This window comes from Microcebus murinus, chromosome 19 (genome assembly GCF_040939455.1).
Source record: "Microcebus murinus isolate Inina chromosome 19, M.murinus_Inina_mat1.0, whole genome shotgun sequence".
Lineage (NCBI taxonomy): Eukaryota > Metazoa > Chordata > Mammalia > Primates > Cheirogaleidae > Microcebus > Microcebus murinus.
In genome coordinates, this window is record NC_134122.1 from 27,334,972 (window position 1) to 27,474,094 (window position 139,123).

Sequence of the window (139,123 nt, forward strand, 5' to 3'; positions counted from 1 at the left end):
GCCTCAATTACAAAGGTCTAATCTGTACACTCCAAAGTCAGGAAGATAAGGGTTCCTCTTTCCCAGCAATTAGATAGTTGCCAACTTTGTTCTAGCAATCTGTGGGACTTCCATCACTTTTCCTCCTGCTGGAGATTTGTTGTGAAAGGGCCAACTTTGAGTTACAGTTGAATCAAAGGCTGGAAGGGAACTTGTTGGCTATTGTAAGAGACTACTCTTTCCACTTCGTCCTGAGCCCTGGCTTAGGCTAATAAAAAATGTGTTCTGGGGCTTTGCAGCAATTATTTCCACAAAACTTTTCTCTACAGATACTGGAGAACTCTATTATGAGAACTAGGTTTGGTGATTTAAAAGGCTACTGTGGGAGTAGGCACAGGATGCTTCAACATAGGCGCCCAGCTCAGCCTTGGAAGGTAAAGGAAGGTGTCTGGAGGAAGTCATGTCTCTGCTATAGCCTAAGGACCAGTAGGAGTTAGGCACTGAGGGGAGAGGGAGCATGTGGGAATGGAAAGTGGCAGGAGGTAGGGCATATCAGCTAAGAATGTGCTTGGCTCCAGGTAGCAGCACACGGAGCCAACAGTGGCCTTAAGCAGCAGAGGCATTTAATGATCTTGCATACACACCCTGCCCTGCCACAGCAGACGGTTTCAGAATGAGTGCAGTGTGAAAGAGCCAGGTCTCCACCACTCCACGCTGCTTCATGCTTGGGCCTGTCAAGGCAGCTGCTGCCATAGCATTAAGCATCACATCTTCCCCAACCATGTTCAAGACAGTAGAAAGAAACAGGCTTCCTCACTATTCTTTTCATCAAGGAGCATATTTTTTTTCTTCCAGAAGCTCCCCAGGAGACTAACTCTTGAATGCTGATTGGCAGCAATGGGTCAGATGCCCATCCTGAAACTACTTAGCAGTAAGTGGGAATGGGGTTACCACATTAGATGTGGACCAATCATGGTTTGTTCCCCAGGCTAGGAGAGGGCCCAGCTTCCCTGAGAGCCACCTGAACAAAAGTGAGGAAGCCATGGGGGGAAAGGTGTTGTGTGGATAGCCAGAGTGTCTGCCACACAGAGGATGTGCTGAGAGATAAAGGTGACAGATCATGAGAGACCTTGATGACTTTATGGAGTGTGGACTTTAGTCTGAGGGTGAGAGAGATTTGTCTCATGGTTTCCTCATAATCTGATTCATTGTACAAGTATTCCTGTGCTTTTGGCAGGAATGTAGCATAAACGCAGTTGTGTCTCACTGCATCACAACAGAAGACACATGGTGGCAATCTGTGCTTTGTTTGTGATGTTAACTTTGATCATTTGATTCAGGTGTCCATCTCAATTAAGGAACCATTCTATAAAATAATTAGTATGGGCTCTTTAAGACTGCCAATGTCACAAAATCAGAAAAAAAAAAAAAAAGGCTGAGGTGGGAGGGTAGCTTGAGGTCAGGAGTTCAAGGCTGTAGTGTGTTATGATTGTACCTGTGAATAGCCACTGCACTCCAGCCTGAGAAACAGTGAGGCCCTATCCCCCGCCTCCAAAAAACAAAAAAAAACAGGCTGAGTTGAGGAACTATTCCAGATTAGAAATAAAGAAACATAGCAACTGGCCGGGCACAGTGGCTCACGCCTGTAATCCTAGCACTCTGGGAGGCTGAGACAGGTGGATTGCTCGAAGTCATGAGTTCGAGACCAGCCTGAGCAAGAGCAAGACCTCATCTCTACTAAAAATAGAAAGAAATTAACCGGACAACTAAAAGTATATATACATAAAAAATTAGCCAGGCATGGTGGTGCATGCCTGTAGTCCCAGCAACCCAGGAGGCTGAGGCAAGAGGATCCCTTAAGCCCAGGAGTTTGAGGTTGTTGTGAGCTAGGCTGATGCCAAGGCACTCTAGCCCAGGCAACAGAGCGAGACTCTGTCTCAAAAAAAAAAGAAACATAACAACTAAATATAACAAGTGATATTAGATTGGCTCTAAGATTGAGGGGAAAAAAATTGCTACAAGGGTCATTATTGGAAAAAGTGAAATTTGAATATAAACATAACTACCTTATAATTATTTGTTATATTATTAAGTGTTATAATTAACATAGTAATTATTATGGTAAATATTTAATAATATTGAATTAATTTTAAATGTTCTGAATTTAATGACTCTATTATGGTTATATAAGAGAAGTTCCTTGTTTTTCAGAGATATATACTGATGTAATGAGGAATAAAGAGGCATAATGTCTGCGATTTACAAATGACTCAGTAATAACTTGTTATTACTATGATATAAACATATAATATATATGAGAGAGATAAAGCAAATGTGACAAATTGTTCACACAATTGGTGAGTCTAAGTAAAAATGTATAATGATATTCATTAACCTCACATATTTTTGCAACTTTTCTGTAGGTCTAAAAGTTTTTATGGGAAAAAAAAAGAAATATGTAGGAGGCAGATGTGATGTGACTTGGTAACTAACTTCCTAGAAGCCAGTAATTAATCTGTGGTGGATGATGAAACCTTAAACTGAGAAGTAGAGAGGAAAGTAGAATCTGAATCTGAAGTGAGGAGGAGCAGGGAAATAACAGGTCTTATACATATTGAATTAAGTGGGAGCTAATGAGATGCCAGGTGGAGGATCTCAGTAACAGTCTAAATTATCAGGAGTCAGGAACAAAGTGAAACATGCAGCTTAGGGTTGGCAACCTATGGTTGAAGCCAAGAGCTTGTGAAATCATTTAGAGGATGTGTGTGGAGGGAGGCAGAATCTTAGGCTCACCAGCATTTAAGGTTCAGGTCTAGAAGCAAGAACCAAACAAGAACCGTCACACTCATAAGCAAACCAGCTATTTCATTCAGTGTTCTTATGAAAATCATCATCAGATTTGCAATTTTCTACCACTTTAAATTTGTTCCTAGAGACACTCTTCTTGTTAACTTCTCTCTAGATGTGGGATTATTAAACTTTTGCCAACATTTTCATTTGGAAGCATGATATAGTAAGAAGCCTACAAATGCATTTTGACATAAGTACACAAAACAAAGGTATGCTGTATGCTACAATTAGTACAGTCATCACAGCTTAATTCATTCCTGAAAACAATTCTCAGATCAAATGAGCTTGTATTATATTATTTTAAATGAGAAAATAAGAATGTATTCCAAGCCTGTCCAAAAACTCTAACCAATTTCTCCAAATATCACTAAAACCCTCTTAAACACCTATAAAACAATCCTCCAAACACCTCGGCATAATATGAACATTTAAACATGAATCACCTATTTAACACTAAATGAACTTCATAGTGATTATGTTTGCAAGCAAAACACAATGATATGAACTCTACTGAATGAGAACTAAATATTCTCTCTAACCTGAAACAAACATATATATAAAGCAAACAATACAATAATGTGTTAAAAATATATAATTAATGCAATAGGATTTAGCAAACTAAAATACACAAACAGGGTCATTTTTTAAATGATTACTTATGGAATGATTCTGGTAATGGAAGACTAGGGCAACAGACAACCCTCCCACTAAACAATAATTAGAAAAGTGGACAAAATATCTAATCAAAGATAAGAGAGAGCTAATGAGTAAACACCTACCAGGCCAATATCCAAAAGAAAAGAGAACATAAAAGAGTGAGCCCAGCACTTAGGACTGCTTACTGATTCCAGAACAGGTGGTTGAGAGTCTAAGCACGTACTTTTGACATCCTCTCAGGAGTCCATGGCCCTCCAAGGATGAGGAGTCTTGGTAAATGCCCGTTATATTAGTCAGGGTGCTCCAGAGAAACAGAACCAATAGGAGATATATATATAGATGTAGATATTTAGATATATATAGAGAGAGATAGAGACAGACAGAGAGAGACAGAGATATTAATAGATATCTCTCTTTCAGCCCCACACCCCAACCTCCAGGGAAGGGAGAGGGGCTGGTTATTAAACATTTACCAGCACACTAATGATTACTATTTTCTCTTCCTGGATAATGCAAAGGCTTTAGAATACCATAATTCTATTATCCCTAATTTGTATCTTTTGCTGCTTTCTATGGTGCACATTCTCCCATCATGGCCACTTTCAAGCTACCAACATGAGGCTACTGAACATGGAGTTGGGAATAGATGGGTACCATCGATTCTCCTGAGTCAGTATGAGCCAACTTCAGCATACCTCTGAATTAGTCTTTGAAAATGGAATAATAAAAAATAATCAATCCAAAAGAAGGCAAGAAAGGAGAGAAAAATAAATAGAATAGGCAGAACAAAAAGAAAGCATATAATAAAATGGTTAAATTAAACTCTAATATATTACTAATTGCTTTAAATGTAAATGGACTTGATATTCCAGTTAAAAGACAAATATGCTATAAAAATAAAATGCAACTATATGTTTTTATGGGAAACAATCTGACACTTACCCGGCAGGGGAGATACCATGATCATGAAGGTGGTTTTCCCAGGGTGAGACTTATCCACTGTATTCCAGATGAGCTGACCTGAGATTTCCTCAAATGTGGGAAACTTGGGAGAAAAAAAGAAACAATCTAAAAACATAAGGTCACAGAAAAGTTGAAAGGAGATAAAAAGATATATTAGGCAAATACCAACAAAAAAGAAGCTAGTATAGCTATACAATTGATTCTTGAACAACATGGGAGTTGGGGTACCAACTCCCCAGCACAGTCAAAATCCACATACAATTTTTGACTACCCAAAAACTTAACTACTAATAGCCAACTCTTCTATTGGAAACCTTACCAATAACGTTGATTAACCCATATTTTGCATGTTACATATATTATACATTGTATTCTTACAATAAAGTAAGCTAGAGAAAAGAAAACGTTATTAAGAAAATTAGAAGGAAGAAAAAATATATTTACCATTCATTATATGGAAATGGACCATCAAAGTCTTCATTTTTAATGTCTTCATACTGAGTAGGCTGAGGAGGAAGAGGGAGAGGAGTTGGTCTTGCTGTCTCAGGGGTGGCAGAGGCAGAAGAAATCTGCATATAAGTGGACCCATGCAATTCAAGCCCATGTTGTTCAAGGTCAACTATATTAATATTAGAGAAAATAAATATTAAAGTATTATTATTAATATTATTATTATTTCATAATGATACAACATTCAATTCATCAGATATTCTATTATAGACAGGTACCTATAATATAGTCTCAAAATATATAAAGAAAAAAATTATAGCATTAGAGTAAAAATAGACAAATCCACAATCATATGGGATATATTAACACAACTTTCTTAGTAACTGAAAGAATAAACAAGCAAAAACAAATCAATAATTAAGATAGAAATTGCACAAGTAAGGTAGAAATCAATAACAAAAATAGAACTTAAAACTGCCATGTTTGGAAATTTAAAAAATATAAATTCTACACAAACTCTTCCAGAAAATTAAAGAGCAAAGAATACTTCTGAATCCATTTTATAAGGTCAGAATTATCATGATACCAAAACTAGAGATTACATAAAAAGTAAACTACAATTCTTCATAAGCATAAATGAGAAAATTCTTAAACAAAATTTTAGCAAATTGAATACAATAATAAGATATAAAAAGGATAATACATCAAGTGGGACTTTTCTCAGGAATGCAAGTATAGTTTAATACTCTAAAATAAATCAATATAAAAACAATAAAACTTCTAAAAATAGGAGAAAAGCTATGTGACATTGGGTTAGGTAAAGATTTCTTAGATATGACACCTAATAAATGGACTTGCTCAAAATTAAGAACTTCAGCTCAGTGCCAGGTGCAGTGGCTCTGTAATCCTAGAACTCTGGGAGGCTGAAGCAGGAGGATCACTCGAGGTCAGGAGTTCGAGACTAGCCTGAGCAAGAGCGTAATCCCATTTGTACTAAAAATAGAAAAAATTGGCTGGGCAATTTAAAATAGGAAAAAAAATTAGCCAGACATGGTGGTGCACACCTGTAGTCTCAGCTACTTGGGAGGCTGACGCAGGAGTATTGCTTGAGCCCAGGAGTTTGAGGTTGCCGTGAACTAGGCTGATGCCATGGCACTGTAGCCTGGGCAACAGAGCAAGATTCTGTCTCAAAAAAAAAAATATATATATATATATATATATAAACTTCTGCTCTTTGAAAGATATTAAGAGAGTGAACAAAAAGAGAAGCCACAGATTGGTAAAAAAAAAAAATATTTGGATATAATAACTTATGACAATCAATTTGATAAAATATTTCTAAATAATTTCCACAATTTATCAAGTTCTTTTAGCATGTCAAAAACTATGAAGCACTTTACATAGTCTATTTTATTTTTATTTATTTTTTATTTTCTTACAGTACTTTTGTTGTTTAATACATTGTCCATTTTAATCCTTAGAACTCTAGGAAATGGGAACTATTATCCTCATTTTCCAGATAAATTTAGAGAAGTTGACCAACTTGACAGTGGATATAGATGATAAGCTGCATAGCCAAAATTTAAATCCCATTATATCTAGTTCCATAGTCAATTAACTCTCTTAACCACTCCATCATACTATCTTTTAATTAAACTAATCTAACCTTGCATAACAACATGTGAACATGTGCTAGAAACAAAATGTGTAAGAAGTGGCCCTGGGCTCCAGGAGATATACAGGCTAGTGGACTACAGATTTCACTTATCATCAAATTAGATAACAGTACATGCTATTCATAAGTATGCTTGTGTGCTTGTCTTGTAAGTATGGTATTTTGTGATAGTATGCTATTTAAAGACCACCTGAGACTACCCTATGCCCCTAGATACCCCATAAACTGGTCCCATCCCCGATCTGTGGAAATGAACTGGATTAGCAGCCCAGAGTGGAAAAATCCACATGCATTTTTCAGTTCATCTGTACTGAATTGTACAAAGTCCTTTCTATAAAAAGCTTTCCCCACTGGGACCATACTCAGCAATAAGGACAATATCAAAGCATAGGATCATTATTAACACAGAATATGCATTTATCTTTTTGTCTCTTTGCTTACTTATAGCTTTTATAGGCATTGATTCAATAATATTTCCAACAGTCTTTGTGGTGAGTAGGTGGCAGGCATTAGGGGCAGACAAGCATTTAGTGTTCAATGATACAGCTGGTGGCATGAACAAGAACCAATCTTCTTACTCTCCAGATCCACATTCTAGTTATTAAATCAAAGCTCTCTTGAGCAGAAGGAAATCCTCAGGCCTCTGCAAACATGTAATTTTTCTAAACTATGATTGGTTATGTTCCTAATGTATCTATCTATACAAGCCCCATCTCTCGTTATCAACTAGAGGTAACCTCTGTTGTCCTTTGACATCCCAGACTGTTTCTTTCATTCATTCACACTTTCATTCAACAAACATTGACCAGGACTTTCCAGGTTCAAGGCATTGTGCATTTCTTTGCATTTAAAATTATTTGTGAGCCAGGTGTGGTGGCACACAACTGTAGTCCCAGCTACTCAGGAGGCTGAGGTGGGATCATTTGCACTCAGTAATTTGAGGTTGTAGTGTGTAATGACTGCACTTGTGAAAGCCACTGCACTCAAGCCTGGGCAACATAGCAAAACCCCATCTCTACAAAGAAATTAAAATAATTTATGGACTGGTCTTATCCTAGTTTCAAAGTTCTTTGAGGACAGAGGGATTTTAATCTACCCTTCTTCACACTTCACAAAATGCTTAACACAATACCTAGCAATTGGTGAGTACTCATTAAATATCTGATGGCTTGAATCTTGACCAAATTCCAGTTCAAATCCAATCAGTAAAGCACACAAAGCTATCCCATGGCAGTGTCCAATCCCTCCCTCTCTTTCCCACTTCTAAGTATTACCTTCCCTGGTACTAATTTTTCAAAAGGCAGAGTCCTCATTTTGAATACATCAGTATCATTATACATGTCTAAAAAACAAGCACTAAGTGTAACTCACCTTCCTTGGAATACCACTCTTATACCAGGGTATGATGGTATAATACAAAAGGCCAGAGCAGAAGGAAAGCCCTGACCCTGCCTTGTTTCAAAACCTTCAAGTCTCAAAATACTGTGGTCTTGTTTCCTCAGTTACAGAATAAGGCAGATTAATTTAAAGATCCCCATTTAGAGCTAACATTCTATCTCCTGGAATGACTCATAAAATATGAAATGAAATGTATCAAATGGTAAGCTTTAGTTAGGCTAAATTGAAAAATACTGATTCAAAAGATAGAACCAGAGATTAATAGTAAATGTCTGTTATTTTTCCAGGGCTAACATTTCTTGTCATTTATCATAAAGAGTCTGGTATTAATTTGTATGTGTTATTCTCATCTACCCAGATTATAAACTTCTTCAAAGAAGAAAGTGTACTTTGTAAAGAGGTGGGATCCAAATAGGATACTGTTGGTACTTCAGCTCTGGGTACCAACTCCATATTCTTGGGGACTGGTTCCTGTAACTTGCAGACACATGAGGAATCCTTGCTTTCTGTGCATGCTGTCCTTCCGTTGCCAAGTTGTGTCTCCAAGGTGTAGTTAATCTATAATGATCTTTTCACTTTCTCTGTCCTTGTTACTCTATGACCAAAGACTTTGTCACTAAGGGGAAGTTAAAACCAAAGATTTCTGGTGCATTAGTGCTCCAATGGACAGCGAGATTCACTAACCCCAAAGAACACAGTGTGAGTCTGAAATTTGGAGTTTGACAAGTTCACTTTTGTAAGCATCACCTTACAACCAAGTATTGGAATCAAACATGTAAACCACGAAAGGGAAAGAAACACGTCCTTGGTTAGCCACCTGTTAAGGGGGGACAGGGGATGCTACTACAAAATTTCTGTCGGTTCCAGGGTAGCAGCCTAGTTGGAAGTGGGGTTCAGGGCATTTCTTACAAGATGCATCCACACAGCAAGACACTAGCTTCACATGTACAGGGGGAATTTATAAGTTCCCCCAACTCTCCTTTCCTGAGGTGCCATCTTGGGAACAGGGCACAAGTGATTCTGACCAAGGAAGGGTCGAGAAGTTTCCTGGGGAGTTTGAGGGGCTTTCCAGAGAGGGAGCATGGAGGCGCGCTAAGGTCGACCGCCTCCGCCCGGGCTCTCCGAAAGAAGAAAACCTTAGTAGTTCATCAGGTCCACGAGCCCCAAAAGGCCCCAATCCTCAGTTAACTCATCTCCTGACAAAAGCACTTGTGAAACCGCCAAAGCTCCAAACCTCGGCTGGCAATTCTGAGGAAATGTTTCGAGGAAAGGAGTAAGACATCCACGCCTTCTTTCCAACACCTAGCGTTTTGGGGCGCCGCCTCTGAGCAGCCACCACAGCCGACCCTCCCCCGCCACAGCCGACCGCTCGCCCGAGCTGTGCGCATACGCAGACCGCGCGGGCGGCCGCGCTGCGCAGGCGCCGTGGCCATTTCCGGGATCTGTCAGCCGCTCCCTCTGGGCCTCGGTCCTCCGCCCGCGCCCGCGGAGCCCGTTCGCGTCGACTGACCAGAGTCCGCGAATTCTCCGCTCCGATCCCGTCCGGACTGTTCCCACCCCAGGTAAGGGGTAACAGGAGCGAGCGTCTCGCCCTGTTGGCCTCCACTGCCCCGACCTGACACCGGACTTGGACCTGCGGGGGCGGTGAGGCGGGGGCTTAGGCCGCGAGGCCGAGGGGCCGGCCGGGTCTCCCTACGCGGGCCTCCTGAGGGGCGGGGGATCCTCGTTCTCTGTGGGCCCTGTGAGTGCCTTGGGTTCCCACCGAATGATGGCTTTTCTTTAGATTTTCGAGCTCCAAGCCTCTCCGCTGCCAGAATTAACGGCTCCTTCTCCTGCGCCCCCATAGCCCTATTTGCACCTCACCTATGGGCATTTATCATAGTCGGTAAAATTGTGTTAAGCAGAATTATCTCCCCCTAATCAAGCGTCACAAGGGATCATTCGTCTCTTTCTTTTGCTTTTAGAATAGGTCCCTGCACACAGTAGGCGCCCATGCAATGTTTGTCTCCAGGGCAGCCCTCAGTCCTTCATTTATTGAGGGACCTTCGCGAACTCGAGAAAAACCTTCCCCAGAGTTCCTCAAGATTCCCCCTCAAGACTGCCGCCTGCCCCCAAGTCAAAATTGCACCCTTCTCTGCGCTCCTGTTCGCTTTGTGGAACCTTTTATGTAGGACTGCCAAAGTGCCAATCCTGACACCACCACTTTGTTGGGTGACCCTGGCAAAATTGCTTCTCTGTGCCTGTGTTTCCTCATCTGCAATAAGAAGATTCTTGGTGGTTTCTTGGGGCTCAAATGAACTTATTGGCATAAATTACTTGAAATAGTTCCTGACCCAGAACAGTTTTTCAATACACATTAGCTATTATTGCTGCTTCTGTGTGGGCATTCTGTGCATTATCTATCTTCTCTCCCCCCCACCCGCCTTCCCCCCGCCACCAGACTTGCGGACCAGAATGGTGTCAGATTTATGTTTCTGGCCCCAACCCGGTATTTACAACACTGCTGGGAACATGGTAGGCACTTAATAAATTGTAGCTTAGAATCTTTGATTATGAAGCCATCTGTTCTCATACTTCAATTTTGGAACCTTCTGTCTTCAAGTTATTGCTTCGATTACCGAAATTATCATAGTTCTGCCCTTTTTAAATCAGTTTTATCTAATCTTTTGGTTTCACTTAAGCCCTGGGTTTTCAGGTACCTAAAAACAAAGTGGGCCGGGGTAGGTGGCTCACATCTGTAATCCTAACACTCTGGGAAGCCCAGGCGGGTGGATCGCTGAAGGTCAGGAGTTTGAAACCAGCCTGAGTAAGAGCGAGACCTCGTCTCAACTAAAAACAAAAAAAAAAAAGAAAGAAAGAAAGAAATTGGCCAACTAAAATATATAGAAAAAATTAGCCGGGCATGGTGGCGCATGCCTGTATTCCCTCCCAGCTACTCAGGAGGCTGAGGCAGGAGGATCGCTTAAGCCTAAGAGTTTGAGGTTGCTGTGAGGTGTGCTGACACCATGGCACTCTTGCTGGGGCAACAGAGTGAGACTCTGTCTCTCAAAATAAATAAACAAAAATAAAGTGGAGGATGTCAGTCAGGAGAGTGTTTTTGCCCTGTTAGGGAGTGTGGTAACTGTTTGGCTGCTTCCTACCACAAAGTATTCTGAGACCTTCTCTGGTTCATCTATTAATCGCAATTAAAGGAGGGGATCATTTTGGAAAATTAAAACTCCTGCTTCAGAGGGAGAATGGCAGTATTTTGATCAAGTTATCTGATCCTGTTCTGAAAGAAACCCTGCATAAAGACAGTTAAAATGGTCTGCTGGTGAGGCAGCAGCCTGGAATTGGAGCCTGTCTGAACACTGAGGAGGGTGTGGTGACCTTGTTGGAGTACCTGATGTTTCTGGGTTGGGTAATGAGAGTAATTAGAAACTAGGTGAATCACAGTTTTGAAAACTGACCCTAAACAGGGAACAGAAATTTCCACTTGTATGAATACTTTCAAGCTAGCTCCAGAGGAGTAGGGCCAAGAATTTACAGCATATGTCAATGTTTTCAAGTTCAGAGGACACTAACTGGCAAATACTTCTGGGATTGGTTCAAAAGCCTTGAGTCTAAGGAAGAAAAGGAACTAACTTACTGAGATCTATTTTGGGCTAGGCTCTGTACTGCTTGCTTTCACATGTTATCTCATTTAATCCTCCTCCACACAGCCTTGTGATTGATGTCAGTGGTATATTCACTTCACAGAATTAAAAAATGAGATTTAGAAATATTGGATAACTTGCCCAGGGCCTCATAGCTAGTATTTGTCAAAGTCAAGATTTCAACATCCGAATGACTCTGTACTTAAAGTAATAGGTAAAGAAAAGGTGTGAGGAGTCCCTGGAATCATACTATGCCATAAGTCATTTTTCTCTCTCTTAATGCTTGTTAAATTTAATGTCACCACCTTTTTGTTTGTCTTTATTTCTCTTCTCTAGCCCTATTGAGAAAAAGATTTTCAGATTTCACTTAAATATTAACCACAGTTTAGAAATTATATTTATTACCCTATGATAGAAGGTATCTTTCTTGGTACAAAATTCAGGCTATTATGAATTTCTTCTGCATTCACTGATTTTTATAAATATAAGCTATGTTTACTAGGTGCATTATAAATTTGACAAACATGAGTGTTGTCTTGGCCTACAGACTTAAAGTAGCCACGTGATTAATAAAGGAATACAGGTCTGAGTGTATGTCCAAATATGGAACTTGACTGATATAGTGAAATTAGAAATGCAATTTTAGAAATAATTATGCCATTGTGTAAATGTTTACCTCTTATGAAGGCCTTGCTGCATTGCTTATAAAATTAGTTGAAGAATGAGAAAGCTTGTGTCTACAGCTGTCCTTTTTAAATTGTATGTGAAATATGTGCTTTTACACATAGATATTCATATTAAATTATTAATTTGCAGACCAATTTTGTTTCAGTTAACAAATGAGTTTATCAAATGTGGCTTTGAACTAAATTATTTTTAATTAAGGAGGTATTTGTGACCCAACATATTATTTCAAGTAGCTATGAGTAAAACTTGTTGTGAGGGAACAATTTAGGGCAAGCATCTGGTATCAGATAGAGAAGCATGCAATGAGCATCTGGAAGTTTATTTTTTTAATAAACAAATTAAACAGTCTCATTTGAGTTCATTTAGATTTTTTCAAATTTCTAATTACTAAGCTTTTTAAAATTTGTGAGTTGCAATTTGCTGCCTAGGACACGTAAAAGAAAAAAGTAACGACTTAAATATATTCACTCTTAGAATAGAATGTGAAACACTGACATTTTCCTGCCAGTTCAAGATATCAGATGTTTTTTATTTAAGGGTACACTTTTTATTTTAACCTTTAGATTCCTTTACAACAATTATTATAGCAGAGGTGTTTCTTCTGCTTTCCATTGAGATTGATTTCTGCTTTGTCAGCTAAACTTTCATTGTTCACTTCCCTCACTTCCTGGCCTTCTGGTGGCCCATCCATTCATTTCCTGCTAGAATTCCTATCTCACATTTCAGTCTCCACCCTAGGTTAACATGACTTATACTTAAGCATATTGAAACTTGAGTTTATAAGAGAGTGCCTCTTAGAAATGATAGAAGTTGGGGGTGAAGAAGGCTGGCTGCTAGTTGAAAAATTTTCACCTATTTCCTGTAATGGTTGCTTCTCCAGTGGATCTAGATCTGGGGGTAACTATAAAATAGATAATTTTATTGATTTTTAATTTAATGATATTTTACAGATTCCTGCTTTTCATTTAGTTACAATAAAAAGTTTAAAGAGTAATATCGCAAACACCTACATACTCTTTGCCTAGATTTACCAGTTGTTAGCATTTTGCCACATTTTTACTCAATATATTTTTTATGTCCTCAATGAAATGAAAGTAAGTTACAGAAGACATACTTCATTCTAAACACTTCATTATCTTTATCTCATAAGAGCTAGGACATTCTCCTACCTAGTGGCAATACCATTATCATAGACAAAAAAAAATGAAACTAATTCCGTATTGTTATATAGTATCTAGTTGAAATTCAAATTTTCCATATTATACAAAACATCCTTTATGGCTATTTTAAAAAATACAGATTACAATTAACTTTCAGTCACTGGATTTGGTTTCCACAGCTCTCTTAACTCTAGAAGTTATGCCCCTCCCTCCATATTGCCTTTTTTGAATAGTCCTGGCCAATTCTGTAGAATGGAACACTTCCTGGCTTTGTTTATTTCTTCCTTGTGTTGCTTAACTAATTCCTCTCCCCTTTATTTCCTGTAAACTGAAAATTAGGTCTGGATCTTGATTGGATTTAGAGTAAATATGTTTGTCATAAGTACTTCATAGGGAGATTGACCATTTTCCTATGTTTCTCCAGGATAGTTCTGTGACTTGTTGTGAAAGCATAATTATTATTAGTACCCCCTTTTCTCTCTGAAGTCTTCTTGTCTGGATAATAGATTAAATCACTATTTATAAATAATTATGTGCACTTCGTGTGGCCTCCCATCAGGAGGCCCATCAGGTTAGATTGGTCTACTATTTATAATACTAAATTTAATCACTTGGTGACTGCCAGATTCCTTTATTGTAAAGCCATGTTTTTGCCTTTGTAGTTAGTAAGTAATCTGTGGGATGATAATTTGGGACTGTGTGAATATCCTGTACCCTTGGTTTGAAAGTCCATTGATGATCCTTGACAGAATAAATTCTACATTGGGAGTTATAATGCTAGTTCTATTTAAATGATTAAGTTGTTTTTTTTTAAGAAGCCATAATATAAAAGTACAATAAATGATTAAATTTTGACATAAAAGTACAATAAATGATTAAGTTTTGACATAAAAGTACAATAAATGATTAAGTTTTGACATTGAGATTGATTCTTTTTTAATGGGAGAACAATGTTTTATTTGTTCCCAAACATTTCAAGATCCACAGACAACTTAAATATTGGTTGCCTGCCATTTTAAATGCTTTTTTCTGTTGCTCATTGCAGCTTTCTATTCTTTGAAAACACTAAGAATAATGTCCCTGCATCAGTTTTTACTAGAGCCAATCACCTGTCATGCCTGGAACAGGGATCGTACTCGTAAGTATTCCATTAACTTTGCTTTTTTTATTTTGGTACCTTTGATACATTTCAGATTCAGGCACATTTAGGGTTTACATATTTCAGTGTGATTTGTGAAAAGGACATAAATCTATTGACATAGATTCAGAAAGGAAATATATTAGTTCTTTGGTTTATAGATAGAGAAACTAAGGCCCAGGGTGATAGAAGTTCTTTCCAGTGATCACATACCAAATTGATGTCAGAGGCATTGCTAGCACCCAAGGCATCTACTTCCTTATCCACTTCTTTTTTCTACAGTACCACTTGGAGGACAGTTTATATCAGAAACATCTTTCAGGCCGGACGTGGTGGCTCACGCCTGTAATCCTAGCTCTCTGGGAGGCCAAGGCGGGCGGATTGCTCAAGGTCAGGAGTTCAAAACCAGCCTGAGCTAGAGCGAGACCCCGTCTCTACTATAAATAGAAAGAAATTAATTGGCCAACTGATATGTATATAAAAAATTAGCCAGGCATAGTGGCGCATGCCTGTAGTCCCAGCTACTCGGGAGGCTGAGGCAGAAGGATCTCTCGAGCCCAGGAGTTTGAGGTTGCTGTGAGCTAGCCTGACGCCACGGCACTCACTCTAGCCTGGACAACAAAGCGAGACTCTGTCTAAAAAAAAAGAAACATCTTTCATTACTCTAAGAACCCAGTGTCTTGAATGGTTGTGCAGTAATGCAATACGCATTCATTATTTAGGCAGGATACCAGGACCTAGAAATAAGCTGTTACAGAGACAGACATTTGGTGTAAAAAAAAACAAAACAGAGGTTTATGCCTGAGGTATTCAGAGCATTATTAACTTGTATTTACTGTATTTTTCATTATAAGCTTGAGTTTCTAGTTTTCTAGCTTCAGCAAACTAGAAGAGGATGGAGAAGTCTCTTTAGGAGTAGGCAAAGTTCAGCAGGCACAGTGACAGAAATTATAACAGGGAAGTAGAAAACAAAACATAAAAATGCCTACAAACAGACAAATATGTCATAGTATGCCCATTAGTTATTTAAAAAGTTAAAATTAGCTGGGCACAGTGGTGTGCATGTGTAGTCCCAACTACTCCGCAGGCTGAGGTGAGAGGATTGCTTGAGCCCAGTAGTTTGAGTCCAGCCTGGGCAACACAGCAAGACTCCTATCTCAGAAAGGTGTGTGGGGGGGTAAAATTATATTTAGTCTTTTTTTAAATAGCATATTTATTAAGATATACTTCACATGACATAAAATTCACCCTTTTAAAGTATACAATTCAGTGGTTTTAAATTTATTCACAGTTACACAACAATCACCACTATCTAATTTCAGAATATTCTCATCACCTCAAAAAGAAACTATACCTACTAGCAGTCACTCTTAGTTTTCCCCGAAATCCCTCAATCCTAGGCAACCACTGATTTACTTTTTGTCTCTATGAATTTACCTATTCTGGACAATTTGAATAAATGGGATCATACAATAGGTTGCTTTTTGTATCTTGCTTCTTTCACTGGGCATGTTTTCAAGGTCATCTATGTTATAGAATATATAAGTATTTTATTCCTTTTTATGGCTGAATAATATTTCTTAGTATGGATGTGGTACATTTTATTTATCTTTTCATCAGTTGGTGGACTTTGAGTTCTTTCCACATATTGGCTATTGTGAATGATGCTGCTGTGAACATTCATGTATAAATTTTTATGTGGACATATGTTTTCAGTTCTCTTAAGCACCTAGGATTTTGGGCTATATGGTAACTGTGTTGAATGTGTTAAGGACCTATCAGACTGTTTTCCAAAACATCCATACCGTTGTACCGTTGTACATTCTTACTGCCAGTGTATGAAGGTTCCAGTTTTTCCATGTCCTCGCCAATACTTGTTATCATCAGTTTTTTTTATTATAGCCCTCCCAATGGGTATAAAGTAGTATCTCATTGCAGTTTTGCTTTGCATTTTCCTCATGACTAATGATGTTGAATATCTTTTCACATGCTTATTGGCTATCCATATATCTTCTTTGGAGAAATATCTATTCAGATCCTTTGCGGTTTTTTTTTTCTCTCTCTCTCTCTTTTTTTTTTTTTTTTTTTTTTTTTGGTAGAGACCAAGTCTCGTTGTGTTGCCTAGGCTAGTCTTGAACTCCTGGCCTCAAGTGATCTTCCCACCTTGGCCTCCCAAAGTGTTGGGAGTACAGGCGTGAGCCACCACACCTGGCCCCTTTGCCCATTTTTAAATTGAGTTGTCTTTTTATTATTGAGTCATGAGAGTTGTTTATATATTCTGGATACAAGTCTCTTATCAGATATATGATTCACAGATATTTTCTCCCATTCTGTGGGTTGTCTTTTCCCTTTCTTGAAGGTATTCTTTGAAGCCCAAAAGTTTTTAATTTTGAAAAAGTTCTATGTATTTATTTTTTTTCTTTTATTGCTTGTACTTTTGCTGTTGTTCCTTAGGAAACCGTTGCCTAATCCAAGGTCACAAAAATGTGTGCCTATGCCTGTTTCCTTCTAAGAGTCTTATAGTTTTAGCTGTTTTATTTAGGTCTTTGATCCATTTTGAGTTACTTTTTATATGTGCTGTGAGAAGGGGTCCAACTTTATCCTTTTGCATACAGATATCCAATTATCGGCCAGGCGCGGTGGCTCACGGCTATAATCCTAGCACTCTGGGAGGCCGAGGCAGGCAGATACCTCGAGGTCAGGAGTTCGAAACCAGCCTGAGCAAGAACGAGACCCTGTCTTTACTATAAATAGAAAGAAATTAATTGGCCAACTAATATATATAGAAAGAATTAGCTGGGCATGGTGGCACATGCCTGTAGTCCCAGCTACTCGGGAGGCTGAGGCAGCAGGATCGCTTGAGCCCAGGAGTTGGAGGTTTCTGTGAGCTAGGCTGATGCCATGGCACTCACTCTAGCCTGGGCAACAAAGCGAGACTCTGTCTCAAAAAAAAAAAAAAAAGATATCCAATTATCCTAGCACCATTTGGTGAAGCCTATTCTCTTCCCATTGAATTGTCTTGGCACTCCTGTTGAAAATCAACTGAGTGTAAATATGAGAGTTTATTTCTGGACTGTCAATTCTATTCCATTGTTCTTTATATTTATCGTAATTCCAGGACCACACTATCTTGTTTACTGTAGTTTTGTAGTAAGTTTTGAAATCAAGAAGTATAAGTTCTAACTTTATTCTTCGTTTTCTTTTTTTTTTTTTTTTTTGAGACAGAGTCTCACTTTTGTTGCCCTGGCTAGAGTGAGTGCCGTGGCATCAGCCTACCTCACAGCAACCTCAAACTCCTGGGCTCAAGCGATCCTCCTGCCTCAGCCTCCCAAGTAGCTGGGACTACAGGCATGCACCACCATGCCCGGCTAATTTTTTGTATATATACTTTTAGTTGGTCAATTAATTTCTTTCTATTTTTAGTAGAGACGGGGTCTTGCTCAGGCTGGTTTCGAACTCCCGACCTCGAGCAATCCGCCCGCCTCGGCCTCCCAGAGTGCTAGGATTACAGGCGTGAGACACCGCACCTGGCCTTATTCTTCGTTTTCAAGATTGTTTCGGTTACTGTGTCCCTTGCATTTTTACATGAATTTTAGGATGAACTTGTTAATTTTTGCAAAGAAGCTGGCTGAACTTTTGATAGGGATTGCTCTGAATCTGTAGATTCACTATATTTTTAAAGCATTTCAGACATGGTTCGCTTTTATTTTTAAATAAATCTTGGTACATGAACCAAGTACACTACAGGTTATGGTTGGGTGAAGTGAAGACCTAGATGAGATCCTCTATATTGAGCAGTTCAAAGTGTATAAAACATGACAAAATAGTGAATCTAGAGTTTCTGTTTTGTGATCAGCTTACAGAGCTTCATGGCTGAATTTCCTATATCTTCTGTTTCTACTTTTCCTGTCTAAAAATGGGTTTTTGAAGTATTTCCAATTATTTTTAATACAGGTGCAAGTTATTGTTGTCCTCATTTAAACTACTTGATAAATTTAGTGTAACTCACCATTTTTGTTATGACATTATGATTTGAAATTTATAACATTTCCCAGGTTTAAATTTGGATTTGGCTTTTAAAATCTCTGTATGCATCTTAGAAACTTGAAAAATATATAACTGGTTTCCAGAAGGCACTTAAAGTCTTAGGATTTGGGAGCTAGATATTTATCTAGTTCCACAGTTTCATTTGTAAAACAAATGTACCTTTCCTAAGTAGGGAAGAAAAAGTGAATATATAAATGGGGAAATTTATTTTTTTTTTATATTTTTTTATTTAAAATTTTATTTTATTCCTGGATGAGGTTTGGGGGGCCCCAGAAGTCGCCCTAGATGGGGAAATTTAAATGGTTGACTTTTAATCAATCCAATGAAAATCTGGATCATAGATCCTAATTTTAATTGTAAGAAATCAGTGTTTAAAAAGAAAAAGAATTCTACCATACTTAGTAGTTGGGTTCTTTTAAAAAACAATGAAAATTATAAAAAGAAAAAGAGTGAATGAACTAGAAAGGGAAGGAAAAAAAAGATAACACCAATACAAGTTGAGTTTCCCTTATCCAAAATGCTCGGGACCAGAATTGTTTTGGATTTTGGACTTTTTGGGATTTTGGAGTATTTACATAATACATACTGGTTGAACATCCTAATTCAAAAGTCTGAAATATGAAATACTATAAAGAATATTTCCTTTCAGCATGACCTTTGAGCTTCATGTTGACACTAAAATAAAGTTTTAGATTTTGGAGCATTTCAGATTAGGGATGCTCAACTTGTATGAATTTTTAAAAAAAAAATCCATTTCTCGTATAATATTTTTGGTTGGTCCAGGAGATTTCTCTTGAAAACAGAATTTTGTTTTGTTATTTGTATTGGCTTTATTATAAAGGAGAACTTTGACATAGTTTATCAGCAGAATCAAGTTTTTTGATAAACTAGTGATTCTGGCCTAGGTCTATGATAGTAGTTCTGGGAGTCCATAAGACTTTCAGAAAATCTAACAGAAATTAAGAGGAATTCTTAAGGGGTAAATTTGAGAACTACTTTTTCAAAATGGCTTTCCTATTCCTTACTTGAGTCTGTTTTCAAAACGCCAGCTGTGACATGTCCCTTTTTTTGGTGACAATTTCAACTTCAAGTGTTAACTATTATATTCTTTCTCCAGAAATTGCCCTTAGCCCCAATAATCATGAAGTGCACATCTATAAGAAAAATGGGAGCCAGTGGGTGAAAGCTCATGAACTCAAGGAGCACAACGGACACATCACAGGTAAAGGATGATAGCTGTGAGTTAAGTATGATATTTCCAAATTAAGTACTCTTTTATTTAAATAAAGAGCCTGGTAAACTAAGTTGACTATAATATTTAAAGTTGGACAGCATTTACTGAGTTTTTTTTAAAATTCTGAGAAAATATCACAATAATCTCAATTGCTAAGTACTTATAGCCCAACTGGTTACACAGCATTCTACTAGTGTTTTGGAAAGCACTGAATCTACTCTGAGGACCAAAGAGCTTAGATTAGGGAGATGAGACATGAAAGCGAAAACTAGACAACATGAAAATGTGACCAAACTGTATTCCCAAGTGTCTTCCCAAAATTTCCTCTGTGCTGTTTTTGGGGCAAGGAAAACTTTCCAACATACTGAAAAGAACAAAGTAATGTAGCAAACACTCACATCAGATTATCTGCCACCAGAATTAATCTCTTTTCTTATGTCAGGAAACTTAAGAAAAAAGGATATAAAATTAAGGAATAAGCCCAGGCGTGGTGGCTCACGCCTGTAATCCTAGCACTCTGGGAGGCCGAGGCGGGCAGATTACTCAGCAGTTTGAGAGGTCAGCAGTTCGAAACCAGCCTGAGCAAGAGCAAGACCCCATCTCTACTAAAAATAAAAAGAAATTAATTGACCAACTAAAATATATATATACAAAAAAAATTAGCTGGGTATGGTGGCACATGTCTGTAGTCCCAGCTACTCAGAAGGCTGAGGCAGTAGGATTGCTTGAGCCCAGAAGTTTGAGGTTGCTGTGAGCTAGGCTGATGCCATGGCACTCACTCTAGCCTGAGCAACAAAGTGAGACTGTCTCAAAAAAAATAAAAAATAAAAAAAAATAATATTCCAGATATTGGTAATGTCCCCTCTCGCCAACAGTCTTATTCCTTTCCCCTAGAATGCAGTCTATAATTTGCTATATCATCCCAGTCCATTTTTAATACTTTAACATACATGTACATATATTTGTAAACAATCTTTAGTACTATTGGCTAGTATTTTTTAAAGTTTCATAAATGGTATCATATAATTCATCTACTGCAGCTTGCTTTTGCCTTCAACATTGTTTCTCAGATTTATCTAGTTGCTATATCTAGATCAAGTTTATTCCTTTTAACGGCTATTTGACATTTCATGTCTCATTTATTTATTCTTTCCTCCACTAAGGAACATTCAGGAAGTTTCCGATTTTTCCATATTACATTAAAGTGCTGAATTGAGCATCCTTCAGTCTCTTTGTATGTATCTCTGACTGTTTGTAGACGATAGGCTTGTTACACCACAGGGGTATGCACATCCTCAGTTTTGCTAGGCATCGTTAGATTGCCTTCATTCCCACCAGCCCTGTGTGAGAATGCCAGTTTACCCACATTTCCCCACATACTTGATATGGTCAGGCGGATGAGTGAAAGTTGTTTCTGTAAGTTGTATTTTCCTGATAAATAGAAAAGTTGAACATACTTTTGATATGTATTAGCCAGCCATCTGAGTTTTCTTTTTTGTGACATTTCTGTTCACAACTCCTGGCCATTTTCCATTGAGTTTTCATCTTGTTGATTTACAGAAGACTGGATCTTAAAGCATTTTGCTCTGGGCAGGTTCCTGAGTGTACTATTGTCTTTGAAAAAAACTATTCAGTGAGTAGATGGATAGAGGTGGCAAGCAGATTAGTGTGTGTCAAAGGTAAAAATGAATTCCGTGAAGTGGGAAATGTGGGGAAAAGAATTGGAGAACTTTTTACAATGTTTTTCAGAATTTTGTAAACCAAATATAGATACCAAATTTCAAGAGAATTTATTACTTTATTAAGTCGTGTCTGGCTATTTTTAAAAAATAAAAAACCATATTCACTTATTGATCTCTTCAGAAAGCGCTTTTGTTCTTTGATCTTTACATTATAGTTTCTTTTTTATCCTATTTTCTGGCAGAATTCACTCAGCCACTTGCTTTGAACAATTTGGCCAAGTAAATCAAAACTTATTCTCCATAATTTTTGAAGTTCAAATTTCTCACTGCTCTCTTGAGTTTCCCCTTTTCCATTTAAGTGAGCAGCAACAGGACTTATTCTGATGATTTTTTTTTTCCTTTTAATTGAACCCTGGAATTTTGGATTTAGTCACCTGAAATGCTGATTAGCTTAAAGATATCCTTGCCAAATCAGAGAAAAACTTAGCATGTTTTGACATTCTGCATTCTTCAGCAAAAACTCATGACCACCCTTCTTGCTTTTACCAGTGGTTTATTATGCTCATGACCACTGTGAGCTGAGCATATTACCAAACCAGCACCAAACACATCATTTCTATTTTTGTTGCTATTGCTTTCCCACAACCTTATTTCTATTAAGTTTGGCCTATTTTCTTGAAGTCCCTTTCCCAGTGGCCTCGTGGCCTAAGAATAAGAACACTTATATTTTAAATTGGACTCTTAGCATAGGAAATACTTTTAAATGAGAAAAGGCTAAGATGAAAGGACAAAGAAATAGCCAAAAATGTGAAATATTTAGTTACATCCTTTTTCTCCTCTACTTCTCTTTTGGGGTCCTTTGAACTTGGGCCTGTTTTTTGTCTAAATACTCACATAGCATTTTTTAGATCTGAAAAAACTGTTGTTGGGAAAATCTAAATATAAGTCTGACAGGAGATCAAAGATCAGACATATTTTCTCAGAAAGATAGTAACTGCAGAAGAAAAAAAAAATCTTCTGAAGTATTCTAGAAGAAAAGACTAGTCAGTGCTCTAGAGAAAAGGAGTATGGCAAATATCAGGGATATCGGAATTCTGGGTTTTTTTCTTTGAGTTTTTTGTATTAAACATTTGATCACTTCCCCTTTTTAAAAAGCATTTTACTGTGGAAAATTGTAAACAGATTAAAAAATAGAATAGTATAATGAGCCTCTTTGTAGTCATCATCCAAATTCAACAGTTATTAACCCACAGCCAAGCTTGTTCTTCTCAACTCAGTTTCTTCCTTCCTGTACTATTTTGAAGCACATCCCAGAGATTTTATCATTTCATATTTCAGTTTATATCTCTAAAAAATAAGTATTCTTCTTTTTAAAAATAACCAATATTGTTTAATAATAGCCAGTAACTTTTTTTAGCACCCCCCCCTTTTCTCCTATCCCCTTTCCCTATAACCAGTAACTTTTAATTGGGATCGGAATAAAGTATGCACATGGTTGTGATGAATTGATATGTCTCTTAAATCTTTTTCTTTTGTTTATAGGTCCCCTTCTCTCTTTCTTTTCCAATTTACTTGTTAAGAAAATAAAAAAATTGGGTTGTCTTATAGTGTTTCCCAGAGCCTGGATTTTACTGATCGTAGGCCCATGGTGTTTTACATATTCATCTGTCCTCTGTATTTCCTGTAAGTGGTAGTAGAAGTTAGGTGGTAGTAGGTGTCTCATCAAGGAGGCACATAATGTTTATTTGTCTCTCTTTCTGTGATGTTAGCAACTTTTGATGAGTGCCCATATCTGTTAGTTTATAGTAGTGGCTACAAAATGGTGATATTCTGAATCTATCATCTCTTCTCTATTAGCAGGAATACTTTATAAAAGAGAAGTTTGCCTTCATCTGCTGTTTGGTTACCTTGAGAAACAGGAAGGAGGATAAATGCTTGATTCTTCTCCCTGTGCCCTAAAGCCATTTGATAGTGGGAATACAGGGGGAAAGATAAAAAGCTAAATAAATTTGTAAGAGATGAGAATTTGCCTTTCACTGAATATTCGCTCTTCCCATCTCTCTTATTTATTTTATTTTTTTTGAGACAGAGTCTCGCTTTGTTGCCCAGGCTAGAGTGAGTGCCGTGGCGTCAGCCTAGCTCACAGCAACCTCAAACTCCTGGGCTCAAGCAATCCTTCTGCCTCAGCCTCCCAAGTAACTGGGACTACAGGCATATGCCACCATGCCTGGCTAATTTATTCTATACATATTAGTTGGCCAATTATTTCTTTCTGTTTATAGTAGAGACGGAGTCTCACTCTTGCTCAGGCTGGTTTCGAACTCCTGACCTCGAGCAATCCGCCTACCTCAGCCTCCCAGAATGCTAGGATTACAGGCGTGAGCCACCGCGCCTGGCCTCCCATCTCTCTTTAACATGTGAATGTTTAAAAAGTTAATGTCATCTAAAGTAGGTGAGGCTGTGATTATAGTTTTAGAGCTTTCTTTTTCAAATTTTCAATTCTGTGGCTACAGAAGTAGATGTAGAACTGCAAGATCAAGCATATAGCAGTTTGTCATAATTTTTGCAAAGAGTAAGGACCTACTGCTTTTTTTAAAAAAAATCATCATATGCTCAGGAACCTCAGGAATTCTTATAAAACACATGTGTGTTTAATTAGATTGGTGGTCATATGGGATATGGGGTGAAATTTGAGATTGTCAAAATCATTCCAAAATCTCTGAGCTATTTCTTTTTACAAGGCAATGTTCTGGATATTAGAGGATGTATTAGCTTTCTATTGCTATGTAACAAATACTACAAACTTAGCAGCTTAAACCAAAACATATTTATTATCTCAGTTTATGTGGGTCAAGAGTCTGGGCATAGCATATCCAGGATCTCTGTGTAGGGTCTCAGAAGCTGCGATGAAGCTGTCAGCCAGGATGGGTTCTAATCAGAGGCTGCACCAGGGATCCACTTCCAAGCTCCCTCAGGTTGTGGGAAGAATTCATGTCCTGTGGCTGTAAGATTCATGGCAGTTTGCTTCAAAGCCAACAGTGAAGGGAGCATGGGAGTCTCTAGCAAGACTGGTGCTGTACTCTTGTGTCATCTTGCACATGTAATCACATACATCCCATCACTCATCACCTTTCTAGCATTTCTTTGGTTAGAAGCAAGTCACAGGTCCTGCCCACACTCAAGGGGAGAAGATGATACAAAGTCTTGATCACCAGCAGGCTGGATCATGGGGCCATCCTAAGATCTGCCCACTACAAATATTTTCAAAGACTTGCTTTCTTCTGGTTAGAAGGCTTGTAATCAATTTAAGAAAACAAACCATTCATAGAAATAACATTTTGCATCCCACTTATGGGATTTTATCATAGTGAAATCATTTTAACCAGAGCAAAAAGTATGTGCCCTAAATGTTTAAAAATTTCAATTTTTTAAGCAGTAAAGCTCAAGCAAAAAAAAAAAAAATTCCAATTTTATCTATTCTGACAAGTGATTGGAAACCAACAAAATGGTCAGCAATGGAGGGATGATTTAGGGAATTATAAAATCAGTGTTCTGAAATAATGTATACTAATTTATAAAAATCAGGAGAAAACATTTGCTATGATATTCACACCATTTGGGGGAAGGATTATTTAGGGAGATAAAGAATGGAGACAGGGCTTTGACTTTCTGCATGTCCCTTTGTGATGTTTGTCTTTTACAAATATGTGGGTATTGCTTTTGTAGTGAAAAGTAAAATCTAATAAAGAGGACTACAAAATTACCTTGAATGAATTTAAAATCAAAATATACATCACTTAGATACAATATCCATTTTTTTCCCTTCAGTGGTATAAAAAATTGAGCTTATTATTCATGTAGGTGAATGAATGAATAAACTTTTCATACTACTGATGTCACTCTGATTTATGACAAATTGAGACTTTGATTTATATTACTCTTTTTTCCATATAAATGTTAATAGTGTTAATTTTAATTTTTGAAGTGCTATCTATAATAAAAATGTATTAGTAATATTTCTGTACTTTTTAATGTGAAATTATATTTATAGAAAATACCTCATCAATAAATATTAAATTACTGAATCATAATAAATTTTGCTCTTGGTATATAACAAACTGACCTTGATTTTGGGTTCCTTCACAGAAGTACCAGATAAATAAAAATCTGGTCAAATAAGTAAACTAAACCTGACATTTAGAAACAGATTTAGGTATTTCCTAGTTTAGATGCAGAGATACTCAGGGACTCTTTCATAGAACATGCGTCATATAGAAAAGAAAACCATTTGGCATGGTTTAACTGACAGTGATCTTCAGAAGAATATATAATGAATCACAATTTACATTTTTCCCTCTTTAAAGATTATTATTATTTACCCTGTATGCTGTTTTAGTTGAATTCCATGTAGTAGACTGTCAGTTAATATCATGGAATGAGGTCTGTTAATGAATGAATAATGTTACTTTCAGACCAAAAAAATCTAGTAAAGAGAAAAGAAAGAGGTAATGGATCTTCAGAACTTTAGGATCTTTAGAACCTGTGAATGAATGGAAAGAATGCCCCTGCTTAGTTTTATAAACTCTGCAGTTATAAAACTTCATTATAAAACAGCTCTGTTCTTTCGCCTGGCCTCATGGGGGATCCTGAGTCCCTAACACTTTGCAGGGAAACATCCTTGCCTTTCTGTGAGGTGTGATGATCAGGACTATAGATGGGGGAAGGATGGGGCTGGGAAGGAAAGTACCAAGCCCATATTTGGTCCACCATGCCAGTGTCCACCTGCCTGTTGTCACTGACTGGACAAAGCAGATGACTCACATCTCACTTGCAGGTATTGACTGGGCTCCCAAGAGCGACCGCATCGTCACTTGTGGGGCAGACCGCAATGCCTATGTCTGGAGTCAGAAAGATGGTGTCTGGAAGCCAACCCTGGTGATCCTGAGAATTAATCGCGCAGCCACTTTTGTGAAGTGGTCCCCCCTAGAGAACAAATTTGCTGTGGGAAGTGGAGCACGGCTCATTTCTGTTTGTTATTTCGAGTCTGAAAATGACTGGTGAGCAACATCAGAACATATTTTATTTTATTGTATAGAATTTATGTTTAGACTGCTGTATTCTTAGTGACTTCTTTTATTTATTTATTTCCTTTCCCTTTGTCACTGCGATCTTGGTGACTTCTTGAAGCATCATGTGAAGGCTTAACTATAACTCCAGTTTTTCCTCATCTAGAGGGTTTTTTTTCCTTTGAAATTCTTCATTCTCTCTGAGCATTTTTCCTTCTCATGTGCACATTGAATTAAATCTCACTTCTGATATTAATATAGACCTATTGTTGTCATGTTCTGATCTCCTAACTTGTTTGTTCTGCAAGATGCTACTACTGTTCTCACCCTGTACTGCACAAATTGCTGTTTTCTTACTCTGATAAATGAATCATAAACTTGAAAGAGTCTCAGTGTCCTGAGGAATAATTTTTTTCTTGCTATATCTGGGATTCTTACAGAAAACAATGTTCTCCTTTCTTTAGGGTTTATTTGCCTATCAAATCTGTGTCTTGGTAGAACATTCTATTTGTTTAAACCAATGAAGTGAAAATTCACCAGAATCTAAGAAGTATAATCAGGATGTTGTACTTTTCTTTATATATATAAATCATTTGTAACTGAGCCAGTCAAAATACAGAGGTTTATTTTATGGCTAAGTAACTCTTTTGAACTACTTCTTCCTGCTTATTTTGAAAAGAAAACAGCTATATTCTACCAGGCATGTGTTCAGAATGATGGTAAATATCCTTCCCCATGGAATTGTCATTTAGTACAAAACTGGCAGTGTTTGTGTTTCTACTAAAAATAGCAGAGTGCACATTACTCTCTGTAGTAGTTATACTTTCTGTATTCTGCTGACACATTGAAAGGGAGGGATTATCATGTTACCTTTGTAACTTAGTAAAATCTCAGGAATTTTTATTCTTTGGAAAGAAAGTCTATGAATTTGCAATATGATTGAATTATGAATTTAAGACATGCATTTTTCTTTAAAGTTGTGTAAAAAATAAGGTAACAAAATGCTGCCTGCTAGAAGTCATTTGGAAGGTTTGTTGTAATGAGGAGATTAGAATCAAATTTGGGCCAAAAGATTGTTTGAGCCCAGGTGTTTGGGGTCACTGTGAGCTTTGATTGTGTCACTGCACTCCAGCCTGGGCAACAGAGAGATACCTGTCTCAAAAAAAAAAAAACACAAACAAACAAAAGAAAAACCCAAAAAAACACAAAAAACCTAGCTGGGCATAGTGGCTCATTCCTGTAATCCCAGCACTCCAGGAGGCCAAGGCTGGAATATCACTTGAGGCCATGATTCAAGAGCAGCCTGGGCAACATAGTGAAACCCTGTCTCTACAAAAAAGAAAAGGAAAGGAAAAAAAACAAATTTCATTAATATTCCTGCATGGCTAAACTGTATGTCAAGTAGTAGTCCTTGCAGTCTTATTAAATTATGTAAGAAACTTCTCTTCCTAGCTAAGCTTCAACCTCAGTAATTGTTTACATTTTTATGTATTGAAAATATTCTCAAATATAGGTAAATTGGACTTTACTATGGTCAAAGGTGTTGTTTTTGAAAAAGTTATATGTTCAGGGTGGTTTCTCAGCTATAGAATAATATGTCATATTTCATGTGAGTACTTTAAAACAATGTCTCAGAAGCCTCTAATTCAATCATATGAATTACTTATTTTGCTTGACACTCTTTTCCTTAATTTAAGAAGAATTACAGTATAAAACAATTCAGAGTATTGTCTTTTTCAGAATGAACTTTTTCAGATAGGTTTCTATGAAAAAGATTGTGTAGAAAGGTAATTTAGCATTCAAGGACAGGCATTTGGCTCAATATTAAGTCTCTCATCTCTTGAACAACTGTAAATGATTGATTTTTAAACAACAGTTTTGGGGCAGAAATTGAATTAGTTAAGCCAAAATAATGACTGGTCTTACACATAAATAAATAATGTTTTTTGAATGGCACTAGAGAATTAGTTAGAGGCTAATCCCCAACAAGAGGTTCTTCTAATTTCTTGGTTGTGATTTCTCTGTGAAAAAGTATAAAAAGAATTTGCAGCTTCATGGAGACTTGTAAAGGAGATTAAGCTGTCTTACAACCCAAAATTAACTGAAAATGGAATAGCAAATGAGTGAATATTTATAATAAAAATTTAAGTAATTTCAAACTTCAAATTTTATCTCAAAGGTCAATGTCACACGTAATCTGAAATCTCATAGGACAGTAACCAAGCTAATCAATATTTACTGATGAGGACCTCTGGAAACCTCCTGGTCTGATGAGAATGGCAAAGCCTAAAAGACAGGAAAACAGAAGGGACCATTGATGGGTCTTCTCTTCTGTCCTTTAGAAATGCACCTGCTTTCTGTCAGGAGGCCTGGTGGCCAACAGAAGAACCATGCTTTGGTATTTTCACCTGCCACACATTTGTAGGTCATTTGGGGACTGTTGCTTGATGTGTGGCTAAACTAAAATAGTTTTTCTCCTCTCGTAGGTGGGTAAGCAAGCACATTAAAAAGCCGATTCGCTCCACAGTCCTCAGCTTGGATTGGCATCCCAACAATGTTTTGCTGGCAGCAGGATCATGTGACTTCAAATGCAGGTGGGAACAAATGAGAATTGATAGACTTAAGCTGCTCATTGTTCATCCTTCAACAAATATGTATAAGGTTCCTTTCTGTGCTAAGCACTGTGAGAGACTCAAAGTTGAAAGCAGCTTGCGATCTACAAGAGGAGCTCATGCCTAAGTCACTGAGGTAGAAATGGACTTGGAAGTGGGGTAGGAGGGAGAGGCAAGGACAGGGTCAGGAAAGTTTTCTTTAGGCAGAATATCCATGGTTTAAAGTGGAGGATTAGCATGTGTGCTGTGTCTCTTTCGTCTCTTTCTCTCTCTCTCTTAGTCGGCTACAGTATTTCTCATTTCATATTCTAGGCAGCAGATTCTGCAGATTCCAGAGTGAAACAAAGATTAACAAAATGTAGCTAAACAGTGCACTGCTGAGCTATTATTGTGCTGTCTTTTCAGTTAAAGCTTTTTATTTGTCATTAGCATGAGGCTACAAGAAATGCAGCCATTGCTAAGAGCTTTAAGGATCATACCATGTAATTGCTTTTTAAAATTGTTCTTTATCATGAAGGCTTTTTTCCCCCTTAGCTGAAAGAAAAGCAAATAATGTTGCTTCGTTGACTATATAGCGGGTTGGGAAATGGAATGCATTTTTCTTCAGTAACTATGTGGAGAGTTTCCAGAAAACCTGGATGGTGATTTATATTCAGGTATACCTAAGGTTTAAAAATTGTGTGTGTGTGAGTTGGGCTGCAGAGATGGGAGTTACAGTACTTCATATACGTCGAGGCACTTTATATTTTGAGTTGTGTTTGTGATCTATTAACCAGAGTCATTCTAGTTCCCCTGAAAAGTGAAACTAGCTGACACTAAACTAGGTGGATTCTTTTTTTTTTTTTTTTTTTTTTTTTTTTTTTTTTTTTTGAGACAGAGTCTCGCTTTGTTGCCCAGGCTAGAGTGAGTGCCGTGGCGTCAGCCTAGCTCACAGCAACCTCAAACTCCTGGGCTCGAGGGATCCTTCTGTCTCAGCCTCCCGAGTAGCTGGGACTACAGGCATGCGCCACCATGCCCGGCTAATTTTTTATATATATATCAGTTGGCCAATTAGTTTCTTTCTATTTTATAGTAGAGACGAGGTCTCGCTCTTGCTCAGGCTGGTTTTGAACTCCTGACGTTGAGCAATCCGCCCGCCTCGGCCTCCCAGAGAGCTAGGATTACAGGCGTGAGCCACCGCGCCCGGCCAACTAGGTGGATTCTTGTGGTATGTCCAAAAATCTGATTCTGAAAATAGGTTGCAATTCTTTTGTTCATATTAATTTCCACAAATAAACTTTTCTTTGACTTGCAGTCCTGTCGGGGTGGATCTGTTCCATCTGCGTTCTCAAGTTGGCAGCTGAAAACCACCAAAAGCAGCCTCTGATTTAAAACACAATGACTTTAACATCACATCTTCTAACTTAGAGATAACTCACTGTCCTCCGTGCTGTCTCTTCTAGAGCTGCTGCTGCCATTGTCATTTGGGGTGGAAGGGGAAGGGAATACCCTGGTTCTTACAGGGAGCCTTTAGGTTCAGAAGTTTTCTTTTTTTTTTTTTTTTAGACAGAGTCTCTCTCACTCTGTTGCTGGGGCTAGAGTGCCATGGCATCAGCCTAGCTCACAGCAACCTCAAACTCCTGGGCTCAAGCAATCCTGCCTCAGCCTCCTGAATAGCTGGGACTACAGGCATGTGCCACCATGCCTGGCTACTTTTTCTATATATATTTTTAGTTGGCCAATTAATTTCTTTATATTTTTTTAGTAGAGACAGGGGTCTCGCTCTTGCTCATGTTGGTCTCTAACTCCTGACCTTGAGCAATCCACCCACCCCGGCCTCCCAGAGTGCTAGGATTATAGGCATGAGCCACTGTGCCCAGCCTCAGAAGTTTTCTAAAGAGAAGAGATACCCTGTAATACTCTGACATTTTTAAAAAATAAATAAATAATAAAAATAATAAAGAGAAGATGTACAAAGTAGAAATAGCATTACAGGGCAAAAAGGGACCAAAAGGATAGATCTTCAGCTGTTCTCATTTGTCCCGTCCCCTTTCCAACTCTGGGCCTAAATGTCCTCACACACAGCTGCATGGAGTTAGATAAAGAGAGTGAGTTAGAAAAAAACTGATGACACCAGCTGTAAAGGACCCATCTCAGACTGTCCTGCCACAAAGATTGGACAGTGGGTCTGAGGGTAAGGGGATCCCAATCTGCCATCTGGCAGCACTAGGGAACCTGCCCACTCTTTCTCACCCACTCCCTTGGCTTTCTCTTTGGGTCCCTCTGCCTTTAAATAAGTTAATATTATTGGTGTGTTGTGGGGTAGCAAATAGTCTCCTCTCTCCTACTATTGACTGTGTGGGCTTCCTGGAGTACTATGCTGAGAATGACGGTAAAATAGACAGGAAAGAATGCTGTGGTCATTTAGCAAGGTCTGACTGGGCGGGGGGTGGGATGGGGTAGGACACCAAGATCTCCCCAGAATGTGCACTCCATGGGCGAGTGGTGCTTTTGTATTCATTACCTAGATAGTGCCTGACACACAGTAGGTGCTCTGTGAGTATCTGTTGATTAAGTATGGATTTGCCAAACTTGCATTGGCCAATAAGCAACCCTTAGAACCATTCTGTGACTTGAGAGGTTTGTGTGTCTGAACTTGTCCATTGTGTTTTGTTTTTACAAGTCAACCTCTTTGCATTCTAGGATACCTTGTGGTAGCTGCCTGTAGCCTATTTCTACATAGATACATTTTCATTTGCTTTTTCTTTCTTTGTCTTTTAAATTGCAGAGTGTTTTCTGCCTATATTAAAGAAGTGGATGAAAAGCCAGCCAGTACACCCTGGGGCAGCAAGATGCCTTTTGGTCAGCTGATGTCAGAGTTTGGGGGCAGTGGCACAGGCGGCTGGGTCCATGGGGTCAGCTTCTCCGCCAGTGGGAGCCGCCTGGCCTGGGTCAGTCACGACAGCACTGTATCTGTTGCTGATGCCTCGAAAAGCGTGCAGTGAGTATTTGCCTTTTGTTTGGAAGGTGGGGAGCAGGGGGTAGGATCTCCCACCAGCTGGGCTAAGTATAGGACACAAGCATAGAAACCCCAACCAGAACTGCAAGGCAGCACTTACAGCTACAGACAGATTTAAATGGTCTGTTTTGGTAATTTTAAAGAGTTAGGTTTTACTTCTGAAAATACTTCTTAATGGAAGTACTGATAGTGATTCCTTTGAAGAACCCTCCTGGCTTCCTACTGATAAGGGTCCCTTTAAAATGTTCAGTTTGGTCTGTTAACTCTGAATTCTTTACAACATATAAATGTCATCCACTGGCCTTAAATTAAATAGGAGATATGTTCTTAGTCTGGATAGTCAATGAACAATGACTCCATTAATTTGGGACTTCCATTTAGTAACACTTAAAAACCCTTGATGCCATGTCTGTTGTGTGATGGAAGAACTCAAATTGCTGTGACTCTTTTGTGAGTGGGGTGCCTACTCAATCTTAAAGCACCTTGTCAGACATCAGAATTCATTCTGCTCATCATATGTAGGAGGAAGAGAGAAGATTAGAATCCTTTTCCTCTTATAAATCTTTGTTCTTTCCTGATGAATCCCTTTCCATTTGGCAGCTAAAGGTAACTCATCGTTAAACTCACATTGGGTGACACTGCCTGTCAGGTCAGGGAGTAAGGTGTAGCAGCAGGAGTATGGATCACTGAATGCGAACAACATGACATTTCAGAGAGAGTTTTTTTTTTCCTAATTGGATTAAATTTGGGGGTTTTTTGGTTAATTTTATTTTTGAAAAAATTCCTCTCTCCATAATAAAGGCAGTCTTTCAGAAGATTTCTGTACATATATAGGCACTTAAATATCTTTTCATTTTTAACATAAATTGGATTATGTTATACTTTTTGGGTTTTTTTGAGACAGAATCTTACTTTGTTTCCCAGCCTAGAGTGTGGTGGCATCATCATAGCTCACTGCAACCTCAAATTCCTGGGCTCAAGCGGTCCTCCTGCCTCAGCCTCCCAAGTAGCTGGAACTACAGGAATGCACCATCACACCTGGCTAATTTTTTCTATTTTTGGTAGATATGGGGTCTTGCCTTGCTCAGGCTGATCTCGAACTCCTGGCCTCAAGCAGTTCTCCTGCCTCGGCCTCCCTCCCAGAGTGCTAAGATTACAGGCATGAACCATCACACTGGCCATGTTATACATTTTGAACAATAATTTGCTTTTTGATATTCAATAATATTTTAATGCTAGTGTTATTTGATTTTGTATGATTTATTGTAACACATAGTAAGTAATAAGCATGTGCTTATTACAAGTCACTGTCTACCCTCTTATTGACTTCTTATTTGCCTTTTCTAGCCCTGCAAGTTAGATTATATCCTTCACCCTTCCCCTTCTCCAACATAAATATTTCATGTAGTAAACGTCAGGCATATCACAGTAAGGGCTAAGATGATGTGTTCTTTAATCCAGTACCAACCTTATTAAGGAGTCTCCTGAGACATATACAGTTAGCTTTTAAAATGTGTCACCTTTTGCGTGAAGTTAGGCACTCCTAATTTATCAACCAATGTGTTTGACCCGGGCATATCTGTGGAACCTCTTTGCCAGGTGCAAGAATAAATAACTACTATGCACGCGCACACACACGCACACCTGCTCACACAGACACGGCCTGTTCAAGTGTGAACTCCTGGCTGACCAAGACTGGATTTTATTCATATTGGTAGCTCTAGGCCCTTACACAGTGCCTGGCTGCAGGCAAATATCTGTGTGGTCACAGCCCTCTAGGAGCCCTGGTGAGCACAGGTGTGGAAAGGATTACAGCCTAGGGCAATCACTCAATGAATGATAGTGATAGTAAGAGCAGAACTCAAGGAGGTAAGAGAAAGAAGAAGCCCCTTTAGGCTGAGTGATTCAGGAAAGCTTCATGGAGGTGATCCTGTCATGAGCTACCAAAGCCTGGAGTGACTTTGGATAAGCAAAAGGAGCAGAGCCTGCGCTGGGGGCAGAAGAGTGCAGGGGGCAGAAGGGTGCAGGGACAAGGAAGACGGAAGACCAAGAGCTTCCTGGGGACTAGCAATTGGGAGGGACCTCAGAGGGGGGTGGAGCACAGGCCAGAGAGAGCTGAAGGCCTCAGTTTCTGAAAGTAACCTCAGGGCGGCCTCATGCTTGAGATTCCTACAAGTTGAGGTCATGGGGCTTCTTTTAAACTTAAGTGTTCATTGATACTGAAGAAGCCCTGTGAGAATAGGTCCTTTGTGGTCTTCTGTGTCTATAAAGAAGCTGCATGGTCTGTTTCATCTTGGGGTAACAAACGTTCTTGTGTTTAGGGTCTCAACTCTGAAAACAGAATTCCTGCCACTCCTGAGTGTATCGTTTGTCTCCGAGAATAGTGTTGTGGCTGCTGTAAGTATTTCTCTTCATTCTTCATTGTGGGGCACTGTATGTGATTCTCCAGACTGGGAACAATGCATGCTCTATTACACTAGCACAAAGTAGAACAGCCTTTTAGAAGGAATAGAGCTTTTAAGAGTAAGAGGTGCCTGTAATGGTGAACATTTTGCTGAAGAGGTGGTAGGTAGGCAGCATACCCTCCAGGGGCTGATTGATATCTTGTTTCAGGGCCATGACTGCTGCCCAATGCTCTTTAACTATGATGACCGCGGCTGCTTGACCTTTGTCTCCAAGTTAGACATTCCAAAACAGAGCATCCAGCGCAACATGTCTGCCATGGAACGTTTCCGCAACATGGACAAGAGGGCCACAACCGAAGACCGCAATACAGCCTTGGAGACGCTGCACCAGAATAGCATCACGTAGGTGCCATCTGTGGAGAAGTGGTTGGGTGACCAAGATGCCCTTCTTCCTCTCCTTGTTTCCTAACCCAGGTCCCTACAAAAGTTCTATGCACTGCAGGCCTGGGTATCCCCTTAGGAATGAGCACAGAGAGAAATCTGTATCTTCCTGACTGTGGGCTCTTATTTTCAGCTCATGATAGAGTCACTCTGTCCTTCACGGTGCAGAATGCACAAGGCATCCAGTGGGAGGGGTGGGTATCCTGTTGTAGACTGTGAGGTGGTGGCCTGTCTGGGCAGCCTCTTCCAGGGCTCACCTTCTCAACAGCTCGATTGAGAACCAAGGGCAGCCTTCCTGATTGCCATGTTCCTCTGCTAGGGAAGGATAGATATATCCTGTTTGAAAAGGTAACTCTAGCTATCATTTCAAGTAATGCATACAAACAGGAGGATGATTTAATTAGAGGAACAGTTCTTATCATCATTATGACAAAGCTGAGGAATCTCTTTATTGGTTTTTCACCAGGTATATGTGATTATATAAGATAATAGAATTACATTTTGTCTAGAAAGCTTGATTTGTTTTTTAAACCTAGAGGAGTAATGTAATATATTTTAAATATAAATAAGAAAGTAATATATTCTTGATATTACAAATTATTGTGTTCTGAGTTGAGTACCATAGGATTTTCTCTTTTTGACTAGACCTTTTGTGTTGGAAGACTTTTATTGTGGTGTTGATGGCAGGAGGAATAATGGAAACCTCTAGGCTTTCTCTTTGAGAGAATTATTATGAAATGCAGGTTGTGCTTTTCTCTATGTTTAGCAGAAGGGGCAGTTGGACTTAAAATAGGTTGAAAATGTCTGTGCTCTATTGAAAAATAAGAACCTTTCACTTGGAATGGGTTGTTGCAGAAAAAAGAAAGAAAAGAAAAGAAAAACAAGAACTTGAAGGCATAGCAAAATTTACCATTTCTGTACACCTTTCAGGTTTCTCTGTCCAAGCTTCCTTGCAGACTGTGTGTCAGGAAGGAAATAGTTCTCATCACCTCTCTGAGACTTTTAGGTGAAAAATAAAGACAAATCCTTGCCAATGGGACAGTCTAATTTTATTTGCAGAAATTAGGCCCTCTTTGCTGTAGAGCTGTGTCAGCTAACTTTTTCTGTAAGGGACAAGATAGTATTTTAGACTTTGAGGGGCCATAGAGTTTCTGTCATAATTACTCAACTCTGCTGTCCTGTCACTGAAGCAACAAATAGACAATATGTAAATGAATGATTTGGCTGTGTTCCAGTAAAACTTTATGGACACTGAAATCTGGATTTCACATCATTTTCACATCATGAGATTATAATCTTCTTTTAATTTTTTTTCCAACCATTTAAAAATGTAAAGGCCATTCTTAGTTCATAGGCTGTGTAAAAATAGGCAGTGTGTGCCATGGTTTGCCATTCTCTAGAGGGATAAATTCTAGACATTTTAGAGGAGAAAGAAAAATATTGTCTGAGCTTTGGAATTGATTGTTTTGAAAGCTTTCCAGATAATTAGGCTAAGATAAGTTATTTCATTTCTCTGTTCCTCTGATTGGCTTGGTTGGAATCTAGTGGTATGTCTGCTTCAAAGATTTATAATGGTTAATTTTAAATGCAAGAAGGGCTCTCAGCTTATATGTACTTGCTGTCTTGAAGGGTGATTTGGGAGATTTTGTTTAGAGCCAATTGGATTTAAGTCAGGCTTCATCATGCCTGTAGTTTTTTTTAAAAAAACACACACACATTATTTCCATCATTGCTGCTGTCCTGCCCACAACCTGCTCCCAAGCATTTGCATGCCATGTGGGCTGGGTCATCCCTGCTTCTTTTTTTTTTTTTTGTTTTGTTTTTGTTTTTTTTGAGACAGAGTCTCACTTGTTGCCCAGGCTAGAGTGAGTGCCGTGGCGTCAGCCTAGCTCACAGCAACCTCAAACTCCTGGGCTCAAGCAATCCTCCTGCCTCAGCCTCCCGAGTAGCTGGGACTACAGGCATGCACCACCATGCCCGGCTAATTTTTTTCTATATATATTAGTTGGCCAATTAATTTCTTTCTATTTATAGTAGAGACGAGGTCTCGCTCTTGCTCAGGCTGTTTTCGAACTCCTGACCTTGAGCAATCCGCCCGTCTCGGCCTCCCAGAGAGCTAGGATTACAGGCGTGAGCCACCACGCCCGGCCCATCCCTGCTTCTTTAAAACACTCTGATTAATGCACATTCTTAACATTTTCCCCTTTCAGTCTTGTCTTTTCTAGACATCTGATAATAAAATTGAGTAATAAAATGCTTTTGGATATTTTCTGAGCCGATGCTATAGCCTAATGGTGATGGACAAGTTAATATTCAGGAGTTGAAAGATAATTCATTTCCTTAAGCTGCCCTTACACTGTTAGGAAGGTTGGGCTCACTTCTACTATATACCTTACAATATCTTTTGTTTTGCTTTTCTTCAGTCAAGTGTCTATTTATGAGGTGGACAAGCAAGATTGTCGCAAATTTTGCACTACTGGCATCGATGGAGCCATGACAATTTGGGATTTCAAGGTATTTTCTACCTTTCAGAACAAATCTTGTTTGTGCTAAAACCCTTGTGAGAATGTCTCTCATTTCTTGAATGTCAAATCCAGTATACATCAGAAATGTAGAACATTACACTGTAGTTCTCTTTAAAACCTGTAAGTTATCAGCAGAAGGGAAACACACATTCTCAATGAGATGGAATGAATACTTCTAGATGTCCATTTATTCATTGAGAAAAAACTGAGTGTTGTTTTTGAAGGAGGCCCTGTGTTGGGCACCAGCCTAGGTTTATCTGTTTAACTATATATATTGTTATGGTTTACTGTAATCAATTTGGTAAATATTCACTAAGTGTCTCCTGGGTGCCAGGCAGGGTGCTGGGCACTGAGGATATCAAGATGAAGGAGCCCCTGAGGGGCTTGTCTGGTAGAAAAGAAAGGTAGCCCCTGATGCTGTGTGGGGGTGCTAGACGGGGCTCCAAAAGAGAAGGCAGGGCCTGTGTTTTCACACAGAGGGATGTGGCAGGTGCATGGGCTGCACCACTGCAGGGAAGAGGTTGTACCTGAGCTGCATCTCAAGCTTCAGTGGGGTTGGAGAGGGAGAGGGGGACCATGAGCTGAGGAAGCAGAGTGCGCACCCCAGGCTGCAAAGGCAGCACAGACAGAGCAGCCTGGGGTTCAGGGAGCCAGTGCTGCATCCCCAGCACTGCCAGTGGGTATGGCTCCAACAGAAGCACAAGGTATAACTAGAAAAAAGAGCCATGGTATGGTCATGGAGAGGACATTGGGCATTGTCTGCAGACAGCTGGAGCTGTTTCAGAACTTAAGTGGAAAGGCACTGGGCTGTATGTAGGTGGATGGCCTGCATGGGGCCACTGTGGGATCCAGGCAGAGCTCCTGAGTCCAGTGAACAAGTGATAAGGATTTGAACCCCCACTGTGGCAGGAGGTGAGACCAGGAGGTTTTGGACTGGAAAGAGATTGAGGAGGCTGAATGGAAGGCTCTTGACAATGAGGGACAAATCCAAGAGGACTCCACCCTCTCTAGCTGAGCATTGGCAAATGGTGGGTGAGACAGAAACTAGGGAGGAGGAGGAGCATGGGTAAGAGAAAAATGGCTCCTGCCTGTGGCTCTGAGTTTAACTTCATCTACTTGTTAACCTCCAAAATAGGCCAATATTTACACAATTTTGCCACTGCCTGTGCATTTCCATGATGTTTGATTCCCCTTGCCTTGGGTCAAATACTTAGTATAGAATAGCCTCCAACATACTTTTTGGAGAAATAGTCTTCCTCTAAAGTCTCCCCCTTCCTTTCACCTTCCTGTCTTTATGTCCTGGACATCTGCATTCCTGTGTAATGATCACCACCTGGGCAGCTACAGCTCAATCCTTTATTCTTTGATCCCTGTACCAGGCTGGCTGCCATGTGGCCTGCAGGAGCATAGGAGAGCATGCCACTGGGGCATGTAGAGTGTAGTGAGGAGGCAAGGTACATGGGCCGGTGACACACAGGGAGGAAGTATGTGCCTTAAGAACACGGAGGAGTGAGGGCTGTGCCCAGAGCCTGTGGGTTAGGATGATGGGGACAATGAGTACATGGCCTGGAGGACAGCCCAGTCCTGGAGAGTCTCTGCAGGGTGAGTGCTGGGAGAGTCGGGGTGGGGCCAGATCTGGGGGGATGAGGCCCTGCATCTCAACCAAGGAGGAGGGGGGAGTAGTGTAGGTACTGTGGGGAAAGCTCCAGGATGGACAGTCCTCAGTAGTGATCTGTCTTCTTCCTACCTTTTTCAAGACCTTAGAGTCTTCTATCCAGGGCCTCCGGATAATGTGAAGCTGAGTGAGCCTCTGCCATCCAGCACGACAAACGGTGGCTGACCACAGCTCCGCCATTGGATGGTGAGGAAAGCCAGCCCCAAGGAAACACTGAAACACATATCGTGCAAATAGTGTGTGGTTTTGTTTGAGTATAAAATTGGTGAAAGTGTTGGTTTTTTAAAAGCAGCAGTGATTTTTTTTTTTTTTTTTTTTTGGCTATTTCATTCCATTCTTGACCAAAGCTTCTCTTTAAGTAGTTTATTATGGAAAATTGTCACACTAACTTAAAGGAAAGGGTGAAGGAGATATGTAAATTGTCCACTAGAAAATTAAATTAAAATGCTGAATGTGGTTTTGGATTTGTTTCCTTATACTATTTCCATATTTCTATTTCCATTTTTAGTAGAAAAATAGGGGTAAATTCTTCATTAGATTAGTTCATTTTTAGGGTAAAATCTTAGATTCTTAGTTTCTTAAATTGCACCATCCTATTCAACCTTTGACCAAAAAGAACCATTTATTGGAGGGGGGAACCATTTATTGACTATTATCTCAACATTACAATACTTCTGCAGACTATTGTATTCTGTCCCCATTTTGTATCTGAGTAACAAAGAAACCTAGCTCCACTAAGCAGCCAAGCCCAATGGGAGGCTGCTCTGGGAGACCCTTTGTGTCCGGTGCCCACGGCAGGGTAGCCCACTGCCAACATGAGCACCCACAAAGGGTGTGCTGCCAGGGAGCCTGCAGGGGAAGAGTCATGGGAAAAGGTAGCATCTTGGTTTAGAGATTATTGTGCCCGAACTGAGTTCTTTCATCATAACTAGATGTGAAATTTGACATTCCAAGGCTGAGAATTTTAAAGAAGTACAAATATAAATAAAAAGCAAAATAAATACAGAGTAGCCTTGAGTGTTCTTGATCTCACTGCACAGGATAACCAGAGCAACAACTCTGACACAGCTCTGTTCTAGGATACTGGTAACAGTACTTCTCAAAGGACATCATGGTGTTCTCAAAAGATTAATTCTGCCTTTTTAATGACTTGTGGGAAGCCTTCCCTCCAAGAGAATCCTACTGCCAGGGGTGCTGGCCTGATGGCCTGCCTCATCCCTGTGTGCCGTAGTATCCTCTCTGGACCCCCAATGCAGGAGCTCATGTGTGCCCCCACTCTGGAGGCAACCATGTCAAGAACCAGGGTTTCCCTAGGTGCCTGAGGCGTAGCTGAGGAGAGAAAGCTACCCCATGTGGGATGGTCAGTCCAGACCAATGTATAAAGTATGAGATTATTAAGTTGTGTGTGTATGATTTGAATACTAGGTATGGTAGGCAGAAAAATGCCTCCTGGCCCAAGAATGACCATGTCCTACTCCTCAGAACCTGTGAATTTTACACATGTGATTAAGTTGCAGATCTTGAGATGGGAGCTTATCCTGGATTATCTGGGTGGGCTCGTGTAATCACGAGGGTTCTTATAAGAGTGGGTAGCAGGAGGATTGCTACTCCTTAGCAGAGTCAAGAGATACAAAGGGGTGACATATTGAAGTGACTCAGGGCCATGAGCCAGAAGGAATGCGGCAGCCTCCTGAAACTGGAAAAAATGAGGCAATGGATTCTCCCCTGGAGGCTCCAAAGGAGCACTCACTGCCCTTGCCTACACTGCGACTGATGCAGACTTCCGACCTCCAGAATTGTAAGAAAATAAATTTTGTTGTTTCAAGCCATGAAGTTTGTGGTGATTTGTTACAGAAGCAACAGGAAACTAATATACCAGTTTAATTCAGAAAAAGGAAGTATGGCCTAGAATAGTTTTTCAGAATGAGGACCATAGCCAATTAGTGGGTTGTAAAAATCAATTTAGTAGGTTATGACTAGTATTGTATTGTATTTTATTTTATTTTATTATTTTATTTTATTTTATTTTTTGAGACAGAGTCTCGCTTTGTTGCCCAGGCTAGAGTGAGTGCCATGGCGTCAGCCTAGCTTACAGCAACCTCAAACTCCTGAGCTCAAGCAATCCTGCTGCCTCAGCCTCCTGAGTAGCTGGGACTACAGGCATGTGACACCATGCCCGGCTCATTTTTTCTATATATATTAATTGGCCAATTAATTTCTCTCTATTTTTAGTAGAGATGGGGTCTCGCTCTTGCTCAGGCTGGTTTTGAACTCCTGACCTCAAGCAATCCACCCACCTCGGCCTCCCAGAGTGCTAGGATTACAGGCGTGAGCCACTGCGCCCGGCCATGACTAGCATTTAAAAAAAATGAAATAGAAAATACCAGATTGCATTGTACATAGTAAGTGTTTTTTCATGATAATTATGTTTCAGACATACATGGAGGTGTGTGCTAGGTCACAATACACATTTCTCGTGTGGGTCGGTGACCAAAAAAAGAGGATTCTTGAGGAAAGGTGTGTTATCCACGCCCTGAATGCAGTACTTCACCATAAGAAGAGCAAACTATCACGCAACAAGGTCAGCAATTGGTAGGCAGGACCTGCTCACAACAATCCTAGAGGGTTGGAACTATTACCACATTTTATGGATGACAAAACTCAAGACCAGAGAGGGGAATGACTAGTCTCTCTGGAGTTCCAGTGGTAACCACTAAGCATGCCGCCTATTGGGCAAGGGTAGGGAGTGGAGATGCTGTAGTGACAGCCTAGTTAGCTCACCCTAGCTCACCCAAGCTCACAAGCAGGGTGATGTCACTGGAACTGATGGGAGGTGACTTGTATTTGCCAATACCTCATGGGGTTACATTGTAGACTTCAGTTTCTCAGGTGAACTGACATCTGAGCTATGTGGCTCAGAAGCCACGTGGCTCAGAAGGAAGGTGTCACCCCCAGAAGGAGACTGGGCTGAGTTGTGAAGTACTGAGCATGTTACAGGCTTCAGCCTGTGGTGGACATCTGGCCTCCGGGACTTTGCCCACCTGACGTATATGTGTGGCCTTGAGAGCAAGAGGCAAGGGTTTCCCTTCCTCCCTCCTCTCAGGTGGTGATGGGTCCTTTAATCTCAAGGGAAGGGACTGGACCCATGGTGCCCATTCTGGAGTAGACATGGACACATGCCCCTGTCATGGGCAATCAGACAAAAGGGAGAATATGCTGGGAGCTCTTTCCTTCCTGGTCTGCCTTGTACAGCCCACTGCTTGCCTGCAGTCAACTTGGCCATTGTCTTGTGGCCCAGAGGTAGTAAGACCGATGTGGAAAGCCAGCAAGAACCTCGACAACTAGGAGACGGCACCAGCCCAGGACTGCCTTTCTTCACGTAAGCCAGCCCAGAAGAGCCATGGCCTGAGTTTGTGGCTGCATTTCTTGGAAACCTGAGAAGGCAGAAAGGAAGGGGGAGTGTAGCATCTTCATCTAGGGCAGTGTGCAAAGCAGATTCCCGGAAGAAACAGAAAGTTCTCCAAGTTGTTCTCGAAACTCCAGATAAAATTCTTCCATCCCCAAGCTCCTCTAACTCAAGGCAGTGCTTTACTTAAGGCTTAGAAAACTTTGTCTGCCCAAGGGAGCCATTTCAAATCATGCCTTCCATCACTTTCCAGTCTGAGATTTGCTTTCCCACCTGTTGGGTCTTCCCTCCATGACTGCAGCCTGTGAGTTAGGGGCAATGCTTGTTAGTCTCGATTTACAGGTGTGGAAACTCAGGCATGGCAAGAGGAGTGCCTTGTCTGAGGCTACAGTACAGGATAAGTGGCAGAACCAGAGTTGGATTGAGTGTCCTGGCACCACTTGATCATTTACTCAGCAGACATGCCAGTCTCTGTGACAGGCACTGGGGATCACAGGTTGAACAGTACAAACATGCTTGCATGGACTTTATGAATCTTTTCATCACATCAGGCTGCCTCAGTTCTGTTTTCACAGTTAGGAGAAAGGGGCACTCAGGTGTGTCTATTTGTTCAGATGCTTTGGTAATTGATAGAAAAAACTCAAACCAGCTTACAAGTAAAGCAGATTACTTGGCTCACGTATCTGAAACCTCGAGGTGGGCTGAGCCCAGGCTGACCCGTGAGGTTGCCTGGAGCTCTGGTTACTTCTCTGGGTTCTCCCCACTCTGCACTCTCCTGCCTCAGCGTCCCTCATTGACTGCTCCACTTTTGAGTTCAGATTCATGCTGCTTGCCTAGGAGGGGCTGCTTTGTCCTGGATTCTCAAAGTCCTGGGCTTTGCTTTGATGGGGTCATTGTAAGTCACAAGTTCAGGGCAGGAGACGCCCTGAGCTGATTGCATTAGACCACTCAGGGCCACTAGGGGTCATCCCCTGGGCATCCACAAAGCAGCAGAGGGGTAGAAGCCAGGGAAGCAACAATGGTGTCACCTCAGTATTAGACTGCACTTGTCCCAGGGGAACAGGGTTGCTGGTACAGATCGATTGAAACTTTTCTGGTTAAACTAAAGCCATCACCTGGATTTGCCAAAGCTGCCGAGATCTGTCTGAAAAAACCTGCAGGAGCAGCAAGATAGGGGCTCAGGGTCCCAAATGCCTTTGCAAAAGCTCACTGATGCAGCTGGAAGTCTGTCTAGTGGACACCTTTGATGGGGAGGCTGGCAGGGTCAAAGTGACCAGAAAAAACAGCCATGTCCTGCAGAACAAACCCAAGTTGGCCAGTGAAGGCAAGGCAGGGAAAGTTCTGGGCAGAGAGAACACGTGTTCTTAATTGTGTCAAACCCTTAGACCCGACAGAATGGAGCCTGCACCGGGGCCTCCTGAGATCCATGAAGACCTTGCACCCCAGCAGCCGCTGCCTGGCTGGCTTTGAGAGCGCCAGATCTTAGGGAGGGGTTTTCACCAGGGTCTCCTCCCTCTGCCCAGCCACCTGGCCACATCCCCATTGATAAGGCAGAGGGTCAGGATGGGAAGCCCCCCTGGGGACCACATGGCCCAAGACCCCAAGTCAGGTGGCTGCAAGGCCGCCCAGGTAACTTAAAAGAGTGGAGTGGGCTGCGGGGCTAGACTAGAGGGGCAAGTGTTAGCATCGAGAAAACGAGGGGCCTGCCACAGCCTGGACAACCAGGGCGCACTCCCGCCCAGGGCCCACACCCGGGTTTGGCAGTGAGGACGCGGAGGACCGAAAAAGGCGGAGCCGGCTGCCCTGGTCCCGCCTGTGGCGCCTACGACCCGCATCCGCCCTACATTTGGCGCCCGCGGGCGTCGGCCAGCAGAGAAGGGACGGTCCAGGCGGGCTGCGGGCCGAGGCCGCAGGGCTTCGCTAAGTCTCATTCGCCAGCGAGTGGGCGCAGAACCCGCGGCCCCGCCGTCGGGGCGCAGAGGACGCGCCTTTCCTACGCTGCGCCCTCGGCTCTGGGTGGGTAGGGGCGTTGGGCTCCGGGGTCCCGCCCAGCAGCCATTGAGGCTGCGCACCTCTCTCCCAGCCTCAGTTTCCCCATCGGTAAAGCAGCAAGGGGCGGTCGCGGACGCCTTCTCGGCGGGAAAGGCTCCGACGTCAGTGCGGATACCCGCAGCCCCCAAACCCCGAGAGCTGGGCGGGACCTAGACCTTGCGACCGCTGCCCCTGGTCCCCGCCCCCGGTCCCTGAGGGGGTGAGGCCTGGAGGCCCCGCCCCCCGCCCACGAGGAAGTGGCTGCGGCGCAGCAAGGGGCCCAGAGCCGGTTCGTCGCGTCGACTGCCCAGAGTCCGCGGCCGGGGCGCCTGCAGGTGAGGGGGCCAGGGAGCTACCTGGAGGTGAGGGGCGTGGGGGCCGCCCGGAGGTGGGGGTGACACGGCTACGTGGGGCGCCGCCGCTAGTGAGGGCGCCGAGGACAGGGATGAGAAGGGGCGCGGGGAGGGGAAGGGAGGGGCGAGGGGGCGCAGCTCCCGGCACCCGCACCCTCGGGGCGGCCCGGGCCCAGACCCCCGCCGGCGCGCCCGCCTCCCCGCCTCTCGGGCTCCCTCCCCGGCCCCCGTGCCCCGGCTCCGCGCAGCAGTCGGTGTCGCCCCGTTACTTCGGGCCGGCGGGGCCCCACGCCTAGTCACTTCCCCTCCATCCCGGAGCCTTCCGGGTTGCTGCAGCCGGGAAATGAGCTGGCGCCCCCGCCCTGCCCCAGCCCTCGGGCTCCCGCAGCGCGCCCGCGGGTGGCTCGAGGCTCCCGCACCGGCGGCCTGGGCCACGGGTCCCGGAGCTGGGCGCGTCCCTCCGAGATGCCGGCGCCCGGCCCGAGCAGCCCCCACTTCCCGGCGGCGCGGGGAGGGCAGCCAGGCCGCCTGGGGCCGGGCGGGGCCCGCGGGCAGTGACGGGATCCTTAGTATAAAGCCTCGGGGGTGGCCGAGCGCTCTTCCCCGCCTCTCCGGGCCGTGCAACTCGGAGGTTAAGAGCACCTTTAAGGTCTCAGGGACCTAGGTAAGAGTGCCAGCTTCTTCCTTCACTGGCCGATGACCTTGGCAAGCCACCTAGCTCTGTGAGCCTCAACTTTCCTTATCTGGAAAATGGCCTTTCGAACAGGCTTCAGTGCAGTCATGTAAGACACTTGGCAGTGTGCTGCCACTCGCGTTGCCATCGTAAGGCCTGCCCACCTTGATCATAGCTTCTGCCCAGGTGAACCTAACCTCCAGACTGCCCGGATTTGGGGTCCGAGTCCCAAGCTGCGCCATTTAGGAGCTGTGTGACTTTCAGCAAGTCATTGCTTTTGTCCGAGCCTCATTTTCCTCATGGGCAGCAAAAAGTTTAAAAAACAAACACAAAACTTTCAATCTTGCTTCAGGGAGTAAAAGAGAGAATGTTGGGGAGAATGGGGAAGTTCTGGATAAACTCAAGTCCCTGACAGATGCCAGTAAAATTAGTTTCTTACTAACTTATGTTTGTACATAATCCATTGATAGGTTGTTTCTGATAATTAAATAGCATCCTAACATGTTAATATCACAGTTTACTGTTTTCATATTTGTAGTCATCTGGATTTTTCCACCCCATTATAAAGAGGGTTATTATGAACATATTTGCTAAAAAGTCTATGGCAGTTTTCTTAGTACCAGAATGGATGCCTGTGACCAAAGAGCAGTAATGTTGAAATTCCTCTTAATGTTATTCTGCCCTGTTTGTCTCTATCCAATTGTTGAATTCAGTGCTCTTCAGAAAGACTGAAGAGCCCATTAGCAAATGACAATTTCTCCACAGCCCTGCCAGCACTGAGTTTTATGTGTTTTGGGGTTTTGTTTTGTTTGGATTACTTTCACTGGTACTTTATAGTGCCTTAGGATTGTTTTGTGTTTCCTGAGTTGATTTTGTCTAGTTTGTAAGACTTCAAGAGTGGAGCTGAGGAGGAGGGATGGGGGTGGCAAGGGCTGCTCCACATGACAGGAAGTTGAGTAAATGCTTAGCACCCAAGCAAAATGGCTTGCTGGCTTCTTCTGAGCTGGGTGGGGACTTCCCGGATTGCCTGTAGAGCCAAGATCCTTGCTCAAGGCAGCTCTTGCTTGGTTTAGCCTCAAATGCAGCCAAACCTCTGGATTCAGAGAAACCTAGCAAAGCCAGGCAAGAAAGGACCTACAGCCTGTGCCTGGCCCAGCCCCAGCCTTTTCTAGATGAAGATATGAGGAAAGCATTGGCTGAGGGCACCCAGCCAACATGGAGAGAGCCAGAATTTAAGCCCAGTGCTGTAAGGAAGAGGGAATCCAGCCCAAGACCCAGAAGAGTGTCCTCCCTGGCTGGGCAGCCTTGGGCTTTGCCTGGCTTGCTTTGGAGGGGAGCTGTATCCTCCACTCTCTGAATGCACAGAGAGGACCTTCTAGATTGGAGGTTTCCAAGCTTTTCTGGTTATGAACACATACTCAATATTTACAAATTGCCACTAAAGTAATATAGCATTCTGTATAGACCATTCCCCAAGACATGAAAAAAGACTGTAATTCATTCACTCAACCACATTCAAGAAATATTTGTTGAGCACCTACCATGTGCCAGGCACCCTAATCAGTGCCAGGGATGCATTAGTGAACAAAACAAATACCCCTGCTATCATGGAGATTCTGTTCAAATACATAAAAAGAAAAAAACACACACATTTTCCACACCCCAGTGTGTGGTCTTTGGCATCCCCTAGATGGAGACCCAAACCTCTTCCTTCCAGCCCCACTGTAGGGAATTCTGACGGAAACTGTACAACCTCATACTGGTCTCCCTCCCACAACCACACCCAGCCCTGGGTCCATGAGCACCACTGCGTGGCAGGGGCTTGGCCCACACTCCCCCAGCCTCACTGTTTCCAGGTGACAGGGGGCTGAGGGCACAGAGCTCTGGGTGTCAGCTCCTGGTCCCAACGCCATCCCCAGGGCCACCTCCTCTCTCTTGTTCCTCAATTGTCAAATAGGCCCACAGTGCTGGCTCACTGGGCCACGGTGACGAGTAGTAGCTGGGTGTCCTGGAGGCCATGGCCTCAGCCTGCCTGGGCCTCCACTGGAGGCCATCGCTGAGGCTTTATGTTGTCACCACACGGAGGTGAAGCAGCCCCAGTTGCATTTTCCTCGTGATGCTTTTTGCAGCAGGGCGGTTGACAGACTGTGGTGGGCATTCCCCACCACACCCGTTTGGTAGATTAGAGGTTTTCCTGGGAATGATTTAGTCAAAGTTCTGGGCCATAATCGGTGAGCCAGGAGGCTGAAGCCCCAAGGCTGCATGGGCTGGAGAAACCGCTCCCTTCTCAGGGCTCCCACTTCCTCATTTGTACGATGTGGGGGTGGGGAGTTGTCGCTGAGGCCCTGCTGGTTGCAGTTGCTTTGCAGAAGTTATAAATGAGGGGAAATGAGTCTTCCTTGCTCCCACCCCCACCACCGCTCTGCCTTGCCCCATTCAAGGTGCTGGTTCGGTGGGCTGGAAGTATTTCTGTCTGAATTTATGCTCAAGTGTGATTGGCTGACAGGTGAGGTCTGAACTTCCCTCCCCTGCCCCTCCCCTCCCCTTTGGGTCCCGGAAACTGATCAGGGCTTCCCAAGTCCTCTTGGCTGTATTACCCACTGGTGCCTCTGGGGGGCTGCTGTCTCCAGCAGAGCCAGCCGCTCGGTCAGCCAGGGCACACGGCAAGCCTGTGACACTGGGAAGTAGGGCTCTGTGCATCAGCCCAGGGCCCCGAATATGGGCTCCGGGGTTAGAGGGGCAGCCCTGTGGGCTACAGCCCCAGGGCTCTTTCCTTCTGGGCCACCTGGGGATAAAAGGGGAATAGTTTGCCTCAGGTAGAGTTTCATCCTGGGGCCAACCAGAGCCCAGCTGGGGGTTGGACATGGGCTTCTGACCTCAGCCTGGCCCCTACCTCGCTGGTGACCTTTCCCCATGGAGGTAGGGCAGGCGAGCACAGTGTATTGGCCTGACAGGCCTCAGGCTTCCCCCTGCTGAGGCTTGGCATCTGGTATGGGCAGTGGTGGCCCAGCCCTGGGGCTCCAGAAGCACTTGGGGAAGTCTCCAGCAGGGTCAGTCCCCTGCTGACCTGGCTGAGGGCCCTGAGGTGGCGCTTCCGGGGCTTTGGCCTTATTATACAAAGAGACCTTATAAGGAGAGAGAGGCAAAGTGTGAGGCGCCAGGTGGAGCCTGCATGCCTCCACTTTCACAGCAATTGTTGCCTGAGGACCCGTTGGGGCAAACAGATGAGGTTCCTGCACCATGGATGAACACGTGTGTGTGTGGGTGTGTCCTGTACTGCCCCAGGAACCTTCTAGGACGTCCAGCTGTAAATTAAAGTAGGTGGGACTGGGTGTGGTGGCTCACACCTCTAATCCCAACATTTTGGGAGGCTGAGGCAGGAGGATCGCTTGAGCCCAGGAGTTCAAGACCAGCCTGAGCAACATAGTGACCCCATCTTTACCCAAAAAATAAAAGGAACAAAAGAAAGAAGTGGTTTATATCTGGGGTGAGCGGGAGGTGGCCAGGGCTCCCTAGCCAGTGAGCTCTGGGGCTTTTTAGTGTGACCTCAGGCAGGCTGGTTGCTGAGCCTGGATTCCACAGGTGTGCTATGTGCTAAACTGCAGCCCCGAAGTCTGCTCCATCTCTCCCCCACTGCCTGGGCCCAAACTCAACACTCTTCCTCTCAGAAGGGTCTTAGTAGAGACCCCTGGTGGGGGAAGGGAGGGTACGGTGGGTTCCAGCAGGGACCTGAGGGCCAGCTTGCGGGTCACCTCAGCCTGAGCAGCCAACTCTTCTTCTGAGGGGCAGTGTGCAGCCACCAGCCTCCTGGGGCATTCGGGGCTCCCGGTCCTGATTCAGCCCAGGCCCCGGGGCCCAGCACAGGGCACAGAAACCTGCCAGACTGGTGGGGGAGGCAGCCACATTACTTGGCAAGTGGCCTCAGCCCCCACGTCTGTCATCTGGAGCTTCCCTGAGCCTAGCGTCCTTCACCAGTCGCAGCCAGGTTTGCTTGGCCCCTCCTCCCTGGTGGACATAACGGCTGTGACGTGCACAGAGCGCTCAGAGCTGGCAGGGAGGGGTGTCCAGGACGGTACTATTTAAAGAAATTTTTTTGAGAACTTTCTCTGCTGGGCACTAACAACCATAAAAAAAAAAGTGTTCATTGAATATTTACTGAGCATTGCTACGTGCCAAGTATGTCAGCACTGGAAATAGAAACGAACAAGAAAGACAAAAACGTCTGTCCCCATCAAGCTGGTTCTGTTCTTGCAGGGCAGAAAGGCAAGAGGCCAAATAAACGAGTTCAGTGTCACATGCATCCCATGATGACTGTCTGTGGAGAAAGTTACATCAGGAATAGGGAGTTAGGGGTGCTGGGGTAAGGGAGGTGTGGATTTGAGGAAGGCCTCGCTGAAAGGTGGCGGTTGACATTCAAGCACAGACTTAATGGCAGTGTGAGGGTGAGAGCCATGTGTGCAGGGAAGAGTGTTGCAGGCTGAGGGAACAGCCAGCATGGAGGCTGTAGGCAGGAGCACACCTGTGTACCCCAGGATCCGCCTCTGGTTGGCAGGGAAGGCCAACTCTTAAATGCATAAATCAAGGCTGGGTGTGTCATGCCCGTTATGCACTGAGAGCTGCCATTTCCTAGACACCTACTCTGGGCTGGGTTTGGTAGATTATCTGATTTCACCCTCTCAACACCTCTGGGCAGGCAACAGGGATCCTGTTCCCATTTCACAGATGGGGGAAACTGAGGTACAAAGAGGGCAGGTTACATGCTCAGGGGCACACAGCTGGGGTCTACTCCCAGGTCCCTGTGACTCTGGAAAGCCGAGTCAGGGAGGTGGGGAGAGGGTGGGTTTGAGGAACTAGGTGAGATGGTGGTTGCACCTCATCTCCCCTCAGGCCTGGCAGCAGGGGGAGGAGGCTGGGGACAAGCCAGCGGGAGCCGAGCTGGGGCAGGTGAGAGGCCGAGGGCTGTCCCTTCATTGCTGGGGCTAGTCTTGGGGGCAGTGGCCACAACCTCCCTCCTTCACCCCCATGGCCAGGCTACACTGGGTTCTCCCAAGACTCACCACGCAGGCCTGGCCCAGCCCCATGCCTCCTCACAGCCCCAGGTGCAGCAAGTGGGCGTCTGGACCCAGGGTGGGACTCATCTGTCTGCCCCAGTCCCTCCCTCCTCCCCTCCCCTCCTGTCTGAGCCGAGTAGGGGATTATTTCTTCATCCTGTCCTTAACGGGGTGTGGGAAATGGGGAGTCCCATCTATGAGGCAACTGAGGCACAGGTCACGAGTGATGGGCACCCAGCTCAGGGTCCCAGCACCCCTACTCATGGCAGCGTCTTTGCCTGTAGCACTCTGTCCCCCGCCTGGCCCCATCTTTTGTTCCCTGGAGCCTCAGAGACACCCTATGAGAGCTGCCATTTCATGGGCCCTGTGGAGGCCCCAGGAGGGGAAGCCACACACTAGGCTGGTCAGGAGACATGATGGTCCCCACCGCCCTTCCCTGCACACGGCTGCCCTTCTGAAACCCAGGGCCCTCCTGGTGCAGAGCCCGAGGGGGTTGGCTGGAGCCTGGTCTCTGGACAAGGTCAGGCCCGACTTAGATTCTCTCCTCCTCTCTCGGGCACAGGAGCCAAGCGGCCATGGCCTACCACAGCTTCCTGGTGGAGCCCATCAGCTGCCATGCCTGGAACAAGGACCGCACCCGTGAGTGCTGGGGGTGGCTCCAATCTCCTGGGATGGGGACCAGCAGGTGCACACATAGGGGCTGTGATGCAGCCTGGTATCATGGGTGCAACTGCCCACGGGCCTCATGCTGAGTCCTGGTGCTGAGCAGGGTGCTCCTGGCCATGTAAGGAACAGTCAGACAGCTCAGGCAACATGCAGAGGCAGCCAGGCATGTGTTCCCTGAGCTGCAGGCAGGACACAGGTTGAGGGACGTTGTGTGTGAGCACAGTGCTGCCCAGAGCCAGGCCTTGCTGTAGGTGGGTTGGGCGGGACACAGGCTGCAGAGGGGTGAGGACAGAAAACGAAGACATGACCTTCGATGGAGGCAGGGAATGAGCCGTGCCCAGGCCAGGGAGAGCGGGTACAGAGGCCCTGAGGTGTCAGCAGGAGCAGCGGAGAGACCCTGCCTGGACTCAGGGAGCAGAGAGCAGTAGCTGGGCAGCAGCTGCCCAGAGCAGTGGGATGGGAGAGGCCCCAGGGGTCAGGGGACTGCTGTGGGTACAGTGGGTGTGGGTGGCCCAGGAGGACCCGAGGGAGATCAGGGTGTCCTTCCAAGGCAAAGGAGGAAAGCCTGAGTCATGAAGGCCAACGTGAGGGCAGGTGGACCGTGGAGGTTGTTCCTGGAGGAGGGCAGTTGTGGGGAGGGGTCCTGGGCACCCCCCAAACTCCCTCCCATCCCCCCTGCAGAGATCGCTATCTGCCCCAACAACCACGAGGTGCACATCTACGAGAAGAGCGGGGCCAAGTGGGCCAAGGTGCATGAGCTCAAGGAGCACAACGGGCAGGTGACAGGTAGGTCAGGCTGGCTGGGACCACCCTTCTGAAAGGAGGCAGGGGGATAAGAGGACTATGTTAGGTAGTACAGTTTGGGTTGCAAATAACACAACCCTGACTCAAACTGGCTTAAGTTTTAAAGGGATTATATTGACTCACACAACCGAAAAACTCAGAGGTTGGTGTGTTTCAGGAGAGGCTTAATCCAGCAGCTCGGCATTACCAATAACTTCTTTTCTGTCTCTTAGCTTTCCCATCCAGCATGTGTGGTGATAGTACAGGAGAGCTGTAACACCCCCTAATAAACTCGAGTTGCATCCCTATATCAGATCTCAGTGAGAGGTGTGTTTGCTGGACAGGTACAGCTTCCACCTAGATTGTGGCCGTTAAGCTCCTCCTGCATGGCCACTGATCAGCCACTTCTACCTGGGTGGCTTCAGCCTAGTGTGTGTCCCCCACATTCCTCACAGGCATTGACTGGGCCCCCGAGAGTAACCGCATCGTGACCTGTGGTACAGACCGTAACGCCTACGTGTGGACGCTGAAGGGCCGCACATGGAAGCCCACGCTGGTCATCCTGCGGATCAACCGGGCCGCCCGCTGCGTGCGCTGGGCCCCTAACGAGAACAAGTTCGCTGTGGGCAGTGGCTCCCGCGTCATCTCCATCTGTTATTTCGAGCAGGAAAATGATTGGTGGGTGCCTGGTGGGGCCACAGTGGGCTGGAAGGGACCAAGGCTGGCCAAACCTGGACAGCAGACCCACAGGGCCAAGACTACAGTGTCCCCAGAAAGCACTGGACAGGATGTCAAGACCCCTGTTCACATGACTCTGGGGAAGTCTGGATTCTCTGTGCCTCATCTGTGAGGTGAGGGGCTCTACATAGTCCCTGGATGTTCCCACAGCCCCTTCTTGGTAATGACAAGGACACAGGCCACACCAGAGGCACCTCTGGGGGCACCTCTCTGAGCCCTGCATACACATTGACACTGACTTCCCTGCAGCCTTGTGGACTGGGCATCTGTCATTGTCCTCACTTTATAGCAAAGTCACTTGCCTGAGGCACCCAGCCTGACTGACTGCAGGGTACCACGCACAAGCTCCCAGCCACATCTTAATCTCCCCTGCATGGCTGAGAGCACACCTTGAGTCTGAGAGACCCAAGTTCGAATCCTACAGACGGCAGCTATGTGACCTCTGGTGGTGATGTCACCTTGAGTGGAGCACACCTTGAGTCTGAGAGACCCAAGTTCGAATCCCACAGACAGCAGCTGTGTGACCTCTGGTGGTGATGTCACCTTGCCTAGCCTGCCCCAAGGTGGGTTGTGAGGTTTAAAGGAGACAAGTAGAGCTTCCAGCCCAGAGGGGACCCAGCCTGTCACTGCCTGCACCAGAGCCGTGACAGGCCTGTGGGCTGGGAGTGCCCAGACCCCTCCTACCTGGGACTGGAGGTCTGTGGCACTGAGTCCTACCTGTTCTTCCTGCCCTGTCCAGGTGGGTGTGCAAGCACATCAAGAAGCCCATCCGCTCCACTGTTCTCAGCCTGGACTGGCACCCCAACAACGTGCTCCTGGCTGCAGGCTCCTGTGACTTCAAGTGCCGGTGAGATGGGCAGCCACGTGGGGAGCTCTGGGCCCTAACAGCAGCACACAGCAGGGACTGGAGGGTGGTGATGGACCCTTACCCTGAAAGCCCCAATCCCCGCCTTCCAGGCCAGTCCCAGAGCCTGTCAGGGTTGCCTCTGTGAAGGGGCAACATCAGGTCCTGCCTCCAGCCCCCAGGTTAGAGTCCCAGCAAGACATGCCCATTGCCACCTGGCAAGATTCTTCCCAGGCCCTCCTCTCCTGCCTTATTAGAATTCCCCACCCCTACAGTTCCCTGGCTTCTGTCTAAAGGAAAATGAGTGGGTGTACTTATTCATACTAAGGTATGAATGACTGATAAGCTGGAACAAACTCTGCTTCATTATCTTAAGGCTTGGCATATAGAGCCTCCAGTTGCCATTCACTGTTTTTCACTTTTGGGCCCACTGCCTGGAATCTCCCTTGGCCACTGGACTCGTATTCCTGCCAGCTGCAGGCAGAGAGCCCCAGATCTCTGGATTCCTACCAGGGAAACAGCAGGCACCAGAGCCCCCTTTGGAGGCCCTGGGCACAGAGAGGATGACATCTTGACATCGTATAAGGCTTTTTTGATGAAGAGCTAGTTTATTGACACCCTGATCTGTCAGGGGCCCCCTGGGCTGCTGTGGGGTGGAGGGTGTGGCCAGTAGGAGGGGCAGGATTGAATCAAGGTGTGGAGAGTGGGAGAGAGGGTGTCCTAGGGGCTGGCTGCAGAGTGGCCAGTACAGTGGGGCCCAGGATGGTCCCTGGGGGCAGCATCAGTGAGATGGTCAGCTCTCAGGTTAGGTCCCTGAGGGCTCCAGGAGTTCACAGGACTCTGAGCTGGGAGCCCTCCTGGCCCCACCTTATTGGACAAAAGAGATGCCAAGGCCCAGATTTGTCACATCTGGATACAGCTCATGCAGAGCCAGGTCTGGAACCCACGAGCTCCTAGCTCGGTGCTCTGACTGCTGGTGAGGCTGCCTCACCCCTTCTCAGGCCCCTCCTAAACCCCCAGTTACCCCTTTTTTGCCTCTGGGCAGGATCTTCTCTGCCTACATCAAGGAGGTGGAGGAGCGGCCGGCACCCACACCGTGGGGCTCCAAGATGCCCTTTGGGGAGCTGATGTTCGAGTCCAGCAGTAGCTGTGGCTGGGTACACGGCGTCTGCTTCTCAGCCAGCGGGAGCCGCATGGCCTGGGTCAGCCACGACAGCACCGTGTGCCTGGCTGATGCTGACAAAAAGATGGCGTGAGTAGAGGCCACCCCAGGGTGGAGGTGAGCGCTGAGCCTGAGGAAGGAGACAGCACAGCTGATAGCTCTCTCCCCTGCAGTGTCGCAACCCTGGCCTCTGAAACGCTGCCGCTGCTGGCACTGACCTTCATCACAGAAAACAGCCTGGTGGCAGCGGTGAGGAAGGGGGCGGTCAGAGCAGACCTAGAGAATCTAGCAGATGCCCACACAACTCTCCACTGTCTCTTCCTCCTCTCTCCTCTTTCCCTCCCTTCCTTTTTTCTTTCATTCTGTGCACCCTCCCATGTACCTGGATTGGGCAGAACAGGTTGGGTTGTGTTGCAGCAGCCAGAAGTCCCCGGCCGCAGTGGCTTAATAGCAAAGATTTCTTTGGTGTTGACACTGTTATGTCCAGTGCCCGCGTTGGGGCCTCCAATGGAGGTTGGTCTCCAACGTGCTTCCCCAGTTGCTATGAGCAGGGAAGAAGGAAGTAGGATCTTGCCCTTTGCTTACTTTTTATTGCCCAGTACATAGGGCAGGGCCACACAATGGGGCTGGGACAGTGCGGTTCCACCAAGTGTCTGGAAAGGGCACTATTCTCCCTCCCTTGTGCCCATTTATCTTTTTCACCCCACTGCAAACAATGGATGTGCCAGAGGCGGGTCAGGCCTGCTTTTGCCTAGAGGAGTACCCACTGGGGGGGGGGGGGAGTCTCCCCCAAGGGAGGTGTAACTGTCCTGCCGGGACAGAAGGCGCATGGGATACCTGGGGCATTGAACAAGCTTCCTCACCTGGACGCTGGCCTTGCTGGAGAGGGTGCTGCCCCCAACATCCGTCCCCTGCTTTGGTACGCGTGAGATTAGGTGCCTGCCTGTCCCTGGCCCAGCTCTGTCCCCGGGGCAGACTCCCCTTGGCCTCGGCCTCGGCCTCAGAGTCCGGGTTGGAGAAGTGGGCGTGGCGCCTGCCCTCGGCCAGCGCCCCAATGGCACCTCCCACCCCGCCCAGGGCCACGACTGCTTCCCGGTGCTGTTTACCTACGACGGTGCCTCGGGGACTCTGAGCTTCGGCGGGCGGCTGGACGTGCCCAAGCAGAGCTCACAGCGCGGCTTGACAGCCCGCGAGCGCTTCCAGAACCTGGATAAGAAGGCTAGCTCGGAGGGCGGCGCGGCGGGCGGTGCCGGCCTAGACTCACTGCACAAGAACAGCGTCAGGTGAGGGTGGGGGCGGGGCCTCGGCCGCTAGAACTGCCTGGGTGAGGGCGGGGCAGGTCTGACCCTAACCTCAGTAGCGTCCACCTGTTCCAGGAGGGACAGCATGGGACCCGACCTATTTGGGTTGCACGAAAGTAACTGTCAGCCCCGCTCTGCATCTTTAGGAGACAACTGGGTGGGGACTGTCGTACGGGTGGGGCCTGTGGTTCTGCGGGGTGGCCAGCAGGGTTTTCTTGGAGGCAGGGTCGTGGCTAGGGCGGGCCTAGAACCCTGTAAGGTGGGGGGCGGAGCTGAGGTTCGCCTGGCAGCTTTCTGAGGAGCTAGGGTGGGACGGGAAGAGACCCTCCAAAACCCAAAAGCTGCCAGTTTTTTATTCCACCGGGCATCGAGTCAGGGGAGCAGCGGTATTTCTGATGGAGCCCCTCAGCCTCTTAAACCCTCCTGTGGCTGCCAGATCCTTTGGCTTCTTCAGATGAAACACTTTTGCCCTGTCAAGTAGCCCCTGCTTAATCCCAGCCCAGTCCCTTGCTTCTTTTTTCTCCCGTCGCACCACACTACTGGCCCTCAGGTTATCTACCCCAGACATGCCCTTCCTGCTGCCCAGGCCTTTGAGTGGCCTGCCCCATTTGCCTAGGTTGCCCCTTGCAACTCATATACCACAGCTCACCCCCAAAGCAGGCTCCTAAGCCCACCTCCCAGGCTGTTCTAGGAGGTTCCTGGCAGGTTACACCCCATCTGGGCACTTCTTACTGGAGCCCACTCCCCCAGGAGTTTGGAGCACTTGGCCGACAGGATGGACCTAAGTTCAGCAGCAGCACAGGCTGGGAACCATAACCCCCTTATCCTCTTTGCAGCCAGATCTCGGTGCTCAGCGGGGGCAAGGCCAAGTGCTCACAGTTCTGCACCACTGGCATGGATGGCGGCATGAGCATCTGGGATGTGAAGGTGAGGCCTGCCCTACCTGGCTTCTGGCCACGCCCCCAACCAAGGTCAACCCTTCCTCCCTTTCCCTCTGTGGAGAAGGCACTGCAAGGGGATAAGGGGTGGGGGCAGCCCCTTAACACGTAGGCCTTAGTGCCCTCTGGGGCACCCTGCTTGAGGGCTGGCATTCAAACTCAGCCCTCAGGTTTTGCTAGACTCCAAAGACAAGGTTCTCTGTCCTCTGCTGTGCTGGGGCTGAGCTGGGTATAGATAAATAAGGTCCCTGGGCATGGGGTGTCTACAGGACAACTGAGAACCAGCATGTCCATTCTGCCTCCTTATAGAGCTTGGAGTCAGCCTTGAAGGACCTCAAGATCAAATAACCCATGAGGAATATGTTGCCTTCATCCCAGCTGCTGGGGAAGTGGGGCAAGGGGGTCAGGGAGGTAAGGGTCGCTTTGCTGAATGTTTCTAGGGTACCAGTATGGGTCCCCACAGGGGCCGCTCCCTCCAAAGGGGAGGACACAGGCCTCAAGCAGGGGCTCTGCAGATGTCTTACCTATTCAAGAAACCTGTGCCTTTTTCTTAAAGAGATGCTTTCATTTATTGTAAAAAAAAATGCCCCCAAAGCACTATGCTGGTCATGAACTGCTTCAAAATGTGGAGGTAATAAAAATGCAATGGTGGACATGCCTGCCTGTGTTTGGAAGGAGAACTTGGTTTCTACAAGGGCACAGATAGCTTATTTTTGCTACTGCCAACACAATCCTGAAGCCCCTGAGAGCCTTACCCCAAATGGTTCCTTCTCTCCTGCAGTCCAGCCCAGGCTACCAAGCTCAGGGCTGCCAGGACCAGGTGTCAGCCGATGAGCAGATTTCTTGACAAAGGGGCTGCACATTCCAGGCTGATCCTGGGCCTTAATGGGAATTTATTTCTCCATGATGATGTTGGCAGTTGATTTCTGATAAATGTTCATCATTTTCTAGGAAGATTTCTTCCTATTCCTATTTTAGTCAGAGGGTGTTTTGGTCTGTTTAATCACATGCTTTTTGGTTAGCCATTTCTATTATCATAGTTTTTCTCTTAATCTAACTAGGTAATGAATTATATCAACAGATTTCCTGATGAATTACCCTTACATTTGTAGGATAAAATGGACTCTTAAAGATGTCTTATCTGCCACTGTTCTAGTGTCCTCCTCCATGGGAAAAGACCCCACTGATTGTTTAATCACAGTGAGACAGAAATTGCAAGACCCCAGGAGGAAATGTCTCCCCTTATTCCTAAATGCAATCCCAGCCTGTGCCCACATGCTGCAAAGTGAGGTTCCATCCTGGGTCTGATGTGACTGCACTGCAGGGCAGGGATGCCTTCGCACATGTTTTGTGGCTTCTTTGACAGGAAAGTGTGAGCCTTGGCAATATCCAATCAGTGTTCTTCCCCTTCTCTGTGACCCTGAGCAACAAGCCTGTCCTCTACTGTTAGAGAATTATCAATGGCAGGTGTGCTCTTGTTTGGTCTCAGGGCAGATGTCAGCTGATCATTTGACCTCCCTTATTACAGATGCGTAGGCTATCTCAGAGGGGCACAGGTCTTGGCTTAAAAATGACAGGTTCATAGTCATATGCTTCCTGCAAGGAAAAGGTATTATGTGGGACTGGGTCCCTACAAGGGTGGCCAAAACTCCTGTGGCAGGCAGATGGCCAGTCAGGAAAGTAGGGTCCTTTGGGCCCTGCTCTGTTGGACGTCAGCATTAGCTGCCAGGACCACTGGCTGGGCTTGCTGAGCCTGCCTCCATGCCAGCCCTGCTGGACATTAAAGGGACTGCTGCTTCCTTCAAGAAGCACAGTCTGGTGGAAGAGGCAGATGATGACAACCCAGTGTCCAGAGGAGGGCAAGAAAAGGAAGGGTGGGGGGCGGCTGAGGCTTCCCTCTAAGCAAGGAAGGTATAGCACCTTCAAGGAGCTGAAGGACCGATATAGAGAGCAGGATGAGGTTGACATGGGACAAGATGCTGAAAAGGAGGTCCCCGAGGACCAGCTCCTGGTAGTCTTTGGCATCAAGGGAATTCGGGAGCTGGAGAGGGACCTGGCTGGCTTTACATTCTAGAGACTGGACCGCAGGCCCACAAGGAGGGCACCGCAGCTGTGCAGGTGAGATGATGGATTGGGCAGTGGGGTGCAAATTGTACAGGCCCTGGGGACCCACAAAATGCTAGCTCTGGGCCAGGTGTGGTGGCTCACGCCTATAATCCTAGTACTCTGGGAGGCTGAGGCGGGCGGATTGCTCAAGGTCAGGAGTTCAAAACCAGCCTGAGCAAGACCCTGTCTCTACTAAAAATAGAAAGAAATTAATTGACCAACTAAAAATATATATACAAAAAATTAGCCGGGCATAGTGGTACATGCCAGTAGTCCCAGCTACTCAGGAGGCTGAGGCAGTAGGATCGCTTGAGCCCAGGAGATTGAGGTCCCTGTGAGCTAGGCTGAGGCCACGGCACTCACTGTAGCCCGGGCAACAAAGTGAGACTCTGTCTCAAAAAAAAAAAAGATGTTGGCTCTGGTGATGTGGGTGAATGGTAGAAGACACAGCTGGAGGAGTCCTAGTAGGCACATGCCAATGTGTGCACCTTTGGTAAGGAAGCCTTGCTACACATTTGAAAGAGGCAACTGAACACCAGAGAAAGAAGTTACAAAGTCCCACGGGCTGAAAGTGGCAGTGCCAGAATTTAAACTCATGTCTGACTTCTAAGCCCCAATGCAGGGGCGTCTATTCAAAAGTCATCTGGCTGAGCTGCAAGGGAAACACTCTTAGCCATCAGGAACTCTGGTCGGCACAATACCCCACGAACCCAGGTGAGACCTGAAAAACCACACACCTAGGCTGACAGACTCCTCAAAGGAGAACAAGAGAAGGACTGTCCTGGACATGCAGAGGGAACCTTGCCAAACAGCCTCTTCACACCAGCCATTCACACAGACCTCTGGCTTCCAGCCACAAGACACCTACTTCTTTACTGCTCTTAGAGCCAGCCACTGAGTACTGTGAATCTTGCCAGTTACTTCCTTCTTCAACCCTCCATCTTGTCAGAGTATCTCATTTTCAGTTACAGAGTTAAACTTGGGCAGCTACTACATGGCTTCCAGGGGATGGGGAGGTGCTCTGGCAAAATCTTCACTGTAATTCCTGCTTCTCAGGGGCCAGGTTTAGAGGCTTTTCCTCCTGGGCTTGTGGGAGATCAGAGCGAGAGGCAGATGCTGGCAGCTGGGGTGCCCCTCCTAGGACTATAGATGCCAACTTGGTCAAGCCCAGGTGTGTCTGGTAAAGGCTGCTGGAAGTCTGAGGTTTGATTTCATCTCTGCCACTAAGTCATTTTGCCCGACCATGGGCAAGCCACACCCTCACCCTTCACCCCACCCAACACCCAGTCATGTTAACGGACCACTGACCTCTGACAAAAGTATGCTGTTGTTCACAAGGTGATGATCCTCCTCACAGAGGGCTGCAGGCGCAGGACAGGGGCCACAGGGTGACCTTTCACTGGGCCTGAATGTGCAGGCTGCTCAACTTGATTGCTCTAAGCCTCAGTTCCCTGTTGCCAGTCCCTGCCATACAGGGTGGTAAGGACTGAAGGAGGTGATTAGTATCTCCCAGGCAGCGCTGGATATCCCGGATTCCTGAGGCTGTCACTGCTGGGGGACACCTGGAGGCCAGAAGAGGGATACCAGGTGCTACTTCAGCCTGCTGTGGGCTGGAAGGGTCTCTGGCTGCTCTGGCATCTGAGGTCTCTCCCAGCTCTAATTCAGGGGTCCAGTCCCAGCACCCTGCTTCATGCCACCTCAAGAAGTCTTACCCAGCTGGGTACACACCCTGAACCTTCCCGGTGCACCTGCCTGAGTGACACCAGGACTTGCTGGGTAAAAATGGCTCAGGCACAGGAGCCAAAGGATGGATTACAGAACAAGGATTATGATAATGTCAAGTTTAATCTGCCAAATATACAAGTTGAATTTGTGGAGCATGTTTTGCCTGGGTGCTGCAAAGTCAACAGAGGTTATTGAAATGATCAACGGGTAGGGTTAAAAATGGGCCCAAGCCCTGGCCGGGTAGGTAGGAATGGGGTGGAGAAGGGCAGAGAGAAGCCTCAGAAAGAGGGGACTGGCCAGGGACAAGCTATGACCCTCAGGGACCCAGAGGCACAGGCTCCCAGATGACAGCCCCTCTCTGAATGAGCACCCAGGCCACACAGACAGGGCTGGTTGTCTGTAACTTCTTAGCAGCCGCCTCCTGGCACAACCGCCCACTAACGTGCAATCTACCAGACAAATGGAAGCTCTTCTTACCCCACCTCCCAGGCACCCCCCAACAAGGGTTCTGAATTCTAAAAACGGCAAAAACATTCAAATGGTTACATACGAAATGCTGTCCTGCATCTTTCTGTCTCAAAGATAGCAGCTGCCCCTCCCCCAGCCCCCCCCACATCCCCCCAATTTCTGTGCCAAGATGAAAAGGAGGCCCCATGCTGTGGGGGCTCCTGGCCTTGAGGGGCTGCTGCAGCGGCACCAGGGCACAGGGTGAGCGAGACACAGCAGAGGTCCTGGCGGCGCGGCCCAGTTCCCTGGCATCTCCTCCCACGGGTCACGTTTATTTATTCAGGGAGAGCGACTGCATTCGTTTTCCTGACAATGTGGCATCATCTTTTGCTGAGGGTTGGAAGGGAAGGGTAGGAGTTAGAATAAAGCAAAACAACACACACTAACAGAACTTTAGGTCTTCAGAAAACATTTTGTGCAACTTGCTCAGCTGGCACACAAGGAAGGGACCCAAGGAGAAGGGCCGAGGCTGATGCCCCTGCAGGAGCTACCAGACATCAGGCACCCAGACATTCCCAACTATTCCAGTAGCTGTTGCCCCCTCCACACAGGCCCATTAATACACAGTGGTGTGAGCAAATGGAAACCACCTCACCCTGCCTTCCCAGCAGAATCCTATAATTCCCAAATCAGCAACAACCTTTGCAGTTACACATGAAGTCCTTTCCCACTTGGGGTTTGTGAAGCAGAGATAAGTAGGGAGTTGGGATAACTGGATTTCTGGAGGAAATAACAGTGCCCCTGAGCAATTTGATTTCCCCTTTATAGGCCCCAGTTTCCTTCTGACCCAGTGAGGAGGCAAGTCAGTGGGATTTGAAGGTCACAAGTCAAATGCTCCTATAAACTGGACCGCTCCCCATAGCCACTCTGACCTGCCTGGGGAAGGACACAAGGAAGAAGGACACTTGGGCCACATTTCATCTGGGTCTGCACTGTTATGTATGTAGCCCACCCTCCCAATCCCTCGGATGGACACTGGTGACCCCAGGCAGCTCTCCTGGCTTCACATGGCACCAGAGACCTCAGTGGGACCTTCTAGTCTCAAAGGTCTGTACTGGGGGCATGGATTCTGGAGGTCTCCTGCTACTGGGGGACAGTAACTGTTCCCCTACTGTGGACAGTGCTCTGATGAGATTCCAACCCACATCTGACTCCATGACACCAATGGACTCTCCCAGTCCAAGGAGGTGGAGGGCACATGTGGGATGGAGCCTCTACTCAACCATCTATCACTCCTCACTGTACCCCCATCTCACAGACAAGGACACAAGTTCAGGGTTTGAGGTTTTGCCCAGACCCAGAGCCAGGCAGCTGCCCGAGCATGAGCAGTCCAGGTCTTACCTTTCCTTTCCTCTTCTTTCTTCCTGGCAGCTTCCTCCCGCTGTTTCCGGATGATCGCCAGCCGGGCAAGGTCCGCCTTGGCTTGTTCTGTCTTCCCAGCTAAATGCATCTTCATGTAACGTTCTTTTGCTTTCTGCTTCTCAATTTCTTCTCTGTTTGGATAAAAAGGTGACACAGGGCACATCTTTCCCCACTGCTGGCCGAGCTGGACACAGGAGCAGAATAAAGGCCAAGTACTCAGGCCTAGAGCCAAGGTGGAAAAGGGTGATCCAGCTGAGGGAGGGGTCCTGGCTTGGTGCCCCTGCCTGATGGACACTCACCCAACAAGCAAGCAGGAGGAACAGCTGAGAGGGAAAAGACCTGTGTCCTTGTGAAAACCTTAGCAGGAGAGGGGATGACAGCTGTCAGGGGGAGCTCATGACTGGAGTCTGGTGACTGAAGTGAGAAAACCAAGTGAACTAACTGTATGTTTCCGAGAAGATGACAAGGAGGAGGAAGGCACTGGAACCCACATTCTGTAAGGAATGAAGAATGAAGTAGACCAAGTAGCCTCTGTAAGGAATGAAGAATGAAGTAGACCAAGTAGCCGTAGGGCATGGACTAAGGGCCACAATGGGAAACAAGATACATTGTCTCAGCTGAACATGACACATTCACAAAGCAGCTCAGATGTGCAAGAGGCTGCCTCCCAAGGGGGTGAGCCCCATCAGTAGGAGTGTGGGAGTAAAAGCTGGACTCCCATGGGACAGAGGTGTTGGTAATCAACCCACTAGGTAGAGAGAATAGCAAGGCTCATTAGTTTCCCTTCGCCGACCTTCTCACGCCTGAGTTTCTGAACTGGAGTGGACGGCATCCAGGGTGTGAAGTCAAAGGATCCCATTTGTACTGGGTTCCCAGAAGACCCAAGTGCTGAAGGAGGGGAGAGCCCTGCCTGGCAGGAGATCAGAGGCCCTCAAAAGTACAGAGTTGGGAATAATGAGAAATGTGGCATGGAGGCCTTGCTAGAGGGGAGGGAGAGAAACTCAGCCACCAGGAATGGGATTGAGGATCTCACCCAGGAGACTCTGGACAAGACATCTGCTACAGAGATGAGGAGATAACACCTGGCAGATCCTACCCTAGCAGTGATGTGCCAGACTCAGAAGCCTCTAAGCTGAGCCCTCAGAAATGATGAACAAGGCTGCCAATGGCTCTGCGGGGTCCCTCACTGCAGGGTCCGGGCCTTCCTGGTTATCATCACTACAGCCCCATAGGGCAAGGGTAGCAACAGGACCGCCCTTTTACTGGTAAGGATACTGAGGGCCCAGAAAAGGCAGTGACTTGTCCAGGGCTGCACAGCTGTAAAGTGGCAGAACCTGTAGCAGCCCAGGCTGTTGCATTCCTGGGAAGTCAAGACTGAGAAGGAAGCTACTGAAGGAGTAGAGGAGAGGCCTTAGCAGCCTCCATTCACATCCAAGCTCATGGGCCTTCCCCGTATGCTTTCTTAGACACAAATGTTCTCCATGATGTGTCAGAACAGGAAGGTGGATAGAAATCCCAGCCAGAGAGAAACCAGGGCTGCTTTCCCCCACAGACTTTAACCTCTTCTAAGGCCCTTGAGATCACCTGGTGGCCATCGAAAGTCAGGGCACTAGTCAAGGACTTGGGTACTTGATCTTGATCCTCACATAACTCTTGAGGAAGTCATTTGCAGCTCCATTTTCACACAGGACTCAGAGAGGCCTGGGGCAGGCACCTGAGCCAGGCAGAACCTCCCTGCACCCCACTGGGCTGCCTTCTGGTTGGCACAGGCCCTGCCCCTGATCCTCTCCCTATCCCGATGGCTACAATACTACAGACAGACGCAGACCAGGAATGGTCAGATTGGACTGTATAAGGGAGTCTCCTCAGGCTGTGGTGCTCTGGAAGAAGGGAACAAAGGGCAAGCCTCTGAATCCCTGGGCAAGTACTTCAAGTGCAATGCTCAGGTCTGAATCCACCGTCCTAGTTTTAGTGATACATACCTACTGGTGAAAACAAATTGTGTGTGTTTCTTAAAAGCTACTGTAGTGTCTTTGGGGAATGAGATGAAACCGGAATAAACACAGCTGGTGCCCCCACCCAGCCACTGGGGACCTTGGAACCCAGGAAGCCAGGGCTGAGGATCCGGGCACCTCAGCATCCCACAGGCCAACCCCTGATTCGTATGCCCAGGTTACAAGGCCCAGCCAGTGACATTACCGTTCTCTCCTTGAAAGCTCCTTTGGCCCGTCCAGATCCAGTTGTGTGACCTTTTTGGTTGTCTGTGCCACCCGGTTGGGGTTCTCGATGTCGATAAGCCCTTCCACACCTTTGCGCTTTTGCTAGAACAGGGCAAGAAGCTGGCTGTTGGAGAAGTTCAGGTCCTGCAGACCCCCTGAAGGCCACTCCTACCATCTCCCAACAGCCCATCTGGATGGGGACAAACTGCTGCTCCACCCCCAGCCGTCATGGTACTTGGCCCGTCTCATAGTGGGGACAGCTCTCAGGACTATCTTCACCAGCCTGGGAAGGGCAAGGAAAATGAGTGTGCACAGTAAGAGCCCAACCGATGCCAAGCCTTGGCAACCGGGGACTATTATCCCAGTTTTAGAGGCTACAGAATGGTTGCTCAGGGTTAAGTAACTCATCCAAGGTCAACCAGTAAATAGCATGAGCCCAGCTGACCAGCACTCACACAGAGCACTACTCCCCAACTTCAAGCTTAGCCTCCAAAAGCAGTTTTCCATGGAATCCTGTGCCTGATTTTTTCCCTACAACAGGTACATGCTGGATCCCCAGGGTAAGGTGGGCCAAGGATGTGTGTTCTCATGACCAAGTCCAATTCCTACCAATCTCAGCTGACTGACTAGAAATGTTATCTTGAGAGACAGCTTCCACCCCACAGGCCTGTACCCAATCCAGCTACGTGTCTATACTCCACCCGGACGCCTAGCATTACAAACTTAACCTGTGTAAGACAGAACTTGAGATTCATTCCTCACCTCACCTCATCCTCCCCTCAATCCTAAGCACACCCTTGACTCCTCATTCCCTCAGCAACCCCCAAATATGGCTCGAATCTGTCCACTCTTCTGCACTGCCACTGTCACCACCCTGGCACAAGCCACAATTTCTGATCTGGACTCCTGCTGCTATCTCCCTGCTTCTACCCTCAACACCCTACAATTCACTTTCAGAGAAGCCAAAATAATCTTTTAAAAGCAAATCTGGTCATCTCTCTCCCCTCACAAGGCCTCTACCAGCTGGCCACTGCCCATCACAATGAAGCCCCACAGGCACTTGGGAGTGGCCCTTGCCAACCTTCCTCCCTCCATCCTGAACCACTCCACTCCATACCTGCTAAGTCACAGCCCACTGGCCCCTTTCTGTTCCATGAACATGCCACCTTGTTCCCGCCCCAGGGCCTTTGCTCTTGCTCATCTAGAGCCTCAACTGCTCTGCATGCCAATTTCACAGGGCTGAGTGTGTCTTGTTTTCCCAATCTCAGCTTATAAGTCACCCCATCACCACAGCACGACTCTAGGTCCCCTCTATCACAGTCTGTTTTATTCGATTGATCCCTTATCACTACTTGAAATTATACTGTTCATTTACTTCCTTACTGACTCTATCTCCCCATCAAAACGTAAACTCTTATGAGCAAGGACTTTGTCTGCACCTACCACTGGGACTGGTAACAAACAGGCACTCAATACATGAATCCAGGCCCCAGGCCCCCAACAGACTCAGTACCTGGTAGTCATCTTCCTCATCCTCACTCTCATCTGAGTCTAGAGATTTCTTCTCTTTTTTGGGGTCTCCTGCAGCCCCATCTCCACCTTCTTCTTGTTCCTCTTCTTCCTGTTTCAGAAATGGACAACCTGCAGAATCAAAAATGCAAAACAAACCCCCAAGACTGTGACCCCCCACCACCACCCTCAGACTGTGGACCTGGAGAAATCAAGTTTCTGTAAGGCTAGAACTAAGAATGACCAGGGTCCTACTCTGTGGCCCTGGCCCCAGGGTCGGCAACATGTGTCAGAGACAGGCAGCCTATCCATTCCACCATCCAACAAGCCCCTCATACAGCCACAAAAGGCCCTGCTCCCCTTCCTAGCCTAGCCACCTCAGGCAGCCTGAGTGAGAAGCTTGTCTCTCAGATCAGAAGGACTCAGCCATGGGGCTAGACACCACAGTCCTGCTCAGCTCCCCCACATGTCACCTGCAGCTGCCAAATCACACTGGCATCCCAGGCAAGTCCTCCCCCCTCTGCACTCCCCCAGTCCACGGCAGGCCAGCCATCCCGACCCACCCACCCATGTGCCCTACTGCACCAGCTTTCCAAGACAGCACCTCAGCAGGCCGCTTCCCTCCACCTCCCTTGCCTTCCCATCAGAAAATTCCCTTACAAAAACCTTGTGTTCTTCCCCTTTTAGCACCTGCCCACACATTCTCCAAGGTCCTGCTCTGCTGCCAGCTCCTCCATGAGGCCCTCAGACCCCACAGCTAGATGTGGTCTCTCCCTTCTCAGGGCTCCTGGGGTACTTCACAGCTGTGTGCTCGTCTGGCCCTGACTGTGCTCCCTTGGGCCCTTAATCCAGGCAGAGAGCTAATGATGTTATGGGGAGCACAGACACCAACAATGATGGAAACATCTATTTTCTAACAGTAGTCTGGACAAAGTACCACGGGAACAGAGGAAAGGGAACTACTAAGTCAATTCTGACTTTGGTGGGGGAGGGTGGCACCAGCACGAGTCACAGAGGAGGGGAGGCTGAATAAGATTTTGAGGAATGCCTGGCCCTTTGCTGCTGGGGGTGTGGGAAGGCATGGCACCTGTTAGGTAGAGCCTGGCGAGCCGTCCTGCATGGCTGCAGCAGAAAAGTGGAGAGTTGTGGGAGTTGGAGCAGTGAATGGAGAGAGCCTAGTGGAGGGAAAGCCTCCGCAAGGCAAGTACACAGGACCAGGAACACAGACTCACTAAAGTAACCGCGACTCAGTGAACAAAGTTCTTTATAACTGATGCAGTCAGTTATAAAGTCTATAAAGTCTATAAAGTCTACCCCTCGCCCCGACTATCATTTATTGTTCTGGGACTCATTGCCCTCCCCAGAGCAACTGGCTTGTCCCTGTGACTGGATAGTCTGCCTGGCTTCTCTGTGAGCCAAAGAGACAGGACCCCACCCGGGGCCACTGGAGTGGCCTAGACAGGCACATACTCACCCTGGCCTTCTGCTTTTCGGCCTGGAGCTGTGCGTCAATTTCCTCAGGGCTTGTGTACTGCCTTGCCCGGCCTTTGTGGCCTCCCTTTCTCCCTGCACAAAGATCAGCAGTTTAGGAAGGTAGGAAGGAAACAGCTGTCTTGACTGCCCTGCTACCCAGAGGATTGTTGTGCTTGCAGTATTCTCATCACAGGCCATAGAGACCTCACCTACCCCTCACAAATCACCACCCAAACCTATCCCACCCGCATGAGTTCAAAGGGATGCAAGGAGCAACCTGTGCCTATCTGATGCACCACCAAACTATGTGCTGGATATAGGTTCTCACGAACAAGCACTGAAATAATAAGAACCACATAGAGTTCCTGGCTAAATCCTCTGGTCCCTTAGAATTCAAACATAGTGGACTCAGATGCAATTACAAAAACATGTAGCACTTATACCCCTGCTGTTGCTATAGGGCTTTTTGCTTGCAATGTTCTGTCACAGCTATGAGCCCATTTTATCCTCAGAATAAACCTATGGTGCAAGAGTCATTGTTGGTCCCATTTTTATAGACAAGGAGACTTAAGATCAAAGCAGAGTGGTGAAGAACACAGATTTTAGAGTCCAACCCCTGGATTCTCAGCTCTATGCTTACTAGCTTGTGACTCTGGGCAGGCATATAAACTCTCAAATCCTCAGTTTTATCTGTGTCCCTATCTCATAGTGTTGTCATGAAAATAGATTAGCTATTATACATAAAGCTGTTGGAACAGCACCTGGCACTGGATAAACACTACAAAAGTGTTTGCTACGGTTTTTACTTTTCTCTCTAGTATAGTATCTGGTGGGAAAACAAACAAAAAAACCCACCACCACTGGCCATGTAATTTACTGCCGATGCAGAATACAATAAAATAGTTCATGTTCATCTTAGTGGTATGGTAGAAATAAAATACTTAAGGAAAAAAACCCAAAACATATAGGCAAAAACTTTGTGCTTGAAGTAAGAAATGACCAAGTTAGTTGAAAACAAATCTCACTATAGTCTAAGAGTTAAAAATGTGACTAGCAATTTAAGTTCATCTAACAATATCAGTTTTATAGTCTTGAGACAGGATAATAGAATGACTCCTGCTGAAGCCATCAGTGAGTTTTACAGCAGGGTGGCATCCCCTTTGCTGATCCCAGAGTATGCAGGTGTGACTGTGACTTCGACCCCCACACGGGACCTCTCCTGGAAGCTGAAGCCCACCCTATTTCCAGAGAACCCCTCCCTGTGAGCAGACTCTGTAATTAGCCAGAGCTGCTCCAGACTCCAGAGACAGTAGCAGAGATACTGGCCTCCCTTAATTTCCTAGACAGCAGCTGCAGAGCTGTAATTGGGCTGCTACAGACCACACCACCCATTTTAATGACTACCTAGCTTCCCAGAGGAGACTGTCGAACTCGTGAACATCCTATTGTGAGATCAAGTTTGCCATTAAAAAAAAAACTAACACCCCTTTATTGCTCTCTTAATATTCCAGGGCAATAGTAACAACTCAAAGTTGATTACTATAAGTTTTCATCTCAAATACTTGGCTATGGGATACTGACCTAGCTTGAGTTACAGTATCTTTAATAATAGGCTCTTTCAAGACTTTAAAAATACTTCAGTTAACACCGTGGAAACAAGAGTTGGGCTTAGCTCTTGGGGAATTTTTTTTCTTTTAATACCTTCATGTTTTCTTGTGCTTTTCAAACAAATGAATCCTAAAGGAAACCTAAACCATGTCTGCCCACAAAAATTTTTGCAAGCCAAAAGACCATTTAGCCATGAACTCATATTTAAGGTTTTACAATTGTAGCCTCTAACCTTGGCCCAAAATATCCATTAAATAAGATTTTGGAGACAGGATGACTCATTCAGCAACCCCCTTTTACAGATGAAAAGACTAGGGAACAATAGAAGAGACAGGGTTCTTCCGGTCACAGATTAAATTGGTAGAGAGCCAAGTTTAAACAGATTTAGTTCTATAAAGCCAAAATCTCTGGAGTCAGGAAGTGATTTAGGCTTGAAAAAGCTCCAGGCAGATGTTCCTGTGGGCGGAGTGCATTAACCAACATAATACAAGAGCTACCAATATTAACTGGACATCTATTCTGTGCCAGGAGCCAGCCAGGTACTTTGCACGCTCTATCATTTTACCACCCCTATCCCCAACTCACCAGGCTTAGGACTATTCGCTGGGTGTTTCAGATGAGGAAAAGAGGCCAGAGGAGGTTAAATGACTTGTTCAGAACCACAGAATTAGACAGTGACACAGCTCGGACTCAAACTGGGGACTTGATTCTAAAGGTGGAAAAGGATGGAGGACAAGCTCCATACATTGTACTGGGAAGCCATGGACCTTCTTGGCCAAGAGGTGGCAAAGCCTCAATAGCTAATGCTCGCGAGGCACTGTATTCCGCACTCCGCGTGGATTACCTAGTTTAAGCCATGCATCAGTACTATGAGGTAGGTACAATCATAAGCCCCATTTGCAAATAAGAAAACTGAGATACAAGGAGTTTAAGCGACTGGCTCAAAGGAACACAATGAATTGCTACTGAATAGGGGAGTCAAAGCCAGATCTACCAGGCTCTTAAGCATCATGTTGAGTCTTATTTGGCAGGTCTGGCTGAGTCGGAGCCAGAAAGGGCCCACGTTTTACGCGAAGCAGGCGGGCCCGGCACAAGCATGGGACGCAGTGACTCAGTACCCAGCCAGCCTAGAAGTGGGATAAACTCCAGACCCCTCAGGTTTGGAGAAGCGCGCCCCGAATCCGGCTCTCCGCGCCGGCGAGGATCCAGAGCCGTAGAAACGCCTCAGCCCACTAAGGAAGCCACTCTAGGCCCCACCATGGTCCCGTCTCCCCATCGTGACAATTGGGCGTCGAAGCCCAGGCCTGGCCCTCAACCGGTGCGGACGGCCTCCCTCGACACCACTTTCTGGGACGCCCACGGGCTGAGGAGACAGCGGGAGTCGGATCCCAGCCTCCCCTTGAAGCCCGCGGGCCACGCGCGCCCGCCCCTCACCTCCTTTAGGCATCGCGGCTCCAGCGGCTGCGGCGGCGGCGCCTCGAGCTGACACCGGAACCGGAAATATCTTGGGCTCGACTTCTTCCGCCCAGTCCAGTCCCTTCGGCGCGCCGCCGCCGCCGCCGCCGCTGCCGCCGCCGCCACCACCACCGCTGCTAGGACAGGGACCTCAGGGAGGCCGCCGCACGAAGTCGGGCTGTCCCACGTGTCGCCTGATTCCAGGTTCGCCCGCGTGCTGCCCGGCAACAGCACCCCAGAGTCCCTGTCCAGACAGACGCATGACTTTGCCGGTAACCCCCTGAAAAGTGAAAGCAAAGGGCAACAGCGGCTCTGGAACTCTATACAGGCAGCACTGAGGACACCTAAGACGACGCAATCAGCGCGCGGGCTGGGCGGGGCTCCGCGAGGCCCTCATCCCCAAGAAATAGCCCCAGGAGCGGAAGCCGTCAGTAGAGAAGCGGCGGCCTGAGGTGTTGGGGTCTTCCGGTAGGTGTTTTTCTTCTGTTCTCGATTACCTTGACAACGGTGCGGGCTAGGGACCGGTGATCTGCACTAATCCAGAGGGCGATCTGAGCGGCTGGACTGGGATGGGTTCAGGCTTCTGGATCGTGAGGCCAAAGTGAGCTCCCGAGGTTCCTTGTTCGTTCTGAGGATAGGATGGTAAATTGGGGGGCTTTGTTGCTTCTAGGCTTCTTCTCATGCCGTTTTCTCTTCCGGGAACGTCTTTTGTCTAAATACTGTCTTTCTGCACCTAGTTCAAATGCTGATCTCTTTATGAACCTCCTTCACTGTCCCCTTGTGACATCTTTCTTCCCCGAGCGCCCCTACCTCTTATACCTCCCAATACCTCTACTTGATCGAGTTACCTCCTACCTTTAGCTTCCCCGGGAGGCCTCTTCTGACTTTGAGACTGGGCCAGGGTCCTCGAATTTCTTAATGTCATTGGAAAGTGATCATTCTCTTGTCACTGGTTGTGCACCCTGGGGCACGGACCAGAATCCAGAATCTCTACCTTCAGCGCAGGGGAGACCAGTGCAGAGACCACTGATTTGGGAGTCAAGAGTCCTCTAGTCAGAGTCAGATTTTGCAAATTCCCAGCTGTGCGCCCCTAACTTTACCTGTTAGAGTTTGATGCTTCATTTGTATGGTTGTTATGAAGAGTTCACGAGAGAAGGCTGTGTGTGTGTGTGTGTGTGTGTGTGTGTGTGTGTGTGTGTGTGTGTGTGTGTGTGTGTTGGGGGATTATAAAGTGTCAGACATTTTCTGGAAGGGAGGGGACTCACTGAATTTGGGAGAGATTAGTCTGCCATGCTTAAAGGTAAGAGATAACCTAAGTTCTTTTTGCCAGCTAGTAAATGCTATGTGGTTTGAAAAATGCTTTGCTATTTACATTTGTCCTAGCTTTTTGTATGGACTTTACCTGACTTGTAACATGTTTGTTAGGTCTAAAAGAGACCTTGGCAATAATCAATTGGATAATCCACTGCCCTCATTTTTACAGATGAAACTGAAGAAAGGAGGAAAAGAGACCTTTCCAAAGTCACAGAATAATTTTTAGGGCCAGACAAGAATCCAAGCCTGTAACTGCAGAGACCAGAGATTTTTCTGTTACACTCTTGGGAAGCAAATTCTAAGGTACTTTGGTTTTACAGCTGTCTTTTCCTTTTTAAACACTGATCCTCTTGGCTTCCCCAATTGTAGCCCTCACACTCTTATAATTGGCTTTCACCTGACTGTCTGCTTCCTAAAATGTAACCTTCCAAGGGGCAGAGTTTGTGTCTTAATTTTTTGTTCTGTGTTCCCAATAGCCAGTACAGGGCCAGGCTTGTAGTTGATGTTAGTTAATGTCTGCTAAGCATACATTATACACCAGGCATGATCCATACAATTATAAGTCTTCACAATGACCCCCCCATAAAGTAGCTTCTATTACTCCCCACAGATGAGAAAACTGAAACTGAATTAAGAAAGTTAAGTAGCTTTCTAAAGATCACAGGGTAAGTAGCAGAGCCAGGATTTGAACCTAGGCTATCTGGATCTGGAGCCCTTTCCTGTAGCTACTACCCTATGCTGCCACAAGGAAGTGAACTTGTACAAAATACTGGCTGGTGAAGGCCTTTGGGGATCTGAAGCTCAAAAACTAATTCATTTAATTTTTCCCCCCAGATCTTTTTGCATTGTCTTGTGGAGGAGGAAATGCCTAAAGTCAAAAGAAGCCGGAAAGCACCTCCAGATGGCTGGGAATTGATCGAACCAACACTGGATGAATTAGACCAAAAGATGAGAGAAGGTGAGTGGGGGAATTCCTCTCTGAGTGGGCTGGGCCCAAAAGTCAAAGCTTAATGTCTCCAGGGGCCAGGCATAAATGCAAATATAATGAAATGACATGTTTTGTTTGCTTATTAACTCTTAGCGGCCTGGTGCAGCCTGTAATCCTAGCATTCTGGGAGGCTGAGGTGGGAAGATTGTTCAAGGTTGGGAGTTCGAAACCAGCCTGAGCAAGAGTGAGACCCTGTCTCCACTAAAAATAGAAAGAAATTAATTGGCAAACTAAAAAGATACAGAAAAATGAGCCGGGCATGGTGGCCCATGCCTATATTACCAGCTACTTGGAAGGCTGAGGCAAAGACTCAGAGGATTACTGTAAGTGCCCAAAAGTAAGCTAACATTAATGAAAAGTTCCTCAAAATAGCTTTTTTTGGCCAACCTAAATATAAAAGCTTTAGGGAATATAGGTCAAATAGTCTATCTAGAATTATTTACTGTTTGGGTTAGATGCATATTTAAAGTCATACAAAATATATTTGCTACTCTTTTTCAGTTTCATATTTTATAAGACATTTTTATTCAGACGTGTTTTTTTTTTGTTTTTTTTTTTTGAGACAGAGTCTTGCTTTGTTGCCCAGGCTAGAGTGAGTGCCGTGGCGTCAGCCTAGCTCACAGCAACCTCAAACTCCTGGGCCTAAGCTATCCTGCTGCCTCAGCCTCCCGAGTAGCTGGGACTACAGGCATGCACCACCATGCCTGGCTCATTTTTTTTCTATATATTAGTTGGCTAATTAATTTCTTTCTATTTATGGTAGAGACAGGGTCTTGCTCTTGCTCAGGCTGGTTTCGAACTCCTGACCTCGAGCAATCTGCCTACTCAGCCTCCCAGAGTGCTAGGATTACAGGCGTGAGCCACCACGCCCAGCCTGTTCAGACTTTTCTTGTGGGTCTTTGATATGGTTTATATCATTTAGTCTTTGCACCATCTGACAGTTTTCCAGAATGCACCATAATTGCTTCTGTGTAAATGGTGTGTGTTCCTGCACTTTGTGAAACTATATAGGGTGCTGTCTTTGGAAATTTTATCTGAAGCCACAAGCATCCATTGGCCTTATATGATCAGAGTAACCACTTACTGAATTAGTTAAATGCTTGTTTGTAAGGAATCTAATCATTGCTATTATGAAGGCATGCCTCTAGCAATAATTAGTAAATCGGTGTTAAATTACTTGCCTTTTTTCAAAATTGATTGGAATTGTACCGAGCCACCTCTTTTAAATATCCAGACCTTGCAGTAATTAGTCATTTTGGGCTGAGATTTCTTCCCCCAAACACTCTTAATCAAAATAAAGGAAATAGGAGAATGCTAGAAGAGAAGAGATTTTGAAAGTAAATCTACTTCCTCTTTTAGGGAGTAACTTTTGAGGAGAAGGGAACCTTACCTTGTATTTAGAAGTATGTGATATTCTTTACCTCCAAAAAGCAGTATTCTTTCTCCTGTTTTTCTTTAACCAATATAGTCTTTTGGCATTTCTTTGATGTCTCACTTTTAATAAACATAGCTTTTAAGACCTAGTTCATGGCCGGGCACGCCTGTAATCCTAGCACTCTGGGAGGCCGAGGTGGGCGGATCTCTCAAGGTCAGGAGTTGGAGACCAGCCTGAGCAAGAGCAAGACCCCGTCTCTACTAAAATGGAAAGAAATTAATTGCCCAACTAAAAATATATAGAAAAAAAATGAGCCGGGCATGGTGGCACATGCCTGTAGTCCCAGCTACTCGGGAGACTGAGGCAGGAGGATCGCCTGAGCCCGGGAGTTTGAGGTTGCTGTGAGCATGCTGCCCTTACTTCCACTATAAAGAAAACAGCAGCCCAGGAAGATGATGTGAGGCCTTGGAGACTTGGCTTCAGTGATAGGAACAAGAGGGAGCTCTGGGGACGGAGCAGACTGGAGAGAGGGAGAAGCTAGAGCCTGGAGCCCATTTTACCACATGGGGATGCAGGTTCAGCAGTGCCAGTGTTGCTGAATTAAAAGAGGATATCAAGGATGGTACCTTGACTTACGGCAAGAGAAGGGTAGCAGCGTTTGGGTGGGTAGATTAGGAAGATTTCAGTTCTAGACGTGTTTTCTTTTTGAGACAGAGTCTCACTTTGTTGCCCAGGCTACAGTGAGTGCCGTGGCATCAGCCTAGCTCACAGCAACCTCAAACTCCTGGGCTCAAGCGATCCTCCTGCCTCAGCCTCCCGAGTAGCTGGGACTACAGGTATGCACCACCATGCCCGGCTCATTTTTTCTATATATATTAGTTGGCCAATTAATTTCTTTCTATTTATAGTAGAGATGGGGTCTCGCTCTTGCTCAGGTTGGTTTTGAACTCCTGAGCACAAATGATCCGCCCGATTCATCCTCCCAGAGAGCTAGGATTACAGGTGTGAGGCACCACTCCAGGCCTTTTTTTTTTTTTTTTTTTTTTTTTTTGAGATAGAGCCTCTCTTTGTTGCCCAAGCTAGAGTGAGTGCCGTGGCATCAGCCTAGCTCACAGCAACCTCAATCTCCTGGGCTCAAGCAATCCTGCTGCCTTAGCCTCCCGAGTAGCTGGGACTACAGGCATGCACCACCATGCCTGGCTAATTTTTTCTATATATATTAGTTGGCCAATTAATTTCTTTCTATTTATAGTAGAGACGGGGTCTCACTCTTGCTCAGGCTGATTTCGAACTCCTGACCTCCAGCAATCCACCCACCTCGGCCTCCCAGAGAGCTAGGATTACAGGCGTGAGCCACCGTGCCGGGCCTCTGGACATGTTAAGTCTGAGATGTTCTAAGATTTTCAGGGCTGTCCGGAGATCCAGAGTTGGGCTGCTCTGTTTTGCCCACTGCTATGTCTTGGGCACCTAAGAGCAGAGTGTTGCCCGTAGTAGCAAGCTTACAGTGTGTACTCGCTGACTCCTTAACACCTGCCTTTCTGCTTGGATGATGGAATACTATTTGTTGAGCTGAATTATAAATCCTAGGTAATAGAATAGCTTAAATGTTGAATAAATGCAGGTATGGTTTTCTTGATCACTCCTCACCTTCTCCTCTGCCCTAAAAGCTGAGAGGAGGTGAAAGGCAAAGATCAACTTGTAACTGTTAAAAGAAAAAGAGAATGGCCTTGTGGCACGTGTGAGCTCCACCTGATCTATGTGTGTTGAAGGGGCAGCTGTCTCCTGCAGGCCACCTCGCTGAGAACCTTCAGACTGGTCCAGTTTGTTTTGGCTCTTTCTCAGCCCCAAAGGACTTTGGTTGGGAAATGAAACCAGAGGTCCCTTAAAGATGATTAGGATACCTATCTCTGGGCCAGGAATTATCTTGAGAAATTATTATGCTGTAGAAATAGGTCTGGAAGGGTATAGAGACCAGGGTGTTAACAAAGGGTATTGTTGAATGATTTTTTAAAAATCTCTTTTCTAATTCTAATTAAAAAGGCATTTTTAATTTAAAACGGTCACATTCGAATCATTATTCTTTTTCTTTTTTTAAATAACAGCTTTACTGAGATATAAATCATATACTATGAAAATCTTTTAGAGTGTCTAAGGGGTTTTTAGTGTATTCATTCAAAAAGTTGTGGCACCATCGCTATGGTCAGTTTTACAACATTTCAAAGTTTATCCACGTTGTAGCATGACGGGATTTCTTTCCTTTGTAAAGCAGAATACTATTCCATTGTGTGGATAGACCACATTTTGTTCATCCACTCATCTGTTGATGGACATTTGGATTGTTTATACTTTTTGGCTTCTAGGAACTTTTATGTACAAGTTTGTGTGTGTACATGTGTTTTTAGTTCTCTTTGGTATGTTCCCAGGAGTGGAATTGTTGCCGGGTCATGTTACAACTTCTTGAGGAACTGCCAAAATTTTCTGCAGCGGCTGCACCATTTTACATTCCCACCAGCGGCGTGTGGAGTTCCAGTTTCTCTACGTCCTCTCCAACGCTTACTGTCGCCTGGTCATTTTGACTATAGCCATCCTAGTGGGAAAGTGGTATTCGTTATCCCTAGTTATTGAAAAAAATGACACTCATCCTGTGCAGACTAACCCTATTCCCCAAAACAAATACATACTTTTTTTTCTCCCCAGCTGAAACAGAGCCTCATGAGGGCAAGAGGAAAGTGGAATCTCTGTGGCCCATCTTCAGGATCCACCACCAGAAAACCCGCTATATCTTTGACCTCTTTTATAAGCGGAAAGCCATAAGCAGAGGTAATTGGCCAAGTTAGTTCCCTCTTGGCCTTTCGAATTTGAGTAGCTTTGTGAATTATTTAAGTAATGACCCTTATCCTTGCAACCTCAGCAAGAGTCCTGATTTTTATTACTACTAGAAATGGGGGTAGCCAATGTTAACTAAATATTCTTTTTATTCAAGGGTGGCGATACGCCAGCGGTGGGGAAGGTTTGTTACACAATGGTCTGATGCCCTTTCTCATCTTATTGACAGAACTATATGAATATTGTATTAAAGAAGGGTATGCAGACAAAAACCTGATTGCAAAATGGAAAAAGCAAGGGTATGAGAACTTGTGCTGCCTGCGGTGCATTCAGACACGGGATACCAATTTTGGAACAAACTGCATTTGCCGGGTCCCCAAAAGCAAGCTGGAAGTGGTAATGTCTTATGCTCAAGTTTGATGTTATTTTCAGCATAAAATTCTGCACTAGTCAACTCCAAAGGATTTCATATTATTGGGTTGGGCTGGAATGTAGTTTTGTCACTGGACAGCCTGCTAGCCATCCCTCCTGGGAGTCCCTCTATGCAGAAATCCATGCTAGGCGGAGTGTGGCAGTGATCATGTGTGTTAGGTCTGGGGACTAATATCAACTCCACCTTTGGGCAAGTTATTAAACTCCAAGGTGGTGGGAGGGCTATATCAGGGAAGGGTGGCCAGTCAGTGGGAGTTCCTGTCCCATTTCCTTCAGTCCTCACAATGACTTTAATTTTACAATCACTGCATTTCCTCTATCAGAAATTTCTGTTCCAAAAGTAGGCTGAGCACCTGGAGTGGTACTGATGGGGCAGTACCTGAGATCAGGGCACAAGCCCCTCTGAAAGAGTGTTGCAGACCAAGGCAGAGAAGAGTATGGCACCTTGTCCATTAGTGGCCATTCAGTGCAGCCCCTTGGCAGACAGTTGTTGGCCCAGCTATGAGGTCAGGCTAGATAGTCTATCTCCCAGTTTGGCCTTTTCACTAATTGGCCCCTTTATGCTGCAGCAAGAGCTATAATTTATAGAGCTTTGGCTCAGTGCTGAGGGTTTTAAGTCTTCAGGCAGCTCAGTCTCCCCACACCACGTGGCAGTTCAGGGATGAGCACAGTGGAGAGCGAGTGAGCGAGGGCCACCTCCCCAAGAGAAGGCTCTGGGTGCTGCTTTTCTGAAGGAGGCAGGGAAGGGTGGCAGAGTGGTAGAAGTCCTCCTCCTCAGAGCCCCAGGTTTCCATGGGGATGTAGTGGCAGACCAAAACAGAGCCTGCTTTAGACTTAGCTTGACTCCACTAGAGGATCTTGTTTGTTTAGACTCAAGTCTTGCTCTTCCAAGAGTTGTTTTTGTTTTTCTGAGATAGTCTCGTTTTGTTGCCCAGGATAGAGTGAGTGCCGTGGCATCAGCCTGGCTCACAGCAACCTCAAACTCCTGGGCTCAAGCAATCCTATCTCCTCAGCCTCCCGAGTAGCTGGGACTACAGGCATGCACCACCATGCCTGGCTAATTTTTTTCTATATATATTAGTTGGCCAATTAATTTCTTTCTATTCCTAATAGAGACGGAGTCTCGCTCCTTCTCAGGCCGGCCTCGAACTCCTGACCTTGAGCAATCCACCCACCTCGGCCTCCCAGTGTGCTAGGATTACAGGCCACTGTGCCTGGCCTCCCATCTCTCTTTAACACATGAATGTTTAAAAAGCTAATGTCATCTAAAGTAGGTGAGGCTGTGATTATAGTTTTTTAAAACTCTTGGGGCTGGGTGCAGTGGCTCATGCCTGTAATCCTAGCATTCTGGGAGGCTTAGGTGCGCGGATTGCTGGAGGTCAGAGTTCAAAACCAGCCTGAGCAAGAGCGAGACCCCATCTCTACTATAAAAATAGAAAGAAATTAATTGGCCAACTAATATATAGAGAAAAAAATTAGCCGGGCATGGTGGTGCATGCCTGTAGTCTCAGCTACTTGGGAGGCTGAGGAGACAGGATTGCTTGAGCCCAGGAGTTTGAGGTTGCTGTGAGCTAGGCTGATGCCACAGCACTCACTCTATCCTGGGCAACAAAGCAAGACTCTGTCTCAAAAAAAAAAAGTACAATAAACACAAACTACTGCTTTGGGGGATCTTCTGTCTGCTGAGCATTGGGCCACCCCAGGCTTAGGGAACAAGGTCTGCTGCTCACTATTCTGGTGGGGGCACCAACGCAGAAAGCTGACTCAAGTACACACCCTTCTGCTCCCCTACACTAGCCAAAAAGTTTCCCAGCCCAGAGGAGGCCCTGAGGTTCCTGGCACTCAGCCTGCTGAGCAGTAGCAGCGCCACCTCAGCTCACTGCAGGGTCTGTCATGTCCACTTAGAACAACAAGACTCATTCACACAGGTTTTTTTTTCCTTTAATGGCACATGTGTGTGTTGAATCTGCATAAACTAAATGAACGTACAGGTGTAACTTCAGTGTCAACAATAGCTGTTTACATCTTCATGAAAGAACCAAATTTTCTCTGTCCAGAACTGTCAAAGGGTTTCTGAGGTGCATCCTCTAGGGCATGTCCCATTAGCACTCTACTTGGTGGGAGGGTCCTTGTGTGTGTGGCTGGTGGTGGGTGCAGCGCCTCAACTGTCCTCTCTTACAGGGCCGCATCATCGAGTGCACGCACTGTGGCTGCCGGGGCTGTTCTGGCTGAGGCCCGCAACCCTTCTCCGCCCAGGACCTTGGACTTCGCAGTTGCTGTGTGCTGCGCCACCCCCTCTCCTGGGAGCAGCTCTTCCCACAGAGCGGTGCCCCAGGCCCGAGTTGGAACATGGTCTCTACGGGTGAAGGCTTTGCTGTCTATCAGCTGTGATTTGTAAAAATAAAACTTTCAAACTTCTTGGGTCCTGTGTCCATTCTTTCAGAACAGCAGTCTGTGGAACTCAATGGGAGAGCGCCAGGCCCTGGAGACTAGACGTCCCAGGGACTGCATTCTTGCTCTCCATTGTAGGTGCTGTATGACCCTGGGCAAGTGTACTTGCCTCCTCAGTGATGGGGTTACCTCTCAGAGGCAGGGATGGCCTGACACACAAAAGTAGTTCAAACTGTCCTTGGACCTGTTGTGAATGTGGGCACCCTGGTCCCAAAGTCTGTCCTCATACAAGTGCCCATGAAATGCTGCAGCTCTTACTCTGGGCCAGGACTTTCCCTCATGCATGAAGCAACACCAGCATTTTCACTTGTCTTTTAATATAGAAGGGACTCCTGGGGCTCCCACAAAGTGCTGTGAGGCTAGACACTTTGTTCCAACCTCGCTCCCCATCACCTGCCCTCAGGGCTGCTGTCCACATCAGCCTCCCCAGTGGTGTCTTGGTCCCCCTTGGACTTCGTCCGGAACTTCTGCCAGGGGTGGGGGGTTTCCTCTGCTGACATCACTTTCAGCCATTGCTTATAATAGGCTCGGAAGCCGTCAATCTTCTCCAGGTAAGTGTTCTTCCCTTTGTACTGTAATTGGAAAGGCGTGGGTTCAGGATGCAAGAGGAGCCCCCTGATGGGAGTCTCTGCCTGTTACCTACAGCTAATCCCAACCATGGCAGGCCTCAGGGAAACTGGTCCCTGCTGCTTGCTCTCCTTGCCAGGCAGCTGCAGAGGATGGGGCAGAATAGCAGCTGATGTGCAGTGTGGGAGCAGCTTACTGCAGAGAAACAGGTTCCAGCTAAAGTTGCCGTGCCATTGGACAGGCCCAGATCCCCATCTGCCAAACAGTCATCTTCCTAAACGTTTGCTGCTGTGCTCCTCCACCCACAGGTGTCACCCCAGCCTCCAAGCTAGAACCACAGTCCACGGACTCTGCCTCCAGTCTGCTGAGCCCCTCCCTTGGCACAGCCAGCACCTCCCTCTAACCCATCACTGCTGCAGCAGTTGCCATGGAGAGGCAGAAAGAATAGAAGCAACAAGATATACCAGGCAGAATCCTAAAAACAGCTGGCAGGGGAATATATAGAGAAAACAGGCCACAAAGTATTATCAGAGATAAAGACTGTTACTACATGAAGATAAAAGGTTTGATTCAGAAGAGTTAACAATTCTAAACTTGAATGTACCTAACATAGCCTGAAGTACATAAAGCAAAACTTGGCAGAATCACAAATAGATTCTTCTGGGAAGAGACAAAAGAAAAAAAGTCACAAATAGAAATAAAAAAGTCCACCATCCTGAGGGCACTTATGAACACAAACCACTGCTCTGGGGTCTTCTGTCTGCTGCGCAGGCCCCTGGCCAGGTATCGGCCATATAAGGGAGTATGAGCACGGATGTTCCTTCACAACAGGGTTACACTCCGATAAATGCATCTTAAGTTGAAAATGCATTCAATGCTGGCAACACAGCATATGGTCCCTGACTTAACAATGAACTTCATGATGGTGTGAAAGTGACAGGCATTCCATAATCCCACCACAAGCCCATGGAAGGAGCTCCTTCACTTACGGTGGGGATATGCCCCACTTTATGATGGGTTTATCATAAAGTCAAAATATCATAAGTTGAACTGCGGTAAGTCAGGGATGTCTGTACATGATGTGAAAAAATAAGCTTGAGGCCTAGGATAGTCTTACAACATTTGAGTTTAACCTAAGAAGACCCCTCGTGGGCCCTAGAACCAAAGAGTGAAGAGACAATCCACTAACTAGAAGATAACACGCAGCGTGGAATCAACAAAAGACTATATATCCAGAATATGTAAAGAACTGAGCAATCAATGAGAGGACATTTCAAAGATGCCCAGCTATGCCTTCTGCTGGGCACACTCCATTGTTGTCCCCTTGCTCCGGCAAAGCCTTCAAAATGGCACTCCAGTGTCACACCTGCACAGCAGCCCTGACCCCACGCCCCATGGCTTTGTCCTTGCCGATGTGCTTGTCTCCCTCCCCTCTGGGCTGTGCTCCAGGTTGCTGTTGCTTTGGGTGCTCTGGAGATGCTCAGCACAGGGTCTGACTCAACAGCCCCCAAACCAAACCCCCAGAGCCTGAATAGCAGGGTAGCTGGCCATGACCAAGCAAATTCCATCACTGCCCTGCTGCTGCCATTCACTGAACAAAACAGTCCATTGAGCACCTGGCAATGTGTGGGCACCTGGGACTGGAGTGGGCAATGCAGGCAGGCTCTAGCACTGGAAACCTGAGGTTTAGCAAAGGCCGGGGTGACAGGCGCCGGCAAGTGAGCAGTGCAAGATGTGTGCAAAGGCACAGGGCAGTATGCAGTGGGGAAACAGCTGGCGGGGCGTGTGAGAAAGCCATTCAAGCAAAGGCCTATGGGAGGAGGGAGGAGCCAGTTGAGTGAAAAGCAAAGGGCACCTGCTGGGGCAGAGGGAGCACAAGTGCTCTGAGGCAGGAAAGAGGCTGGTGGCCTCATGGAAAGGGGAGGCCAGTGGGACGGGCAGAGTCAACAAAAGCAAGACCAGCCTGAGAGATGAAATGAACCACACAGAGCAGGACCAGACTTGCGGACTGTGGTCTAAGGACTTTGGGATTTCTCCTAAGGGAAGCTCGGCAGTTTTAGGCAAGAGAACGCAACACCACAGGCTAGAACCAGGGTGGGTGGGGGTGGGGTGCCAAGCTTGGCGCTCACCCGGTCAAAGGTGGGAGGGTACTCGGCTGCAAACTCCAGCTGGCGGATGACCACCTCATTCACCAGGACTCTGTTCCTCCTCATGTCCTTCAGGATGTCGATGAGATAGGCGTAGTCCAGCTTCTTGACTGCTGCGTTAATGAGGGCACTGTAGATGTGGGCGTTGGGGGTCACCTGGCACTTCTGGAACATTACAGACATCTTACAATCAGCAGAATGATGGCAGAGGCTGGTGCAAAGCCCGCGGCACCATGTCCTGCCTGGAGAGTTACCTGCTAGTCAGGCCTCTCAAGACCAGTCACCAGGAACAGGAAGGGCAGAACCTAATAGCGACAATGGACTGCACTCCAGAGGAAAGCAAGTGCCGACTCTCCCCTTAGCCCATCACAAGAAGTTGCAAAGAAGGAAGCCCATGCTACTCTCAGAGACCAGCGGACTTGGGCAGATAACAATGTGGGAGACACCACTTCCCTGTTCTTGGCTGTGGGCTTACTGCTGACACGTGGTGGTCAGCCTAAAAAAGCAGCCAGCATCCACGCAAAACAGCAAGAGAATGGTGAGCGTGGGGGACACCCCAACCTGACAGAATAAAATTCACTCAAAGAAGTCTCCGTGGGGGCTGGGTGGGTGCATATCAGAGCTCCTGGGGGCTGTGATAACTGTCCCCCACCAGGAATTCTGATAATCCCTGCTCTGGTCATACTCTCCATCTTTCTGGAGTGTTGGGGTCAAGGCCCATCCCTACCTCTCAGTGTCACCTTCAAGATGGGGACACCCATGGCTCTCCACGCCCAGCCCTGCAGCACTCACTAGGGTCTACTTTCTCCCAAATGGGACCGATGCCCATTTTACACTGGACACTGATCTGCTCCACTCTCCCTGCCCCCCAACTTTCTTCCTGAGCACTCCCAGAGTGCCCCTCAGCACCATAGGTGTCCTGCCCAGGCCTGGGACCACTCACCTTCATGTCTGCAAGCAGCTGTATCCCATCCACTGGCCTGTGGCACCCAATGGCCAGGTTGCAGAACGTCTGCAGGTTGGGGATGATTCCCTTCTTTGCCAGGACTGGCAACAAAGCCTGTGAGGATGGACAGTGTCACCGTAACCTGTAACCCACCACCCTGGCGAGAGCCTTTCTGGTGAAGCCCTTGGCTGGATGCTGGAGACCCCAGGGGCACAGCTCTGCTCAGTGGCCTCAGCTCTGCTCGCAGGCCCCAAGTCATGTCCAGTCTGCCCCACAGGACCCAGATCCCCAGAATTGAGATGTTCTGCACATGCACCCTGCCCGCCTCCAACAAGCTGTCCCTTCTCTAGGAACACCCTTCATGTCCCTACCCTCCCACCCGCTGCCGTGTGCTCTGTCAGCCACCCTGTGTTTGGTCCTTCAGGCTCTAGAGTGAAGGCAACAATGACCATAGCATGAGAAACGCTGGCCAAGGGAGCCCCTGGGCAGGGTAAGGGAGATGGTTGCCTGCTCGGCCTGGCTGGGTCAGGGAGGGTCCCTGGGGAAGGGGCTGGGTCAGGGAGGGTCCCTGGGTAATGTTTAGCTTGTCCAGAGGAAAGCGTGCTCCGCACTGTGGGCCGGAAGGTAGAGGCAGTGTCTGTCACCTTTGACCCTCTAAAGTGCCCAAGGCAGTGCTTCTGGCAAAAAAGGCATCCCATTAAGGCTTGTCATGTGAATGAATGAAGTCCCGAGAGGGCCCTGGGGCCTCCAATCTGGCCAATAAACAAACTCGCAGACATGAGGCTCTCAGAAGAGCGTCTGGCACAGAGGAAGTGTCCCGGGGGCGGGGGGAATAGTGTAAAGGGCGAGGACTCTCGGGGCTTTTGGGGCATCAGAGGCTGCTCCCCAGGGAGTAACACCTTGGCCATAAGTTCCCACAGCACCTGTATGTCTCGTGTTCACTCACCAGCATCGTGACATGTTTGGGGGCTGCCCTCCTCGCCAACCTGGGGGCTCCAGGAGGAGGGCAAGGAGGGCATCTGGCCTATTTGCCACTTGGCTCCTGGCACCTCACTCACGGCCAGGCCCGGCACAGGCTGCAGATGAGCCTGCTGAGCCAGGAGGAACACACAGACCAGCAAGTGAGCCGGGTTCTGCAGTCTGAGGCACAGAGTAGGAGTCTCAGCCAAGAGGCCCTCACCTTTGCCCCCTGCAGGTCTCCCAGCTTGCTCTTCTTCCTAATCAGCGTGTTGAAGAACGTCACATCAGCCTCCACCCGATGTGTGTCCAGAAGGGTCAGCAGTGAGGATTCTGCAGGGCTCCCCGGCTCCACCACCTCAGCCAGCAGCGTGAGGATCCCAATGTTGGGCTGGAGCCCATGCTCTGCCATCTTGCCCAGGAAGCCCTCTAGGCCCCCCATCAAGGCCAGCTTGTCAGCTGGGGTGCTCACCGTCCCAAAGGAGACCACTGCTGAGGGGATGGCCCCAGGAGTAAGGAGGTTGGCCTCCAGCTCCAAGGGAGGTGGCTTTAGAGCTACTGGGGTGAGAGCCACTGTGTGGCCAGGCTCTGCCTCAGTTTCTACCTGGGCCTTGCTGGGTACTCTGGCCTCCTGAGGCTTTGGAGGCCCCTCAAGTGCCTGAGAAGGTTCCATAAACAGCTGCCTCTCCAGAACCTCCACATGTAGCCTGGCTGACATGCTATCACCTGCGGCGGCTTGAGCTCTCCTCCTTCCACGCCACCTGCCTGCTGGGGGCTGAAGCAGGGCTGCCTCCTCCCTGGGCCTCAGGAGCAGCTCTGCAGCCACCTCAGGATTCCCCAGGCCACAGTCCCGAGCTGCCATCAACAGCAGTTTATAGGTGTGTAGGCTGGGCTTGAGCCCCAGACTCAGCATCTGCCGCCAGACCTGCTTGGGGGGAGACAAGCGTCAGCTCGATGCTTTCACCTCAGAAGAACCTCAGGCAGAGGTGGGCGCTGGGAGTCAACCGTCAGACCAGCCAGTCAGACCAGCCAGTGCAAGGGGCGTGAGGAAGGTGTAGAAAAGTGTCTAAACTGATGCCAGGCATAGCAACTAAGAATCTTCAGAAATCTGGAGCTCCCTGGGAAGCCTCCTGTCCTTCCTCAATTCACTCCCAAATTGTCCCCACAGTCTCATCCCTCTGTCCTCTCCCCAAGGCTCCTGTACTAGGGGTCTTTGCTCAGCTTCTCCATGTCCCCCCTAAGGGAGGGACAGCCAGAGAGGCTAGGTTCTGGAAGAGCCTAGGCTGACCTTTAAGGCTGGGATTCAGCAGCATTTCCCGAGTGCCAGCTAAGCACGTGGCCCCAGATGAGAGCCCAAGGCTCCGACACAGCCCTGCCTCCCCCCTTCACTAGCTGTGGGCTCTGGGGGTCTCGGTCTCCTGGTGACAAGAAATCATTCTCCTCTTTGCAGCTCCGCACCTAGTACATTCCAAGTGTCATCAACCTCTGATCGCTGACACTCACTAACGCTTTGCCGTTACTAAAATGCCGAACAGGCTCCCTCCTCTTTGTCTGCGGGCTCAACATGGAGTCAAGGGCTCCCATCTGACATCCTGCCTGTATCAGTGCGCAGACTGGGGCACTGGGGAGGGGCTGGTCAGGCCCCAGATGGGCGAACCTTGGCGCCCACCAGACTGGGTCTTGAGGAAGGCAATGGTCTCAGCAGCCACATCCCACCCCCACAATAGCTGCCAGAAGGGAGGCTGAGCAGCAACACAAGTGCTCTCCTGTGGCAGCAGAGTATGGCACCAAGATTCAGGCACTACTGTCAGGACAACAGTTCAAGTCCCAGCTCTCCCACTTGGTGGCTGTAGGACCGTAGGCAAGTTGCTTAACCTCTGCAGGTCTCAGTTGCCTCTCCTACTGTAAAATGGAGCTAATGGCACCTAGCTCAGGCAACTTAGTAAGTGTGCAACACAAACCCGCTGTTAGTGTGACAGATTATTTCTAACTAGAACAGATCTAGGCCAAAGAGTGGCAGGGACTAGAGTTTGGCTAGTTTTTCACTATAAAGAAGCTTGCTGATGGCCAGAGGGCAGCCAGCAGCCACTGCTCCCAGGGATTCTGCAGAGGGGGTACAAGCATCTGGTCCAGGGCTGGCCCAGATCACTGGGGCTCAAACCCTGTGCAGACCAACTGCCTGGGGGGCCTGCTGCAATGCAGAATGGCCATAGGAGGGTCGTGTGGGACTGAGAGCTGACATTTCTTGACTAGCCACCAGGTAAGGCTGATGCTCTGGTGTGGGGTCCACACTTTATGCTGGAGAGTTTGAGCTAAGCTCCGGGTCTTTCCAACTCTGAGAAGCCATGAAAGCAGTGGTGCCAATTATAACACTAACTCCCCACTTGGTAAGGGGGGTTGTCTCTGGGGGCCCGAGATGGGATCAGAGCAGTGTGTCTGACTTTGACGTCCATGAGAATCCCTTGGGATTAAACGCAGACTTGTGGGTCGCACCTGCAGAGATGCTGAGCTGCGGGGGCCACTGTGGGAGGGGTTGAATGAGTCCCCAGGTGACTGAGCTGGAGGTTTTCAGGGACCATGAATTTAGAGGGTCTGGGCAACTGCACAGAGGCCACCCAGCAGCGTGGGAGAGGCGGGGCCACCCTCACTCCGGCCCTCCGCTGGAGGGCCGCCCTCTGCCGGCCTCCTATCCCAGCTGTTTATAAAATGGGGGCTGTAGTGGCTGCTGGGAAAGCCAAGAGTGCAAATATAAAAACACCCTGCACAGGGCATTCCTGGGTGCTCACAGGATTGTCATTTTGTACCCCTGGCGCAGGCACATAGGGGCAGCAGGGCAGGAAGACAGGGCGGGGGGCAGACCTGCAGGGTGTGTCGGAAGCCCATCTTCTTGTCCTGGATGCAGCCCATGAGCAAGAAATTGAAGGTCTCCTCTGTGACCGCATGCCCTTTGTGGACAATTTCCTGAGGGAAGGAACAAGGAGGTCGCACTGAGAACCTGCAGCAGAGCCTGGACCAGGCCCATGCATCCTCAGGAGGTGAGGCCGGGATCTAGCTCCTGATCAGAGCAGCCTGGCTGCCCCCCTCCCAGCTCTGCTCCAGACAAGTCTGTGTGGCACCTCTGCAAAGACCACCCCAGTGGCCACTTGCAGCCCCCAGATTCATGGCTCTGGAATGGCACAGAATTGGCTTCAAGTTCCAGCTCCACCACTGGGCAGCTGTGGGTGTGTGGGCAAGGCCTCAGCTCACCAGACTCAGTTTCCTCATCTGTCAGCCTGACACCTCTGAGGACAGGGTCTTGGGGGATTCATCTGTGAACCCAGAGCCCAGAACAGGGGCTCATCCTCCCTAAACCTTTCCGCATGAGGGAAGGCAGACACAACAGCCTCACACCTGCCACAGGGGACTGGACCCAGTACAGGCACAGAAAGGAAGGGGTGTCCCCACCTTGAACACATCGAGGCACATCCTGAGGTCTGCGCACTTGGCCGCCATCTTTAGCAGGGCGTGGTAGGTTTTCAAGTTGAACTGGAAGTTTTTGGCCTGGAGCTGCTGCCGGAGCTTCAGGGCACTCTGCAGAGCGGAGTCCTTCCAGGGGGACTCGGCGCAGACATTGAACAGGGCTGTGTACGTGGCGTCCGAAGGCTCTAGGTCCCGCTTTTTCATCTGTTGAGATGAAAGAAACTCAGAGGTGGCACAGGATTAGCTGGACACACAGGTGAGCAGCCACCCCAGGTGAAGCTAGAGAGGACCCTGTCACTGCTTCCAACAGGCTAGGCACTGCAGCAGGGCCAGGTGACACATCAAAGCCCAGCTCTCCAAACTCCTGATCCATCAGAGGGACTCTGAGAACTGAGCACCCCGAGAAGGACCAAATAAGAAACCATCCTTCCCTGGGTGCTTGTCAGCCCGCTCTGGGCCTGGAGTGCTTACACTAGGGTCTTCCTGATATCCCCATACTCAGGCCTGACCATGTCCCCCTAGTTGTCAAGGGGAGAAGGGAGTGTACCTTTACTAACTGAAGAGTCATGGGCAAGTAAGCTCCTCATCAGGAAAATGGGGATGACACCATCGCCCTGAAAGGCTGTCGCAAGGGCTAAGTGGGAGGGCAGGGTGCATGTTGGGATTCTCGGGGTAGCCCCCAACCAGCAGCGGTGGAAGCAATGCACATTCTCTGGGCCACCTGACCTGAGGAGTCACATGACCTAAGGTGTATCAAGCCTGACTCTACTTGTCAAGCCTCCAGGGGACTGAGGCAGGTGTTCAAGGTTGAGAACTTCCTGGTACCCAGAGCAGGTGACAGGCTGCTAAGGGGTGTAAAGAGCCTGCTCAAATCCCAGCCCCAGTGCTCTCATGTGGAGGAGCCCTGGACATGTCCCTTCATCTCTCTGGGCGTCAGTTTCCTTATCTGCAAAGTGAAGATGGCAAGTACTATAATATTTTGAGGATGATGTAAGCTCTGTGTATATCCCCATACTCCACAGACATGTTCTGAGGACTCGCTACGTGCCCAGCACTGGTCTTGGGGTTAGCATAGTGGACACAGCTTGTCCTCACTGAGCTTCCCCTCTAGAAGGGAAACACATCGCAGATTAGTGATCAAAACAGTAACAAGTACTACGAAGGATACCTAGAAAAGAGAGGACGGCCAGGGAAAAGGCAACTTCACATGGAGAAACCCAGCAAACTCTACTTTCACCAAATGACCAAGGTTAATGTCACCAGTGATAAGTTAAAATGTCCCACCATAATGTAGGATGTTACCCTTGTGGAAACTGGGTGACTGGTATTTGGGAACTTTGTATACTATCTTTGCAACTTTTCTATAAATCTAAAATTATTTGAAAGTAAAAAGGTTATTTAAAAAAGCACCTCAACCAAAAATATTAATCAAAAAGGCTACAAAGTGACACAGAACAACAGAGGTTAGAGTAGCCTGGGCTTCTCCAAGGTGACAAGGAAGGTAGTCACTCGAGGATGTTCCAAACGTCAGGAAGGGCTGCTGGCAGGTCAACCAAGGGCCCTGACAGACACTCCCTGCTCTGCCTGCTCCTTGCTTAGCCCTGAACTCTTTTCTGCCAGTCAGTAGGTCAGGACAGCTTCTCATCTTCCTATGCCATGAAATTTTATTAGGTTTTTTAAAGGACATAATGTTTTCCATTCAACTGAGGACATAAAAAGAAAATATATATATATATATATAAAGGATATAATATTACTTTACCATTTGTCCCTGCAATTTCTCCCCCTTGCTTCCATCTAGAGACCATGGGCCTGGAGCAGAGTGTCCCAAATTACAAGAGGCCTAGGGTTCCCAGGGACTCCAGCTTCTGGCTGCAGAAGGAGAGGCGATCTCTCCTGCTAGAGCCTACACTCCTCTCAGGCAAGGCTCTTTCCTGACTCCCAAAAGAAATGGCATCTTGGCTAAGAATAACAAATACCACACACCAAAGAGGTGGGTGAATATAAAGCAAAACCATCTTTCAAGAGAGGTGAAAGCCCTTTAAATTCAAAGGACCGGCTCTAGAAGAAGGGTGCATGTATGCACACAAGTGGGGAGAAGGAACGTGACCAAACTGGGCATGGCAGTGGAAAAGGAAGGGGACATGCGGGACCTGTGTGGTCCAGGCAGGTGCTGAAGGACTTTCCATGTCATGGCATTTATCACCCAAGAACACCTCCATTTTACAGAGACAGCTGAGGCCAGGGAGGTGAAGTCACCTGCCCAGTTTAACACATCAGTTAAGTGGCACATTCAGGCCAGAGCCTCGCCCCTGCCGCCCCACACCTCACACTCACATCGTTGTAGAGCATGAAGGCCTTCTTCAGGTAGCCGACCCGCCCACAGCCCCCGATCAGCACCGTGTAGTTGCTCTCGAGTGGCTGCAGTTGCTCCTCCTTCAGCATCTGCCTCTCAAACAAGTCCAGGGCCTCAGCCAGCTGTGGGAGAAGGAGTGATGGGGAGGGGTCTCAGAATGGCCTCAGGGACCCTCAGTGGAGGATAGGAGGCCTGTAATCCCTCTGCAAACTGATCTCAGTGTGCCAATTTATAAAAGAAAAACAACAACAAATAAAAAAACAGAAAAGGACAAAAGCCCTGAATTGTTAAAGCAAATCCCAGACATCTCATCATTTCATCCATAAGATCTTTAACACATACCTCTAAGAGATTTCTAAACATAAACGCAGTGCCCTTATCAATACCTAAGAAAATGAACATTAATGCCACTGAATACATTGGGAGTTTTGGAGAGAGGATTAACATGAACTACTTTCTGTTTAAAAGGACAGCTCTCCAGGAGTTTGGGGCTGCAGTGAGCTATGATCATGCCACTGTACTCCAGCCTGGGTGACAGAGGGAAACCCTGTCTCTAAAAAAAATAAAAATAAATAAGAAAATAAAAGGACAGCTCTGTGCTGCAAGCAGATGGCAGGGACCCCAGGGACAAGAGTCCTGATAGCTGATAGGTGGAGGAAAAGGCCATGCCTGGGCATTCAGGGACAGGTTGTGAGAAGTAGTTAGGGCCGATGATGTTTTGGAAGGTAGAGTTGGTCAGAAAATGAGAAGAATGAAGGATGTCCTAAAGGCATTTGACCTAGGTGAGTGGAACCGGTTTGCCATTTAGTGAGATGAAGAAAGTGTGGGGAAAGCAAGGTTGGGAACAAAATCCCAGGCCTGGATCTGTACAGTTGCCTGTGTAGATAAGTGGAAGGGAGATCAGGAGGAAGCTGGACACATAGGCCAGGGGTAAGGGGAAGGCTGGGGCAACAAGAATAAGAAACTGCAATAGAGGGTGGAGGACAGGGGGACCCTTAAGGCCATGAGGCTGGCTGGTCGCCAGGGTGGGTGAAGGCAGAGAAGAGGAAAGGCCTATGGACCAGGCCCTTAGCATCCCAACATTTGGAGGCTGGGCAGCTCAGGTGGCCCCTCACAAAACACTGAGCCACCAGGGAACCCAAGTGTAGCCCAAAGGCTCCCTCACTTTTCCTTCCTTGATCAGGCGTTTGCACTGAAGGAAGTACCAGTATGGGGTGTTTTTAGGGCCCCATGATCTTGGCTCTGGTTCCTTTTCCTCATCTTCCTCGACACTCTGTTCCCTGAGCCGAAGGTTATAGAGCTGTGCTGTTGATTTGCGGAACAGTCTCCGGGAGGAATATTTGTCCGACAGGGTCCCAAAGTCCTCCTCCTCTTCTTCCTCCTGAGTGGCTGTGGGGTTGGGCTGGCTCGGTTCAGAGCTGAGGCTCTTCATGTTCTGGCTCCTCTGGCCAAGGGGCCGCTGAGAGAGGGAGCTACTGAATGCCACTGGCACCAGCTGAGTCAGCCACGCAGGCCCCTCCCTGCCTCCTGCCCAGCTGGCTCTGAGAGGGTCCAGGTATTGCAGGAGGGACAGTCCCATCGGGCGAGGCCCAGAGAAGAGCCGGGCGAATTTCAGGAGGTCCATTTCTGCCTTTCCTGTTGCTTCAAGGCCTGAAATATGTCCAGGAAAGAGAAGAGAGTCAACCTGGGTTTCTAGTCACAAAAGGCAGAAAGAAGACAGAGAAGTGGTTACAAGTATAGGCCCTGAGGTTAGAAAGCCTAGGTTCAGATTTCAGTTTTGCCAACAACCATCCATACGTCCCTAAGCACTCACTGCTCTGGCCTCAGTCTCACCTCTACACTGTGGTTAACAATAATGTTGCCCACAGGGGACTTTAGCAATAACTGGATGAGGGGACATCTACTATGTATACCATGTGGCACAGTGTTGACTCAGTATGTACTCAGACATAGAGCCAAGGCAGAGCTGAGTCTTGAGTCCCAGCCAGAACTGTGTGACAGGGCCCAGTATTTGACCTTGCTATGTCTCGATTTCATCAACTGCAAGAGGAGATATTTTTAGCACAATGTCTGGCATATAACAGGTGCTCAAAAATTATAGCTATTATCATTCATCATTAGGAAAAAAGTGTTGGCATTCCAGGCCTGAGTAAAGGGAAGGTAACTCAACGGTTTCTTTTCTGCAAAGTTTGTGGACAAATGAGCAAAAGCTGTGCTGCCCAACACAGTAACCACTGGCCACACATGGGTACTGAGTACTTGAAATGTGGCCCGTCTGAATGGAGATGCCCTAAGTGTAAAATACACACCAGATTTCAAAATTGGTGTATGAAAAAAAGAATGTAAAATATACACACATTAATAACTTTTCCATGTTGAAATAATATTCCATATATGCTGGACTAAATAAAACACATTACTAACATTAATTTCCCAATTTCTTTTTAATTTATTGTGGCTACTTGAACATTTAAAATGACACGTGCTTGCATTTTATTTCTATTGGACAGAGCTGGGCTGCACACTTAAAACCTTTTAATAAAAATACATCAGAACGACCAGTTTATAGCATGAAAATATTTTAAAGTCTGGTTATATTAGAAAGTTGCCATTGGATAGACCTCAGAAGTGATGGCAGATTGAACAGATTAATAACTGGGGCCCTGCAGGGGAGAGACTTGTTTGGGTCCTGCAGCATGCAGTAGGCAAGACTGGCCAGGTTGGCCTAAGCTAGCTTTGAACCTGGGTCCATGTAATGTACTAAACAGCTTCTCCAGACCAGCACCTCAGTGACACTAGTGCAGAGGGCCTTTACTGTTCTACATTCTTCTTAGAAGCATGGCATTTACATGCATTAATTAAAACACACAGAATTACCCCCCAACCCCAATGACATTGAAATAGATATCAAAGTGTTTGAAAAACAAGTTCTTGCTATATTAATATATATGCTTCTTTTGCAATGCATTTAAATAACAAGATCCTATCATAATTCCAAAGCAGGAATGAGTGTAAATGGTAGCTCGAAATACCACCTTGTAGTTGCTGCACAAACTATCTCGAACTATATCATTTACACTCATCCCCACTTGAAATTATGACATTGTTTCAGGCACTGCTAAGGCAATGGGGAAAGGAAATGCTACATTTCACACAGAAAAGATAAAGGTGTCATCCTCTCCTTGCCCAAATTCTTTAACCTACTCAGATTAAAAACCCCAATTAAAGCACCACATGTACTCACAATCAAATTGGTCTTAACTGATCAACACTTAAGTGCACATATAGTAATAACATTCATCGGGTGTCGGGCAGATGGGAGGGGGAAGGAGGAAATGGGTATATACACCCCTAATGGGTGCGACGCGAACCATCTGGGGGATGGACACGCTTGAAACTCTGACTCGGGTGGGTCAAGGGCAATATATGCAACCTAAACATTTGTACCCCCATAATATGCTGAAATAAAAAATAAACCCTGGAGTCACGCTGTCCTCCCTTGGAGGGACCCGCCGGTCCTCAGACGCTCACCGGGACCCTTAGGCCAACCCTGACCCCTTCCCACACCGGCCTTTAGCACCTCAGTCTCCTCATCCGACGCTCCCGATCTTGGCTCAGACACCCCCTGCTCCTTCGGCCTGTCTCCGCCCGGGTCCCGGGGCTCCTGAGAGTAGGAACTCACTAGAAGTGTCCGGCGCAGTGAACTCCCCCCGGGCCTCCGCGCCGCCCCTCGCCGCCCGCCCAATACCTGGCCCAGCGTCGCCCCCAGTCCGATCCCCGTCTAGCACCAGGTTCTAGTCCAGGTCACGCTCTCTCAAACACACGCCGCAGCCCAGCCTCGCGCAGGCGCAGTCCGCGTCGCGAAGTCACGTGCCTGAGTTCGGCTTGCCGGCTTGGCCCCGCGGGCGTTCGGCTGGCGACTAACCTGGCCTAGCGCGGCTGCGGTACTCCGCGCTCTATTGGCCCGGTCTGGGCAGGCAAAAGGGCTGGCGCGGGCTCTGGGAGCTCCCGGCATCCCTCGGGCGGCGGCGGCGGCGGCGGCTAGGCGAGGCAAGGCGAGGCGGGCCGTGCGCTGCGGGGCCGGCGGCCGGTAGAGGGGTGAGGGCGGCGACAGACTGAAGGGGAGCCGGGCCGGTAGGGCCGCCGCCGCCGCCATGCAGGAAATCATCGCCAGTGTGGACCATATCAAGTTCGACTTGGAGATCGCAGTGGAGCAGCAGCTCGGGGCGCAGCCGCTGCCCTTCCCCGGCATGGACAGTGAGCGTGGGGCCAGGGCGGGCGGGCATGCTCTGCGGTCCCAGGACTTCTCCCCCTCGGTCCTGGGACTCCCTCCTCTGGATCCCGGGATCCTCCGACTCGGTCTCGGGACTCTTGGGGTCAGGTTCACTTTTCCTCCTGTCCTGGGACCCCCTCTCCCCTTACTCGGACTCCGGAGCCCCCTGCCTTGGATCTTTGATCCCCTGGGGCTCTTCTAAGGCAATCTTTAGGAGGGCAGGACTGCGTCTGTCCACGTGAATGAACAGGCAGGTTATCCTGGGTTGGAAACTCCGCCCCCACCTCTAACTAAAAGAAAGTACTAGGATGTCCCCCTTCCCACCTCTCACCTGCCACTTTGAGCGCGCTCTTCTTGCTTTCATCAAAACTGAGCCATTAGAGTAGGCCTGCTGAGGGAAGGACCACCTCCTCTGTAGGAGACCCCAACTAGACTGTCAAAACTCCATTCTCCTAGGACTTGCACTCCTGGAAACTCATCCCTAGTTTGGGGCCTGTCCCCTACTTTTTCTGGACCTTACCTCTAGATCAGTCATCACACCCAGGCTTTCTGGACCCTTGGCCATAAGCCCTTCACACGGTGGCTCCTGGCTTCCCCACCCTCCAATTCAGACGGGATATTTTGCACTTTAACAGAAAATAGCAGTTTTCTTCGTATCTTCCCTCCTTTCAGGACATGCTTGAAATCTAGTGCTATAGCATTAAAACTCCAGGGGTTCTTAGAGGTCAATTGAATTCAATCCACAGATGGGGAAAATGAGACCTGGGTGAGGGAAAGGACTTGCTGAAGACCACTCAGTGCATGGCAGAGCTGGCGAGCTCTCCAGTGTTCTCTACTGTCTCCCACAACTGCCAGAGGACTGTAGCCTCCCTCCCCTCAGATGGCCACACTTTCTCATGCACACAGGACCTCTGAATCTGTCCCCTCATTGCTGATACTTCTGTACAAGATAGTGCTTATACACAGAGACATCCATCAAACCACTTTATCTTCTGTACACCCTGTCACCACTGTACAACTCTTAAAAGCTGCTCAAATTCAGACACACAGTGTCTTACCTACCTCTTGGCACATGTGATCACTTTGTGCTTGCACATGCATATCCACTCTTGTATGCTTGGCTTTTTTCTGTTTTGATGGCACTAGCTTGAGACTGTGGAATCATTTATGTAGGGCAGCTCTTTCCCTCCCACCCTTCTCCCACCTAGCGTCACAGATCCACAAACCTGTCAGGGCAGGTGCCGTGGCAAGGGACCCACATACCTCTTCCTAGGGTCAGGGATGTGTCTAGCCACACAGGTGCTGCCCAGAGCTTCAGACTTGGTAGGCACCCCCAGCGCTGGCTTTTCTGTAATCATATTCAGTATGTTCAACGTCAGCGAGGCCCCAGTCCTTCTTTGCTCATCCCTGCACTTATTCCTATTGGAGTTTTGGGAAGAAATCTCAATTTTGCCCTTGAGGCATACTTTTATCCCATCTACCTGATACCCAGGACTGTGGATTTCTGACTTTAAGGAATGAAGCAACGCTAATATCTGAAGGAATAAAAGACTAGAACTACTCTTTTTTTTTTTTTTTTTTGAGACAGAGTCTCGCTTTGTTGCCCAGGCTAGAGTGAGTGCCATGGCGTTAGCCTAGCTCACAGCAACCTCAAACTCCTGGGCTCGAGCGATCCTTCTGCCTCAGCCTCCCGAGTAGCTGGGACTACAGGCATGAGCCACCATGCCCGGCTAATTTTTTTATATATATATATATCAGTTGGCCAATTAATTTCTTTCTATTTATAGTAGAGACAGGGTCTCGCTCTTGCTCAGGCTGGTTTTGAACTCCTGACCTTGAGCAATCCGCCCGCCTCGGCCTCCCAAGAGCTAGGATTACAGGCGTGAGCCACCGCGCCCGGCCAGAACTACTCTTAAATTATACTTTTTTTTTTTTTTTTTTTTTTGGTAAGACTTTTCAGGCTTTTTGAAATGCAAACAGAATAACTCCCCCATGACCCCCTGTGACACTCTAAGTTCTATAACCTCACCTAGTAAAACCTGCCTGCTTCTAAGAAGCCAAGGAATCTTGCAAATTAGCATAGGAAGGCATGTACATGGGCCTCAGAGAGGCCATCAATGGGTTTTCAGCAATTCTAAAATGCCTACTTATAGATAACACTGTTTATGAAGCCTAGGACAGTTTATTCTGGTAGCCATGGCCGGTGAATTCCTGGGCTCATCAGAACAGCTGGCCCCTGGAGCCCACTGACTTCCACCACACTTTGCCTCTGTGGTCTTGCTCCTCTTACCAGAACCGGCTGCATCTGTAGGAGTGAGAGGCTGTGGTCCCTTAATAATTGTAGGTGGGTGTTGCATATTTTGAGCAGTCCTGCTTCTGTGTCTTCACTCACGAGCTTCTCTCTGGACTAGAGTCTCAGGCACCTGACTTCTCTCTGGTGCCTGTCCCTTCTCAGAGGCCCCTTTCACTTGTTTGTACTTCTCGTGAGATCATTCCTTCCCTCTGCATCGGATTAATGTGCCTCTGAATTAGCCCTCCTGGAAGGTCTGAGCTGGGGGTAATTAATTCTGTCATTTTGTACTCCATAGTTCCTTTCCCCACCCACCCTTGACTCCATGAAAGCATCTTACAGGAGGGTCTCAAAGCACTGCGTAATGATTGGTCTCAATGTATATGTCACATTTTGCAGGAAATGACTAAAATAAGAAGCTTTTTCTCTGCTTGGTTGGGCTTTGCATTTTTTTGCCACTCTATTTCCTGTATCCTGAACCCTTCACGAGTCAGTGGCCAGAATGGTTTCCTCCAACTGTCTTCATATGTCACCAGTAATAGTTGTACCTAGCTTTGTTTGATGTCTCTCCTTTTCTTTCCTTTCTATAGAGTCGGGGGCTGCCGTCTGTGAATTCTTTTTGAAAGCTGCCTGCGGCAAAGGTAAGAGATTCCTGGCTCCCTGGCATGCCTCCTCAAGTGCCCTTCCACCACCTTGTCCCCTAGCAGACTTATAGGCCACCAGGTCTCTGGCTTGCATTGCTTTCTGCAGACTAACAGTGTCCATAGATGAAGCTGTAGTTTCGATAGGGGAGGAACCTGATTGGGTGTTCTGCCTGAAACCTAAAATACAGGACTAAACTTGTCACCTCATGTTCCTCAGGGTCATGAGCTGACCTGTGGCATGGAAAGAAGCCCCCAGCATGGAGGCACTCAGGAACTTTCTAAGGTCACCAAGTTAATGAGTGGCTGAGCCCAGGCCTTTCTGATTCCACAGTCCGCACAGGCTTACTATCCACTGTGGCCTGTAATCAAAAGACCCCATGATACTCTGTCTCATGGGGTCTTGTTCATGCTAACCAGGCCACTAACAGAGGTTGCATGAGCCAGTCTGTTCACTAGTTCACAAGAAGTATCACTGGGCAGCACCTTATATGCCATGGTCTGGGCATTTTTCTTCCTGTAGGAAAATTATTTAGGAAACAAAATTTTAACCGGAAACTTGAATAGGGAGCATAGAATCAGAGCAAGGGAATAGTTTTGGTGAGTTTTGCTTCTGTAATGCAGTCATTTACCACTGAAGCGGTAAACCTTCAGGTAGATCAACCATGTCAGCCTCACCCTGTTTGGTACATTATTCCCCCACTGGGCTCCTGGTCTCACTCTCCTGTCTTTGCTTAGTAATGCTGCCCTCTGACCAGCCACCTGTTAGCACTGCCGTCCTTAACACAGAGCACTTTGATGGTCCCTGTGTTGCCTACTACAGGAGCCACTAGCCACTTGTAGCTATTCAAATTAAATTAATTAAATCAAGTAACATTTAAGTTGCAGTTCTTCAGTCACACTTATCATATTTCAAGTGCTTAGTAGCCACATGTGGCTAGTGGCTGCCATACTGGACAGCAGAGATGTAGAACATTCCATCACTGCAGAAAGTTTTATCTGGTTCTTTCCCAGTCAAGACCTCCTTCTGGTTGGGCCTTCCCAGTAGTCCTGCCAGGCCACCTGTTAGCAGTCTGATATTCCCAGAGTATGGCTCTGTCCCACCTTCAGGGTGGTAATCACTCAGGTCCTGCCACAGAAGGCCAGACCTCTTTCCATGTGTGTACATCACCTTTCTTCAATTCTGAAGTTGTTCTACTCAATTCTTGAAAGCCAGGTGGGCACTTTTAACTGGAGAAGGAGGCTGCCTGGAGTCCAGGCTTCTGCTGCTGGTCCTCTTTGTCCTTTAGGGTTTCCCAAACCCCAGTCTTTCTTTTACCACCCCTACAAGTTTTCCATGTCTGTGTACCACTAGAACTATTCTTTTTTTTTTCTTTTTGAGACAGAGTCTCGCTTTGTTGCCCAGGCTAGAGTGTGTGCCGTGGCATCAGCCTAGCTCACAGCAACCTCAAACTCCTGGGCTCAAGCAATCCTGCTGCCTCAGCCTCCTGAGTGGCTGGGACTGCAGGCATGCGCCACCATGCCTGGCTGATTTTTTCTATATATATTAGTTGTCCAATTAATTTCTTTCTATTGATAGTAGAGACGGGGTCTCGCTCTTGCTCAGGCTGGTTTCGAACTCCTGACCTCAAGCAATCCGCCCACCTTGGCCTCCCAAAGTGCTAGGATTACAGGCGTGAGCCACCACGCCCAGCCTTGGAACTATTCTTAAATTAAGAAATAAACTCACCCCCTCAGGCTTGTTATATAATATCTGTGAGATCATGAATAACTGTATACTGCCCGAAATCATGTTGCCTTCTACCAAGGCACCTCTGTCATCTTCCAGGTTGTGCCGCCTTCAAGTGGCTCAGGGAGGTGGGGGGATAAAGGCACCTCAGCTCCCCCAGGCTGAGTCCCCTACCACCTCCAGGCTCAGGGCTGCACCTTGCCTCATATCCCATCCCCATCTTCCCGGCAGGGGGCATGTGCCCATTCCGCCACATCAGTGGTGAGAAGACAGTTGTGTGCAAACACTGGCTGCGGGGACTGTGCAAGAAAGGGGACCAGTGCGAGTTCCTACATGAGTATGACATGACCAAGATGCCTGAGTGCTACTTCTACTCCAAGTTCGGTAAGGTGCATGCAGACCTGGGAAGGGTCTACCAGCTGTTCAGTGCCCACAGAGTCTCTGTCTGCTTCTCCTGTGTTTCCAGCTTCACATGAGAAAATCAGGCAGAGCCCGCCAGCTTCAGCTGGCTCTTCCATTAGAGGATGGCATGGTTATTCTCTGCTCGTCCCTTACGTCTTTGTAATACGTTAGCATTTGGAGCACTTTGAAGTACTCAGGGACGTTGAGAATAACAAGGGTCAGAGGAAGCAAGCAGTGTGGCTGGCGGGAGACCTGTTTTCTGCCCACGTCTGCCTTCTCCCTCCAGTGTGGTCACTCCCCTTGGGCCAGAGTTGGTTCCTGCTCTCTGGGAGTATAATCCTGGGTAATAGCTCAACCATCCTAAACAGCCCTTGAATGTCGGGACTCAGGGGCTATCTTCTAGTGGCAATGAACCCTGCTCTTCACCTGGAACCTGGGATTACTTTGAGCCCTGCTTAGAGAACTCGTGGCTCAGCTGTCCTGTGTGGCCTACGTGGAGAAGAGCGGGGGAGGGTAGAGGTGGCAGGAGAGCTATTGTGCTCCCTGATAGAATTAGTCCCCAGGGTCTCTGCTCTGATCTGCTCTTGGAGGTTTCCCAGGAATCAGCTCTGGTGATCAGCATGAGGGCTGGCTCTGGCCCCAGGACTTCCAGCCCTAGGCCCTGAGCAGGTGAGTGCTGGGCACACTTTACGCTTTCAAAGCACTGTTGTCGGTGGAGACATTAATTATTTCAGCATCCCAGCAGGCTTGGCTTACTGCCTTGTTAATGATAGCTGTGGCTTGTTTTGTGGAGGTAGCATAAGCTGAGAAGTCAAAACAGACAGACAGAAATAGGACCAGGCTTCCCAGCTCCACAGGCTTTGTCTGATCCCCCACATCCCTGCCTCACCCACAGAGCACTAGAATGGGGCAGTGGCCTCCCATCTGCCCCCAGAGGCACAAGCCAGCCCTGCCAGGCAGGCTCTCAAGAGCACCTCTGTGCCAGCTGGGTTCCCTCCTTGCTTGCTGACAGCCCTGGGCCCAGCAGCCCCCAAGTGTTTCTGTGATGGCCCCTCTGCCTGGTCTTTCCCCTCAGAGCCTGCCCTGGTGCAGACGCAGTATCCGCAGCTTCCATCACCTGTGCCATGGACAGGTGTTGAAGTCTAGACTCTAAGCCAGCATTAGAAGGAGAATGGTGAAGAGGACAGGCCTGGTCCTTGCCCTGTGGAGCTTTTGTTCTGGTGGCCTCAGGAAAGAGGCAGCTGATAAGCTAGTGAGACAAACAGAGAAGAGAATTACTCATGAAAAGTGCTCTGAAGGAAATAAACCATGGTGGGACCACATGGTGGCATCTACTTTAGGCACAGTGGTCACGGGAGGCCACTTGAGGGGGTTCCTCAGCTGGGAGCCGAAGGCTGGGAAGGGGCAGTCCATGCAGAGGGATGGTTGTGGCTCATGTGGCTGAGCCTGCAGAGGGCCCTGTTGGTCTTGGGAAGGAGTTTGCATCTCCCCTGAGTTTTGAGCACAGTTGTTAACATGGACTGGAGAGGCCAAGCCTGGAGGTGGGCAGGTGCCCAGGGAGGCAGTTCCCAGTGCTGGTGGCCAGCTGGGCTGGTTGCTCCAAGAGGTGCAAGTCCACAAGATCTGTCACCACCACAGGGATTCAGCCTTGAGTTCCCAAGTTGTCCCTACTTTTGTCCTAAGAGATAGTATTTCTCAGACATCATCCTCCCAAGCTCATAGATGTGAAGAACCATGTGAGTGGAGCAGTCATTTCCTGGTCTCAGTGGGTACATTTGCATATCTGGGTCCCCCACTACCTGAGACACCCCCTCTGCCTGAATAGGGGGCGGAAAGATGAATTTTGATAATTGTGTACCCCGTACCAGCCTCTGCTGGTGTCATCGACCCTCCCTGCAGCACTGACACATAGGAGGGAAGGACCATCACAGCCCCACTGTACAGGGCAGGAAATGGGCCCACAGAGACTGCCCTGGGTCTCAGGGCTCGATGGGCAGAGACTGGACACCAGAACCACCTGGCCCCTCTTTGCCTTGGGGGAAGCCAAGGTGAGCCTTGCCCTGGCTCTCATAGTATATCCCAGGTGGCCACATGTCTGGGTTTCCCTGCAGGTGAGTGCAGTAACAAGGAGTGCCCCTTCCTGCACATCGACCCCGAGTCCAAGATTAAGGACTGCCCTTGGTATGACCGCGGCTTCTGCAAGCACGGTAGGTGCTGGGATGGGCCGGGCCCCCAGTAAGAGGCCAGCCCTTCCTCCTCTGCCCACATGACCCTGGAGGCTGCCAGCTGGCCCACCTGGGACATCACCTCCTTCTTGTTCTGCCTATCCTAGCAAAACCTGATGTACTGTAGCTCATGAGGCCTTTTCTTACCCTTCATCTCCCTTGAGCCTCCCAAGGATGCTGTGGGTGCTGTTCTTGCCTACAGTTTTGATAAGGAGACCAGTGTTGAGAGGTTGAGTCCCTGCCTACTGTCCCCTGTGAATAAGAGGCAAAGCCAGCATTGGAAGCCACACTCTGGCTCTCTGGGGCTCAGGCTGATAGGGGAGACACTAGAGTATCCCCTACAGAGTAACCTGATGTTACTGAGTAACCTGATGCTTGGTTCTGCAGGTCCCCTGTGCAGGCACCGGCACACGCGCAGAGTCATCTGTGTGAATTACCTCGTGGGATTCTGCCCAGAGGGGCCCTCGTGTAAATTTATGCAGTGAGTAACCAGCTGCTTCCCCCCTAACACCCCCAGCTCCTGACCCAGGCCCTGCTGCTGCCCTCTGTATCCTCCCGGGGTCCAGATGGGCTTAGGTCACAGGGTGGTGTCAGTACCAGAGCCTAGGGCAGGAGTGGAAGATGGAGAAGGAACTGCTTATGGCCACAGGTGCTTCTGAGCCCAGAGGCGGCTCTGCATAGATCAACCCCTAACCTTCCTTGGGTCACCGGCCATCTGAGAATCTGATGAAAGCTGTGGGCCAGAAACACACTTGTAGCCTTACATATTATTTAGGGAGTTTAGGAACTTTAAGTTAAGTACCTGTGCCCTAAAGGAAGGGGACTAAAGTTTCAGGGCCCTCTATGTGGAGGTCCTGAGCTTGGGGTTCCACATATAATAGTTCATGTAACTGGCAAGTGTAAAAGAGAGAATGTCCACATTTCACACATGAGCATACCGAGGCTCAGAGCTTAATCACTGAACAGGGGCATGTAGTGGCAGGAGGTGGCATCTGGTCAAAGTGAGGTCTGTAGGCCTCCAAAGATGGGTTCTTGCTCAGTGAGGTTAGTGCCTCTCCCAGGTCTGTTGCCTTGTCCTCAGGAGCCTAGTGCACATCTGTCACTTTGGGTGGTTGTGGGGTCAGGCTTCTGCCAGGGACTGCAGAAGAGCCCCCACTTCTCCTGTGCTGCCTCCATCCACACTGCCAAGCCTGCAGCAGGAGCACAGTCTCCTGGTCTGTTGGGGCCCTGGTCCCTGGCTCACTGCAGGCAGGTAGCCAATGCTGCCACTTGGTTCTGCTCCCTAGAGAGCCCAGGCACCTACAAGTGTCCGTGGATTCCTGCCTGTGGGGCAGGCATATCACTGAGTGACTGCCTATAGTCAGAGGAAGTGCTGACACTTGAGTGAGACCCTGCAGGGCAGTGGGTTTTCATGTGTGCAGCCCCTACTGTGTGGCAGGCATGTACTGATACCAGTGCAGCCACATTCCTTCATTTCTGAGCAACAGTGGGCTAAGGCTTCCCAGCTTGGTGTGGGCAGAGCTAGGTCTGAGCCCAGGAAAGTTAGTTCTATTCTTCCCGCCATTCTTGTGGCGTCCCAGAGGCAGAGCTGAGTGCCAGCCCCCACTGTGTCTGTGCGGTTTGTGTCACTTTGTGCTGGGGCAGCTGGGTGTGATTTTCCTAGACCCAGAATTTAAGAACATGGCCTGGCCTCTCTCCCCCATCCCCCCTTCTCCTTCTCTTGTTCTCATCCCTCTGGTTGCCTCGTGACCAGCCCTCGATTTGAATTGCCGATGGGAACCACCGAGCAGCCCCCACTGCCGCAGCAGACGCAGCCTCCAGCAAAGGTACCGTGCCTTGGCCCCTCCTTAGCCTGCACCGCCCCTGGCAGTGCTGTCCCTACAGAGAGAACTGCTGTGCCACCTTGGCATGCAGCTGGAGACCCAGCTGGAGACCTTGTAAGGGGAGGGCAAGGGAGGAGGAAAGAGAAGGGGAGTCTCTCCCTACCCCTGGAATTCTTCAGAAAAGTTGGGACAAAGCACTTTCCACCTCCTTCTAGAGATGGAGGGCATCCAGCCCTATAACCTCAGCACAGCAAGGCTGAGAAGGGATAAGCAGGGTGGCAGACAGGGTTCAGGTGTTATGGGGCTGCCCGGCTCAGCAGTGTCTGCGTTTGGGGGCTGGAGTGGAGGGCGGCCCGGGTACCCCCCTATGTCTGTTGCTCTTGCTTCTGGGTCAGACCCTTCCCTTTACAAATGGGGAAACTGAGACTCCCGGAGGGAGGGACTTGCCTGAGGTGACACCGCTGGGAAGCAGATGTGGGAGCAGAACTGAGATCTACTGGTTCTCTGGCCATCACTGTCACTACTCCAGGGGAGGTTGCTGCTGCAGGAATGGAGGCTGGGAAGAGGGGCTGAGAACACGGGACTGAAGGCCCAGCGGCCCCAGTTCTGTAGAAAAGGGGCTCCACAACCAAGCAGTTGGTCTGTCCCCTCTAGCATAAGGAGCGAGGGAAATGCCATAGACAAATGGGGATCTCAAGCAGCTCCCCAAAACCAAGGGCACCCTGAGTTTGGTTATGGGATGGAGGGTTGGGCCCAGAGGAAGGGCCGGCCTGGGGGTCAGGCAGGGTCTCACTAGGCCCACCAAGTAAACCCACCCAGCCAGCTCACAGTCTCACCTCCTGCCTGGTTGGGCTCTGGGTCCATTGCCAAAGCTCCACCAACCCCCCTCAGTGTTGGAGGCTGAGCACCAGGAGGGTTTGCGGCTGCCCTTGCCTGCTCCACTGACCCCCACCCCCAGGGGGTGGTGGTATAGATTAAACTAAACTCTTTGTTAGGAAAACCAGAAATTCCTGGGTGTGGTGCAGCTGTGAGGACCTGGGACCTGTGGGGTTCCTACCCGGGGTTCTGCATTTTTGGGAACCAAAGCCAGGAACCCTCTTGGTTGGGAGGTGGCCTTGCTGTTGAATCTGCACCCTTGGAGCCCGTCATCCTCTTTCTTGCGTGACTCCCTAGAGGAGGGCCCTCAGCCCCTAGATCACAGGCCAGTGTGTCAGGCTCCAACTGTTTTTCTGTGACTGTTGCTCGCCGTGTAGGCTGCTAAACATCTGGCTGAACCAAGCGTTCATCCTGACCTGAAGCTAGAACCTCAGAAACAAAAGTAAGGCCTGATCATGCCCTCGTCCCACTGCCCCAGAGACCTCCTTTTGTCTCTTTGCTGTTTTTGTTTTCTACTTTTAGTTTTCGTTTTTGTGTGTCTGCATGGTGTTTTTCGGGCAGCGGCTCCTGCCATCATCACCAGATGTTTCTCTTCTGCCCGCTCTCATGAGCTGGGCCATTGTGGAAGCCCTTCTTCCTGCTGGCCATGCGGGACAAATCCCGCCCTCTTTTTCCTGTCCCCATTGGTAGTCTGCGTGCACGTGTTTTCCACAGTAAAACCGTGTTGTGTAACTCTTTCCAGCAAAGTAACAATCCGCCATTACAAAGGTCGTCCTCCTTGATCCAGTTAACGAGTCAGAACTCTTCTCCCAACCAGCAGAGAGTCCCGCAGGTCATCGGGGTCATGCAGAGTCAAAACAGCAGCGCAGGCAACCGGGGCCCCCGGCCGCTGGAGCAGGTCACCTGCTACAAGGTGAGTCCCAGGGCTGGGGACAGGGTGGGGTCTCCACTCTAGTATCAAGGCCATTCCCTCATTCCCCTATGTTTGGCTATATTTGAAAAATGTAAACATTTTTTGTTTTTGCTGATGAAGATGACAGTCTAGTTACAATCTCCTATGGTAGGCTAGAGACTATCCTACTTCTTACCACAACACACCAAGGCAAGGTAAAGGATGGTAAAAACATGCTACTGAATGAATGGATTGTGCTTATAAGAAAGTGAGGGAAATCTTCAAGAGGCTAGGGACAAAATGGAAGCACAAATCCAAGAAAGAGTGGATCGTTGAAGCCTCTGGCTGCTCTGGAGGCATCCTCAGATCCTGCATGGGCACACCCAAGGAACAGGACATTGAATTAGAACACCTGTCCCCCATCCCCTTCTTCTAGTACATAAAATGAGATGCTCAGAGAAAGGAAAGAAAGGGTGAGCTATCCCTCCACAAGTGTTGTCCCTTAATCTCATCTTTCCTAAAACAGCCACTTTATTCAGTGTGTTGTGTTTTCGCATTTTTTCATTTCCTTTTATGGTTGCAAATGCCATTGGGAACACCCAGACCAAATTTGGAGAACTGCTATTCTAAACTTTTATTCACACAAGCCCATGGATAATATATATTTTAATACAAATAGGGGCCTAATACGTATAACTTTCTTTATAACATCTTGTGGCCCTTTCTGCATCAATATATGGAAATCTAATCTCTTCCAGTGGCTACATAGTAACAAGCACACCTTAACCAGTTCTCTGTAGACCATTAAGTTATTTATAGTTTTTGCTGCTAATAACAGTGCTGAATGGGACACCTGGACATTTGTGAGCTCTTGTCTGATGATGTCGTTAGCATCCATACCTATAGGAGGAAGGTCCGAGTCAAAAGGCATGTACTTAAAAGGTTCTTAGAACTTGCCCTCAAGAAATGCTGAGCCCCAGGGCCATCAGGTGTTCATTGAGCTCCTGCTCTGTGCTGACTCTGCTGGGGAGACAGACTGCCACTGCTCTTTCCTGATGGGAGAAGGCAGGTGCCTGAAGACACTCAAATGAAAAGTTCACCTCACAAGGGGGATTTTTGAACCTGAGCACTAAATGTGAGAAGAACAAGGAAAGTGGGGTGGGGTGGAACCTCGGGGGTGGGTGGGAGGCACACCCCATGCAGAGCACACTATACTCAGCAGGGCCTCTGGAAAGCAAACTCTCCTAAGTCCTGGAACCTTAGAAAGGCGGGGCTTTGGGGACCTGACCACTTGTCACCATGGGCACATCGTACTGTTAATTCCAGAGACAACTCATGGGAATCCTGGATATTCAGCCCAGGGTGGGCTGTGGAGGCTGATGGGTGGGTGAGTGCTATGAATGGGGCCATGTAATCCCCTGTGGTCATCACATTAGCCCAGGGGCCTATTGGCAGCTACCTAGGCCACTCATCCACACAGAAGTCACACCTACGGATGAGACAAATTTGAAAACGCTGGAGTCAGAAGAATAGAGCGGCCAGGAGTGCTGAACGGTGATTAAGCAGAGCCCCTGCTGCACACAGAAAATGCAGGGACAGGGGGTGGGGGTGGGTAGCACAGTCTGCCCCCAGCTGCCTTTTGACTTTTGTTCAGAGCTTGAGAATGGAGAGAGGCCTCAGAAGGGCCTGGATGATCAGAGCCAGTACAAGTTGGAGTCAGGTCTAGGTTTCTCAGAAGTGACTCTATATTTCCACTTACCCAAGTCTCACCTTTGTCCCATCTCTGATCCTGTCATCCAAACCTGTCCCCAGGGTAGTTTAGACAGGTGTGTAAGAGCCAGGAGGAAAAACTTCTGCCCACTCTGGCTTCCCAAGCTGTGGGAGAAGCCTGGTGGCTTCTCTTATGTTGTTCTGTCTCCTGCCGGGGAGCCCCAGACGTTGGCTCAGAGGTAAGTGATTGGCCTGCTGTGTAAGGGGGCTTGGTCCCTGGAGAGGTGGGGGAGCTCAAGTGCCATGGGCTTCTCTTCATCCTTCCACTTACTTGTGAGAGTCCCTCCCTGGGCAGGCCCCATGTCCAGCACAGGTGAGGTGTTTGCCTGAAGGAGTTCCCTGTGAGGTGCTGGTAGATCATCTGCTGCTGGCCTTGTTCTCCCTTCCATCTGCTGAGTTGCTGGCTGCAGTGTCTGCACCACTGGACTTCCCCAAGTTCCCTTTCTCTTCAGTTTGGAAGAAAATCTATACCAATGAGAATTTCAGAGTCCTGTCCCCTATTGGATATTTGGTGGGCGCTGCCTTACTTGAAAATTGCATTTGAAAACGGTATTGTTTTTTCTCTCCTCCTCCCCCATCCTGCTGTTTCCAGTGTGGTGAAAAAGGACACTACGCCAACAGATGCACCAAAGGGCACTTGGCCTTTCTCAGTGGACAGTGACAGCAACTGGAGCCAGCTCAGGGCAGCCCGAGGGGCCCCACTGTTAGGAGTGTGCATTTAACTGTCTCATGCCATGCTGGTTCAGCTCTGGCTGGAGCTGGCCTGTGGGCACATGGGGGTCATCGTTCTGAGGGGCCGTGTCCATTAGTCTATCATTTTGTTGTAATTTTTTAAAAGGGGACATGTGCTCCAGTTGGGTCCCTCAAGTGGACATCATGTTTGTCTAGGCATCAGTGCCTCCTTTCTGGGATTCCTACACACCTGCCCTCTGGGGAGGAGAGGGGAAGGGAGGAAGTTACCAGGGAAAGGCTTGTGCCACAGTTGTGTTGGAAGCTGGCCTTTCCCCTCAGGGCCCCATTAAACACCAATTCTTGGTGACCCTAGGGGCTGGTGGATCCTTCAAAGCTGTGGTCAGGTCACGCCTGCTTCTTCCTTGTCCTGCTGAATCCAGAAGCTGTGCCTATCGATGTGATTTACAAGGGAGCCCCCGTAGCAATCATGGCCCAGGTGGCCGTGGTCAAAGAGGGTTCAGGGCTCTCCAGTTTGAGGTTCTCTTTTTCCTTGGGGCACCTGCCTTGACAGTGTTTAAGGTATACGTTGAGCTGGAGTTGCAGGCCTTCAGATAGATGACCAGCCCATCTACACCTACCTCCTGCCCATCAAGCATCTGTACTGTCACTCAGACACCTGTGGCATGTGGAGGAGACTGCCCTGTCCTTGAGCCTGGAAAATGTGAAACTCACCTGTGACCTGCTAGGCAAATGGGCCTATCCAAGTTAAATGACAAGAACAATTTTTATGAAGTTGATTAAAGCTTGTTTTTTAAGCTGTGTCTCATTACCTAAGGGACTCCACACCAAGGTGAAGACTTGTGATGGCTGCACTGTGACACTGCTGCTTTCTCATCCCTTTTGGCAAATATGAATTTAGAGGGAGGCGATGCTCCCAAGAAAGGCCTTTGTAGGGGCAGCTGGTCATGTCTGGGAGCTTGACCTTTGAAGCAGCCAGCTAGCAGATCTCCTTATCTCAGATGTTCAATAATACCTACTTATTCAAGCTCAGATCTTCTGGGAGATACTGGGTGCAGCATACCACCTCTATACATTCCGTATGGTGTGTGCTCACCACACACCCCTTACCAAGGAACTAGTGCTGGTCTTTGCGCCACCCAAGGCACTGAAGACCACTGAGGAATGCTAAGGAGGAGGGGTGCTGGATGTAGGGGCAGTGGGTGGTGAGCCTGCACCAGGCCCAGGCCTTTTCCTTGCCCCCATCCTGCTGAGCCTCTCACTGGTGAAGCCTCACCAGGAGGGTGACACTACCTTCAACCTGGGAAGCAACACTGCCTAAGGTCTCCAGATAGTGCTGGGTTACGTCACCATGTAGCCCCCCATGCCCTAGGGTAGTGCAGAATAATGGGCAAAGGGAAGACATCCAGGTCATCCATAAGTCCCTTGCTGAGAGCCTCCTGATGGTCAGAGATGAAGTCCAACAGTCTTAGGAACACAGGTCCACTGATTTATACCATAAATCATCAGGCAACAAAAGGCCAAAGTGTGTCAGAATGCCCATAGCTCCCCACAATGCTCACAGCAGGGGACAGACCTCTGGGCACTGTTGACAGGGAAAGTCCAAATGACACCCTGCCCCCTAGTGAACTGGGACACCACCAGGGGTGGTTTGGGAGCCCCCCAAAGCTTCATGGGTCAAGGCCTTGAGCTGTGTGACAATCCCCGCCTTGTGCAGCAGGTATCCCTAGAGTGTAGGACAATGACTATAGCAGGCAAGCAGTACACATACCAGTCATCTTTTATTTGGAGGTCAATTGTCACTAGAATATGAAAGGATTCAGCAATGATGCAGTTCCTTACAGAGGGTGCAGGGCCAAGAAGGTCAAGGTCACGAGTGCAGAGTATGCCCCCCACATGGTCCCCTCTTCAGTGGTACTTGCGTCGCCGCTCATGTTCTTAAGAAGACAAAACAGTATCTTAAAAGGTTATAGTGAGAAGGAGGAATGGAATTTAATCTCTCAACCATTTAAAAATACTAATTTGTAATTTTAAATAAAAAGGGATGATGCCTTTTTATATTTACTTTTTACAAAAGGAGCTGCCCCTCCTTTTAACTTTATGGAGTCTTATTTGTGAATCGAGTTTGGACTCGAGGCCACAACTGACATTGTTCCCAGCATCTCCCACCAGATAAGTTCCTCTAAGGCCTCAAAGCCAGAAGAGCCATGCTTTTCTGGAGCACTGTATGGACACCAGATCATACCACTCAACCTATTTCCCTCTTCACATTGGCTGCTAGGAAGATCAAGCCACATTATAGTAGAGCCTGCAGTATCTTATAGCATGCTTCCTAATTATTACCTTTACCCTAGGCTTCATCTTGTTTTTCATACCTATGGTCTCCATCACAATTTTCTCACTTAAAGCAATATCCCATATACTGTATTCTGATAAGTCCTTCCAATTCTTTTAGGTAGAAGTGTAGGTTAAGGAACATCTGATCCCTCAGTCCCCTCAGCAGTGGACTGCTATATCTAACAAAGTGAGGCAATACCACCCTCTCATGGGAAACTGAAGGCAAGACAGTCCAAGAGGCACTCACTGAGCTCCTTGTAAGAAAGGCAGTAGTTGAAAAGCACATAAGCTCCCAGTATCATAGAAATCCCAGCGAAGCTCCCCTTCTTCACATCGATGTACTTGTTGTAATACCGGTAGTAACCTGCGAACGTGAGAGGAGCTCACTGCTCTGCTCTGCTGCATATGCTTCACATCATATGCAGTTGAGCCTGGCAGAAATCCAGGGACCCAGTCTTGCCCTGCTGGTACTCACCCTACATTCACTGGTTGATTAAGGTGAAAAGCACAAATACTGGCAGCATCTCTGATCCCCACAGCCCAGGACCAGCTCCTGAGCTAGGCCCACCTCTATTCTGCCTTTACCCTCCCTATCCCTTGGCCTTGATCTTATAGATGTGGCTCAGCTTGTTGGCCTTTGGTCCTACCTCACCTCCAGGCTTGGGGATCCCCTTACCCTAATTCTGACTCAGACTCCAACCCCCCCCCCCCCAGTAAGGGCCACACTGCCATGGCCAGCTGGGCCCATGGTAAAGAGGAAGGCTTCTTTAAGTTCATCTCTTCACTGGGTGCCTAACCATATGCACTCAAAGAGACCTGAAGACCCAGAGACTTGCTTTAGTTTACACACACACATGTAAGGCTCTGACCTCTTCGAAAGGCCCCAACAATGCCTTTAGGGGTGAAATCCCGCATCAAAATCCAGCTTGGCAGCTCCCCTAGTTTGACATCCATGAGTTTCTTCTCCTTCACTGGTACTGAAAAGGAAGAACAAAAAAAACACACCCACTGAATAATCTCCCAATAAGACAAATAGTATCCTTTTATGCCGCTATTTCAACTATTCAATAGTGCATTCAAGTGCATAATGTAACTACACAGAGGCTGCACATAAATAATATTACGAATATCCAGCAGAATAGAGCATGTGGAAAAAAAAAATATTACAAATAAATACATCAAACCCACCATTTTAAGCCTGAGTCTGTATAAGGTGAAACTGCTGCAGCAAAAGCTTTATTAACCGACAGGGAGTCTGAATAACAGTTTGCTGAGAATAACTCTAAAAAAGCTAAGGTGTGTGAGGAAGAAAGCAATAAAGTGGAGGACAGAATAGATTACCGCATGGCTAACATTTACGTTACATCATTAGCTTAATCTTCACAAGTTGATGCCTTTCCCTTTGGGAAGGGAGGGAGAACAGACTCAGAGAGGTTGGGCAACTTGGCCAAGGTCACGCACACAGCATGGAGGCAGGACTCAATCTCACGAATGTCCCCTATGTCCCGGAAGCCAATCTGAGGGTGGCCTTGTCCAACCCCTGGGGACCTGTGGCTGGAGAATGTACGGGAGGATACACCGAAGGAGAGTGATGTGATGTACCCTCAAGTGTGTCACTCCCTTCGAGGAGCACCTGGCTCACATAGCAGCCAGCTCCCCCAGTTGTGCCAGCCTGAGTAAGCCCCATAAAGGGAACCTAAGCTACTTACACCTCAAGCATCCTACCTGGAACCACAGAGACAAATAAGAGACAACATATTCGAAGAAGTCAAATTACTTAGTGAAAACCACTCCAGATGACCCAACGTGCCCCAGACCATATTCCAATGAGTCTGAGGACAAGGAACAGAAGGGCTCCTGGCAGAGGCCACATTGTACTCATCTCTGACCCAGAGGAAAGTGGGGAGAGTCAGACCTGTGGGTGTCCAGGAGATGCTCATAAGGAGGGGTGGTATCCTCATCCCCCCAGCAAAGAGCAATTTAAAAAGCTTTTAGCAGGTGTCCTCTCCAGAGCAAGGAGTCAAGGACCACTGTGCCTTCTTAAAGATTACCATAGGAGAAGCCAGACTAAATCACCTCAAGGTCTCTTCTCCATTTTGGGATCCTTCAGGACCAGCCTCAATGGTCCAGTGTGGAGAATCTTACAGGTCTCCTGACATTTCCCTCACATTTAACAAGAGCAAAGGCTTTTAGGCCATAAACAATGCAAGGCTCAATGGCCAACTTCTACTCTGTTCCAGGGCCTGTGAAGAAGCAGACACAGGCCTTGATGAGTGTCAAGACTGAGTGCATGTCCAGAGCCCATAGCTGACAGGCGGAGGCATAAGCCTATGACTTGCAAGCATAGCTTTAGGAACACAGTTTAGGCTGTCTGCCCCAAACAAACTGACCCTTAACCTTCTGTTGAGCCTCATCCAATGAATATGGAGCACCTACTATTACAAGGCAGCATGTTAAGCAGTGTGCATGCAGCACTGAGTTAACATTCTACTGGTGAACCACCGATCTTCTATCCTACTCATCTCCCCCAGTCCCTTTCTGGTTTCTCACATAAAACAGGATTATTCTTACTCGAGGGCCCTGGCATCTGCAGTGCCCCTAGAACATCACAGTCTATCTCAAATGTCTTCTCAGAAGCCACCTTCCCTGCCTGCCCCATCTCAAATAAAAAACACCACTTCCTTCCTATATAACCATTGAGCCAGTTTCCTATCTGTGAAATGGCTTATTCCAAGCATAAGTGAGAACTGATGTAAAGGTATGGAACGGCACCTGGAACACTGCAAACTGTGGATATTACTGCTGAAATCTCACTATGAAACATCCAAATGGGGGAAGGTAAAGAAAAGCATTTTCACTGAACTTTAAGACCAATTTAAGCATATAGGACTTCAGGGATTAATCATACCCTTTAGTTCTTTAACAAACAGAAAATGTAATTAGTTTGAGAATATTTACAAAATATGAGGTAGTCTCAAATATACTTCCCTTTCCCTCAAAAAGAAAAAAGCAAACAAAAAAATGAATTTCAGGCCGGGCGCTGTGGCTCACGCCTGTAATCCTAGCTCTTGGGAGGCCGAGGCGGGCGGATTGCTCAAGGTCAGGAGTTCAAAACCAGCCTGAGCAAGAGCGAGACCCCGTCTCTACTACAAATAGAAAGAAATTAATTGGCCAACTGATATATATATATAAAAAAAAAATTAGCCGGGCATGGTGGCGCATGCCTGTAGTCCCAGCTACCCGGGAGGCTGAGGCAGAAGGATCACTCGAGCCCAGGAGTTTGAGGTTGCTGTGAGCTAGGCTGACGCCACGGCACTCACTCTAGCCTGGGCAACAAAGCGAGACTCTGTCTCAAAAAAAAAAAAAAAAAAATGAATTTCAGGATACATTCCAAACCTCTACTGGAGAGTTCAGTGTCAATGATATTAAGCTCAACATTAAACAGTATCATACAAAAATGACCCTCTGTCATCATGCCTGGGCTATTTCTAAAAAAAGTTTAATAAGCACGCATCTCAGTCTTGTTTTCACCTGGAACGGCAGGCTTTTAGTACAAGGAAAATTACACTTCCTTTCTTTTTGAATGTGAACATGGTCAATACTCCTGCCACACTTTTAAAGTTTTCTTGCACGCAGTGAGGGGCTCAAGCACATCATTCTAAAACCAACCACTGGCTTTAAAGACTGCCATGTATGTGGTGGGGAGTGGGTAATAAAAGCTGAGATGGAAACAGATGGCAGTGGTGTTGTTAACTGCTGAAACTTGATAATGAATGTAATACATTTGTTACATTATTGTTTCCTTTGTATTTTAAATCTTCCACCATAAAAAGTCTTAAAATGCTTTTTAAAATAGAACAATGCTGGAGGAGATGTGCCAAAGAAAAAACGATTTTGTTTTTTCTTGTTTTTAGAGACCAGGATCTAACTCTATTGCCCACGCTAGGGTGCAGTGGTTCGATCACAGCTCACTGTAACCTTGAACTCCTGGGCTGAAGCAAGTGATCTTCCCACCTCAGACTCCTGAGTAGCTAGGGCTACAGGTGTGTGCCACTCACCTGGCTAATTATTTTAATTTTTACATTGATGAGGTCTTGCTGTGTTGCCCAGCCTGGCTTCAAACTCCTTGCCTCCAGCGATCCTCCTGCTCAGCCTAAAAACAGTATTTTAAATCAAGGTATTTTGACTGGTATAAGGCTGGTGACAAGGCCAAGTGTGGTGCCTCATGCCTGCAATCCTAGCACTCTGGGAGGATTGCTTGAGGTCAGGAGTTCGGGCTGGCCTGAGCAAGAGGAAGACCCCTCTCTATCAAAATTAGAAAAACTTAGCCAGGCATGGTGGTGTGCGCCTGTAGTCCCAGCTACTCCAGGGGCTGAAGCAGAAGGATCGCTTGAACTTAGGAGTTTGAGGTTACAGTGAGCTGTGATGACACCACTGCACTTATACACGGTGACAGAGCGAGATTCTGTGTCTAAATAAATAAATAAAGTCACTTCTGGACCCAGTGAAGCTATTTTTTCACATTCACATAAACATGTAAATATTCTCTGCATTCTCATGACCATGTTCAGGGGCTGGCATGGTGCCTGGCACATCACAGGAGAAAGCAAGCCAACAATTTAAAATTTATTTTTCTACCTGTTTCTATCTCTGTATTACGAAGACAAGAGTGTTTCCTTAAACAAAATAAAGAAATTTATAAGAGCAGGAAAAAAAATAAAAACACATTAGTCTTGGCCAGGCGTGGTGGCTCACGCCTGTAATCCTAGCACTCTGGGAGGCCGAGGCGGGCGGATTGCTCGAGGTCAGGAGTTTGAACCAGCCTGAGAGAGACCCTGTCTCTACTAAAAATATAAAGAAATTAATTTACCAACTAAAAATATATATACAGAAAATTAGCCGGGCATGGTGGCGCATGCCTGTAGTCCCAGCTACTCGGGAGGCTGAGGCAATAGGATCCCTTGAGCCCAGGAGATTGAGGTTGCTGTGAGCTAGGCTGACACCACGGCACTCACTCTAGCCTGGGCAACAAAGTGAGACTCTTGTCTAAAAAAAAAAAAAAAAAAAAAAAAATTAGTCTTAAGGAGAGCCAAGTTCAGCATCATCACAAAACTCCAAGGTACTGTCCTATTCCTAAGAGGTGTACCCATTGATTCCCAAGAATTTCTCTTTTAGTGAAAGACAGACAAAAGCCTCAGTCCTTGGCAGCCATATCAGAACCCCTTTTCCCCCCACCCCCACCCCCTCACCACTCCTCTGCAGTGCTGGAACATCCATCTGCAATGACTGATTCACACAAGAGATGCTGTAGAGTGCAGTGACAAGCCACAGAATCTGGGACCAAGTTTCTGGGTTTAGTGCCACTTTGTAGCTGTGTGCCCTTGGGCAAGGTACTGCTGTCTTTAGTTTTGAACTTTGTAAAATAAGGGCAATAGGCCGGGTGTGGTGGCTCACGCCTGTAATCCTAGCTCTCTGGGAGGCCGAGGCGGGCGGATTGCTTGAGGTCAAGAGTTCGAAACCAGCCTGAGCAAGAGCGAGACCCCGTCTCTACTATAAATAGAAAGAAATTAATTGGCCAACTAATATATATAGAAAAAATTAGCCGGGCATGGTGGCGCATGCCTGTAGTCCCAGCTACTTGGGAGGCTGAGGCAGAAGGATTGCTTGAGCCAGGAGATTGAAGTTGCTGTGAGCTAGGCTGACGCCATGGCACTCACTCTAGCCTAGGCAACAAAGCGAGACTCTGTCCCCCCCAAAAAAATAAATAAATAAAATAAGGGCAATAATAGTACCCACTTTGGTACATGGCTCCGGGTACTACATCAATGAGACCCATTATTTTCTATCTGATCATGAGCTACCTGAATGTGGGAACATCCTCACACACAGTTCCTGGTACACAACAGACTCTCACCAATGGTTGTAGAACAAGCACAGGTTCTTGAGAGGGCATGTGATTTCACGACTTGAAGCAAAATGTTCATTTATTATGGAGCTGCATGGAATTGCCAAGTGTCTCCTAGGTGCTAAATCCAACACAGAAGTTGGCCAGAGAGTATAGATTTTAGACTTTGCAGGCTATACAAGGTCTATGTTGCATATTTTCTTTTTTAAAAACAACCTTTTTAAAAATATAAAAACCACTCTTAGCTCATGGCCAAACAAAACTGGCCGCAGGAAATCTAGCTCACATAGTTCTATCTACTGTTGACAATTCATATGTCCCTCACTTTATTGAGAAACTAGTTGCTTTGTGCTCTGGCAACAGACACCACCTAAAAGATCATCAATACTTAAGGGATATGGATTCCAATTTCTTCACCTGAGGAGATGCTAAATGGGCCAGGCATGTGACATGACCATGCCCAAAGATCACAGAGTAAAGCTAGGATAACCAGCTCAACCCAACTGAGTACTCCATTGTGGGCCAGGAGAAAACACATGAGCCTTACAGATGCTAGCTGTGTTCCAAGTGTCTTTCATGTACTAAACCATTTAATCCTTAATGCAGAGCGCTCTTCTACAACCCTGTGCTTTAATAAGATGCCAAGCCTCCATACTTCAAAATGCTCCCTTTTCACATCTTGTATCCTTTAAACCACACAACCACCATGGATGAGGAATATTCTAATGCGCATTTTACAGATGGGAAAACAGCTTCACTCTCACCTTTTCTGATCCCCTCTCCAAGCTGAGAGATTAAGAATACAGAAACTGAGGTAAGACATACATGGGTTAATCAAAACTGCCATTATCAGCTGTGTGACCTCAGAGAGGCCACACCACATCCTGGACCATTATTTTCTTCATCTTTTAAATGGGATCAACGTTCCCGACATTGCCCCCAGACTAGGCCACTATAAAAATCTAGGACTACGCGGGACGTGGTGGCTCACACCTGTAATCCTAGCACTCTGGAAGGCCGAGGTGGGCGGATGCTGGAGGTCAGGAGTTCGAAACCAGCCTGAGCGAGACCCCACCTCTACTAAAAATAGAAAGAAATTAATTGACCAACTAAAAATATATATACAAAAAATTAGCTGGGCATGGTGGCGTATGCCTGTAGTCCCAGCTACTCGCGAGGCTGAGGCAGAAGGATCGCTTGAGCCCAGGAGATTGAGGTTGCTGTGAGCTAGGCTGATGCCGCGGCACTCACTCTAGCCTGGGCAACAGATTGAGACTCTGTCTCAAAAAGAAAAAAAAATCTAGGGCTAAAACATGGTTTCCTTATTTAAAAAAAATCAATGTGTACAGCCGGATGACCGTAGAGATTACACATGCGTGTCACTGAAAAGCCTGCTGGCCCTATGGCCATCCATGCGAATAAAGCTCACTTATCATGAGGCCCCAGGTTTGAATCCCAGCTCAGCCCTCTTACCAGCTGTGACCTTGACCAGGTCAGTTCACCTTTCTAAGCCTATTCGACATACACGAACCAAACCTTAGGTGGTGCCGGGTACCGTCTTAGGCATTCGCTTCTCCTAGAGTTTAATTTGACCTTCAATTTCGAGAGGAAGGACAGAAGCTCTGCGTAGGGTCCAAACGCAAAGCGCCTGGTTCGCGGCAAGCAGGGAGGAAGCTATTCCTCAGCAGAGAGGGAAAGTGTCTAAGGCAGTGCATTCCTAGGCGCGTGCCGCAGCTGTCCTTTGCCCTCACTCTCCACGCCGAAACCAGGCGGCGAGGGCCCTGGGCAGCAGGAAGCCACGGATGGGAGAGCGGAGGGTCAGACAGGGTAGGACCCCTGGAGTAAGGGCCGGGCGTGTCTCAAGGGAAGCAGCGGCAAAGTCCCTGAGCGAAAGGCAGGCGGCTCTGCAGCTCCTTCCCCTCCCAGTACGGCTCTGGGCCCTGGACCCCGGACCTTGCTTCCACCGCTGCGTCCAAAACGCCCTACTTAGGGCCCGACACTCACCGGCTGACGCCATCTTGAAGCCCTGATGTCGGCTGTGCCGCGCCGCGTGAGGGCTGCTGGGTAGGGAGACACGCCCCGAGGGCGTGGAAGCGGAGGCTCACGGGAAGCAGGTCATGACTGCCAAGAGTTGGGGCTTCCAGAGTGCTATGAAGGGCGAAAACCCTGGAGGGCAAAAACCCGGAGTACTGCAGTGAGAGAGAGGCGCCTCAGCCTGGGATCCCTATGGCAAACCAATGTATGCCTCCCACGTATTGATTTATGACTTTACCTGTAACCCCTGTCTCCCTGAAATGTATAAAAACCAAACTAACCCCAACCACAGCGAGTCCACTTGCTCAAGGCTTCTTGGACGTGGCTTCGGGTCATGATCCTCAAATTTGGCTCAGACTAAATCTCTTTAAACTTATTTTACAGACTTAACACTACTTGATTTTTATTTATTCCCTCCCACCCCAATGCCGTGTACTGCTGCCTGTATTCCAGCTTCTTCTGCAGTCTTGCCCCCTTTGGCCTGAGCCCTGGGATATATACATTTGTCTTACATTGTAGAAATGATGGCTTCCTTAAGTTCAGTAAGTCCTGCGGGTTTTGTATTTTTTATTTATTCTCTTTTATGTATTTATTTTTTATTTCTTTTTATGTTTTTTGTTTGTTTTTTGCTGCCGGTTTTTTAATCATAGATTTCATTCCTGCTGATGTACTGGGTGTTCAAGGAAGCTTCTTAGGCAAACTTTTGCTTTTCCTTTTCCTTTTTGTTTTAAACTGTACTTTCTTTGTTAGGTCTTGTGCTGCTTTCTTTTGAAATAATTTGTGTTCATATTAGGTGAATTCTTTTGAAACAGCTTCATTGCAGGAGATATATTATCCCTATTTGGGAAAAAAAATGAATTATTTGACATATCAAAACTGTGCTATTCAGCGTGGTAACCATGAGTTACTTTTTGTGGCTGTTTAAATCTAAATAGGAATTAAGTAATATTTAAAATTTGGTAACTCATTTGCATTAAGCTACCTTTCAAAACACTATATAGTTATAACTTTATATAATTTACATAGATTAATAAAACAAATTTGCCCGTTGCTAAGTCTTGCCCCATGCAGATGTCAATACTCCTGCAGTGTTTCCTGCCATGTTAGCAGTAGGAATTGTTTTTTTTTTATTTTTTTTTTTGAGACAGACTCTCACTTTGTTGCCCAGGCTAGAGTGAGTGCCGTGGCGTCAGCCTAGCTCACAGCAACCTCAAACTCCTGGGCTCGAGTGATCCTTCTGCCTCAGCCTCCCGGGTAGCTGGGACTACAGGCATGCGCCACCATGCCCGGCTAATTTTTTATATATATATATATATCAGTTGGCCAATTAATTTCTTTCTATTTATAGTAGAGACGGGGTCTCGCTCTTGCTCAGGCTGGTTTTGAACTCCTGACCTTGAGCAATCCGCCTGCCTCGGCCTCCCAAGAGCTAGGATTACAGGCGTGAGCCACAGCGCCCGGCTAGTAGGAATTGTTTTAAAACAACAAACACTAATGATGGCAATGGTGATGGCCTGGTCTTTCTGGGGTCAGGGCGCCTTTTCTTGGTACACTGCAGTGCTCATCTAGATCCCCTTCAGAAAAGAAGGACTTTACTCACGTTGCTGGGACAGCATTGACAGGCAGTCCTCAGGTGTCACCCTCTTCCCAAACTGCCTCCACTGAGAAGGGCCACTGCCCAGAGCTGTGCCCTTCTTTCAGCCACTCATGTCCAAGCTCAGGGTGCAAAAAACAGTACTCCAGTTGCCCCCTACTCACGGCAACTCTGAACAGCCTTCCCAGCTTCAGAAAAGCTGGTGAGGTTGGTGGAGGCCTTCCCTGGAATGGCAGGGTGGCCCAGGTTCTCCCTCTTCCTGGTCCTGTGTTCCCCTTTTCCTGTCTACAGGTGATGACTGCGTGTGCGTCCCCAGTAAATCTCCTGCACATAACTATATATCTCACAGGCTGCTCAACCTATGGCCCAACTTATGGCAGTCGGTGCCAAAGTGGTCTGGGAAAGCAGGGATGCTATTTTGATGCTCAATCACTGACCATCTGGCCATCCAAGAGGAGCCCCCCTACATACACACTGGTGGTAGGTGGAGCATGGATGTCCTCTGGCATAGGCTTAACCTTCACTGGTGGTCAACTGCAGCAGCCTACAGGTGCAAGGGAGTGCCTAGTTGGCATCTGATAAATTTCAGGGAATTAGTCATTGCAAAGACAGTGGCAATTGCAGTGGCTATAGCTAAGCTGAGAGTAATTAATCAGCAATTAAGAGCTAATTGAGAATGCCAGGGCTCTCCTTGGTAGCACATAAAGTAGCTCTTATCACCTGTAGCTAAAGGGCAGAGAAAACTGAGGGCCAGACCCAGGACTTGTTCATGAGTAACAGCCAAAGAAGGGCAAACTCTCAATCGAGGGAGTCCTGCTATGCCAAAGTCAGTGTGCTGGTGGGGAAACAATAGGATCCGACACATAGGGCGGGGATATCTAGGTGGATGTACCCCCAAATCCTGGACCCTAATTTTCCCTGTACCCTCTGACCCTGCTTAATTGGCCCCCTCTTCCCTATTAAGAACTAACTCTCCTCCCTTGCTTAAAGACCATGCTGAGGCTACTTCCCTGCAAAGTTCACATCACCCCTCCATATTTTTCCTACCTTCCAGCCTGGCCAGTAGGCTAATAGTTAGGGTTAAGTCACAATGTAACCCAGGTAGGCATGAGCTAGCAAGAAAAAGGAGGAAGGGTGCTCGCTTCGGCAGCACATATACTAAAATTGGAACGGTACAGAGAAGATTAGCATGGCCCCTGCGCAAGGATGACACGCAAATTCGTGAAGCGTTCCATATAAAAAAAAAAAAAGAAAAAGGAGGAAGGGGACTATGCCCCAAGGAACAGCAGGATCTAGTCTACATGGACCAAGTGGAGCTGGGAAAGTCCTAGTGGGACTGGATTCTGCCAAGGGCTGAGCAAAGCAAAGTTAGAAAATGGAGTTCATTGATTTGGGAGCACTAACCTGGGATATGGGATTAACTATCCTGAAAAGAACCCCAGGGGATGGTGCAAACCTATAGCTAGGATGGCATCTAGAAACATGGGAACAGTAATGGCCCAAACCAAGCAGGGAAAAAAGACTTAAATTGCCACAGCAGATGTTGGAAGAAGGAATTAAAAGTTTCAGCCATGTGGATGTGCTTACTTAAATAATGCTTCATAAGGCCAGAAAAGCTGCCAGAGGACAATGTTCCATGGAGGTCCCAGAGGATAGGCCATTTAGCCACACAGCAAGGAGCAAGGCATGGAAAGGCACCAGCATCATTATGTGTGTCAGGGTGGCTGTCTTCTGGGTACCAAGGCAGCCTTCAGAGATGCCTTTGCACAGTAGTGCTCACAAGTAACAATGGGGATTAGAGGTCCCTGACCCATTGAGGCCAAGTGGCAGCCTGAGCCAGGTGGGTACAATAATCACATGGATGGAAGACAGCATCGGCCAAGTGCATCTGACCTTCTTTGGGGGCAAACTTCTTTTTCTTTTTTTGAGACAGAGTCTCACTTTGTTGCCCAGGCTAGAGTGAGTGCCATGGCGTCAGCCTAGCTCACAGCAACCTCAAACTCCTGGGCTCAAGTGATCCTCCTGCCTCTGCCTCCCGAGTAGCTGGGACTACAGGCATGTGCCACCACGCCTGGCTAAATTTTTTTTGTATATATATTTTTAGTTGGTCAATTAATTTCTTTCTATTTTTTAGTAGAGACGGGGTCTCACTCAGGGTGGTTTCGAACTCCTGACCTCGAGCAATCCGCCCGCCTCAGCCTCCCAGAGTGCTAGGATTCAAACTTCTTTTTTAACACATTGACTGCCACACTAGAAAAAAAAATTTTTCCCTGGGGCCACAGCGTTTTATTAAAACAAAACCATCCTTTCTAATTTGTTTTTATTGTTTTCTGTGCATGAATTAGATGCAACACAATCCATGTTTTTATAATTACATTGTCACTATTAATTGTAACAATAAGAACAACAACAAGTAAGATTGTCATTAACCAACTGCAGGATTTTGCTTCATGACACACCAGGCTCAAATGGCAGTCCAAGTCATATGTTAAAAAGGAGTGAAACCCTTTTACAATATAATATCTTTTGTTGTTGTTGTTGTTGTTGTTGTTGTAGACAGAGTCTCACTTTGTTGCCCAGGCTAGAGTAAGTGCCGTGGCGTCAGCCTAGCTCACAGCAACCTCAAACTCCTGGGCTCAAGCAATCCTCCTGCCTCAGCCTCCCAAGTAGCTGGGACTACAGGCATGCGCCACCATGCCTTGATAATTTATATATATATTAGTTGGCCAATTAATTTCTTTCTATTTATAGTAGAGACAGGGTCTCACTCTTGCTCAGGCTGGTTTCAAACTCCTGACCTCGAGCAATCCACCTGCCTCGACCTCCCAGAGTGCTAGGATTACAGGCGTGAGCCACTGCACCTGGCCAATATATCTTAAAAATGCATATTGTAAGATACACAAGTATGGAGCTGTTCTGATTCAAAGGGAGGGGGACTGGGTATCTGGGAGAGGGGCCCTGGGGCTGACAGCATGAGTGTTCTGCTCAAAGCATGAATGATATTATACAATAATGAGCCCTTACCCAGATCCTTTAGGAAATGGAAATCCTCCTGCCCTCAGCATTCACTTCCCTCCAGATACCTGGACAGATGGAAGGAGGCCTTTCACAGCTCAGAGGGGAGCCACAGGGTACTAAAAGAATGGATATGACCCTATGAAGGATGCACTGCTCCTGGAATATGCATGGTTTGAGTAAATGTGAATACTGCAGGTGGAGACAGATTTAGTCCTGGCAACTCCCACATGAAGAAATCATTAGTAACATCTACCCACTTTGGTGTAGAAGAAAGTACACTAACTGAAGCTGTGAGTGCAGACCAAGCATGCCTTTCTTTTTCTCCTTCTTTTGTGGATGATGATGTTTGTTAAGGCTCTAAGTTTTGTTCTGAGATTCGACCTACATTTTCCTCTCTGGCTTGTGCTACATGCAGTAAGAATGTGTCATGTCTGTTTCTTCAGTGTTTATCCAGCTCCTGGTCACCTGATGCCTCCATGACCATTTGGGTTTAGAAAAGGTCTGCATCTTTTTCAACACTGTAAAAGATTTGCTACAGGAAATATCTGTCATCTGTCCCTTCTGAGGCTTTCTCTTGTTACTCTGGTGTTCTGCACATATTCTACTACTGCCGATGGAACTTTCACACCCTCACGTCTATTAACCTCCCCAGCCAGAATTTCCTACCCTTCTGAGATTTCCCATAATATGTGTGTCATTGAGCTCTTGTGCTGTTCATTCTGGTTGAAACGTGCCCCAAAGTGTTAAAGAAACCAGTGACTGACAAATTCTTGAGCTTGCAGGATAGCAGATAAGAAAACAAACAATTTTCTGGAATGCTGAAGCTACTCCCTCAGCTTGTGAGATTTAAAAAAAGAAAAACAAAAAACCTGGCAGAAATCGATTGGAGTCAATACGGCCACCTGGCCACTGCTCAGAACAAACTTTGATGGCACAGCTTTATCTTCCACCGCTTGTTTCCTAACTCCCCCACAGTTTGCAAGTAGGATCCAGGAGCAAGCATGAAGAGAGAACTGCGCATGCCCAGGACTTCCCAGCCCTACCCTTTCCTAATCCTAGAACCCACCCCCAAACATTTTCTAATACAAATACTATCTTAAAGCCGACACAGAGAGACAGATTTGAGCCGGACTCCTGTCTTCTTGTAGGTCGATTTGCAATAAAGCTTTTCTTTTCTCAAACGCGGTGCCATAGCATTGGCTTCTAGAGCATTTGGTAGCGAGCCCCTTTCATTCGGTAGGTAACGTGGTAATGCCCCTCCTGGGGTCACTAATCCGTGAGCGATGGAATTTGGGTATATACTTCCAAACCCAATGTGGCTCCGCTTGGTGTTTCTCCGCTTTTTCTTTAGCTTCCCCAAGTGTAGAGAGAAAGTAGATGTGGAAGGCCTGAGACTCAGAAAAGGAGCTGTGGGTCAGAGTGGCCACCTCCGTAGAGCCTGCTTTAATGCGCTTCTGGAAGAAAGGGATAAACACAATCAGCAGGAGCTGGAGAGCCTCCTCTCGGCACCCAGACTCTTTCTGTCATGTATCAGGCCCTAATGACCCAGGCTTTCACCCCCACCCCTACATGCCTGCTCATCCCTAGCTGTGGCTTCGCGTCACAATCGTCACAAGTGGACGTGGTGCAAGTCGGCATCCCCACTTGACTAACAACTGGGGAAGTCATCCCGGGGCTGCGCCTGCCAGACTCCAGCCGCGGAGGGAGGGCCCCAACCTGCCAAGAGTCCTCGCCCTCCCCCATCCAGTCGGAGTCCTTGCCCACCGACTGTCCACCCACGGTCAAGTCAGATGTCCCAGTTTATTGGAGCTTAGGGACGATGACCTGTTCCAGAATCACACCGCCATCTGGAAGCGGACAGGCGGTGGAACCTGGTGTTCCCCAGCACCAGAGCGCAGACAGCAGCTGGGGTCGCAGAAGCCACCAAGGTGGTTGCTTTAAGTACTGGTCGTCTTTGGGACCTCGAGCTCTAGCTCACTACCCGGGCCTCGGACTCTGCCCCTCCGAAGCCTCGCCCCGTCACAGTTTCCATGGTGACGGTAGAGACGCCTCAACAAACACCTTCGAATTGCATTTGTTCATTAACCCTTTGTTTCCCACAGTGTGGCAAATGTTCTCCCCATTTGTCCTTTGTCAGCCTTAATTACAATGTTTTGTGGGTTTTCTTTTCTGGTTTGTTGATTGTTCTTTCTATTTGACTTTTGTTTTGGCAACAGTTGATTTTGTTTAGTTAGTTAAATTTGGAGTAATATTTACCAACTACAACAAAAGTGTCAGCTGGTTGTGCTGTATAAAAAAAAAAGACGGGGAGAACACATACTTGAACAATGCTCTTTTGATGCCTCTTGCGGGCAATGTGGGAAATGAGCTGATTTAGGAATAAAGCTAGGAAGAAAATCTAGGAATGTAGGAAGGGAAAGCACCAACGCTCACAAGTCCAATCTTATTTCCTGAGGCTGTGCAGAATGTTATGGGATATTTTATTTTTTTCTTTCTTTTTCTTTTTTTTTTGAGACAGAGTCTCGCTTTCTTGCCTAGGCTAGAGTGAATGCCGTGGTGTCAGCCTAGCTCACAGCAACCTCAAACTCCTGGGCTCAAGCGATCTTCCTGCCTCAGCCTCCCGAGTAGCTGGGACTACAGGCACGAGCCACCATGCCCGGCTGATATATATATATTAGTTAGCCAATTAATTTCTTTCTATCTTTATGGTAGAGACAGGGTCTCGCTCAGGCTGGTTTTGAACTCCTGACCTTGAGCAATCCGCCCGCCTCGGCCTCCCAGAGTGCTAGGATTACAGGCGTGAGCCACCACGCCCGGCGGGGATATTTTCTTGAAAAAATTACTCATGTTAACTACTATTGTTATAGGGGAACATTATCAAGAATGGCAAACCAGGTTTTAACTTGGAACTGTGAGCACTCTCTTGTCCCCCATGGGCTTCCCTTTAAGGAATCTGTGTGGAAGGCAAGAAGTCATGTCAATCTTTATTTTTATTTATTTATTTATTATTTATTTATTTATTTATTTATTTATTTATTGGAAACAGAATCTGGCTCTGTTCCCCAGGTGAGAGTGCCATGGCGTCAGCCTAGCTCATAGCAACCTCAAACTCCTGGGCTCAAGCAATCCTTCTGCCTCAGCCTCCCAAGTAGCTGGGACTACAGGCATGTGCCACCATGCCCGGCTAATTTTTTCTATATACTTTTAGTTGGCCAATTAATTTCTTTCTATTTTTTTTAGTAGAGACAGGGTCTTCAGGCTGGTTGCCAACTCCTGACCTTGAGCGATGTGCCCCCCCCCAGCCTCCCAAAGTGTTAAAACTTCAGGCGTGAGCCACTGCGCTATGTCAATTTTTAAATGCTAACAGAAATGCTGACCGGTTTCTTTCTGCGTGTCTCCCTCCACCCAAGGCACACCTAGCTTCTTCCCCTGCAAAATCTAAAGCCAACCGGACCCAAAATGGGCTGGAATTCCTATGTCCACATCCTACCACTGTAATCAATTAGCTCGCTATGAGTTTAGGTCCGACCTGCCACAGGCCCCCCTCTGTGAGTCCAGGGTGTGTCTTATTAATCTCGCTCTGCTTCATTCTCACCTTTCATACGTAAGGAGGACAAGGAACTTGACTCCAGCGCTACGTGATGTTAGATGTGAAGTTAGTGTGGTTAACTGGGAACCAAGTAGAGCCCTCAGAACGATCCCTTCGCTCCGTTTTAACTCTTCTACAATCTACTCCAAATTTTAAAACAACCCCTCAGAGTAAGTCTTAGAGTCACAATTTGCCAAATAAGTGCTGCCCTCGCTCCATTCGTTTTACTACATTTCTTACTTTGGAGGTGCCATTATAGGGTTCATTCACGTTCATTCCCCTTCTCTGCCGTGGCCAGGCAGGTGGAATCTCGCGACTGTTGAACTACCATAGGTGTGTGATATTACGCCGAGCATCTCCAGTGGGAATCGAAGATGACGCGTACAGTAGTGTGTTGCGGGAGTGTTCTTAAAGGTTTCCCGCGCCCTTGACTCTCTCTTCAAAGTTGACTTTAATTGTTCCTTAAGGCGAGTGTTGACCATCGATGGCCACTGTACGTATAATTTAGTCTCAGGTGGAGTTTACCACGGCCTTGGGCTGTGTAACCAACTGGACTCCAGGAAGGCCCTGCTCACGCGCTAGGGGCTGTTAACCCCTACCCTCCGGGGCTGGGCTTCCTCCGGCTGGGGCTGGGGCTGGGTCCCCACTGGAGGAGGAGGGGCCGGGCCTTCTGGGTGCACTTGCCCGGCCCTCCACCGAGCCACCGAGCCGGGATCCCGCGCCGGGTCCTTCCCAGTTCACCCCGGGAATCCTTGTAAGTTTCACTGGGTTGCTTTGTTTGGACTCAGCGGTGCCAAGTCCGGTTCGAGGGTCTGATCTAAGGTCCCTTCTGGGAAGGAAGGAGCGGGATGTGCGTAGGGGACCAGGAAGACCCGACCGCACTGAGTCTGGGCGACGGCCGCTCCCGGGGGCTGACCGCGCTGGTGGATTGGAGGCTGGGGACCGAGGAGCTGCGGGGACAGCTGCGGGGGGGGGGGGAGCGCACAGGAACACCCAGCGCGAGGCAGGAGGGGCCAGTGGCTCCCATGCCGCCGCCCCCCCAACTCCCGCACAGTCCGCTCGCCGGGACTCGGGCGCCGCCGGAGCCCACCATCTGGACACCACCGGGAGTCTGGGAGGCCCGAGGGAGAGGCCAGAGGGAAGCGCCGCGATGACCCGTCCCCCGGGCTGACCAAAGGGCTGAGGGCAGGAGCTGTGCTCGCATGCATATAAATGCTGAGGTTTAGTTAATGACCGGGATGGGGTGAGAATGGGGGAGGTACTTGTATTTTCCACAACAGCTGCATATGCTATTCCAGTGTAGTCATTATTAATTTGTTTTCGGAACTGAGCTACCGTGGGAGGAACACTAACCATAAGGAAGAGCTGTGCTTTTTACCTTCAAGCTTTGCGCTTTACATCGTGTCAGGAGGTCTTAGAATAAATTGTTCTACACAACTACACTGCGTAGCTCATTCTACAGACCACTGGGCAGTGTTGGCATTGAACGACTAGCTGGGAAATTGATGAAAATTTCTCTAAATCTATATAAAAGAGAGTGAATCCCCTATCCTGCTATACTGCTTGTACAAATACACCTCCACTTGACCATGAGGAGTATAAAAGGGGTAATTTCCATTGATGTAATGAAAGAGATTGAAATTTTCACCCTCCAAGAGTAACCCAGGATAGCTGACCCACCCTAAACTTGAGGGAGTTTGTTCACACAAGGGTCTGCCTAACCCAGCAATAGGGGGAAGCTGGGAGGACTTTTCCCAGGTCTGTTCCTTCATAAATGAGTCACTTTGGGTAATTTGCTTATTTTCTCTGTTTCTCTATTTCTTCTTCAGAAAAATGGGATTTATGATAATAATGTCTACCTCAGACAGTGTGTGAGATTACTAATGTAACATGCTTAGAATTGGCAGTGACACATAGCAGGCATTCCACTTAATGTTGTGCTACAGTCATCTTTACTTCTTCTTCTTCTTCTTCTTCTTTTTTTTTTTTTTTTTTTTTGAGACAGAGCCTCACTCTGTTGCCCAGGCTAGAGTGCCGTGGAGTCAGCCTAGCTCACAGCAACCTCAAACTCCTGGGTTCAGGTAATCCTACTGCCTCAGCTTCCCGAGTAGTTGGGACTACAGGCATGTGCCACCATGCCCGGCTAATTTTTTCTATATATATTTTTAGTTGGCCAATTAATTTCTTTCTAATTTTAGTAGAGATGGGGGTCTCACTCTTGCTCAGGCTGGTTTCGAACTCCTGAGTTTAAGCAGTCCTCCCACCTCGGCCTCCCAGAGTGCTAGAATTACAGGCGTGAGCCACCGCACCCCGCCCATCTTTACATCTTAAAACAATCTTGGCAGAAAATCTTTGAATCACAATTTTACAAATAAATAGCCTCTACTGCCCTTTTACTTGATAATCTTGCCTGATAATTCACCGAAAAATAGATCCCATTAGGTGAGAGCTGAATTGTCTTCTGAACACCCAATAAAATAATATGCACAGGTGTGCACCTTTCTTTCCCACCTTACATTAGGAAATTTGTCCACCCTCTTGGCAGAAAAGTCAAACCCTAAGTAAAACATTTAGATTGCATCCAATCTCATTTTTAAAGGATTTGTTCTGTTGGTTGCATCTTTCTTTTCAGCATCTTCAAATTCTAACTTTTCATTTAATCATTTCTTCAGTATGTTATTTGTCACAGAAAGACAGGTTCCTTATGGCTCCACCTATACGAAGTCCCTAGAATAGTCAAATTCATACAGACAATGGAATGGTGATTGCCAGGGGCTGGGGGAGGAGCGAATAGGGAGTTTAAGGGGTACAGAGTTTCAGTTTTGCAAGATGGAAAGAGTTCTGGAGATTGGTTGCACAACAAAGTGAATGTAAAAAAAAAAAACCATATATAAGTGTGTGTGTGTGTATAGCACTGATAGTGAAATCGTATTATCCAGGATCTTATTCAACATCCCCAAAACAAAGCCTTAATCTTCCCCTCTTTCACCCCTCTGTTCTTTAACCCCAGAGATTATATCACGTGGCAAGATGTACAGACGTACAGAGCCAGTGTCTGTAGGCGCTCAACTTCTTATTGTAGGATTTTTGGCTATCAGATGAGATTCCTACAAAGAATATGTGTTATTTTTTAAAGCAAAGGACTTAGTCTTTCTTCCTAAGTCTGACCCACGTGCAAATCATTTCGGGACTCCAAAGGGGCTGGGGAGAAGGGAACCCGGATTCTTGACGACCTCACCCCAGCCTTCCCGCTGAGCGGCGCATTTTCCGCTGTCCTGTCCCCAACTTCGCGCCCTTGGAGACTCCGTAGCCCTGGGGAGGTGGGTTTTCCCGAATGACAAAATAAGGATTCTGGAACCCCGTGGCTTTCGCTTCTTGCCTGCTGCATTCACTTTCACATTTCGCTTTGAATAGCCGCGTCACAAAAGGGACAAAGTTCTCATGGTCAATCCTAGGCCTTAATAAAAACGGAGTAAATAAACAAATACTGTTTGTTACACCTGACAGCTGCTGAAATTAACACTCCTCTAAAGCACAAAAAGAAATTGGCCCTGGGGACCTCGTGGCGCAACGGTAGCGCGTCTGACTCCAGATCAGAAGGTTGCGTGTTCAAATCACGTCGGGGTCAGAGCTCTGGCTGTTTTTTCACGTAGCTACTGAGAATTATGCATATTAAATTCAGTACTCAGCAAAGCAAGCGTCTTGCCATCAACTGCCAAACTCGGACGTGCTTTTACCTTTCTTTAGCCCAAGGGGACTGTTTTTCGTGATTAACTCAGCAATGAACAGCCACTTAAACTGAAGGGTAAGCCTGACCTGGAAGCGAGGTCGTTCTCTTCACATCCGAATCAGGACTTATAAGCTGACTTCAAATAGGACCTTAAAACAGTATGGGAGGAGACTGTTAATAAATTCACTCTGGTGTGAAAATAGCTTCATTGGGTCCCAGAATAGGTGTAGCGGTCTCTCTCGGCTGATATCTGGGTCATCCTGATGAATATATCAATTTCCAACTCTCTCTGTCTGTCTGTCTGTCTGTCTCTCTCTCTCTCTCTCTCTCTCTCTCTCTCTCTCTCTCTCTCACACACACACACACACCACCTTTCATGGTTTGAGCTTCTTTCAAAAACGTCTGAACATGTGGCTGAAGAGAAAATACTGTGAAGTTGATTAACAATGTATGATGTTTAAGAGGAAGTTCTTGAACTCTCTTTTTTTTTTTTTTTTTTTTTTTAAGACAGGGCCTCACTTTGTTACCCAGGCTACAGTGAGTGCCGTGGCATCAGCCTAGCTCACAGCAACCTCAAACTCCTGGGCTCAAGCGATTCTGCTGCCTCAGTCTCCCGAGTAGCTGGGACTACAGGCATGCACCACCATGCCCGGCTAATTTTTTCTATATATATTAGTTGGCCAATTAATTTCTTTCTGTTTATAGTAGAGACGGGTGTTGCTCTTGCTCAGGCTGGTTTCGAACTCCTGACCTTGAGCAATCCGCCAGCCTCGGTCTCCCAAAGAGCTAGGATTACAGGCGTGAGCCACCGCGCCAGGCCTTGAACTCTCTTTAAGAGGAAAATTCCCGGGCATTTATCACCGTTTTGGAATTTAAATGCATCCTGCCAATCGGGCTATGGAACAATTAACTTACTGGTATAAACTAGCTGTCGTGAACTGAAAGCGAAGAAAAACCTACCTTAGCAGAAGTGGAGATACTTGTGTACTTATCAAGGTTAAGTTTTCACTGCACCAGTCCACTTTCCCTTCAGTTTGTCCTTTCAATCTGTCCTTTGCTGAGCCTCTACCAAAAAACAAAAACAAAAACAAAACAAACAAAAAAACTCTTCTAGTTATGTTTTTTTCAAAAAGTCAATTGAACAGACTGGGCGCGGTGGCTCATGCCTGTAATTCTAGTACTCTGGGAGGCCAAGGCTGGCAGATGCCTGTAGTCCCAGATACTCAGGAGGCTAAGGCGGGAGGATTGCTTGAGCCCAGGAGTTTGAGGTTGCTGTGAGCTAGGCTGACCCCATGACACTCTAGCCAGGGCAACAGAGTGAGACTCTGTCAAAAAAAAAAAAGAAAGAAAGAAAGAAAAGAAGATAGGAAGGAAGGAAGGAAAAGAAAAGAAAAAAGAAAAGAAAAGAAAAGAAAAGAAAAGAAGAGAAAAGAAAAGAAGAGAAGAGAAAAGAAACTTAGTCTATGGAAAATATAAAGTGGAATCTGCAGCTTGTATTAGTTATCTCTTGTGTTACAAATCACCCCAATGCTTAGCGGCTTAGAATGACCACTGCATCTCCTTTAGAAGAAGCCACTCTCTCAAAATTAAAAATAGTCCTGAAAAGCTTCCTAAGTCAAGGCCACATATTGAAATTGGAGGTTCAGACTGATCCATCAATCATGGGTGGAGTGATTGTTTGTATTGGAGAGAAATATGTTGACATGTCTCCAAAAACCAAGATTCAGAAGCTGACCAGGGCTATGTGGGAAATTATCTGAAAGTGTTGATTTTTTATCATCAGTGAAAATTCTTAAACTTGAAGCAACAATAAAATGCTTCCAGAACAGACCAAAAAAAAAAAAAAAAAGAAGTGTAGCGAGCACAATACGCCATAATCTTTTAAAAATACACTACACTCAACAAAGCGAGACTCTGTCTCAAAAAAAAAATACACTACACTGTAAATCCTTATTCATAATTAATCAAGATGGAAGAACTTCAGCAGGTTTTATCAAAACACTTTAAATATGCAAATAGCTAATAAATCAAGAGGCTTATTGATACTGATTTTCCAACTGGAATTTATTTAAAATGCTTGTAGAAATTTTTTCTAAAATTTTTCTCATCTTCAACATTTTATCACCTGTAAGAAATGATAATTAGTTCAAAAGCACTTGACACTGAGTGTGATGCATTATATCAAATAGTAATCTTTAAAAATTTCAAAACTGAAAAATCTTTTCTACACAGAAAATACATTCAGGAGGTGGGGTAGGAAGAAGATGGTATGTGGATGGGAAGCAGAGGGCATAGATTTTAGAAAAGGTACTTTTCTCTACCTCATCAGAAAAGCAGCATGAAATTGTTACAAAGTATCAGACACCATTTTATTACATTTATATTTATTTTTATTTGAATGACTTCAGCAAAATGAGGCTAATCTAAATGTAATGTATTATTAAATAAAAGAACAATCAAATATGCAAGAATTCTCTTGGTTTGAGGCAAATCTTATTTCTTTTGCTTATTTACTCTTGTGATATTAATAGCATCTCAGTGCATTCACGGAAAGCAGTTCCTTTTTTGCCTTGTAGCATCTAAAAGTGGCATTAGGCAATGCTGTGGGGGAACAGAAACTCGATGGGCTAGCACTATGGAATATTTAGCAGGATTTGGTAAATAGCGATGAAGCCCAAAGGATTTAGTAGTATTATGGGTATCTGCACAGAAGAAAACAGAACTATATCTTGTTAATTTAATCATATTTATTAGAATTTTCCACTTTAGCTGGTTAGATTTTATATTTTTAACTTTACTTATTTAGAGATGGAGTCTCGCTCTGTCTCCTGGGCTAAAGTACTGTGGCATCAGCCTAGCTCACAGCAACCTTAAACTTCTGAGCCAAGCGATTCTCCTGCCTCAGCCTACCAAGTAGCTGGAATTAGATGCCTGGCTAATTTTTCTATTTTTCGTCTTGCTCTTGCTCAGGCTGGTCAGATTTTATATATATATATATATATATTTTTTTTTTTTTTTTTTTTGAGACAAAGTCTCACTTTGTTGCCTAGGCTAGAGTGAGTGCCCTGGCCTCAGCCTAGCTCACAGCAACCTCAAACTCCTGGGCTCAAGCAATCCTGCTGCCTCAGCCTCCCAAGTAGCTGGGACTACAGGCATGTGCCACTATGCCCAGCTAATTTTTTTTTCTATATATATTAGTTGGCCAATTAATTTCTTTCTATTTATAGTAGAGACGGGGTCTCGCTCTTGCTCAGGCTGGTTTCGAACTCCTGACCTTGAGCAATCTGCCTGCCTTGGCCTCCCAGAGTGCTAGGATTACAGGCGTGAGCCACTGCGCCCGGCCCAGATTTTATATTTTTAACTTTAAATTATAGGACCTAAAGCTTGCTGCTGGGGTTATGTTGGGAATCATGTTGTTGCTATGGCTGTGAAAAACACATTATTATTAAAACAACACAAAATAAAACAAACATATACACACCTGAAAGGTATTACCCTACAAGTGTTCAGAAAGTATCTTGATTGCTGACTCTGTTGGTGTGAGCTAGGTTATACTGTAGAATCAAACAACTTGTAGACTCTCAAAGACCTATAACAACCAAGGTCTTTCTTAATCACCCCAGCTGTTTGTGTCTTCACTCCTGAACACAGACGGATGGTACAGCCTTATGTGAGACTCCCAGTCTTGTGGCAGAGGGAAAAGAGAGATGGAAGACCAGGAACTAATGCTTTAACAAGACAAGGATGCATAGCTTTCACAAGAAAAAGGTAATCACAAGTCAGGTCCAAGCCTGAGTTCAAATCTTCAAGTGTCAAAGATTTTGGATAATAATGTAATCTACCATAGGTGCATAGGTAAGATACTCCTGTGGAGAGATAACCTTGAAGTAGTGTGCTTCCTTCCACCTCCCAAATATCTTAGACATGCCATGCATTTGGAATTGAGTAAAGGGAAGTTGAATATATTCCCACCTGAAAACTTTTCATTTTTCTGGGCTTGGTGATGAGATAAAGAGCTTAAGAGAGTGGTATCTGGAATGCTTGGTGAATGGAGCCAGAAGAGGAGACAACCATGGATAGGAGGAGACAACCATGGATAGAAGGCGACAAACACAGATAAACAAAGGACTGCTAAATAATACCAGGACCTCACCGAGGTTGGGAATAATAATTGTGAAATGGCACCTTCTCAATACTCAACTTTGTCAGGCTCTGTGTTGGCACTTGGCACAGTGATGCACAAAATATGCATGGTCCTTGACCCTATGGAACTGACAGTCAAGTGGGGGAGCCATACATTAAATAAGAGCAAAAATAAATGTATAATTCCAAATTATGGCAAGACTATGGAGGGAAAGGATGGAGAGAATGAGAGAATTAGGGGGAGGGAGGTCAGGCCTCTCTGAAGAAGTAACATTTGTATGAAATCTGAAGGGTGGTGTTCTAAACAGAGGAAATGCCTGTATTAAGGGACAGCAGAGTTTGGGATGTATGAGTCACTAAAAAGGCCATGTAATCTGAGTACAAGTACTCCTCGACTTACAATGAAGTTACCTCTCAATAAACCCATTGTAAATGGAAAACAGCGTAAGTCTTACGTCAAAAGCATGTTTTTGACTTACTGGTGCTTTTGATTTACAGTGGACCCATCCTGGGCGGTCCTGTCGTAAATCGAGGAGCTAATGAATGTGTGTCACTTTCCGACCATGGTAAAGTCGAAAATCCTCAACCCACCATTATAACTCGGGGACCATCTATATAGATAATTGTAGGGAGATAGCAGCAAATAAATCAGGATTGGCAGAGCCAGATAACACAGGGGCTTAAAAACTGCGTTAGGGAGTTTACATCTTATTCCAAGGCGATGAGAAGCCATTGAAGGGATCTCAGGAAAAAAATGATATGAAGAAATTTAATTTTTAAATGTACATTTTGGCTGCTTTGAATAACATGGATTAAGGAAAGACAAGATTAGATATGGAAAGACTAGTAACTCGGACTAGAATGACACTTGGTATACAACTGGCTCCAATCCATTGACGTGGCCTGATTACAGGATGGGGGACGACACAGAACACAAAATAACGACACAGACACACATGGACATGACAATGACTCAAGTGACCAATGCACTGGTCACTTTATTTTTATACCCCCCAGACCCAAGGTTAGTTCCTTGTACGTGAGCATCTGAACATAGCAGTGATATCAGCCAATTCCGGAGTTGTATCGAAAGGGAACAATTTCCCATGGTCTCAGACCTCAAAACGGTTACTAAAGTTAAGGTGCCGGACAGAGCTCAAAAGCCAAGGCCGAGATAGGCAACATAAAACAATGCAGCCATTTGAAGTGCTTCTTGGTCTCAATCCCAGGCTGAGGCTCCTTCCTGGCCCCCACGGTTGTGCCTGTTTTAGGTCGCCCCCCTCCATGGGGAGTCTTACCTGTCATTGACTACCAACCATCAATGGGGCCAGTTCTTGGGAGAGTTCTTGTTCTCATGGCCTCCAGACTCCCACCAAGGGGCCCTCTGTGTGGGAGTTGGGAGCATTTGCTTATGTGCAACAACTCAGGCCTCTTATCAAGTCACAAGGCAGCAACCGTGTCTGAAGAAAATGTTGACTACTGCTGCGTCAGGCAGCACCCGTACATTACAGACTATAGTGAATGATTAGTATAAGGTATAACACCAGAATTAGCCCCCAACAATCCATTTTTGTGAAGAACTGGGAGTGAAGTATCTTTTGCCTGGTTGACCCTAATTCCTTTAGCTCAGGGGGAGTGGCCCTTTCATACTAACGCTCCTCAACTCCTGATCCCCACTTGTCCCCACGTCAAAGCCAACCTCTGTACTGGTTTCTTTCTCACATCCAACTTTCCCTTATGAACTCATTCATTCCTAATTGGGTTTCTACTTTAATCATATTTCTCTTCAATCAGGACATTGGCTTCTCAACCCTGCCTAAGCTATTTAACAGCCAGAATGCTAGCAACAAAATCAGCACGTGCACACAGTTTACATGCAGACTTCGGGCTTTATTATAAGAATGGAGAAATACCAGAGAAAAGACTTGTGTAACAGTCCCCGACCCCTTCGTCCCCCAGTTAATAATAACTGTTCCGTACATTTTAATGACAGCTTCTCATTTTAATCAGAAAGGAGACCTATCAGATGGGGCATTATCTTCGTCCTAAGGCTGCCTGCGAAGGCCTGCAGGTCTCTCCCCGACTACGCAGACACCCTCCTAGCACAAGCACCGGTGGCCCCCAGCCCTCTGGGAAGTGGAGTCTTTCCGCCCGGACCCCGACCTGGCGCGGTCGCCTCCAAGTGCGCAGATGCGACTCCACACGGAGCCTCGGGCTCGAGCCTTTTGTCTCCCCGCACTCCGCGGTCCGGCAGGCGGCTGTGTCCGCTCCTCCCGCCCCTCGCAGAGCGCAGCCAACCGGGGCCCAGCACTGCGGACGGAGCCGGGTTCGCAGCACGTCCAGGGTAAGAACCTGCGGGGCCTGGATGCGAGAGTCTCCGCCACTCGCTCGTTGTGCACACGGTTCGGACACCCAGCCGCAGCCCGAGCAGGACTAGGGCTGGGCCTCGCCTGTGTCCCCGCCCCACGCCGGGCGCGCGGCGCGCTCCTCCGGGGTCTCGGGCTGCTGCGCGCGCGGGCGCCCTGGGCTCAGCGCGGAGCGAGGGGCGTCCGGGGGCGGGGCTGCCGCTCAGACCGATGGGAAGTGGAGTCCTGGAGCAGAGGATTCTGGGAGCGGCAGTTCCGGGGGCTCAGCCTGGCGCGGGCCCGCTCGCAACTTTGGTCCTAAGCTTGTCACTTCACCAGCCTTAGGGTTCTGAACTTATGGGACAGAAGGAACAAAATGGGGCCTGTGTTTTATTCATACCCCTTTTGTGCTTTGCTTTGTCAGAGTTTTGGGGTCTGCCTGTATTTGGGGGCCAGTGCATGGGAATCCCAGCTTGTGTATTTTCAGGGTCTTAAGATAAAGAGTGAGTGAGGAATCTGCGCTGTAAAGCTGCCATCTATGTATGGCTCTGTGTTTATGAATATTAAGGATGAGGCAACTGTGTGAAGCCCAGCTTGCAGTTACTGCTACTGTATTACAGGTAGGCCACATTATGGCCACTTGTGTGCTTTTGAGTCTCACGGGAGTTTCTGAAGGTTCTGGAACCAAGTGTGTGACTGAGGCCCAGGGTTCACTGCCCTGATGTCCTCCTGGTTTTTCCTTTGTCAACAGAAAAGAAGCCAAACTTTGTAAAATAACTTAAAGAGGTTTAATCTGAGCCAAATTTGAGGACTGTGAACTAGAGCGTCGCCCAAAAAGCCTTGAGCAAGTGGACTCACTGTGGTTGGATTACAGTTTTATACATTTAAGGGAGACAGGAATTACAGGTAAAGTCATAAATCAATACATGAAAGGTATGTATACATTGGTTTGGCCCAGAAAGGTGGGACATCTCAAAGGAGGGGATTACAGGTTATAGATGGATATAAACTCTTTTGATTAGTAATTGGTTAAAGAAATGAAGCTTTGTCTAAATGCTTAGAAAAGCTTAAGTTAAGGAAATCTGTTAATCAGAGATAAGCCTTCAGCCACATACTCAAACTCAGTGATATTGTTATGTAAATTGAGGACCTGCAGGTTGAACTTGCTTAGGGTTAGGCCTGTTAATGAGTTACAGAGGATATCTACAAGAAGGGAGGGGGCATATCTGACCGCTCTTCTCATGGCCAGCAACTGAATTTTAGGGTATCCCCTTGGTCAAGATGGGGTCCATTCAGTCAGCTGGTGAGGAGAATTTAAGATTTTTACTTTACACCTTAGTGCAGTATGTAGTGACTGATCTTGATACTCCAGAGGATAGTCTTCCAGCCATGGAGATTATTTTACCCCAATAACAGAGGTTCCAAGCAAAGTAGAATTACTTCTGAGGCCCTGGGTCTTGAATGCATAGGAATAAACCTTCTGGACATGAAGACAGAGGGAGATGTTCCAGGGAGCAAGAATCATTCTAGAGCTAGGCAAAACTAACCTCACAATCTCTCTAGAGCTTCAGAGCAGAGTCAGATGATTTACACAAGGAGGTAGATTATGTATTGCTGAAAAGTCTGTGTTCATCCGAAACAGTGAGTACTGAGAAAGTCATAGCAATAACAGGACAAGGAAGGGAAACTGATCATGGATTATCTCATCATTGAAGTTGGGGAAGGTAAGAACTACAGAAATAAACATGGAATTGAAAGTGGGAAGAAATAGCAGAAATACGTTTGATGAGAATGAAAAGGTCAAGTGCCCCC

The 139,123-nt window shown here is 47.0% G+C and overlaps 8 protein-coding genes and 2 non-coding genes across 19 annotated transcripts in view; 7 read left to right on the forward strand and 3 right to left on the reverse strand.

Moving 5' to 3' along the window:
• The first annotated feature begins 9,406 nt into the window (after positions 1–9,406).
• Positions 9,407–39,729, forward strand: ARPC1A (actin related protein 2/3 complex subunit 1A). The gene is made up of 10 exons (XM_012759041.3): positions 9,407–9,534; positions 14,500–14,592; positions 19,757–19,861; positions 26,390–26,612; positions 29,108–29,215; positions 32,001–32,213; positions 34,553–34,628; positions 34,845–35,038; positions 37,501–37,591; positions 39,360–39,729. Exons 2-10 carry the CDS (start codon positions 14,529–14,531, stop codon positions 39,396–39,398), a joined length of 1,113 nt encoding a protein of 370 aa, XP_012614495.1. The 5' UTR covers positions 9,407–9,534; positions 14,500–14,528; the 3' UTR covers positions 39,399–39,729.
• Positions 39,730–44,892: 5,163 nt separating this feature from the next.
• On the forward strand, positions 44,893–57,874 carry ARPC1B (actin related protein 2/3 complex subunit 1B). 2 transcript variants are annotated; one of them, XM_012759039.3, is made up of 10 exons: positions 44,893–45,049; positions 51,354–51,430; positions 52,139–52,243; positions 52,696–52,918; positions 53,718–53,825; positions 54,868–55,074; positions 55,158–55,233; positions 56,062–56,267; positions 57,122–57,212; positions 57,533–57,874. In XM_012759039.3, the coding sequence occupies exons 2-10, from the start codon at positions 51,367–51,369 to the stop codon at positions 57,569–57,571; spliced, it is 1,119 nt and encodes a 372-aa protein (XP_012614493.1). In that variant the 5' UTR covers positions 44,893–45,049; positions 51,354–51,366; the 3' UTR covers positions 57,572–57,874. The 2 variants fall into 2 exon arrangements, with proteins under 2 accessions (XP_012614493.1, XP_012614494.1); XM_012759040.2 differs by having other exon boundaries at positions 44,938–45,076.
• Positions 57,875–61,155: 3,281 nt separating this feature from the next.
• On the reverse strand, positions 61,156–71,319 carry PDAP1 (PDGFA associated protein 1). Its single transcript, XM_012759045.3, has 6 exons — positions 71,167–71,319; positions 68,126–68,217; positions 66,656–66,763; positions 65,123–65,244; positions 62,903–63,054; positions 61,156–61,891 (listed from the first exon to the last, which is right to left on the reverse strand). Exons 1-6 carry the CDS (start codon positions 71,177–71,179, stop codon positions 61,833–61,835), a joined length of 546 nt encoding a protein of 181 aa, XP_012614499.1. The 5' UTR covers positions 71,180–71,319; the 3' UTR covers positions 61,156–61,832.
• Positions 71,320–71,505: 186 nt separating this feature from the next.
• BUD31 (BUD31 spliceosome associated protein) lies at positions 71,506–80,540 on the forward strand. 2 transcript variants are annotated; one of them, XM_012759046.3, is made up of 6 exons: positions 71,506–71,655; positions 72,671–72,804; positions 73,336–73,459; positions 77,562–77,684; positions 77,920–78,086; positions 80,304–80,540. In XM_012759046.3, exons 3-6 carry the CDS (start codon positions 73,366–73,368, stop codon positions 80,352–80,354), a joined length of 435 nt encoding a protein of 144 aa, XP_012614500.1. In that variant the 5' UTR covers positions 71,506–71,655; positions 72,671–72,804; positions 73,336–73,365; the 3' UTR covers positions 80,355–80,540. The 2 variants fall into 2 exon arrangements, with proteins under 2 accessions (XP_012614500.1, XP_075851419.1); XM_075995304.1 differs by lacking the exon at positions 72,671–72,804 and having other exon boundaries at positions 71,533–71,655.
• A 333-nt stretch (positions 80,541–80,873) lies between these two features.
• PTCD1 (pentatricopeptide repeat domain 1) lies at positions 80,874–94,875 on the reverse strand. Of its 4 annotated transcripts, none has more exons than XM_012759025.2 (9): positions 94,754–94,875; positions 92,171–92,655; positions 90,987–91,127; positions 88,635–88,853; positions 88,050–88,151; positions 85,414–86,115; positions 84,231–84,347; positions 83,270–83,452; positions 80,874–81,145 (listed from the first exon to the last, which is right to left on the reverse strand). In XM_012759025.2, exons 2-9 carry the CDS (start codon positions 92,627–92,629, stop codon positions 80,963–80,965), a joined length of 2,106 nt encoding a protein of 701 aa, XP_012614479.2. In that variant the 5' UTR covers positions 92,630–92,655; positions 94,754–94,875; the 3' UTR covers positions 80,874–80,962. The 4 variants fall into 4 exon arrangements, with proteins under 4 accessions (XP_012614479.2, XP_012614477.2, XP_012614478.2 ...); XM_012759023.2 differs by having other exon boundaries at positions 85,414–86,118; XM_012759024.2 differs by lacking the exon at positions 94,754–94,875 and adding an exon at positions 94,586–94,726 and having other exon boundaries at positions 85,414–86,118.
• Positions 94,876–95,004: 129 nt separating this feature from the next.
• CPSF4 (cleavage and polyadenylation specific factor 4) lies at positions 95,005–109,413 on the forward strand. 3 transcript variants are annotated; one of them, XM_012759042.2, is made up of 8 exons: positions 95,005–95,262; positions 98,159–98,209; positions 100,170–100,322; positions 102,452–102,547; positions 102,953–103,046; positions 104,319–104,391; positions 106,007–106,177; positions 108,519–109,413. In XM_012759042.2, the coding sequence occupies exons 1-8, from the start codon at positions 95,160–95,162 to the stop codon at positions 108,585–108,587; spliced, it is 810 nt and encodes a 269-aa protein (XP_012614496.1). In that variant the 5' UTR covers positions 95,005–95,159; the 3' UTR covers positions 108,588–109,413. The 3 variants fall into 3 exon arrangements, with proteins under 3 accessions (XP_012614496.1, XP_012614497.1, XP_012614498.1); XM_012759043.2 differs by having other exon boundaries at positions 106,082–106,177; XM_012759044.2 differs by having other exon boundaries at positions 106,085–106,177.
• A 971-nt stretch (positions 109,414–110,384) lies between these two features.
• ATP5MF (ATP synthase membrane subunit f) lies at positions 110,385–118,970 on the reverse strand. Of its 2 annotated transcripts, none has more exons than XM_012759026.3 (4): positions 118,863–118,970; positions 111,823–111,930; positions 111,201–111,317; positions 110,385–110,553 (listed from the first exon to the last, which is right to left on the reverse strand). In XM_012759026.3, exons 1-4 carry the CDS (start codon positions 118,873–118,875, stop codon positions 110,525–110,527), a joined length of 267 nt encoding a protein of 88 aa, XP_012614480.1. In that variant the 5' UTR covers positions 118,876–118,970; the 3' UTR covers positions 110,385–110,524. The 2 variants fall into 2 exon arrangements, with proteins under 2 accessions (XP_012614480.1, XP_075851420.1); XM_075995305.1 differs by lacking the exon at positions 118,863–118,970 and adding an exon at positions 115,824–115,999.
• Positions 118,971–121,620: 2,650 nt separating this feature from the next.
• Positions 121,621–121,727, forward strand: LOC142862545 (U6 spliceosomal RNA). The gene has a single exon (XR_012913619.1). It is a non-coding gene; the product is annotated as a U6 spliceosomal RNA (small nuclear RNA).
• Positions 121,728–130,649: 8,922 nt separating this feature from the next.
• TRNAW-CCA (transfer RNA tryptophan (anticodon CCA)) lies at positions 130,650–130,721 on the forward strand. Its single transcript has one exon. It is a non-coding gene; the product is annotated as a tRNA-Trp (tRNA).
• Positions 130,722–137,131: 6,410 nt separating this feature from the next.
• The window catches only part of LOC105868492 (uncharacterized), an 11,169-nt gene continuing 9,177 nt past the window's right edge, over positions 137,132–139,123 (forward strand). The window contains exons 1-2 of one of the 2 annotated variants that reach the window (XM_012759473.3): positions 137,132–137,310; positions 138,063–138,217. The gene's annotated coding sequence lies outside the window, so the exon portion shown is untranslated. Of the gene's footprint in view, positions 137,311–137,588; positions 137,932–138,062; positions 138,218–139,123 lie in introns of those variants that run through there. The other variant, XM_012759472.3, reaches the window with a different exon arrangement.

Excerpts from the sequence above, each read along its gene's own strand:
- ARPC1A (XM_012759041.3), top strand. The coding sequence starts at position 14,529 with ATGTCCCTGCATCAGTTTTTACTAGAGCCAATCACCTGTCATGCCTGG. Across the intron at positions 14,593-19,756 it reads CTGGAACAGGGATCGTACTC|AAATTGCCCTTAGCCCCAAT; the intron begins GTAAGTATTCCA and ends TTCTTTCTCCAG. Across the intron at positions 37,592-39,359 it reads TGACAATTTGGGATTTCAAG|ACCTTAGAGTCTTCTATCCA; the intron begins GTATTTTCTACC and ends ACCTTTTTCAAG.
- ARPC1B (XM_012759039.3), top strand. The coding sequence starts at position 51,367 with ATGGCCTACCACAGCTTCCTGGTGGAGCCCATCAGCTGCCATGCCTGG. Across the intron at positions 52,919-53,717 it reads TTCGAGCAGGAAAATGATTG|GTGGGTGTGCAAGCACATCA; the intron begins GTGGGTGCCTGG and ends TGCCCTGTCCAG. Across the intron at positions 56,268-57,121 it reads CTGCACAAGAACAGCGTCAG|CCAGATCTCGGTGCTCAGCG; the intron begins GTGAGGGTGGGG and ends TCCTCTTTGCAG.
- PDAP1 (XM_012759045.3), bottom strand. Across the intron at positions 66,764-68,125 it reads CCGAAAAGCAGAAGGCCAGG|GAAGAAGAGGAACAAGAAGA; the intron begins GTGAGTATGTGC and ends TTTCTGAAACAG. Across the intron at positions 63,055-65,122 it reads GAGCTTTCAAGGAGAGAACG|AGAAGAAATTGAGAAGCAGA; the intron begins GTAATGTCACTG and ends TTATCCAAACAG.
- BUD31 (XM_012759046.3), top strand. The coding sequence starts at position 73,366 with ATGCCTAAAGTCAAAAGAAGCCGGAAAGCACCTCCAGATGGCTGGGAA. Across the intron at positions 77,685-77,919 it reads GCGGAAAGCCATAAGCAGAG|AACTATATGAATATTGTATT; the intron begins GTAATTGGCCAA and ends TCTTATTGACAG. Across the intron at positions 78,087-80,303 it reads CCAAAAGCAAGCTGGAAGTG|GGCCGCATCATCGAGTGCAC; the intron begins GTAATGTCTTAT and ends CCTCTCTTACAG.
- PTCD1 (XM_012759023.2), bottom strand. The coding sequence starts at position 92,629 with ATGGACCTCCTGAAATTCGCCCGGCTCTTCTCTGGGCCTCGCCCGATG. Across the intron at positions 88,854-90,986 it reads CCTTCATGCTCTACAACGAT|ATGAAAAAGCGGGACCTAGA; the intron begins GTGAGTGTGAGG and ends TCATCTCAACAG. Across the intron at positions 88,152-88,634 it reads TGTGCCTCGATGTGTTCAAG|GAAATTGTCCACAAAGGGCA; the intron begins GTGGGGACACCC and ends TCCTTCCCTCAG.
- CPSF4 (XM_012759042.2), top strand. The coding sequence starts at position 95,160 with ATGCAGGAAATCATCGCCAGTGTGGACCATATCAAGTTCGACTTGGAG. Across the intron at positions 100,323-102,451 it reads CTACTTCTACTCCAAGTTCG|GTGAGTGCAGTAACAAGGAG; the intron begins GTAAGGTGCATG and ends GTTTCCCTGCAG. Across the intron at positions 104,392-106,006 it reads AGACGCAGCCTCCAGCAAAG|CAAAGTAACAATCCGCCATT; the intron begins GTACCGTGCCTT and ends AACTCTTTCCAG.
- ATP5MF (XM_012759026.3), bottom strand. Across the intron at positions 111,318-111,822 it reads TGTTGGGGCCTTTCGAAGAG|GTTACTACCGGTATTACAAC; the intron begins GTCAGAGCCTTA and ends TCACGTTCGCAG. Across the intron at positions 110,554-111,200 it reads CCTTTCTTACAAGGAGCTCA|AACATGAGCGGCGACGCAAG; the intron begins GTGAGTGCCTCT and ends TGTCTTCTTAAG.